Source organism: Zingiber officinale, chromosome 11B (assembly GCF_018446385.1).
Source record: "Zingiber officinale cultivar Zhangliang chromosome 11B, Zo_v1.1, whole genome shotgun sequence".
NCBI lineage: Eukaryota > Viridiplantae > Streptophyta > Magnoliopsida > Zingiberales > Zingiberaceae > Zingiber > Zingiber officinale.
In genome coordinates, this window is record NC_056007.1 from 82072011 (window position 1) to 82216189 (window position 144179).

At 41.2% G+C, this 144179-nt stretch overlaps 4 protein-coding genes across 6 annotated transcripts; 2 read left to right on the top strand and 2 right to left on the bottom strand.

Annotated features, from left to right (window-relative positions):
• Nucleotides 1–32044: 32044 nt before the first annotated feature.
• On the bottom strand, nt 32045–33862 carry LOC122034506 (homeobox-leucine zipper protein HOX15-like). The gene is made up of 3 exons (XM_042593789.1): nt 32990–33862; nt 32832–32911; nt 32045–32748 (listed from the first exon to the last, which is right to left on the bottom strand). The coding sequence occupies exons 1-3, from the start codon at nt 33593–33595 to the stop codon at nt 32532–32534; spliced, it is 903 nt and encodes a 300-aa protein (XP_042449723.1). The 5' UTR covers nt 33596–33862; the 3' UTR covers nt 32045–32531.
• A 32286-nt stretch (nt 33863–66148) lies between these two features.
• On the top strand, nt 66149–79947 carry LOC122034219. The gene is made up of 7 exons (XM_042593367.1): nt 66149–66450; nt 66597–66638; nt 67099–67233; nt 69137–69366; nt 77815–77851; nt 79462–79519; nt 79620–79947. Exons 1-7 carry the CDS (start codon nt 66325–66327, stop codon nt 79688–79690), a joined length of 699 nt encoding a protein of 232 aa, XP_042449301.1. The 5' UTR covers nt 66149–66324; the 3' UTR covers nt 79691–79947.
• A 745-nt stretch (nt 79948–80692) lies between these two features.
• LOC122034995 (amino acid transporter AVT6B-like) lies at nt 80693–82541 on the top strand. Its single transcript, XM_042594356.1, has 5 exons — nt 80693–81122; nt 81205–81360; nt 81449–81652; nt 81747–82209; nt 82308–82541. The coding sequence occupies exons 1-5, from the start codon at nt 80693–80695 to the stop codon at nt 82441–82443; spliced, it is 1389 nt and encodes a 462-aa protein (XP_042450290.1). The 3' UTR covers nt 82444–82541.
• A 57603-nt stretch (nt 82542–140144) lies between these two features.
• Nucleotides 140145–143866, bottom strand: LOC122035363 (AP2-like ethylene-responsive transcription factor CRL5). Of its 3 annotated transcripts, none has more exons than XM_042594766.1 (9): nt 143434–143866; nt 143033–143364; nt 142313–142919; nt 142139–142221; nt 142023–142031; nt 141853–141941; nt 141366–141559; nt 141214–141290; nt 140145–141038 (listed from the first exon to the last, which is right to left on the bottom strand). In XM_042594766.1, exons 2-9 carry the CDS (start codon nt 143337–143339, stop codon nt 140410–140412), a joined length of 1995 nt encoding a protein of 664 aa, XP_042450700.1. In that variant the 5' UTR covers nt 143340–143364; nt 143434–143866; the 3' UTR covers nt 140145–140409. The 3 variants fall into 3 exon arrangements, with proteins under 3 accessions (XP_042450700.1, XP_042450701.1, XP_042450699.1); XM_042594767.1 differs by having other exon boundaries at nt 141366–141416; nt 141486–141559; nt 143033–143819; XM_042594765.1 differs by having other exon boundaries at nt 143033–143821.
• Between the last annotated feature and the right edge of the window lie 313 nt (nt 143867–144179).

The following is a 144179-nucleotide window of genomic DNA, read 5'->3' on the forward strand; positions in this document are numbered from 1 at the left end:
GGCGATCGATTGAACATGCTCCAATCGATCAGCCGATCGATTGGAGTGTGTTGCGAAGGAAGGAGTGGCCCAATCGATTGGTCAATCCATTAGGACCACATCTCGTGAGCATAGAGCCCTTCCCAATCGATCGGGCGATCAATTGGGAGCTGCCAATCGATCGGTCGATCGATTGGGCAGGAGTGTTCTCGCGTGATCGCGAGAAACACAGAATGCTTCTGAATCGATCCATCGATCTATCCAGATGTTCCCAATCGATCGACCGATCGATTGGGAAGTGACCGTTGCACAGGTTGCAGGCGATGGGCGGCTGGGATTGTCCAGATGTGATGTGGTGATCAATTGGGGATAAATTCAATCGATTGGAGCTACTATATAAAGCCCAGGCGGAGCTTTTTTCTCAGCAGATCTCTTGTGATCTTTTGCGACGTTCTTCAGCGATTCACAACAAGCTTCTCCTATCTACTCATGCCAGTTCTTGAAGGCACTTGGGGAGCTTCTCCTGTTGGGACCGAAATGTAGCTAGAGGGGGGGTGAATAGCTCTTCGCGCTCGTCGTGCTCTTCGTTGCTTGTTTCTTCAAAGATATGTAGCGAAAATACAAGAAACAATACATACAACGCTAACACATAGATTTACTTGGTATCCACCTCAAGAAGAGGTGACTAATCTAAGGATCCACACACTCATGTACCCTCCACTATGAAAACGCTCCTTTTCGGTAACTACCGAAGGCGGAGAAGCCCTGCAAGCTCACAGTACAAGAAGAAAGGGAAGGAAAACACAATACAAGCAAAAGCTTACAAGATATGCATAAGAAACCCTAACCCTAGCTTCTTCCTCGCCTCTTGACTTGGACGTGCACCAGCACAAGCCTCCAAGAACCTTCAAGATCTGGCGTGAGAGCTTTGTGGAGTCATTGTGAAGATCGCTAAAGAGAAGGATCGAAACCGTGGAAGTTCTACCGAAGACGAACGCACGCCAACAGCTATATCCTGCGCCAACAGTCGGATCCCAATCGATTGGGGAGGCTTTGGATCGATCGACCAATCGATCCAGAGCGCCTCTGTGCTCTTGGAAATTGCCTGGATCGATCGACTGATCGATCCAGGGCTTATCGTGCGAAATCACACCTCCCAATCGATCGCCCGATCGATTGGAGGCTCCCAATCGATCGGCTGATCGATTGGGAGGCTTTCTGTTCACGCGACACTTCTCCCCAATCGATCCACTGATCGATTTGGAGAAGGCTTGTCACGGGAACTCACCTAATCGATCAACCGATTGATTGGGCATGAGCCAATCGATCGGCTGATCGATTCAGCTCCTGTTTTTGCCCAAAAACAAGTCCAAAGTCTCCTAGACCAACATCCAGTCAACCATGACCTGTTGGTATATCATGCCTAGCATCTGGTCACCCTTGACATGCTAGAACTCCCTCACCAAGTGTCCGGTCAATCCCTTTGACCCACTTGGACTTTTCTCCTCGTGCCAAGTGTCTGGTCATCCTTGACCCACTTGGACTTATCTCCACCAGGTGTCTGATCAACCTTGATCCACCTGGATTTCCCGTGCCAAGTATCCGGTCAATCCCTTTGACTTACTTGAGATTCCCAACACCAGATGTCTGATCAAACTTGATCCATCTGGATTTCCTGTGCCTGGCTTCACGCACCCGGACTTTCACCTAGCTTCACTCACTAGGATTTTCCTTCTACCTAGCTTCACTCACTAGGTCTTCTCATTTCACTGGCTTCACTCACCAGGACTTCTCATACTGCCTAGCTTTACTCACTAGGTCTTTCACCTGGCTTCACTCATCAGGATTTCCCAGCTGCCCAGCTTCACTCACTGGGACTTTCCTTACTGCCTAGCTTCACTCACTAGGTCTTTCACTTGGCTTTATTCACCAGGATTTTCCTTCTGCCTAGCTTCACTCACTAGGACTTTCCACAACTGTCTGGCTTCACTCACCAGGACTTTCTAGTCTGCCTAACCTCCTAGTTAGGATTTTCACCTGGCTTCACTCACCAGGATTTTCCAGTCAAGTATCCAGTTAACCTTGACATACTTGACTCTTCTTCACAATCTATCCACATAAACAATCGCACCTGCAATCTCCATGTGTTATCTACATGTATTGTCAAACATCGAACCCCAAACATTAAGACTCGAGCTTGAACCAATTCAAGCTCAGTCAACCAGGTCAACCTTGACCTAGGAAATATTGCACCAACATCTCCAAGGTTCAAGAGGCGACGACAAGCACAAGTAAGCAAGAAGAGGAGTGTGTTGCGTTGTATTTTTGTTTCCTCTTGTTATATTTGTGTTGTGTTGTGTGTGAGTGTTGTACGAGGCTTCTCCGCCTCCGGCTGCGACCGAGAAGGAGGTTTTCATAGTGGAGTGAGCGTGTCGTGTGGATCCTTGGATTAGTCACATCATATTGAGGTGGATACCAAGCAAACCCTAGGTGTTAGCATTGGTTGGTTTTGTCTTTGTATTCCGCTGCACATCATCAAGACGCAACCGACGAACACGCGACGAGACGCTATTCACCCCCCTCTAGCGGACATCAAGGTCCCAACAATTGGTATCAGAGCGAGGTCGCTCTTCTACGGACTAACCGCTAAGAGAGCAAGAAGCTAGAGGAAGAAGATGGACTTGGGAGGTCCACTTGGATGGGATATCCGGATTCCACCTCCGTACAACAAAGAAGAATTTAGTTTTTGGAGGAATCGGTTGGAGACTTGGTTCCAAATGGATTGGAACCAATGGGTGATCTTGGAAGACCCATTTGAAGCTCCAAAGGACAAGAAGGGTAAATGCCTCCGACCTCGACATTGGACCGAGGAACAAAAGGAGCTAATGGAGGCGGACAAGGAGGTAACGAAAATATTGCTTAATTTATTACCTTCTAATATAATTTTGAGTGTAGGTGAATGCACGAGTGCAAATGATCTTTGGAAAAAGATCATTGCCTATCATGAGAACCCCACTCAATTTCAAGGAGTGGAGGAGCCCAAGGAGAAGGGCTCATTGGTCCAAGAAGAAAAGGGCCAATCCGATGTTGACATGAGGACAGCATCCGAAGAAGAGAAGGAAGAGGTGGAAGAGGAGAGATCTTCTACATCCTCAAGAGAGGAAGATATGGAAGCATCCATATCCTCGAGGGAAGAAGAAGAAGATGATGATGCAACCTTCGCAATTCAAGTTACATCAAATGGAGAATCAAGCATCATCCCTACAAGCAAAGGTGTAGAAAATTCAATTAATAATAAAAATTATATCATTTGCTTTGAGTGTAGGGGACATGGACACTATAAGAGCAAGTGTCTAAAATTGGCCAAGAAGAAGGGCCAAATAGTACCTAAGGGCAAGGAGAAGCCCAAGGAGATTGGTCCCACAGAACGCAAGAGCAAGGAGCACATTGTGTGCTTCTCATGCAATCAAAATGGGCATTACCGGAGTCAATGCCCTAAAGGGAAGAAGTCAATCAAAGTCAGAGGAGGAAGCACAAATCTAGGGGGAGCTTGTAAGAGCAAACCCAAAGTAAATTTTATTAATGCAAATTCTCTTAGAAATAATAAAAAGCATGCTAGTTCAAATATAAATAATTATAATGCTATTTATCATGAAAATAGAATGCATGATAAACCTAAGGACAAATATATACCTCCTCATGCTAGATCTACCATACCTAAGACTAGGAAGGTAGATGACTACTTAGACAATAATTCTAAGGACTTTAGATATAAGCCTAAGGCTAGCAATGCTCATAGGCATCAACAAAAATCCAAATATATGGATTTAGTAAGTGAAAACCAAGTCTTGAAGTCAAGACTTGATAACTTAGAAATAACCCTAGCAAGAATGGAAAATCTTCTTAAGGGTCAAAATGAGCAAACTCTAGGGAGAACTAGACAAGAGTCATCCAATGGCTATAGTGGTTTGGGATACAAACCTAAAGCCAAGAAGGATCTGACTTCCTTTCATAGAGTTCCATATAGCTATGGGACCAACACTAGGTTTAGAGGTCAAGTCAAAGATACTAGGGAAGGAATCCCTAAAGGTTCTTTTGGCAAGACCAATGTGACTAAGACTTCTAAGAAGTCTAACAAAGTCACAAAGAAGGTCACAAGGGAGGTCATCCCTAAAGTTGATCTAGTAAAGGTGACTAAGGCTCCAAAAAGGCCAAATAAAGTCACAAAGAAGGTTACAAGGGAAGTTATCCCTAGGAGTTACCTAGTAGAAGTGACCAAGGCTTCTAAGAAGCTTAGAAAGGTCCTTAGGAAGGTGACTAGGGAAGTTATCCCTAGTGAGTACCTAGAGCATCCAAGGAGCACCAATAGCTTTTGGGTTCCTAGAAGCATATTCTCTACACCCTAGATGGGTTTAGAGAGTGTCAACTCTAATTGGAAGGGTGGTTAACCCAACCTTGATAAAAGTTGACACTTGAGAGCATTTTCAAGGTTATTATTAACCTTTGAAAATGAAAAGGATTATGTTGTTACTCTTTGAAAGAGTAACATGTGTCAAATCTTAAGAAATTATGTTTGAATTAAATTGGCACAATTTGGAGAAACATAAGAAACACCAAATTGAGATTTTGGTATTTTCTTAGGGCAATTAAAGGAAAATCTAGGTCCTAATGTAAGATAATTACTCCTTGGAAGAGTAAGTTGTGCCAAACTTTGAGGAATCACGCTTAATGTAAGTTGGTACACTTGGAAAAAGGATACGAAATGGCTAGTTGAGATCTTAGTATGTTCTTAAAGAACTAAGAGCAAATCTAAATCTTAAGTCTCAACGGTTAATCCTTAAGAGGAGTAATTTGTGTCAAATTTTGAGGATTTGAACTTGATTTAAATTGACACATTTAGGAAAGGATAAGAAATGTCAAGTTGGGGGTTTTGACATTTTCTTAGAAGGTTAAAGGCGAATCTAAGTCTTAATTTGATTTCATTTACTCTTTAAAAGAGTTAAATGTGTCATACCTTGAGGAATTTGTTTAATTTAAAATGACACAAATTAGAAAGGGAAAAAGAAATGTCAAAATTGGGGTTGACACCTTCTTGATGAAATTGGGCAATCTAGGATTTAATTTTAAGGTTTAGCTAAGAATTAAAGATACTTAGATGGATTATCTAGGTATATTTTGTTTATTCTAAAATGTCATGATTGTTTGCCCATCATATGTCATGACATCATATTTATTTTTGCATTCATGATTATTATGAAAAATACCAAAAATATTATGTCATGTCATACATACATCATGTAGCTATAGGAAATTTTCTTTTGAAAATTCTTTCTTTTTGATGTATGTCATAACATATTATGCATTATGGTAATTTCCTTGTAATTAAGGACAAATGTCAACAATTGTAGGCTTATGCCAAGTGACATCCTTGGTGGATGATCATGGTTCTCACAATGCCTAGATAGATATGCATGATCCCTTAGATTAGGGCAAAACCAAATGTACATCTCACAAAGAATCATAAGGTGACTTGTATGTGTTTTAATACACATTAGATACAAGTGAGATGTTAGGATGGTGAACAAAAATCAAGATGTTGATTTAGTGCATCTTGTTGAGTTTTAGGTTCATCAAAACACATAGTTATGTATCTTCCAATCATTGGGAGAGCTAATGTATAAGTCATGTGCATTGAGCCCAAAGAACATGGTTGGATATTGGTTTTGAAAATCATTTTAAAATACTGAGCGAGTAGAGTTCCAGGGCAGGGGCATTAGTCAAAACGTCATCGAAACCAAAACAGATCCCAGGTCGGGGAAACAAATAGATCGCAGGCTGGGGAAGCGAATAGATCCCCGGTCGGGGTCGGGGAAGCAAATATATCCCAGGCCGGGGGAATAAATAGATAGCGTGTCAGGGGAGCGAATAGGTCCCAGGTAGGGAAGTAAGCATGTCCGCGGTCAGGAAATAGGAAACAATTTTCAAGAAAAAGATAAGGGCCGAGGGATTTCTTAAAACTTAAGTAACTACGGATAACGACAGACCAGGAGATTTCCTAAAAGGAAAATGACTTTAAATAAAAGCAAATTCCAAATATCATACATTAAAGATTTCATGTCATGATCAGGGATTCGTGGGAGGAGGTACATCACTCAGGAAAGGAGTCGGAAGAGCCAGAAAGTCGTCGTCTGCGATGAAGGACGGGAAGGCTTCATCGGGAACTTCTTGCAACAGGCGCTCCCTGTCCAGGAAGTCAGCTGGGGGGGGGGGGGGGGGGGCAAAGCGAAGAAGTCCTTGCTCAAATAGCTGGCGCACTGCACCCACACCCCCGTAGCAGAGCATCCGGTCGGCGAAATCCCCTATCTTCTTCTGGAACAAGGGAGACTTAATGTAGGAGATCCTGTAAGCTTTGAGACGCTCGCCTTCGCCTGATCAGTACTCCACCAGTTCCACCTTCACTTTCTCTGTAGATGCCAGAGCTAGGGCATTTTCTTGCTTTAGGGTGGAAGCCTCCGCCTGTGCTTTAAGAAGATTTGCCTGGAGAGATTTGATGGTGACCTAATCCCTATCCTGCTGAGCCTTAAAAGTCTTCTCCCGGTCAGCACTGGCGACCAGGTCCGCTCGAGCAATCTCCAAGTCTTTCTGTATAACCTTGTTGGATTCCTGGAGTGCTTGCAAATCTGCAGAAAGAGCGGCCAGCTTTGATTTCTTCTCCTCCAGCTCAGTTGCCAACTGGCGACGACGCTGCCCTTTTGAGTTTAGCTTGGAGTCACTGGTCTTCAGGGCCGCTTGTAGTTCTTATATCTTCTCAGACGACTCCTGAGCCAAATCCCGGGCAGACTGAGCAGACTCCCCGGCCGCGTGTAGATAATAATCAAGAGGGTCAAACGAGTCGCAGGGAGTCAATGGAAACTCCAGATCTTGCAGACGAGCCTTCAGTGACTAGTTTTCTTGCAACAAGTCAGCGACGAACTGTGCCAAGGTCAGGCTACTGGAGCAAGCCTGCCCAGTAGAAAGAAGAGGATCAGAAGAAATGGCAGAGTCAAAGCAAGAAAAGGAAAATTCACCGATATAATATGTTTGGAAGCCAGGTCCAGGCTTTCCCATTGAGAACTTCCCCAGAACTGCTCGTTGGCCGATCGCCAAAGGGTGGCTAGGTCACCTTACAGTTGAATTTTGCTGCGGACAGGAATGGCACCTGCCTCTGCTGAAGTCCCCGCTAGGTCAGATTCTGTTTCAACTACAAAAGGCAAGCGCCAGAAAGCTGTGAAATCCTGTTCGTTCCTTTGGGGCCGGGCCCTGGTGCGAGCAGATGATGATGAGGGGGCAGCAGGAAGAGCAGCAGGGGTCGCAGAGCTCCCGGGTTGGTGTCCAGTAGAATGACCAGTATGCTCAAGAGCCAAAACCCGGACAGGAGTAGGGGCTGGGACTTCTGCAACCCGAGGAGACTCCTGAGCAGGAACTCTGGCTGTTTGCGTTTGGACTTTGGGAACCTTGGAAGAAGTCTTTCCAAGGGGAAGAGACGAGGGAGAAGACTGGGCTGAAGGAGCGACTCTCTTACGTTTGCGTTGGAATCGCAGGCGTTTGTCTGGTGGAGGAGAGGGAGCCCGCTCTTCCTCAATAGGCTCCAGAGCTGTAGGGCCAGACGTAGAAGGGTCCACAACCAGAAGAAGGGGAGCAAAGGATGCTGAGGGCTCCTCCACGGATTTGTGTGAGGAGGTGGTTGAAGGAGCAGCCAGGCCCTTCGCAACCTTATCACCCACAGCCTTCAGAAGGTGACTGGGCATTTGGGATGATCCCTTTGAGTAGGCCCGGAACATAGCAGCCTCTGCAAAGCAAGAAGGAAATACCTCAGTTAGTGAAGACTAGCGGAATGAAGAGCAACATCTTACCAAAAGGAGCTCCTATATCTGCAGGGACCGGGCTGAGTCCGAAAAAGTGCAAAAAACCTTCTCGCAGTATTATAGAAAGGAGAAGTTGGACTCCCTATATTTTCTCTGAGGTGGAATGACAGATAGGCTGATGTGTATGTTCGTACAACTCGAAGGGGGAGAGAAGGCTGGAACGCCAGTTGGTCGGCCAGGATACCGACTCAGGCAGCCTGACAAAGAAGAAGCTAGACTTCCAACCCTTATTGGAGGAGGGCAAATCAGAGAAGAATTTACACTCAACTCGGGATTGCACCATGAATACACCGGGCTCAGAGCGTTTAATAGAATTAAAATGATGGAAGAGTCGAGCGGTCAGGGAGATTTGGTATACCCGGCAGAGAATAATCATGCCACAAATAGCACGAATAGCATTGGATGCAAACTGTGAAAGGGGAATACCAAAATATTGACTCAGGGAAGAGAAAAGAGGATGAAGAGGAAAGAGGAGGCCTCCCAAGAGCTGGTCCTTAAAGAAAGTTACAAAACCTTGGGGAGGGGAAGAAGGGTGCTCATTCGGTCGGGGAGCACGCAATTGGTAATCATCAGTAAGGTGCAGGCTTTCCCGAATCTGAGCCAGGTCGCTATCATCTAAGTCAAAAATGTAATACGAATACCATGGTGCCACATTACCTTCAGCCATGAGAGAATAGGGGGACGAAGACGAAGAGAAGAAGCACTTGCAAGTGACAATCAGAGAAGAACTTAAGAGACAGAGCAAGAGGAAGCGACAGAGTCGAAAGCAGATAACAAGGTAAGAAGGTGACGGCGGACAACCTTTAGGGTTTATAAATCCAAAACCCTAGGAAGTCTCGAAAAAGAGGAGAGAAGGAATGATAGATATTGTGAGGCGTCGAATCTAGGGTCGCGTACTAAAAGGCGCTGATAAGCTACAGTGGCGGTAAGGGTTTGTGGGACACGTGTAGCTTCCCTAGGAAAGACATTAAAAAGATCTTAATGATGGATGTGATAAGGAAATCATGAAGAAGGATTTTTGTACGGCTACATTCCGGCGCGGGAAGACTATACGTCAGAAGGAGAGACAGCCATGCGGTTACCTCGGGAAAAGAAAGGGCATACGTCATGATTACGAAGTCACCTCGAGAAAGAGGAGGGAAAACGAAGAGACACAAGAATTTGAATTTGACGCTCCTTAAGACTGAAAATAAACAAATAGTGCGCAGCTGGCCAGACATCTACAGTATAACACCCGGGCGGGAATATCAGGAACAATCTCCAGGCCATTCTGGAACTATTAATCCGATTCCTGAGCTAACCCCTAAGAAGTTTCTTAACGGCTACCAGGTCGGTGTCCTAGACTTTCGCCCCAGTGCGAGTTATAAGTGAGCATGCTCTCACACCCAACGATCGTCCAGGTCGGTATCCCAGACTCTCGTCTCAGTGCGAGTTATAAGTGAGCATGCTCTCACGCCCAACGACCTTTCCAGTTTGGTGTCCCAGACTCTCGCCCCAGTGCGAGTTATGAGTGAGCATGCTCTCACGCCCAACCATCGTTCAAGTCGGTGTTCCAGACTCTCGCCTCAATGCGAGTTATAAGTGAGCATGCTCTCACGCCCAACGACTTTTCAAGGTCGGTGTCCCAGACTCTCACCCCAATGTGAGTTATAAGCGAGCATGCTCTCATGTCCAACGACCTTCCATGTCGGTGTCCCAGACTCTCGCCCCAGTGCGAGTTATAAGTGAGCATGCTCTCACACCCAACGACCGTTCAGGTCGGTGTCCCAGACTCTCGCCTCAGTGCGAGTTATAAGTGAGCATGCTCTCATGCCCAACGACCTTTCCAGGTCGATATCCCAGACTCTCGCCCCAGTGCGAGTTATAAGTGAGCATGCTCTCACGCCCAACGACCGTTCAGGTCGGTGTCCCAGACTCTCGTCTCAGTGCGAGTTATAAGTGAGCATTCTCTCACGCCCAACGACCGTTCAGGTCGGTGTCCCAGACTCTCGCCCCAGTGCGAGTTATAAGTGAGCATTCTCTCACGCCCAATGACCTTTCCAGGTTGGTGTCCCAGACTCTCACCCCAGTGCGAGTTATAAGTAAGCATGCTCTCACGCCCAACGACCGTACAGGTCAGTGTCCCAGACTCTCACCCCAGTGCGAGTTATAAGTGATCATGCTCTCACGCCCAACGACCGTCCAGGTTAATGTCCCAGACTCTCACCCCAGTGCAAGTTATAAGTAAGCATGCTCTCACGCCCAACGCCCGTTCAGGTCGGTGTCCCAGACTCTCGTCCCAGTGCGAGTTATAAGTGAGCATGCTCTCACGCCCAACGACCCTTCCAGGTCGGTGTCCCAGACTCTCGTCCCAGTGCGAGTTATAAGTGAGCATGCTCTCACGCCCAACGACCCTTCCAGGTCGGTGTCCCAGACTCTCGTCCCAGTGCGAGTTATAAGTGAGCATGCTCTCACGCCCAACGACCCTTCCAGGTCGGTGTCCCAGACTCTTGCCCCAGTGCGAGTTATAAGTGAGCATGCTCTCACGCCCAATGACCGTCCAGGTCGGTGTCCTAGACTCTCGCCCCAGAGCGAGTTATAAGTGAGTCTGCCCTCACGACTAACGACTTGCTTGGTTAGTATCTCTTAGTCTCGCCCTAATGTGAATCCGCAAGTATACTCTAGTGCTCAACAGATCTGCAGCCTTACTTCTATTGTCAATACGAAATACAAACAGACAGGTCTATACAAACCACGACTTTCCAGCCCTTTTTGGTAAGAAAAAGGTATGGTAATTAAATTATTCTTTCTAAGTTATCTTTTCTAGCTAATTTTCTTGGGAACATGCGTCTATGGAACATGATACTATGAGATACAAAGAAATACATACCCACAACCTTGGAGACAGATAATGCAAGGGATATTATTTAATAAAAGTTAAAGTACAGACCCATCACTTTAGAGACAGATAATATAAGGAATATTATGTAATAAAAGTTGAAGAACATTTTTCAGTTCACATTATCATTAAAAGATCCAGATCCAGAGGTCTGATCCCTCCTGGCCAGATGAACCTGAGCTTGAGCTAGATCTTCCTTGATAAGTTCGAGGGTGCGTTTCAGTTGACCAATAGTTTCATCCTTTATCCAACCTTCCTCTTTCAGGAAGGTCATCTCGTCCTCGTGTCTCAGCTTCAGATAAACAATATAATGGACCTAGCTCTGGAAGTCCGACTGAGCCTTAAGCTTGAGGGCTATCTCAGCCCAAGTTCTGGATTTGGCCGCCAGCCAGAGTTCTTCCGTTTCTCGACGAAGAGAGGATTGCAGGTCTCTACTTTGAGTCATTTCGAGCAGGGCCTCATCTTTATGGGCTAACAGCTAGGTCAAATGAGGGACCTGGTGGCGCAAAGCAACCATCTCATCTGAGTCCATGGGTAGGAAGGTAAGTTGAAAGAAACAGGAAGGTAGCAATATGCATGCCCCTTTTATAAGGGAGGAGAAGGTGAAGGGATTACCTCAGAACATGAGACGACGCTTGGGAAACCGTATGACATTTATGAGGAAGTGGTATGATTAGAAATCGAAGAATCAACACGCGCGCAATAAAATCCCGCTTATCTTTTCTGGAAGGTGATAAATTCTAAGTGGGATAAGGGAAAGAGGAGATCAGGAAATAATAACACACGTCAGGACAGGTAAGAACGAGGCTGGGGTTTAGTTAGTCGGACAAGAGCCTCTTTCGACTAGACTTGAGGGGGATGCTTGTGATACGGTGAATGATAGTGTGGTCGGATAACGGACGTGGTCGGGGGTCAAACCCATTGGGTGGTCAGAAGTCAAGCTCGCGTGGAGGTCAAAAGTCAAGCCCTCGTGGTGGTCAGAAGTCAAGCATACATAAGGGTCAAAGGTCTAGCCTATGTGGTGGTCAAAAGTCTGGCTTATGTGGTAGTCAAAGATCCGAAGGGTGAGAGGGTCCCAGTTGGGCCTAAGCGATACTCTAGGGTTAGACCCACGAGTTAAGCAAGGATACATGTCAGTACTTATGGACTGGCAGAGCAGGATAGCCAGACCAAAGCGTACAGGTCGTGATGTGCAAACCAAGGATACAGGTCAGGACTTATAGCCTTGCAGCACAAGACACCTGGACCGAAGCGTACAGGTCGGGATGTGCAAACCAAGGATACAGGTCAGGACTTATGGACTAGCAGAGTAGGATAGCTGGACCAAAGCATACAGGTCGTGATGTGCAAACTAAGGATACAGGTCAGGACTTATAGCCTTGCAACACATGACACCTGGGCCGAAGCGTACAGGTCGGGATGTGTAAACCAAGGATACAGGTTAGGACTTATAGCCTTACAACACAAGACACCTAGACCGAAATGTATAGGTCGGGAGGTGCAAAGCAAGGATACAGGTCAGGACTTATAGCCTTACGGCTCAGGACACATGGATCGACGCGTACAGGTCGGAATATACGAGCTAAGGATACAGGTCAGTACTTATGGACTGGCATAGCAGGATAGCCGGACTGAAGCGTACAGGTCAGAATATACGAGCTAAGGATACAAGTCAGTACTTATGGGCTGACAGAGCAGGATAGCCAGACTAAAGCATACAGGTCGGGATGTGCCAACCAAGGATACAGGTCAGGATTTACAACCTTGCGGCATAGAGCACATGGATCAAAGTGCACAGGTCGGGATATGCAAACCAAGGATACAGGTCAGCACTGACAGGTCGGGATATACGAATCAGGACGTACAGGTCGGGAAACACAGACTAAGGCGTACAACGCGAGACAGACGGAATCAGACTGAGGCGTACAGGTCGGGACTCAGGATAAGCGCAAGTAGACTGAGGCATATAGGTCAGGATGCAGGATAAGCGGAACCAGACTAAGGCTTATAGGTCACGACTTACAAGGTAAGGCAGGTCGAGATAGAACAAGACACGCAGGACAGGGATGGCCACACAGGTTTGGAGTTATGAAGCAGCAAACGCATGTCAGGAAAGGTAGGTCTACACTCATAGGTCGAGGCCGGCAGATACAGGGTCCCAGTCCAGGGTTAACAGATCGGGATAGGCATACACTACATGACAAACAAGCCAGGGAATTGTAATAACATGTCAGGGAATAATCACTGTCTGTCAGAGAATATGCTAACGGTCTGGTGCTCACTACCCGCTGATTCCTTCTTAGACTTATAGGAGGACGCCACATGTCATTCACTGCCAGACAAAGCCTGTCACCCGACATTCCCTGACACCCGTCAGACTCCAGAAGCACCCATTACAGTATAAAAAGGGAAGCTTTGTCCCTTACGCAGGTACGCTCACTCGTCATTTCATTCTCATCTCTTACTTTTCGTCCTTTCTCTGTGCTTTTGGGGAAAAAAATACCTGACTTGAGCGTCTGAGAGCCTGACCCGGGGACTTTTACCCTGGTTCTTGGTCTCTAACGCAGAGGCAGCTTGTCTAAGTGTGCGCAGGGTCCTTACTTCATCATCTTCGTCGTCACCCCCTGCTATCCGCTCGTGTAAGCTCTTTTGATGGGTGCCAGATCGACCAGGTTTCGCAACGATTTTCCGTCAACCTCGAGGACAGCGCGACCCACCTTCATCTGACTCAGCTTCCGGACGGAATCAACAACCATGAGTGAGGCCGACCAACCTTAAGGGCCGACCGGAACAATTGACTCATTCCACAACAAACCAACTACTGGCGGACAGAAGGCAAGTAAACTCGTCCGGTAATAAAGTTAGACAGACTTATATATCCCGACTGTAAAAAAACTAGGACAGGGCAAATATAGCTTAGTCTGGTATGTTGACTAAGATTCTCAAAGTGAAGCGGACCTTCTCTATGTAACTTATCAGGTAAAGGGACTACCGGACATACAACACTTATACTTGTATTATTATTACCTGAATGGAATTCTAGCACAACATATATTGTTATTATTATTAAAGGGATTTCCCGGAAGCATGATACACTATACCATTCTCCAACGAGTATCTTAATGCTACGAGAACGTTGTTGAGTGACTTAATATAATACATAGCAGTGGAATATACAAAATGCAGTTGAATAGCTCAATAAAAGTGATTGGCTTAAGGACCGATCAGATTATATTCAGCCAATAGCATCATCCTAACAGGGCGGCCAGCTTAGGGATCAGCCATATTATATTCAGTTGACAATATCATCTCAACAAGATGACCGACTTAAGGACCGACTGAATCATGTTCAACAGACAATATCTTGACAACCTGTCACAATAATAACTTTGTGAGAATATTTTTCTGAAAACTTCTTTAGGGATCATCATGTCTCCCATCAGTAGACCAATAATAATAATATATCCCTCCAACAACCTCAGTAATAATAGAAGCTATAAACGATATAGGGATATACATGTGGGTACAACAAAGATTCCTCGGACGATTATGGTGAACTGTTTAACAAAATTCTGACATATTTTGTCACCTCATGATTGCGGAGGTTATGAGAGGTAGTATACAAAAGGAGAGTCCTCTTTGCAATGAAGGTACACTCACTGACATCTGTAACTCCACTCTCGCACATATGTTCTTAATATTCTTCCATTCGTTCGGATCAGAACTGACTTAAGCGCTGGAGAGCCTTCGTCAGGGACTCTCTCCTGGTTTCTAGGCACTAACGTTTTGTTGGATCTTTGGCTTGTGCGTAGGTTCAAAGGAGAAATTTTTTTTTGGAGAGAAATGTCTTCTAACGATCAAGCACTCATCCATCGTGCCCAGCGCATCATCTCTGTAAGTATTAGACTATTAGTTAGAGCCCTAGAGCCAATCATTTGATGATTGCATTATGGACTTGTTGTATCATATTCTTATATAAATAAAGGAATTTGTTTTTGATTATTATACTTACTTGTATTGGTGTCAAATAAACTAAGTATAATAGCGTCCTTGAGTAGAAGGTTCTCACCTATATCAATCGGTTAGTTGAACCGATAGTGAGATGATATAGGGAACATTACTCTTAATCATTTCTAGTCGAGTATTAACATTCAGGGACAATGTTAATGCAATAAGACTAGCATGTAGGTAAACTCGATGACTTGATCTCACAAATCATGGATATAAAGATATCAAGTTGACACATGAGTATGCATTGGAGAATGTATACTGAATGACCCGCCATGAGAAAGTATCATGGATCATTATATAAGTGTCATATACTTTCTCATGTGACTATTAGTATGACTACTAGTCCTTGGACCTAAAGTCACCATGAATCCCTACATAAGGAGTTATGCACTTTGGTTTCGTCAAACGTCACCCGTAATTGGGTGGACTATAAAGGCGATTACTGGGTATGTAACGAATTATGCAGAGGGATGTGAGTGATGTAGATGGGATCTATCCTTCCTATATGATGGGAGCGACATCGATATTCTTGATAGAGTGAGACCACGAAGTGCATGGCCATGCCCAAATGAGTCAATATGAGATATTGAGCTCATTTGATTTAGTGAGTCTACTTGGAGATCAAGATTTAGGTTGGTCAGAGGATGACACGGTCTATGCCGCACATTGATCAATCTAAATGTCTAGGATAGAAGGACACTTGTCATATATTGTGAGGAGTCATAATTAGTAGTCACAAGGTGATGTTGGATCTCAACATTCTTGTAACTTGGGTAGTAATGATGTGTTGCTAGATACCGCTCATTACTTATGCTCCTAAATGGGTTTAGGGGCATTGCCAACATTATAAAAACCTATAGGGTCACACACTAAGGACAAGTAGATGGAGATTAGGTTCATATGATGAACCAAGAGGATTAGATTCATGTGATGAATCAAATTGGATTAAGAGTAATCCTAATTGGGCTAATTGAGTTGGACTCAAGTTGATTCATGTGTTCAATGAGTCTAATTTAGATTATGACTCATTGAATCAATTTAATTAAATGAATTAGATTCATTATATTAAATTGGCTTGAATTAAATGGTTGGATTAGATCAACCATGAGAGAGATTAAGTCAAGTTTGACTTGACTTTATGCCACCTCATTGGTGAGTTGGCATTGAGTGGGCCAATGATGATGCTCCACATCATCATGGTTGCTTAAGTGGGATGCCACCTCATGGGAGTTACCAAAAGTTGTGACTCTTGGCATTCCATGGAGGTTACAACTCCTCTTAATGTGGCCGGCCATATCAATTGCATGGTGAGTTTTCATTTGTGAACTAACTCTCATCTTCTTCCTTGCTCCTCTTCTTGCTCTCCCTCTCCTCATCTTGCCTAGACCTTCTTGGAGTGCTAGCACACTCTAAGGCTCTCTCTCCATCAAGTTATTCATGTGTATACACATAGAGAGTTGTCTACCTTGACAACTTGAGATCCGGCACCTTGGACGAGCGAGATTCGCGAAAGGCACGCATCAAGGGTAAAACTCGTACTCTAATGTAGATCTAGAGTTTGTAAACTCGTACTCGTAGTTTTTCGAAATTTTATTCTTCGCAAGGATCCGGTGGCGGGGGTTTCGGGGTTTCCGCGATGCAAAAAAGCAGTTTTCGCGGCCCGAAGAACCCAACAGTGATATCAGAGCCACGTGCGAAGACTTGTACGAGTTTAATTTGTTTTTTTATGAAAAATATAGCTTCTGTGATTTTCTGTAAATTTAACTTTTTATGGTTTTTATGAGTAATTTTCTCGTAGAAGCGAAGCACAAGTGTTTATAGACTTGTAGGCTTCGACTACCGAGAAGATTTTTCCGAAATGGCAAGGTTTCGCCCCAAAACTTTTTGGGACAGCGGGCTAAGGCGCTGTAGGATCACTTAGGGACACTCGTGATGGTTAGATCGCGGGTAGGGGCGCTGCCCCTAGCCCCGCAAGGGCATTCGTTCCGCGATTGCGTCCGAAAACCGCTAAACGGGACCGCCGGAAAATTTTACTCGTAAAAATTGTAAAAATTAGTATTAAATTACAGAAAATTATGGAAATTACATAATTTAGAATTATGTATAATTTGTGATAGTCATGGCCCAAAAAGACCCAATCTGATTGGATTTGTGTTGTAATTCATATTACGGCCTGCGCGTCATCATTTGTGTTGTGCGTGTTGTACATTTGATTTGCGACCTGCGCGTATTGCCTTTCTCTATTTTGTATTCTTATTGTAAATTAGTTTAGACTCGAATGTAACTCGAGTTTCAAAATTGTAATGAACAAAATTGGAGCCGTGGAAGGTCCACTCGAGACGGAGTTACGAGGAGGGCGCGAGCAACACAAGGTGGTCAAAGGGAGGAGCTTGAGAAGCTGTTGACCCTAGGTTGACCATCCGATCTTCTCATTGGCTTGAGAAGATCGTAGTAGGGCCATGACTAATCACAAATAAATTTAATTAATTGCTTGTGTGTATGTGATGCATGATTAGTAATTAATTAGTGCCTAACTATTAGATTAGATCTAAATCGTGTACAAGATGCACCCTTTCGATTAGATTAGATCTATCGCGTATTTGATACACATCGACGATTAGATTATATCTAAATCGCATCAACTCTAATGTCTACCGTGCCGTGATACCTATCACTACCTCGATCACATGTGTTGTTGAATCTGCCAAAGCAGAGCAACACATATTATCTTGGTAGGGTACGGAGGGACAATCTTGGTCCCGCTTATCAATGCATGGGCAAATACAAACTCAATTAGATTGAGTATTCCTAGTTAACTCGGTTGGATCGAGTACAACTATAGGCATTCTTCTAATGGTTGAAAAGATAGGACATAAATCACATTTATATTAATTCTTGGGCGTATTAGCCAAAGCTAACTCAAGTTTTAATATAACTACGGATAATGATCCTATAAACAAGAGTAGCATAGAGATGTAATTGGTAAATCGTTACCTACCGATCATACTAAATCTTGGGCGTATTAGCCAAAGCTAACTCAAGGGTTAGTATGATGTGGATCTTGTCCCACATGAATTATAGAATTCAGTGGGAGCATCATTTAGTTAAAGGTCTAATTAAATAATATAAAAGAATATGATATTTATTTTCTGTATTTTTCTATTGTAGATAACCATGACGTCGAATACGAACACTTTCTCCCCGCGTTCTGTCCTTGAGAAGGACAAGCTCAACGGAGCAAATTTCCTGGACTGGTACAGGAACTTGAGAATAGTTCTCACCCAGGAACGTAAACTGTATATTCTGGAGCAGCCCATTCTGGAGGCTCCTCCTGCCAATGCCACGCGAGCAGACAAAGATGCTTGCAAGAAGCATCAAGATGACGCATTAGATGTGTCCTGTCTAATGCTCGCAACCATGAACTCTGAGCTTCAGAAGCAACACGAGTTGATGGGCGCTTACGATATGGTTGAACATCTTCGTCAACTGTATCAAGGACAAGCGCGGCATGAGAGATTTGAGATCTCAAGGGCACTATTTCAGTGCAAGATGTCAGATGGGGCTCCCGTAGGTCCATATGTACTCAAAATGATTTGGTACATAGAAAACCTACAGAGGTTGGGATTCCCGCTTGACCAAGAGCTAGCCACTGACCTGATCTTGCAATCCTTGCCGGATAGCTATAGTCAATTCGTTCTAAACTACAATATGAACGAAATTGACAAGCCACTGCCCGAGCTGCTTAGCATGTTGAGAACTGCTGAGCTGAACCTTAAGAAGGCAAAGCCCCACTCTGTTCTGATGGCTCAGAAACACAAGGGTAAGGGCAAGCCCAAAGGAAAAGGAAAGTCCCAAGCCAAGGGCAAAGGCAAGGCACTGAAGCCTAAAGGAGGGGTCACCAAGGATGCTACCTGCTTTCACTGCGGTCAAACCGGGCACCGGAAGAGGAACTACAAGGTGTACCTGGAAGATCTTAAGAAGAAGTGAAGTGAGATTTCCACTTCAGGTATATATGTTATAGAAGTCAACCTATCTATTTCTTCATCATGGGTATTAGATACCGGATGTGCTTCTCACATTTGTACTAATGTGCAGGCGGTGAGAAATAGCATGGCATTGGCGAAGGGCGAGGTGGACCTACGCGTAGGCAATGGAGCACGGGTTGCTGCTGTTGCTGTAGGGACTTATTTTCTATCTCTGCCGTCTGGGCTTGTATTAGAGTTGGATGATTGTTGTTATGTGCCTGCATTAACTAAGAACATAATTTCAGTTTCTTGTTTGGACAAGAAAGATTTCTCTTTTATAATAAAGGACAAATGTTGTTCAGTTTATTTAAAAGATATGTTCTATTGTAGTGCACCTCTGATGAACAGACTCTATATTCTAGACCTTGAAAGCCCTATCTATAACATTAATACCAAGAGGTTCAAGTCAAATGATGTGAACCAAACCTATCTCTGGCACTGTCGCTTAGGTCATATAAATGACAAGCGCTTATCCCAGCTCCATAAGGATGGTTTGCCGGACTCATTTGATTTTGAATCTTATGAGACGTGCGAGTCATGCCTACTAGGCAAGATGACCAAGACTCCCTTTATTGGACACAGCGAAAGAGCGACTGATTTGTTAGGACTCATACATAGTGATGTATGTGGCCCTTTCAATGTCGCTGCTAGAGGTGGTTATAGGTATTTCATCACATTTACTGATGACTTCAGTAGATATAGTTATGTGTACTTGATGATACATAAGTCAGAATCCTTTGAAAAGTTCAAAGAATTCAAGAATGAAGTACAGAACCAGCTTGACAAGAGTATTAAGATACTTCGATCAGATCGAGGTGGAGAATACCTTAGCCATGAGTTTTGTGACTATCTAGCTGAGTGTGAGATTCTATCCCAACTCACTCCTCCTGGAACACTACAGTGGAATGGTGTATCCGAAAGGAGAAATCGTACCCTATTAGATATGGTACAATCTATGATGAGTCACACAGATCTTCCGACATTCCTTTGGGGCTATGCTCTAGATACGGTAGCTTTTATACTCAACCGAGTTCCATCCAAGGCCATGATAAAGACACCATATAGGATATGGATTGGGAGAGATGCCCAGGTGTCTTTTATAAGGATTTGGGGTTGTGAGGCTTACGTTAGACGTCAAGTCTCAGATAAATTAGGACCCAAATCCGACAAGTGCTACTTTATTGGATATCCCAAGGAGACTAAGGGATATTACTTTTACATTCCCAGTCAGCACAAGGTAGTTGTGGCAAAGACTGGGGTCTTTCTAGAAAGAGACTTTGTTTCTAGAAAGACTAGTGGGAGTACGTTCGATCTTGAATAAGTTCAAGATGCGGACCATAGCACTGAAGCCTCGATGGAAATTGAACTGGAACCACAAAGTGTTGTGGATGATGTTGTTCCACAAGGAGTTGAGGGACAACAACCAGTTCAAGTAGACATACCTCTTCGCAGGTCTGATAGGGTACGTCGTCAGCCTGAGAGATACTCATTTCTCTTGTCTGACCATGATGACATTGTGTTCATAGAGGATGAGCCTACCACCTATCAGGACCAGATTTCGAGAAATGGCTAGAGGCCATGAGATCCGAGATGGAATCCATGTACACCAACCAAGTATGGACTTTGGTTGATCCACCTGAAGGGGTAAAACCCATTGGGTGTAAGTGGGTCTTTAAGAGAAAGACTGACATGGATGAACTTATCTATAAGGGTCGCTTGGTAGCTAAAGGTTTCAAGCAGATTCATGGTATTGACTATGATGAAACCTTTTCTCCAGTAGCGATGTTTAAGTCCATTCGGATCATGTTTGCTATTGCAGCATACCATGACTATGAGATATGGCAGATGGATGTCAAAACCGCGTTTCTGAATGGAAACCTACTCGAGGATGTGTACATGACACAACCTGAGAGTTTTGTAGATCCACAGCATACTAGCAGAGTATGCAAGCTGCATAGGTCCATTTATGGACTAAAGCAAGCTTCTCGGAGCTAGAATCTTCGATTCGATGATGCAATCAAACAGTTTGGTTTCATCAAGAACGAAGATGAGCCTTGTGTCTATAAGAAGGTTGTAGGGGACATAGTTGTCTTCGTCATATTGTATGTGGATGACATACTACTCATTGGGAAGGACATCCCTTTGCTTCAGTCTGTCAAGACCTGGCTAGGGAGTTGCTTCTCAATGAAGGACTTAGGTGAGGCATCCCGCATTCTAGGGATACAGATCTATAGAGATAGATCTAAGAGATTGCTTGGCCTAAGTCAGAGTGCATATATTGACAAGGTACTCCTACGGTTTGCCATGCAGAACTCCAAGAAGGAATTTCTGCCGATGTCACATGGCGTGAGTCTTTCGAAGACTCAAGGTCCCTCTTCTAGAGAGGAGAGAGACCGCATGGATCAGATCTCTTATGCCTCAGCCATAGGATCTATCATGTACGCCATGCTATGTACTCGACCTGATGTCTCGTATGCTTTGAGCATGACGAGCAGATACCAGTCAGATCCAGCTGAAAGTCACTGGATAGCGGTCAAGAATATTCTTAAGTACTTGAGAAGGACTAAAGAATATTTCTTGATATATAGAGGCGATGACGAGCTAGCTGTAAAGGGTTACAGTGATGCCAGCTTCCAGACTGATCAGGATGATTATCGATCGCAGTCAGGGTTCATGTTTTGCATTAATGGTGGTACTATGAACTGGAAGAGTTCGAAGTAGGACACAGTCACTGATTCTATGACAGAGGCCGAGTACATTGCTGCATCAGAGGCAGCAAAGGAGGCAGTTTGGATCCCAAGTTCATCACTGAACTTGGGGTGGTTCCTAGTATCGCTGACCCTATTGAGCTCTATTGTGACAACAATGGAGCTATAGCACAGGCTAAGGAACCTCGCTCACACTAGCGGACCAAACACATACTACGGCGCTTCCATCTCATTCGAGAGATTATCAAGAGAGGAGATGTGAAGATTTGCAGAGTACCTACAGAGGCTAACATCGCAGATCCCTTGACCAAGGCTTTGGCACAGAGGAAGCATGATGATCACACTAGGTTATTGGGGCTTAGAGCCTACACTGATTGGCACTAGTGCTAGTGGGAGATTGTTAGTTAGAGCCCTAGAGCCAATCATTTCATGATTGTATTATGGACTTGTTGTATCATATTCTTATATAAATAAAGGAATTTGTTTTTGGTTATTATACTTACTTGTATTGGTGCCAAATAAACTAAGTATAATAGCGTCCTTGAGTAGAAGGTTTTCACCTATATCAATCGGTTAGTTGAACCGATAGTGAGATGATATAGGGAACGCTACTCTTAATCATTTCTAGTCAAGTATTAACATTCAGGGACAATGTTAATGCAATAAGACTAGCATGTAGGTCAACTCGATGACTTGATCTCACAAGTCATGGATATAGAGATATCAAGTTGACACATGGGTATGCATTGGAGAATGTATACTGAATGACCCGCCATAAGAAAGTATCATGGATCGTTATATGAGTGTCATATACTTTCTCATGTGACTATTAGTATGACTACTAGTCCTTGGACCTGAAGTCACCATGGATCCCTATATAAGGAGTTATGTACTTTGGTTTCGTCAAACGTCACCCGTAACTGGGTGGACTATAAAGACGAAAAATGATTTTAAGTATTACGCTGTAATATGTGATGTAGAGGATCTATCTCCTTCCATTAGGGTTAGCAGCGAGAGAGGGCGTGACACGAAGTGCATGGCCATGCCCAAATGAGTCAATATGAGATATTGAGCTCATTTGATTTAGTGAGTCTACTTGGAGATCAAGATTTAGGTTGGTCAGAGGATGACACGGTCTATGCCGCACATTGATCAATCTAAATGTCTAGGATAGAAGGACACTTGTCATATATTGTGAGGAGTCATAATTAGTAGTCACAAGGTGATGTTGGATCTCAACATTCTTGTAACTTGGGTAGTAATGATGTGTTGCTAGATACCGCTCATTACTTATGCTCCTAAATGGGTTTAGGGGCATTGCCAACGTTACAAGAACCTATAGGGTCACACACTAAGGATAATTAGATGGATATTAGGTTCATATGATGAACCAAGAGGATTAGATTCATGTGATGAATCAAATTGGATTAAGAGTAATCCTAATTGGGCTAATTGAGTTGGACTCAAGTTGATTCATGTGTTCAATGAGTCTAATTTAGATTATGACTCATTGAATCAATTTAATTAAATAAATTAGATTTATTATATTAAATTGGCTTGAATTAAATGGTTGGATTATATCAACTATGAGAGAGATTAAGTCAAGTTTGACTTGACTTGAGAGGAAGATGAAGAGTCAAGTTTGACTTGACTTTATGCCACCTCATTGGTGAGTTGACATTGAGTGGGCCAATGATGATGCTCCACATCATCATGGTTGCTTAAGTGGGATGCCACCTCATGGGAGTTACCAAGAGTTGTAACTCTTGGCATTCCATGGAGGTTACAACTCCTCTTAATGTGGCCGGCCACATCAATTGCATGGTGAGTTTTCATTTGTGAACTAACTCTCATCTTCTTCCTTGCTCCTCTTCTTACTCTCCCTCTCCTCATCTTGCCTAGACCTTCTTGGAGTGATAGCACACTCTAAGGCTCTCTCTCCATCGAGTTGTTCGTGTGGATACGCATAGAGAGTTGTCTACCTTGACAACTTGAGATCCGGCACCTTGGACGAGCTGGATTCGCGAAAGGCACGCATCAAGGGTAAAACTCGTACTCTATGTTGGGACCAAATATGGAGCTAGAGGGGGGCTGAATAGCTCCGCGCGATCTCGTGCTCGTCGTTGCTTGCCTCTTGCGATGATGTGCAGCGGTAATACAAGAAAACAAACACACAACGCTAACTCTAGGGATTTTACTTGGTATCCACCTCACAAGAGGTGACTAATCCAAGGATCCACACACTCACGCATCCTCCACTATGAAACACACTCCTCTACAGTAACTACCGAAGGCGGAGAAGCTCTTACAAACTCTCAATACAAGAAGAAAGGAAAGGATATGAAATACAAGCAAAAGCTTACAATAAACCCTAACCCTAACTTCTCTTCTTGCTTTTGATCCGCCTCTTGACTTGGAAGAACCTCCCAGAATCTTCAAGAACTGGCGATCTGAACTTGAGAGAGAGCTGTGGAGTCGCTGGTGAAGATCGGAGATGAATCGTGTAAGCACTTCTGAAGGAAACGCTCGCCTGCAGCTAAATACGACGCCAACGGTCGGATCCCGATCGATTGGATTGCTCCCAATCGATCGGGGAGGCTTTGGATCGATCAACCGATCGATCCAGAGTGCCTCTGTGCTCTCTGGAATAGCCTGGATCGATTGGCTGATCGATCCAGGGGTTATCGCGCACAAACATCAGCTCCCAATCGATCCACTGATCGATTGGGACCTCTGGATCGATCCACGGATCGATCCAAAGGGGTTCTGTTCGTGGGGACTCACCCGATCGATCAGCTGATCGATTGGGCATGATCCAATCGATCGACTGATCGATCCAGATCTGCTGAATCAATCGACTGATCGATCCAGATCTGCTGGATCAATCGACTGATCAATCCAGATCTTGGTTTTTGCCCAAAATCAAGTCCAAAGCCCCCTAAATCAACATCTAGTCAACCATGATTTGTTGGTATATAAAACCTAGCATCCGGCCACCCTTGACCAGCTAGGACTCTCTCACCAAGTGTCTGGTCAATCCCTTTGACCTACTTGGACTTTTCTCCTCTTGCTAAGTATCCGGTCAATCCCTTTGACCTTCTTGGACTTTCACTAGACGTCTAGTCAACCTTCACCCATCTGGATTTCCTCGTGCCTAGCTTCACTCACCAGGACTTCCACCTGGCTTCACTCACCAGGATTTTCCTTCTGCCTAACTTCACTCACTAGGTCTTCTCATCTGCCTGGCTTCACTCACCAGGACTTTCACCTAGCTTCACTCACTAGGGTTTCCTTCTACCTAGCTTCACTCACTAGGGTTTCCTTCTGCCTGGCTTCACTCACCAGGACTTTCACCTAGCTTCACTCACTAGGGTTTCCTTCTGCCTGGCTTCACTCACCAGGACATTCACCTAGCTTCACTCACTAAGATTTTCAGTCAAGTATCCAGTCAACCTTGACCTACTTGACTCTTCTTCACAATCTCCCCACATGAACAATTACACCTGCAATGTTCATGTGTTGTCTACAAGTATTGTCAAACATCGAAACCAAATCATCAAGACTCGAGCTTAACTCACTTCAAGCCCAGTCAAACAGGTCAACCTTGACCTAGGGAATATTGCACCAACAATCTCCCCCTTTTTGATGTTTGACAATACCACATGTTAAGTTAGGAAATTAAGCTAATCCCATAGCCTCAACTCCCTTCATGCCAATATCTGAATGATGGTTCCCTCCATTCTTCTCCTTTTCTAGAGAGCAAACTCCCCCTTTAGGTACTGAAGGCCTAACTTAACCATGCATTCTCCCCCTATTGGCACACATCATAAACATGCCCCCCATCTTTGGGCACACATCAACCACAACCTCTTCCCCTGAAGAGTTGCTTATCGTTGTTCACAACTTCACTCGTTGTGATCAACATGATAATAAAGATCTTATACCCTTCATTATCATCAATGCTCACTCTTGAGCATTAACCACTTGAATAACCCAAATGAAGGTCACATACCCTTCATTTTTTTTAATCAAATGCTCATCCATGAGCAAACTCCACTTAAACAATGAGGATATCCACTCCCCATTAATTTCAATGCCCAACCTTGAGCATTTTTTCTAAAAGAATGTTAACCACCTCCCAAGGTGTATGAAAAATAATTTTATGTCCTTAAAAAGTACCTCCCCCTAAAGACATGGTCGTACCTTCTGTCATTGCACCAACAATGACTTGGAATTCCTAAACCTTTAGGAAACCCAAATTTAGAAGTTTAGAGGGTCAAATGTTCAAAATTTGAAGCAACCCTCGACCTAAACTTTAATTTAGTCTTTCTTAACCAATCCATCCTTGTTTTCAACATGAAAACACCCTTTTTATGTATACAAATGTATTTTGATGGGTTTGGAATGGTTACCTAGACTAAACTTGGTTTGGAATGCTGAAATCAGGCTTTCCCAGCGAAAATCAGCTTCCTCAATCGATTGGAGTTGGGTCCCAATCGATTGAACTGCCTTGAATCGATCCACTGATCGATTCAGCCAGTCTGGATCAATCGACTGATCGATTCAGCGAGCTTTTGCTCATGAGAATGGCCTTCTCAATCGATTGGCTGATCGATTGAGGCACTCCAATCGATCGGGTGATCGATTGGAGTTCTGATAGTTGTTGAAATTCTATTTCAGTCAACTTCAGAAACCCCTAGAAAATTCTACAAAAATCCAAAAATCATGAAAATTTGTGTAAACATTATTTAGAACATATATTATTATGAAAAAAATAATTTTATAAGAAAATACTTCATATTTTCCAAGATTGACACAAACTAGAGAACTTGCAAAAATTTTAGTGTTTTCTTCTAGTTTGTGTCTAACTATTCAATGGTGATTACTATCAAAAGATAGCCTTCACCAATGTTTTCCAAAATATATTCAAAAACATTTTCAAAATCAATATCCCACCATGTTCCTTGAGCATAATGCACATGACTTGTACATTAGCTTTCCCAATGATGGGAAAACACATACCTATGTGTTTTGATGAACTTAGAACTCAAAAGAATGCACTAAATCAACATCTTGAGTTTTGTTCATCATCCTAACATCTCACTTGTATCTAATGTGCACTAAACCACATACAAGTCACCTTATAAGTGTTTGTGAGATGTAAAGTTTGGTTTTGTCCTAATATAGGGATCATGCATATCTATCTAGGCATTTTTGAATTATAGACATCCACCAAGGATGTTACTTGTTAATTAATGCCATTAGTCCTTAATAAACAAGGAATTAAAATGATGCATGATGACGTTATGGCATACATCAAAAATAAATAATTTTCAAAAGAAAATTTCTTATAACTATATGATGTATGGATGACATGACATGATATTTTTGTGTTTTTCATAATAGGGCACGAGTGCAAACACAAATAAATAAATATGATGTCATGGCATTTGATGGGCAAGCAAAGCATGGTAAGTTAGCATAGATAAAATACCTAGATTACCTACCTAAGTATTCTTAACCCTTAGCTAACTTAAAAATTTAAACCCTAGATTGCCCACTATTTCCCAAGAAAATGTCAAAAACCAAATTGGACATTTCTTTTGCTTTTCCTAATTTGTGCCAATTTAAATTAAGTATATTCATCAAATTTTGACACAATTTACTCTTTTTAAAGAGTGATCAATTGAGTTAAGGCTTAAATTTACCTTTAACTTCCTAGGAACATACCAAAATCCCAACTGGGTAGTTCTTATGATTTTCTCAAATTGTGTCATTTAAAATTTCATCTAATTTCTCAAAATATGACATATTTTACTCTTTCCAAGAGTAAACCCCTTTATCCTTTTCATTTTCAAAGGTTAATAATAACCTTGAAAATGCTCCTTGAGTGTCAACTTCATCATGATTGGGTTGACTACCCTTTCACTTAGAGTTGACACTCTCTAACCCATCTATGGGGTAGAGAAGATGCTCCTAGGAACCCAAAACCTATTGATGCTCCTTAGATGCTCTAGGTACTCACTAGGGATAACTTCCCTAGTTACCTTCCTAGTGACCTTGTTTGGCTTCTTAGAAGCCTTGGTCACATTTTCTAGGTCAACCCTAGGGATTGCTTCCCTTGTGACCTTCTTTGTGACTTTCTTGGACTTCTTAGAAGTCTTAGTCACATTTGTTGCAAAAATACTCTTATGAATAACCTCCCTAGTATTCTTGACTTGACCACTAGACCTAGGGTTTGTTCCATAACTATATGGAACTCTATGGTAAGTAGGTACATCCTTTTTGGTTTTAGGTTTGTATCCCAAACCTCTATGACCCTTGGATGACCCTTATTGTTCTAAACCTAGATTTTGCTCATTTTGCCCTTTAAGGAGATTTTCCATCCTTTTTAGGGTCTTTTCTAGTTTGTCAAGTCTTGATCTCAAGACTTGATTTTCCATCACCAAGTCCTTAGTTTTTGGTTTTCCATTAAGTCCATGAGCATTTTTGTTTCTAGGCTTGTAGCTAAAATCCTTAGAGTTCTTGTCTAAAATTTCATCTACCTTCCTAACCCTAGGTGTAGTAGTTTTAGCATGGAGAGCCATGTGTGTTTCCTTAATGCTGTCATGCTCTCTATTTTTATGGTAAATAGCATTAAAATGATAAAGACTTGACTTAGCATGCTTTTTACCATTGTTCAAGGGAGTAGGCTTAATAAATGATACCTTTCTTTTTACCTTGGAGACTCCCCCTTGAGGTGTTCTTCCTCCTTGAGCCTTGACCGCCTTCTTCCCCTTGGGACATTGACTCCGGTAATGCCCCTTTTGATTGCACAAAAAGCACACAATGTACTCCTTGCTCTTCTTTATTCTGGGAGTGGTCTCCTTAGGCTTCTCCTTGCCCTTTTGTGCCACTTGGCCCTTCTTCTTGGCCAATTTAGGGCATTTACTCTTGTAATGCCCATGTTCCCTACATTCAAAGCATATGATATGATTTTTATTATTAAATGAACTATTTATACCTTCTTGTGTAGGGGTGGCTTCTTCTCCTTTGGATCCGGATGCGGAGGCTTCCTCTTGATCCGATGATGATTCTCCTCCAATAGATATATATGTCTTGATTTGTGGAGGTGGAAGCTTCTTCATCCTCTTCTCTTCTTGACCCGGATGTGGAGACTTCTCCTTCTACTTGATCCGGTGTCACCAAAAGTTGCTCCCCCTCAATCCTAGAGGTGGAGATTTCTTCATCTTCATCTTGTACATGGAACAAGGAGTATGCTCCCTCCTTGCCCTCTTCATTGCATCCCTTTGAAGATGAAGCTTCTTCTTTGACTTCTTCTTCGGAAGTTGAGCATCTCTCAACTTCGGAGTCCTCCTCTTGGTCTTGATCCAATGAGTCGCCCTCTTTGGATTCCTCTTGATTCGGTACAGTGGAGGGGATCTCATGGATTGATGCCAATTTGCTCCAAACCTCCTTGGCATCCTTGAACTCTCCAATTTTTCCAAGAATGTGGCTAGGCAATAGATTGACCAAAAGCTTAGTCACTTTATCATTGACCTCACATCTTTGGATTTGCTCTTGGCTCCATTTGCTTTTCTTGAGGACTTTGCCCTTTGAATTTCTTGGAGCCTCGAAGCCTTCCATTAGAGCAAACCATTGCTCTATCTTCACCATTAAGAAGTTTTCGATCCTTGATTTCCAAAGATCGAAGCTAGTAGATGTGTACGGTGGAGCCACCCTTGTGTCAAATCCAAGTCCATCTTGGAATTGCATCTTGAAGTTGAGATTCTTGAATTCTTTGACTTTGATGAATTTGCTCCAACTTCTTCACCCTCTAGCTTTGCTTGTTTTGTTTGCCCCTTCCGGCGATAATTCCGGTGAAGAGCAACCTGGCTCTGATACCACTTGTTGGGACCAAATATGGAGCTAGAGGGGGGGTGAATAGCTCCGCGCGATCTCGTGCTCGTCGTTGCTTGCCTCTTGCGATGATGTGCAGCGGAAATACAAGAAAACAAACACACAACGCTAACTCTAGGGATTTTACTTAGTATCCACCTCACAAGAGGTGACTAATCCAAGGATCCACACACTCACGCACCCTCCACTATGAAACGCACTCCTCTACGGTAACTACCGAAGGCGGAGAAGCCCTTACAAACTCTCAATACAAGAAGAAAGGAAAGGATATGAAATACAAGCAAAAGCTTACAATAAACCCTAACCCTAACTTCTCTTCTTACTTTTGATCCGCCTCTTGACTTGGAAGAACCTCCAAGAATCTTCAAGAACTGGCGATCTGAACTTGAGAGAGAGCTGTGGAGTCGCTGGCGAAGATCGGAGATGAATCGTGTAAGCACTGCTGAAGGAAACGCTCGCCTGCAGCTAAATACGACGCCAACGGTCGGATCTCGATCGATTGGATTGCTCCCAATCGATCGGGAAGGCTTTGGATCGATCAACCGATCGATCCAGAGTGCCTCTGTGCTCTCTGGAATAGCCTGGATCGATCGGTTGATCGATCCAGGGCTTATCGCGCACAAACATCAGCTCCCAATCAATCCACTGATCGATTGGGACCTTTGGATCGATCCACGGATCGATCCAAAGGGGTTCTATTCGTGGGGACTCACCCGATCGATCAGCTCATCGATTGGGCATGATCCAATCGATCGACTGATCGATCCAGATCTGCTGAATTGATCGACTGATCGATCCAGATCTGTTGGATCGATCAGCTGATCGATCCAGATTTGCTGAATCGATCGGCTGATCGATCCAGATCTGCTGGATCAATCGGCTGATCGATCCAGATCTTGGTTTTTGCCCAAAATCAAGTCCAAAGCCTCCTAAATCAACATCCAGTCAACCATGACTTGTTGGTACATAAAACCTAGCATCCGACCACCCTTGACCAGCTAGGACTCTCTCACCAAGTGTCTAGTCAATCCCTTTGACCTACTTGGACTTTTCTCCTCTTGCCAAGTATACGGTCAATTTCTTTGATCTACTTGGACTTTCACCAGACGTCTGGTCAACCTTGACCCATCTGGATTTCCCCGTGCCTGACTTCACTCACTAGGACTTCCACCTGGCTTCACTCACCAGGATTTCCCTTCTGCCTAGCTTCACTCACTAGGTCTTCTCATCTGCCTGGCTTCACTAACCAGGACTTTCACCTAGTTTTACTCACTAGGGTTTCCTTCTGCCTGGCTTCACTCACCAGAACTTTCACCTAGCTTCACTCACTAGGGTTTCCTTCTGCCTGGCTTCACTCACCAGGACTTTCACCTAGCTAGCTTCACTCACTAGGATTTTCAGTCAAGTATCCAGTCAACCTTGACCTACTTGACTCTCCTTCACAATCTCCCCACATGAACAATTGCACCTGCAATGTTCATGTGTTATCTACAAGTATTGTCAAACATCGAAACCAAATCATCAAGACTCGAGCTTGACTCATTTTGTGGGTTTTTGAGTTAAAGCAAATTTTATTTTAAAAATTTAGATGTTTTTATGTATATTAATATCATGTTTGTATGATAATGATGGAATATTGAGATAAAAGTGAAGAATTATAGGGAAAATAGCCCAAAAAAGTCGTTTTGAATCGGATTTTCGGGTTATATGGGTCGGGTTCGGGTTCGGCCCTAACCTTGACCTAGGGAATATTGCACCAACACTCTAATGTAGATCTAGAGTTTGTAAACTCGTACTCGTAGTTTTTCGAAATTTTATTTTTCGCACGGATCCGGTGGCGGAGGTTTCGGGATTTCCGCGACGCGAAAAAGCGGGTTTCGTGACCCGAAGAACCCAACATAGACAAAATCAACATATATAGTTTAGGTATATAAAACTTGTCAAGGTATTATATATACTAGCTAGTATTGTGTTTCCATAGACAGAATAAAATTAATTCTATTAATTGATTGATGCGGTTCCTGGGCATAATCTACAATCAATCTTCTGAATTAGCACGATTATACAGCACAGTATTTTCCTTCACTTGTTTGCCTTGGATATAATGTGAGCTTATCAGCAAAAAACTGGAAACTATGGATTCCTTTCCGGTGCAAATTCATTAAGTTTTTTGTTAGTTATTCAATTTATGCTAACTAATTATAGGGTGGCCGGCCAACCCCATGGAACAAACTACTTAAGTTGATGGTCCCCAAAGTTGGACGATTTCATTTTTTTTTTAACGATATGCAATTGCATCTTCTTAATAGCCTTGTGGCGTACATTTGGCAATGGGCGCTTGTTAAACTCGCATTACTAAAGAAAGATATCTGTGCTTTAACTTTTTTGCTAGCTTGTATGTTTGCACTCCTTTTCCTAAGCAAAGATAGAAAGATTGAAAATGATTCGTTGCTGGACACTGCACTTGTACCTGTATACCTTTAGCGGTGCCTCTCAATGGTGCCTTTTTCCCAATTCATTTTCGTTGCTGGACACTGCACTTGTACCTGTATACCTTTAGCGGTGCCTCTCAATGGTGCCTTTTTCCCAATTTGTGGGAATTTTTCTTAGTACCTCACGTTAGTCACCCACTTCAGATAATTACAAACTGCAATGGCGTCCACATTGAAAGTGGCAGACAGCATATGTTCTCGCTGAAGTCTCCCATAATATTCCCTGCACTGAACCAATTCGGTTATAGCTTATCACGTAGCGAGGGGAGTGCTCGTGCTGAATCGAACTGTGTCAGCTTCACGTGCCCTTAATTCCTTCTTATCCGCAGACGGCCATTAATATCCATGGCTGCCTGTCCCAATCAGCTTGCAACTCAAATTATCAAACGTGTTCTTGCTAGCAAAGTAATGGCACACTACAGACTACAGTCATGCATGATTGGCGACTGAGCCGCCGCACTCATGCGAACCATTGCACTACGGGTTACATTTCACATATTGGCCGACCATTAATGGCGAGAAATTAAAGTCAAAATATTCACTTTGATGATGCTTCGCTTCACTGCAATGTTTGCGTTCCAAGCAAAAAAACGAGGAACTTGGGCTGCTGTGGCTTCAAAGTTGTCCTAAATGACTTAGTCTTGGTCATTGCCAGCACTGTGACCTCTGCTCTCACAGGAAGGGCAGACGGTGAGGTTGACTGCAGCAGGGAAGCTCATGTGAGATGGTGTAGCTTTGATCAGAGTCTTTATCTGTTGTAGCTCTTTGTGCAGCCTCCGGTTCTCGTCGCTCAACTTCTGGCAGCGTTTCTTTAGGAACTCGCAGTCCACTTCCATCTGCTTCAGCTTAGTCCTGACATGTTCCACAACAGAGCTAATTCCCTCGCGCTTCTTTTCTTTTTATCACATTAAAATTGCATGGATTTAGAGACGAACCTTGCCCGTCTATTCTGAAACCATACTTCGATCTGCCGTGGCCGGAGACTGAGTTGCTCAGCCAGGGCATGCTTTTGCCTCTGAGCACGCACACCAGAGTAAACAATAAATCAAACTAGTGAGCGGCATGCAAATTGACCTGGAGTTTTATTAGTTACCGTATTTATGGTGCTGTGCTCCTTGAATCTGTTCTCTAACAGAGCAGACTGCTCCTTTGTGAGCCTAAGCTTCTTCCTCGCGCCAACGTCGTCGTCCTCGTCGCTTCCACCGCTGCGGAACGACGACAGCCTCTCCGCTTCCACCTCCTCGCATGCTATATCACGACTAACAGTTTCTTTCTTAACAGAGAAACCAACATCACTAGCTCCGAAGCTGTCGCTGAGGCTAAATGTGAAACAGGGCTCGGAGCACTCCTTGGCGCTCCTCCAGCTCCCGCCAATGCTCAGCTCGAGGGAAAGGCTGATGTCGCAGGCGCCCTCCTGGCTCATGGCCATGTTTAATTGCACGCTTCGCTGTCTCTCTGGTTTTCTATTTATATAGAGGGGTGAAGAAAACATGATGAAGTGGGGAAGACGATTTTTCCTGCAGAAAGAAAGGATTTTGCATCTGTTTTTGGACGTCGGCAAACTAGAGTACGACGGGGAAAAGATTCCATAGAGGACCGGCCACTCTTCGCATAAAGATGGCGTAAGAGGGTAAACCAAGACTTCGCAACACATCAAATTGAGCGTGTCATCATCGTTGCCCCCTCTTGCACAATACATACACAACCTTTGGTCGCACCTACCGTTCTCGCGGTGGCTGGCTGCTCATGATTTTATTTTTTTCTCAGCCTGCCCTTTTTCTAGTCAGCCTTCTACCGCTTTACACGTAAGCTCCAAACAGGAAGCTGATCAGTTCCTGGCGTTCGTCATCCTATCTTTCAATTTTTCTACCGCACTGTGCAAATGTGCAACATTGGGACCGAGAGACGGTGCGATTGCACACAAGGTCCGAGAGGGCAATGTGCTTGGTCTGTAAAGAAGAATAACTCGTGTTGACTGGCTCAATGTTATTCCTTTGAACTCTTGATGAAATTCCTAGGGCGCAGCGCAGTTGATACTCGAGATAGTTGGTTAATTTGGAACCCGTGGTGAACGCCAAATTCTCAAATCTGCTGAAATTTTTGGATGTCTCTATCAGAATAACATTTTTCTGCTTGGCAAGTAGTACATGGGGGAACTCTTTTTACATGTAGGCCTTGGCATCCCCTTTCTCCGTGTAGGCCTTGGCATCCCCTTTATCCGTGTTATTCCATATAATATTTAAAAGTGATTAAAAGTTTAGTATTGACTTAGACCTCTATAAAATTTAAGTACTACGCAAAAACGACATTCGCTTTGCTTATTCTAAGTTAATGAGTCGTATGTGAAACAAAGTCTGTAATTGAACAGGGGAGGTGATGAGAAAAACAAAAAGCAAATGAAAATGGAGCGGGGGGCGGTGGCGATAAGATGTTGATGCATGCGACTCATCATGCAACCAAAGAAGGAAAAAGTAGTAGGAATTAGGATTACAATTTTTCAGTGCAAAATTTCACCAAATATTCGAGAATAAATTCTCATGATGAGAATTTAAATACTTTTCTGACCTTGACGGTAGAGCGAGTCTTCCAGAAACTATCCAAGATTCTCTTGGGAAAAAAAAACTCCATGATCCTATGTAATATCCTTGGTGAGAAGGTTAATAATTCCGTTGAGGTGATGATTAAAATCAACAGGAAGTCGATTCTCGATTTTGTATCCTCCAGTTATTTTTATCAGCCTAGTACTGCATCGCTCCTGGATCAAAGTCATCCCCGGATCTAGGCAGCCCCGACTCCAAACAACTCGACTCCAAGCGACCCAACTCCATGTAGTCCCGACTCTAAGCAACCCCGTCTCCACGATGATCTCAATTCTGAATCACTCCAACTAATTGGAGTAGTACACTCGACTACTGGCAATGACAATTAAGGTGATAAGTTATTGTTTGTTGAAGATACGGACAACATAGTGTTGCTCCTCAAAGAACATGGTAATGCTAACCATTTAATCCGAGAATGGTGGGTAACATGACCATTTATTTCAAGGAACATGAGTAATGCTATCAGGGATGTCAAGACATGTAGAGTATAGTCGCAACTCTATAAAAGGTAGCTCGATCCTATGGGCATAGGTATGTGCACACACACATCCACAAATCCTAGACTATTATTCATCTTCCCCTTCTTTCTTCTTCCTCCACGTAAGACTTGTTTGAGCATCGAAGTGATTGTGCTGGGGAATCCCAAATCGTCATTCTATCCCTCTCTTTCAGTGCTCTCTCTCCAGGCTCCGACGGTGAACCCTACAAGCCCACGTTGCACCAAGGTAAATGATGATAACATCGATGCCAACTTATCAGTGGTTCATTCATAAGTGATCTCAGGCAGAGACAAATTGACATAATTTATGGGAACACTGAGTTAAGACATGAAGTGAGACGTTAGGATGGATGACACCGGAAGACCCAACGTCATCACTATGACAAAGGAAGATTTCGACAAATTGGTAGCTGTGATGGTGCAGGCAGTATTTGTTGGGAATATGCCCGTAAAACAGATATTTATTATTAATTGCTGAATTAAATAAAAGAAGTATTTATTTTATTGTTTGATTGTTTTATGCTTATTTGTATAAAAATGAATATCTGTATAAAATCCATAATATATTGATGTAACTATGATTTTAGTATATAAGATTGTTATATACAAGAGGATTAAAATCATAGATAATATATTTAAAATGTCCATGATTGATTAAAGTATGGATCTTTAATTGGAAATCATGAATGCAGTTTGCTGACATTATGAATATGATAGTCTTATCCGGACAATCAGTGTAATGACACTAAGCAGAGGCATTTTATATAATATGATTATATAGGACAAGGACCAGATGTGATTTAAGTGTCTATGTTTAAGTACCGTTACAAAGACTCGAATCAACATCGCTAAGATGATCATATGTAGATCAATCTAAATCCTGAGTTGTCATAGACTCCTTGTTTGTATTAACAAGTCTCTTGATTTGTTTGTTAAAACCTATTTTAAATAATAGGTGTAACACTTACATTTTGGAGACTCAGTTATACATTCAGCTGGGAATATGATTTATAGATACGGAATCCGTAACTTCCGAAAGGATGCTAAAATGGTTCTCTTGAGTGTTGATTCTAGCACTGAATAGTTTGAGCGCTCTAATTCATAATTAGATTATGAATTAACTATTCACTAGTGAATCAATGGTACTTAAGGTTTTAGATACAAATAGAGAGGTAAAACGGTAATTTCGCCTAGCTCTATTTGTGAACCATGAACGGAGGGTTGATCGACATGTAATGATTATATCAATGGACTGTTCAAATCTTTTGAGTAAATATGTTCCATAATTCTCAAGAGTTCAATTCCGGATTTTAGTGGAATAATCTCGGAATTAATAAATTAGATAATTAGTTAAAGAGCTTTAATTAATTGTATCTAAATTTATTGGAGCTTGAAATTATGGGTCCATGGTCCCCAAACCATCTTCGTATAATCATGATGGATACTCTTAAATAATTAATTTGATTAATTATTTATTCTCACAAAATTTATTAACTAATAAATTGTTTATTATTTTTACTAAAAGGAGATATTCTATTTGTAATTTGATTACGAATAAAATATAAAAGAGAGAGAAATCAAATATTCAGATATTCTATTTGTAATTTGATTACGAATAAAATATAAAAGAGAGAGAAATCAAATATACAGATATTCTATTTGTAATTTGATTATGAATAAAATATAAAAAAGAGAGAAATCAAATATTCAGATATTCTATTTGTAATTTGATTACAAATAAAATATAAAAGAGAGAGAAATCAAATATACAAATATTCTATTTGTGATTTGATTACGAATAAAATATAAAAGAGTGAAATCAAATATTTGGATATTCTATTTGTAATTTGATTACAAATAAAATATATATAAGAGAAAAATCAAGTATTTAGATATTCTATTTGTAATTTAATTACGAATAAAATATAAAAGAGAGAAATCAATATTTGTGAATATTATAAATTTTCTCTCACTTTATAATACACGTTCCCATTTTTTCTCTTCCACTTTTGTATACATGTTCCCCTCTTTTCTCTCCCACTCGATAATACATGTTTCCCTCTTTTTCTCCCATGTTCATAATACACACGTTCCCCTCTCTCCTTACTATAATATACATCTCTCTTTCTCTCTCGAACAAAAAAAAAGAAAGAATGAAAAAAGAGAATTTTTGGTGAAAAATTCTACAGTTCATTTTGTGAGAAAAGTTAAAAGAGTTAGCCCACACTTTTGTCCATCCGTTGATTCGAAGAATTGGAGAGGAAGATCGTGGCATTGGAAGAACTCCGGCAACCTGTGAAGAACTCTGGCGACCTGCAAATCTTAGGTGCGAACTCAAGGTAAAGATTCTATTTTGTAGAATTATAAAGAAAATATTATAATGTTTGCATGTTGAATTATAAGAGATTTTATAATTAAACAAGATCTTTTGTTCGATCTAAACAAAATTGTTTTGTTGTGAAAAATTTTAAAAGGCGTTTAATCTATTTTTCACACCTTCCGTTGCGCATCGAACAGTTAAATACCTACATATGGTATCAGAGCCAGGTTATTGAAAAACATTATGATATTTTATTTATATGAATGATCACATGATTTGTTCGATATTTGATTGAATGCCATGTATTATATATTTTTTAATGCATGATAGTGATTGGCTAATTTTATGACTCCGTTTGTTTCTGATTTTATTATTAAGATCAGGCTAAAATTATTTTCTTTAATTACCAAAGAGTTTGGATTTTATGGATGGATAATTTTCTAATTCCACCTTACACTTATTAGCCTAAAAGATCCACTGTTCTAGTATAAAATTGTTTTATTTAAACTAGTTGATATATTTAATAGTTTTGATAATTAATGCAATTATCAAAAGTTAAATATTTCGATTACTTCAGTGGACAAAATTGAATTATCCATTTTTAAATATTTAATAGTTTTGATAATTAATATAACTATCAAAAGTGAGATATAGTTTTGATAATTAATATAATCATAGGAATATAATTATTTTATTCGAAATAATTAATTTATTTAATAGTTTTGATAATTAATGTAATTATCGAAAGTTAAATAATTGGATTCAAAAGTTGATAAAATTAATTCAATTAGTTAATTTTATAATTTTGACAAAATAGTTCAAGGTCATGAACTATTAATTAGAGGTAATTAAAGATTACAATTTTAACTCAATTCCATATATTATTCAATGATGTTTTATGTTTATAATAGCAATATGTCATTTAGAATTAGATGGGTCTATTCTGTGCATTATAGCATACCGCATGTTGCATGTTGCAAACATCATGTATAATTGTAATTCATAAATTGTTTATGTTACAATTAATTAGAATTATTGAGAATTCTATAGACCTAGGTAATTATGACATAAGATGTCTAATTAATAATATGATTATTAAAATCTAGGATTAGTGGATAATTAGTTATCTAAGAAATTAAATAATGAGTAATTATTGGTCTCCTTCGTTGGTCTAGCACCGTGAGAGTTAGAATGGCGCCTCTTAACGCTTTGATTTCGTTACCCTACGGGTGGTGTCCGTTTTGATTTAATATCAAGGCTAGATCTCTGATGATAGAATTTTTAATGTATTTTAAGTTTGACCCACCCTTACGGCGGCACTCTTGAGTTAAGTCTAAAATTTGAAACGAAGGTTTTTACTCATAAAGATATGAGATCAAAATTGTTGATTATATCTTTGACCAAAATTTTTTTTTCCGGTAGTTAATATGTGTATGAATAAAAGTTATTTTGGTACACATATGTTAATCAAGAAGAGTCTTGGTTTGACTAAACAAGCAATGTGACCTTCCAAACGATGGCATCATTCTTCGTGGATAGTTGAATTATCGAAGGAATAGTATATGGGATTTTTGATTTTATCCTTGCATTCTTACATCATGTTTACTATTCCTAAATATATACATATGGATATTTTTTTTCAAACAATTTAATCATGCTATTTATTTGAATTCAGCAATAATGTCAATGGGAAATCCAATTATGTCTTTACTCGCAAACAATACTTTGACTGGGGAAAACTTTCCTAAGTGGAAAAGCAATATTAATATCGTGTTGGTTAGTGAGAACAATAGGTTTGTTCTTACAGAGGAATGCCCACCGGTACCACCTGCAAATGTCACTCGTGCTGTTAGAGAACTGTATGATCGTTGGATTGCGTCCAACAATAAGGCTAAGGCATATATGCTTGCGAGCATGTCTGATGCACTAAGAAGCAAGATGGAGCCCAAAGAGTGTGCTTTTGAGATCATGGAATCTCTGCAAGAAATGTTTGGGCAACAATCTGAGCAAGCTCGTCATGAGGCCACAAGAAAGTACACAAATGCTAGAATGATTCTTGGCACTCATGTTCGTGATCATGTCATGCAGATGACAAATTATTTTTCTGAGGCTGAGATGCATGGGGCTGTAATTGATGAGGGTACACAAGTGAGCATAATTTTGAATTCGCTCTCTAGTGACTTCATCCCGTTCACCAGCAACTATATTATGAATAAGCTGAATTATGGGATGACTCAGCTGCTGAATGAACTACAAACCTTTGAAGCTATCTTAGGGCTTGTGAAGAACAAGGCTGAAGCAAATATTGTTAATAAACCCAATTCTTCAAAAGGTTTGAAGAGAAAAATGGCTAAAGGTGGTAAATCTGGTGGTAAATTCAAAAAGACAAAGGATGGGTCTAAGAACAACAAAACCAGATGCAAGAAGGCCGAGAAGAAACCTAAAGGAAAATGTTTCCACTGCGGTGTAGATGAACACTGGAAAAGGAACTGTCCAAAATACCTCGCAGAGTTGAAGGAGAAGAAGAAAGGTAAATTTGATTTACTTGTCTTAGAAGCTTGTTTAGTAGAGGATGACTCCTCCTTCTGGATAGTTGATTCAGGAGCCACTAATCATGTTTGTTCTTCTATACAGCTACTTAGTTCTTTAAAGGAGCTTGCAGATGGGGAGTTGACACTTAGAGTTGGCAATGAGGCATTAGTTTCAGTCAAGGCAGTGGGAGTCACCCGCTTAAATTTTAAAAATAAATATTTAGTGTTGAACGATGTTTATTTTATTCCTGGATTTTGTAGGAATTTGATTTCTATTTCAAAATTGCATGAACAATTATTTGGTATTTCCTTTTATGAAAATGGAATTTCTATTTCAAGAAATGGTCTTGAAATTTGTCATGCAGGTATGAAAAATGGGTTATATGTCCTTAAGCCTTGTGAAAATTTATCATTAAATACTGAACTATTCAAAGTAGCTTATCCAAAATCTAACAAAAGGCAAAAGCTTGCAAATAGTGATGAAACATATCTATGGCACCTTAGGTTAGGTCATATCAATTTAGATAAGCTAAATAGACTAACAAAGGATGGTCCTTTGAGAGAGTTAATTGTTAACACTCTACCAGTTTGTGAATCTTGTCTAGAAGGGAAAATGACTAAAAGATCTTTCTTTTCGAAGGGCGAAAGGGCCAAAGAACCACTTGAGTTAGTGCATACTGATGTGTGTGGACCATTGAATGTCCACGCACGAGGAGGTTATGAATATTTCGTCACATTTATAGATGATTATTCGAGATATGGATATGTTTACCTAATGCAAAGGAAATCAGAAACTTTTGGAAAGTTTAAGGAGTTTCTAGCTGAAGCTGAAAAGCAATTAGGTAAATCACTAAAAATACTTCGATCAGATCGAGGAGGTGAGTACCTTGATACCGAGTTCAAGAATCACCTAATTGAGAAAGGGATTATATCCCATCTCTCGGCTCCTAGAACTCCGCAACAAAATGGTGTTGCCGAAAGAAGGAATCGAACTTTGTTAGATATGGTTAGATCCATGATGAGTTATGCCTCGCTACCTACATCTTTTTGGGGATACGCTTTACAAACAGCGATCTATATTTTGAATGTGGTAACATCAAAATCAGTCCCTAAGACCCCAATAGAAATGTGGAATGAGCGTAAACCTAGTTTCCGCCATTTTAGAATTTGGGGATGTCCAGCACATGTACTAAAAGGGAAATCTGAGAAATTGGAACCACGAACAGAAGTGTGTTTGTTTGTTGGCTACCCAAAAGGCACGAGAGGAGGTTTGTTTTTTAGCCCACAAGAAAAGAAAGTATTTGTATCAACACATGCTACTTTCCTTGAGAATGACTATATGACAAACTTCAAACCTCGAAGTAAAGTTGTACTCGAGGAATTGCTAAATGATCAGATCATTTCACAACCGATGATTGTTGAAGATAATAGGAAAGAAAAAGAAACCACTATTCCTAATCAGGAAAGTTTGGTACCTAGACGAAGTGGGAGAGTTGTTAGAACTCCTGCCCGCTACAGACAGGACGGTGAAACAAATATTGTTGTAGCCGATACCAATGATGATGATCCATCATCATATCAACATGCAATGAATGATCTTGATAAGGAAAAATGGCAAGAAGCCATGAACCAAGAAATAGAGTCAATGTACTCTAATTCGGTCTGGGAACTTGTAGATCCACCTGAAGATGTCAGGCCCATAGGATGTAAATGGATCTTCAAGAAAAAGAGAGGTGTGAATGGAGAAGTAGAGACTTTTAAAGCTAGACTAGTGGCAAAGGGTTATACCCAAAAGGAAGGAGTTGATTATGAAGAAACTTTCTCTCCGGTTGCCATGATAAAGTCTATCCGCATTCTCTTGTCCATTGCCACTTGTCTTGACTATGAGATTTGGCAAATGGATGTCAAGACAGCCTTTTTGAATGGTCTTCTTGAAGAAAGCATCTATATGGTGCAACCAGAAGGGTTCGTAGTTAAAGATCATGAGCAAAAAGTTTGCAAGCTACAAAGGTCCATTTACGGACTTAAGCAAGCATCTAGATCATGGAATCTTAGGTTTGATGAGATTATTAAGACCTATGGATTCCAACAAAATATTGATGAACCTTGTGTTTACAAGCTCATCAATGCTAAAAGTGTGGTTTTCTTAGCCCTTTACGTAGATGACATTTTACTCATTGGGAATGATATAAAAGTGTTATCTCATGTAAAGACTTGGTTGACTGAGCAATTCCAAATGAAAGATTTGGGAGAAGCAAGTTATGTTCTTGGGATCCAGATTATTCGGGATAGGAAGAATAAACTCCTAGCATTATCTCAAGCAACTTATATTGATAAGGTGCTCACACGTTTTTCGATGCAAAATTCCAAGAAAGGTCTCTTACCAACCCGACATGGAATTACTCTTTCGAAGGCACAATGTCCCAAAACATTGCAAGAGGAAGAGCATATGAGACGTATCCCATATGCATCAGCAGTGGGGAGCTTTATGTATGCTATGTTGTGCACTAGGCCTGATATTTGCTATGCAGTGGGAATGGTTAGTCGGTACCAGTCAAACCCAGGATTAGATCATTGGGTTGCAGTAAAACATATTCTCAAGTACCTACGAAGAACAAGAAACTATATGCTTGTCTATTCAGGAGGAGTCCTGAACCCCTTGGGATATACTGATTCTGATTTCCAGTCAGATAAGGACTCTCGAAAGTCGACGTCTGGATCAATATTTATTCTTGGTGGAGGAGCAGTTGTTTGGAGAAGCATTAAACAATCCAGCATAGCAGATTCTACCATGGAAGCAGAATATATAGCAGCTTGTGAAGCCGCTAAGGAATCGGTTTGGCTGAAAAAGTTCTACTCTGATATGGAAATAGTTCCAGATATGGATAAACCATTAACCCTGTATTGTGACAACAGTGGGGCTGTGGCAAATTCAAAAGAACCACGGAGTCATAAAAGAAGCAAGCACATAGAAAGAAAGTATCATCTCCTTAGGGAGATTGTACGTCGAGGAGATGTCGACGTTATGAAGATAGCGTCGAAAGAGAACCTTGCAGATCCGTTCACCAAGACATTACCTGAAAAAATGTTCATAGGTCACTTAGAGGGAATGGGTCTTAGAGATATGTCTCATTTGTTTTAGGTCAAGTGGGAGTTTGTTGGGAATATGCCCGTAAAACAGATATTTATTATTAATTGCTGAATTAAATAAAAGAAGTATTTATTTTATTGTTTGATTGTTTTATGCTTATTTGTATAAAAATGAATATCTGTATAAAATCCATAATATATTGATGTAACTATGATTTTAGTATATAAGATTGTTATATACAAGAGGATTAAAATCATAGATAATATATTTAAAATGTCCATGATTGATTAAAGTATGGATCTTTAATTGGAAATCATGAATGCAGTTTGCTGACATTATGAATATGATAGTCTTATCCGGACAATCAGTGTAATGACACTAAGCAGAGGCATTTTATATAATATGATTATATAGGACAAGGACCAGATGTGATTTAAGTGTCTATGTTTAAGTACCGTTACAAAGACTCGAATCAACATCGCTAAGATGATCATATGTAGATCAATCTAAATCCTGAGTTGTCATAGACTCCTTGTTTGTATTAACAAGTCTCTTGATTTGTTTGTTAAAACCTATTTTAAATAATAGGTGTAACACTTACATTTTGGAGACTCAGTTATACATTCAGCTGGGAATATGATTTATAGATACGGAATCCGTAACTTCCGAAAGGATGCTAAAATGGTTCTCTTGAGTGTTGATTCTAGCACTGAATAGTTTGAGCGCTCTAATTCATAATTAGATTATGAATTAACTATTCACTAGTGAATCAATGGTACTTAAGGTTTTAGATACAAATAGAGAGGTAAAACGGTAATTTCGCCTAGCTCTATTTGTGAACCATGAACGGAGGGTTGATCGACATGTAATGATTATATCAATGGACTGTTCAAATCTTTTGAGTAAATATGTTCCATAATTTTCAAGAGTTCAATTCCGGATTTTAGTGGAATAATCTCGGAATTAATAAATTAGATAATTAGTTAAAGAGCTTTAATTAATTGTATCTAAATTTATTGGAGCTTGAAATTATGGGTCCATGGTCCCCAAACCATCTTCGTATAATCATGATGGATACTCTTAAATAATTAATTTGATTAATTATTTATTCTCACAAAATTTATTAACTAATAAATTGTTTATTATTTTTACTAAAAGAAGATATTCTATTTGTAATTTGATTACGAATAAAATATAAAAGAGAGAGAAATCAAATATTCAGATATTCTATTTGTAATTTGATTACGAATAAAATATAAAAGAGAGAGAAATCAAATATACAGATATTCTATTTGTAATTTGATTATGAATAAAATATAAAAAAGAGAGAAATCAAATATTCCGATATTCTATTTGTAATTTGATTACAAATAAAATATAAAAGAGAGAGAAATCAAATATACAAATATTCTATTTGTGATTTGATTACGAATAAAATATAAAAGAGTGAAATCAAATATTTGGATATTCTATTTGTAATTTGATTACAAATAAAATATATATAAGAGAAAAATCAAGTATTTAGATATTCTATTTGTAATTTAATTACGAATAAAATATAAAAGAGAGAAATCAATATTTGTGAATATTATAAATTTTCTCTCTCACTTTATAATACACGTTCCCATTTTTTCTCTTCCACTTTTGTATACATGTTCCCCTCTTTTTTCTCCCACTCGATAATACATGTTTCCCTCTTTTTCTCCCATGTTCATAATACACACGTTCCCCTCTCTCCTTACTATAATATACATCTCTCTTTCTCTCTCGAACAAAAAAAAAGAAAGAATGAAAAAAGAGAATTTTTGGTGAAAAATTCTACAGTTCATTTTGTGAGAAAAGTTAAAAGAGTTAGCCCACACTTTTGTCCATCCGTTGATTCGAAGAATTGGAGAGGAAGATCGTGGCATTGGAAGAACTCCGGCAACCTGTGAAGAACTCTGGCGACCTGCAAATCTTAGGTGCGAACTCAAGGTAAAGATTCTATTTTGTAGAATTATAAAGAAAATATTATAATGTTTGCATGTTGAATTATAAGAGATTTTATAATTAAACAAGATCTTTTGTTCGATCTAAACAAAATTGTTTTGTTGTGAAAAATTTTAAAAGGTGTTTAATCTATTTTTCACACCTTCCGTTGCGCATCGAACAGTTAAATACCAACAGTATTGTCACACCCCGAGAGTATAATTGCCCACCAAATCGGGCAGTATCTCTAGTGACAATGTGAGAAATAGTTGTTACCAAACCAATTAAAGCCAACACAAACACCAATGCGATATAAAAATCACCAAGTTTTAAAAATGTTAATCATGTATATATGCATAAACATGTGAACATACTAACTAAATAAGCTACACTCAAACATTCGATATAGAAAGAAAACTGTAAATATAAGCAACGAAAAATAACCCAAACAACTCAAAAAGAAATCCAAACTCGAGTGGGATGAACAGCTATGACCTCTGAGTGACATGACACATCCTCTATTTGTTAACCTGAAAGTTAAAGGAAAAGCAAAGGATAGTGAGTACAACGACTCAGTTGGTATAAGAAAGATAGTTCATGAACTACATAGCGTAAGGAGATCAAAGAAAGCAATCTTAGTAATATTACTTACTAACCAAAGTAAGTCCACCAATATAATCATCTACTAATAAAAGTATAAACAACTACATAACCCTCCACTAACATGTTCAACCAGGTATAACCAGTAAATCAGAAGTACATACAGTATATCCAAAACCTGCATGAACAAATATATAATTAGCATATAGTAATTAAGCATATAACAAGCATTGATTGTCTAGTCCTATAAGCAGCCATAGTATATAAATAGTCCTTGTCCGCGGGAGAAATGTTCTACCACATATAGTTCGGTGGGGGGACAGGATAAGGTAGCTACTCAACTATTGATTGCGGGAGAAATATTTTACTATGGATGGTTCTGTGGGTAGACAGGATACATCCATAGATATCTAGCTACGGACTAGGGAGAAACACTCTACCATGGATGATCCAGTGAGGAGTCCAAATATATAAGTGGTCACTATCTGCGGAAGAAACATTCTACTACAAATAGTCGCGTGAACAGATAGGCTATATACATAGTTATCTAGTTATAGATTGTGAGTGAAACATGTTACCACGGATGGTCCTGTGGGCAATCAAGACATACAAATATACAAACCAATATTGACAAGTAAGCAGTATAATCATGTCCAAGAGTAAACTCTACTAATTACACTATGGTTTCATGATATCGTATGCATATAAACAAATCAAGCATGAAGAACAATGAGACTACATGAATATCAGATATACTAAAAATAAGGATAAGTAATAAAATATCAAACTAATGAACCAATATAGAGTAGAGTCAAGTTAAGCGAATACATACTGCCAAATCAATAAAATAAATCATGCACTAAGGACAAAAGTTTAAAAGAGTCAAAGAGAGAACTATCCACCTCAACTATAGAATATGCTGATAGTTTTCTAGTCAAAGGGTCTATCTCAAACCTGTATCTACAAATAAAGAATACAAAGAACTTAAAATTTTATTAATCAATAATCTGTTAGGGTCAATTTGTAGTTAGACAGGAGGGGGGGGGGGGGGGGGGAATAGCTCATAGTGTGTCGTTTGCTTGCTTCGTGATGATGATGTGCAGCGGAATACTCTCTAAACAAACTTACAATGCTAACACAAAGGATTTACTTAGTATCTAACTCAAGATGAGGTGACTAATCCAAGGATCTACACACACGACGCTCTCCACTAAGAAAAATATTCTTTCTCGGTAAGTACCGGAGGTGAAGAAACCTCATACAAGACTCTCACAACATACAACACAACGCAAGAAGAAAAATACAAGTACACGAAGGAAAAACCTCTTCTTGCTTGACCTAGTTGTAGCTGATTTACCTCTTGAACCTTGGAAGTGCAGCAACACTTGTCCCCAAGAGCTTCCAAGAACTGGCGGTGAGTGTCCGAGAAAATCGCGTGAGCTGGAGAAGAAGAGTTACGAAGATGAACGCTCACCACAGTTTTATACCTTGCGCTTCTAGGGCTCTCAATCGATTAGACTTACTCCCAATTGATTGTCACGTCAGATCAGCACGATCCCAGTCGTCCAAAACCTGCATCCTGCGCAACGGTCATATACCAATCAATCGATTGGGAAGGCTGAATTGATCGGTTGATCGATTCAACCTTCTTCTGTGCTCTCACGTCTGCAAGAGAAAACTTGCCCCAATCGATTGACCAATCGATTGGAGAGCATTCTGTGCTCATGATTTCACTTCCCAATCGATCGGTCGATTGATTGGGCTAGCCTTCTTCGCAGCACACTGATATCGCTGTGAAAACGATATCAAAATAATTTTAAATTTTGAACCGCCTCTAACTACACTAATGCAGTATAGAAATGACTCAGGTCGTCTCCCAATGAAAGCAACGATAGGATGGTAATCTAGGATTATATGTTATTTCTACTTTTTAGATTTTTAGTATAGAAATGGGGGTTTTAGATTTTAACTCTAAACCTAACAAATGAAAAGCAAAGTAAGTACGAAACTAATCTAATGCTGGAATAAAATCTAACTAAGTGCCGACAATTAATCCACAACGCATTGTCTCTCTACGCTATGGACTAACCATCAACACAATTAAACTAAGTAAGGAAATAGCATAGCATTAAATGAAACCTAATCTAATAAATGAAAGACAATGCAAGTAATACAGCTAAACCTAACCTAACTACAATGGCAGAAATTAAGAGGGCAACATGAAGTAAAGCATAACAAAACTAGCATGTAACAAAACCTAAAGCATGAAACAAAACCTAAGCTAACCTATCCTAATTGCATTCAATCAAAACTAGAACTTAATGAAATTGAACGAACAAGACAAAGCAAGAATTAACCAAACTAAAATGTATCAAAATAAACCTAACTATTGGTTGAAGCAATTCATCGAACACGTTGTATGCATGAAACTACTTAAACATAGTACGTGAAATTTAAATATGGAAAATCAAATTAATACAAGCATTCAACCACAAAACATCAACACAAGTAAACATAAGCAATGAACATGAAATAAACTAAGAATTCCAACCACAATCCACACTACTTCTTAAAATACCAACGACTACCCTCGTCGTAACACGAAGTCCCGACAATCGAACCCCGAACTCCGGTGAGCAGTAGCTCACTGTCGGATTGCTGCACACTTCGACAACAATGAGGATGATACGAATCCTCTAACGAAGAACCCCTCCGCTAGAAGTTGACTGGAGATGATATTGCACTGTGAAATGGGATGAACCGCCGCAGCTGCCTCCTTGCCCTGCCGCCTGAACCCCAAACGGAAGAGCTTTTAGAAGGTAACCTGAAGGTGGAGATCACACCGGAGAACCCCTTCGATGATGTGAAGTAGGTCAGAGCTCACTGCCACCACTGAACCTTGAAGACCTAGCTTTTGCAACCCATTGTGGTCGACCTCTAGGGTTCGAGGGAAGAAGGTAAACACTGGAGAACCCCTCTCCGATAAGCTAAGCTTGACCGGAATCACTGCCGAAGCTTGCTGCCTCCGTCGAGTGTTGCTTGTTGTCGCTCGCCACTTGGAATCGAGAAGAATAGTGTAGAAAGGGCTGGCCGACCGGAGGAGGAGAAGGGGAGAAGCTGCCGACCGGAGATGAGGAAGAAGAAAGGAGAGGTAGGGAAGTGGGTGTCGCGAGCCCTAGCCGACGCGAGGAGAAAAACTCGAAGAGAAGAGCTTCCACTATTCGTCCACGTGAAGCTAAAGGAATGGATTCTTAATGGGTTTCGGGTTTGGGTTAAGGAAAGGGTCTGAATCCAATAAGACTTCAATTGTTTTGAAATTAAGTTTGAAATTGGGTTAATGAATTGGGCCTCTAAGATTGGGCTTTTGGATCAAATTGGGCTTTAAGAGTGGATTGTTGGCTCAAATTGGAGATGAATTAGACCTATATCAATGAGTGAGATCTTCTTTTGCTTGGATGAGGATGATCTTTATGTACAGTCCAGATCTTCCAGATTGCTTCCCTACAAATAAGATGCACATTTTTAGATAAAATGCTAGAAAATATAGGAAAAATTATATCAACGCTCCAAATAAATCTCAACTCGTAAAACATGATATAAATACAAAATTAAGCATACGAGAAGGTAAAAATGTTAAGTCTAAGAGCCAAAATAATAGATAAAAACGCTAGTTATCAACTCCCCCACACTTATTCTTGCTCGTTTCGAGCAAATCAACAAAAGAAGAAAACAACTAAAATGCATTCTCCTAGCAATTCTCAATCATGCTTTAGAGCATAGTGAAAAGAAAGTTAACTAGGATTGTCAAATTCAAATGACCAAAGCATTCATGAATTCAATTCATACACTAATTAACAAATATGATAACTTCAATTCATAATAAATAAACTGAAAATGATAATGAAATAACCTCACAAGGTAAGTAATGGTGACTCTCCTCTAATATAAATGCAATAGTGGAGTTCACTCAAGCTACTCATAAATTCATGCATTACTATATGCTTGCTTTACTTCTAATCTCCACCACTATATACATAAGAGTGCACAATAAAATAATGAAGGCATTATTTGAAATGTAAGGGAAACATGAATCAAAGCAAATGATAGTGTAAGAAAAACAATAAGAAAGATTAAGCAAGGTTAATGGTGGAAGACATGGATATATTGGAATGTTACATAGATGAGTACAAGTAAACTATGCCCAAAAATAGTTCTCATCCAAACTTCCAAGCTAGCTCTAAAAACTCAATAAAATGTGAACAATCTCTACTATAGCTTTTACAATAAAAATCGACTCATGATATACAATAAAACCTAAATATTGCTATAATAAAGATTGTCACTCACAAAAAATTCTACCATCTTTCACCAATCTAATAGAAATGTAAACAACTCCTACTTTAGCATTTCACACTAAAAATCTACACATGATATATAATAATACCTTAATATCGCTAAAGTAAAAATTGTTAATCAGAAAAATTCTATCACAAATGCATAAAAAATAGCACATGTCAAAGTACTTTCCTTTTTTTTTGTTTATGGTTTTTTTTCCTCTGTTTTTTTCTTTACGTTGTTGTTCTCTTGTTTTTTCATTTGCCTTTTTTTTTTTCTTTCTTTGTTTTTCATTTGTTGATTTTTTTTTCATTTTTTTTTAACATGTGCATCACTATACAACATCATCAATAGCTCAAATAAAATGGTGAATAGCATGGTTTACCTATGGTGATCAGGCATGGTTCACCTATGCCTTTCCTAAATTCTTCTAAGCTATTTCTCTCCTCCACACTTAAAATTTTGACCGTCTCGGGCAAAACACTCATCATGCAATATTCCAATTATCCACATTCGAAAGAAGAATATAGGGAAATAAATGGAAGAGAGAAAAGAATGAAATGCCTAAAGATAAGGGAATTATTCAAACAACATGTGATAACAAAAGGAATGGATAAAAGTAAATGAGATAGCCTTCATAAAAATCATGCAAACCTATGATAATGTGGTCTTGAAAGAATTAAGCAAGTTCTAGAGTAACATTAACCACAAGTGCAACACACATCGATAGGAATAATAGGCTTAAAAAATCCTCACTAGGTATATAAAAAATTATCATTTCAATCTATCAACATAGAATCCATTACCAAGTTGTAACCACATGTAATCTAAGAATCCAATCATAACAATAAATCATCAAACTTAACAATCAAATTTAACTAACTTTCATAATTTCTAAGATGATAAAAAGAACACATAGGGAATTTATTACGAAAACTGACAAGACAAACTAAAAATGAACAACCAAGCAAAAGCAAATAATGCAAACAAAGCAAAGAAAGTAAAGACATATATACAAGTAGAAAGAAAAAAGAAAAAGTAAGATGGAACAGACTCCCCTAAAATTCTGATGGTCGGAGTCTATTTAGTTCCAGAAGCCAATCTGCAAGTGAAATGAATGTAGGTGAAGTGAAGACCGCTCCCTCCACCATCGTCTCCTCAAAAATTTTGAAATTAATTATGCTTTTATAAATAAATATGATTTTATAAATAATTATGATTTTAAAATTAATTATGATTTTATAAATAATTATGATTTTAAAAATAATTATGATATTAAGTAAGATTTTGAAATTAATTAAGTTAACTTAATTGAATTAATTTTAACTATTTTAAACCTAGGTCCATCTCACCCTTTTTTAGATTTTCAATCAGGGAACCTTAATAGTTTTGTGAGATGGTTAATTTAATCTTCAATTTAAATTATAATCTAAGGATTGATTTACAATTGAGTTAGACTAAGGTTTTATAGTTAGTCAATTAAATATTTATTTCATTGATTGACTTCCAGGATATGGCGAGACACTAGGCCTTTTTGGGTATGGGATCATCCACCACTTCTAGACAAAATCTTTCAAAGAAATTGAATATTTAATTTCTTTTCTAAAACTCCTAGGTCTAACAAGTCAAGTGTGAATCAAGCCTAAGTCCTTATCTAGCCTAGTCTAAGCATGTATAATAAAGGCTGTAAAGCAAGCATCAAACAAATTTATTTAATGATAAAAATAGTTTTTCTATTGGCTCTCCCTGGATCATAACCTGGATAGGGTCTATCAAGGTAGTGGATTTGATCCTTGGGAATCCAATATTGACCAAGTCTAATTTGATTAATTAAGTTTGACTTGGGGACCCATGTTTGAACTAATTTTCTATTTGATCGATTTACTAATGATAAGTAGGATCTAAACCTTTGTTTGACCTTGTATCCAAGCCCAGTTCGATTGTATACGGCCCTTTGTTTTCCAAAAATCGATCAAGATTCTTGGAATCCAAAGTGAACTGTTCCAATGAGTCATTGAGTTCTTTGACTTGAGTTTTCAAATTGGAATTTTCTTCCTGAACTTGCTTAGTCAAAGAACTTAGGTTAGTCTCCTTCTTAAGGATTGTTACCTCCTTTTGGAGTAATTTGACCCAAACGTTGAATTTGACCAATTTCTTTAATAAATATGAAATTAAATTTTGTAAATCATTTACATTAGTACCAGAAATTAGAGAGCTTACAATGTGATTAGGCCCTTCGGAAACGGATATGGATATGTGGCTTCTCTCGGACTTGGTTTTTGATTTGCTCTCGATATCAAACTCGGACTCGGTTTTAGTAACGTACGCTTGTACCGGTAGAGCAAGGTAGCTTGCTTGCTTGTGTTCTTCTTTATTGGAATCATCAGAGGACTTGGACCACGTTACTTTCAAGGACTTCCTTTTTCGTTGCTTCTGGTTCGGATCAGACAGTCCAGCTTGTAGTGCCCCTTCTAGTTACAGTCGTAGCATGTAACTCCAGACTTGACCTTCGTATTCGATTGAGTCACCTTCTTCTTTTTGCACATTTTCGTACCAATTTTTCAAGTTCGGCGATAATCTCGTCGTCCTCTGAGTATGACTCATCTTCTGAGTATGACCCATCTTCGGTCTCAGGTTCAGTTCTGTGCTTTGCTTTTGATTCTCGTATTCTTCTTGTTCATGCAGTCAAAGCAATACCTCTCTCGGCCGAGCATGATTAATCTGTTCATGCAATTCAAATTCTGGAAATAGCTCGTCTAGTATAATTAAAGAAAGATCCTTGGATACTTTGTAAGCATCTACCATGGATGCCCACAAAGTGTTCCTTGGAAACGCGTTTAGTGCATACCTGATGATGTCACGATTTTCAACCTTCTGTCCGATCGCATGGAGTCCGTTTAGTGGATCTTGTATGCGAGCATGAAGTTGGTTCACTGACTCTCCTTCCTGCATTTTTATGTTATACAATTTATTTAAAATCAAATCACGTTTGCTTACCTTCGTGTCGAAAGTTCCCTCGTGTAGCTCGATCAACTTTTCCCATAACTCTTTCGCGCTTGAGAATGAGCATACTCGGTTCAGCTCTTCTTTTGTCAGGCCGCATTGTAGAGTGCAGGTTGCTTTTGCATTGGCTTCAATCTTCTTGCGGGTTCGTGTGTCCCATTTGTCGCAGGGGATGAGGACTCCATCTTCGGTGGGAAATGTGAATCTAGTCTGGATTAGTATCCACATTTCCACCTGAGTTTCAGATAGTACTTCATTCGACCCTTCCAGTAGCCGAAGTCTTCGCCGGAGAAGAGAGGCGGACAAGCTGTGCTATAGCCTTCTTGATGAGCCATTGAAATAGAATCTCGCAAACAAGAGAAAATTACGAATGTTCCAAGACTTGGTCTTGGATTAGTAGTGCAGGAGAAAATAAAATGCTAATTTCGTGAAAAGAAAAATAATAAAAATAAAAATAATAAAAATAAAATATTTTAAAAAAATATTATTTCAAATTTTGGCAAATGCGATATTTCGCTAGTACTGACCAATGATAAAAAGATAAAAATAACTTTTTTAAAAATAATTTTGGAGGGAAAAAACGAAAGGCATAAGAATCTAATTTTTGAAAAAACAGACGAAAAAGTAAAACTTGCTCAAACGGTAGTTGTACCGATTCAGAGCGGCCCCGCTCTGATACCAATTGTAGGATTGAAAAGCTCTAAAGGGGGTGAATACTGCTCGTGGCTAATTCGCTCGTTTCGAGTAAACTCAAAGTAAATACGTAGCGGAAATAAGAGAGACAAACAAAATACAAACACTAAGGATTTACTTGGTTCGGAGTCTGTGGCGACTCCTACTTCAAGGCCCACACGTAAGAGTGCTTTCGATGGACAATCACTATAGCTTCAGAAATATTACAAAAAGAGTACAACAATTAAAGTGCTACCAAATATTATACCGACAGTAAAGAAATCTGAAATTGAGAACTTCTGGTCGTCAGAGTAGTGTTAGGACTTCGCTGAATCGATTTGTTAGCAGCACACAGAAGAAGTATTGCGAGTATTGATTATTCTTTGGCATATGCTCGGACCAGCCTTATATAGGTTGTTGAAGATGCCTTCCAACTCCATGGAAGGCGCCTCCAACTTGGATCATATCCCTTCCGCGTCGGAGACGATAGCTTCTGCGGTCTACGCTGCTTATCCACCCAAAGACGCCTTCAAGCTCCATGGAAGGTGCCTTCCATTAGCTATCCAAGGCGCCTTTAGCACACTTGGAAGGCACCTTCTGCCCTGCTTCCTGCGCAGCTGCAGCTAAGACGCCTCACGCTGCAGCTAAGGTGCCTCCAACAATCCGGAGGCACCTCGGACACTGTTTATCCTAGAATTCTCTTGTGTAACTTTATTCTTGCAAGGCATATTAGTCCACAAACAAAGTATACCCTGCAAAACCAAGTTAGCACAATAATATAAGATAAATATTAATACTTGATAGTAATCGGACTGTCCGGTTCTGACTTCAGATTTCCTTCGAAATCCCTAGGTCGAACCGACGCCTACTATTTCCTCGCCGAGGAACGCGTCCTCACTTAATCCTCTCAGGAGAGTTTACCTGTTGTCAGACTGATCCTCTAGACTGACTGGACTTTTGCTTAGCGTCTGAAGCTTCCGATCTTCATGCTGGACGTCCGCTCCACGACCTGTCCAGACTTTCACCCGGTTTGCGACACCAGGATTTCAACCTAGAGTCCCCGACTCTAGGATTTTTGCCCGAAGCCTTCGACCAGCCAAGGCTTTCCGCCTTAGGTTACCACCCCCTAGAGTTTTCCATTTGCCTAACCGCAGCTAAGACTTTTCCTCACATAGGGTTACCACCCCTGGGACCTAGGGTTACCACCCCCTAGGGTTTTCCACTTGCCTAACTATAGCTAGAACTTTTTGCCTAAGAACACTTAGGACTTTCTTGCAAGCTCATTTAAACTTGTTAGATCACAAGACAACTTAACTTTGGACCCTTTGACATAATCAAAACTCAGGTTCGATCGTCGGATGCTTCTCGCATCAACAAAAGCCTTAAAATTTCACTCTAGTTATATTTACATCTCATTGATTCTTTTTTATTATGCGGCATTACGTTCTTGAAGATATGGGTGTTACTTATTCCACAAAATTTCTATAAAACATATCAGGCTAGTCATATTCATTTTGGATTTATAAAAGCATAACTCTGTTGATATTTATGGCTCAATTAGACAGTACAAGAATCTCCCAGATTATGAAAAGACTTTGATTATTATTGTAAGCAAAGACATCTTCTAAAAAACATCTTTCGAGCAGTGAATATGAATGAGTGCCAAGAGTGGTATAACAATAACAATGGTTAATCAAGGAGATAATATACTTTTTACATTTAATCAAACTTCATTCGACTTTACTCTTCGGTCTGGCTTGAAGGAGGGGCATCTGATGGTAGCCAAGTTTTGTCCTCGAAGAATATTATCTTTGAACATACACTTAATTAAACTTCATTTGACTTTACTCTTCAATGTAATGTGAAGGAAGGACATTTGATGGTAGTCGAGTTTACCTGAGGGATATAGTAGGTTTTCCCAAACAATATAGCTGAGTTCCTCCTCGAGTGTTGAATAAATATTGCAGAGCAATAATGTCAAGATTTAACATAGCAATCTCACGAAGGTTTGTTGAGCAATAATGTTAAGATTCAGCAGGGTAATCTAATGAAGGTTCACTAAGCAATAGTGCCAAGATTCAACAGAGCAATCTCATGAAGGTTCACTGAGCAATAATGTTAAGATTCAGCAAGACAATCTCATGAAGGTTCACTAAGCAATAATGTCAAGATTCAGCAGAGCAACTGCATGGAGGTTCATAGAGCAATATCACTAAAGTCTAGCAGAATAATGTTATAGAGGCCCTCCGAGCAATAATGCTTAGTTCCACAGAGTAACTGCATGGAGGTTCGTAGAGAAATATCACCAAAGTCCCGCAGAACAATGTTATTGAGGCCTACTAATGCTTAATTCCATATAGCGACATCATTAAGTTCCGCAAGGCAATAACATTAGGGGCTGCAAAACAATATTATTAAACGAATCTTTTGTTGTGAAACTTTTGGTTAGCAACACGTGGTGATGGTTGAATGGATAAGTGTCAGAGGTAGTTCCTTTGATCCCTTCCCTATCTTACACGGGGATTGATGATTAGAAAGATAAGTAATGGATGTTCGATGCAATTTTCTTGATTCCTTCCTTAAAATACGTGGCAATCAGTGAATAGGGGATGAGTAATGGGTGTCAAAAGTAGTTCCTCGAAAGCCTTCTTCACTTTACACAGTAGTCAAGGATTGGATACACAATAATAGATCATCCGAAATTGTGTCTTCACCGACTCAGCGGGAAGAAGTAAAAAAGCGCGAAGGCAGGTGATGTGGAGATTCTCTTCTAACAACTATATAAGCACCCCGGATGGTATCTTCTAGGTACGATGGTCTTCTATTTTTGACTAGCGAAGGAAACTCTTTTTTCTTTAAGTTCTTCTTCTCCCTTTACTTGCTCTTAGTCTCCATCGATTACTAACTTGAGCATTGGAGGGGTTGCGCTAAAGGATCCAATCCAACTCTAATCAGTGTTACTTTCTTAGATCCGCTATACGAGAGAAGAGGACCTGCTGAAAGGGAGGAGCTCGAGCAAATAGAAAAAGGAGCTATCAATTACAATTTGGATGACACCTCACTTTCTCTACAGATAGTCACATTACCTTTGATCCGGTGATAAGGCTGGGGAGTCCTCATGGGCAAAGGGTCAACGACACGTAGGGGTCAGGAGTCAAGGGGGGTCAACGTCGTGGGCTCACCGAGCAGGCACCCTATGTCGATCGCCCGGCCATGCCCTCCAGCCGAAGGAATTGTAACCCGACCACGAGCTCGAGTTTCAAACGCCAAGGTAAAAAGGCTATATGGCTGAGTGGGTGGTCCGCTCGGCTGTGGCCCAAGGCAAGAGTATAAGGTCGATCGGTCTGTCCGCTCGGCCAAGACGTCAGGCAACAAGACAAGAGTGTTCGTCCGAGCAGGAGACCATGAATCTCCCCCGGACGGACCAACATCTACGACGGGTCGAAGGTAAGGAGCCGCCGAGCAGCTGGACGCTTGGCTCGAAAGGATGAAACCAAAAAGCCCCGGGACAGTAGAGACGTCATCCTAGTAAACTTTGTCGCTGACAATAGGCATGTTCGATGACCAGGCCATACGCAGAATCGTACGATGGAAGGTTCTTCTGTCCTATCAAGGAGGTGCTCGGACTGTAGCAGTATGGCGTCAGGCATGCTCTTCTGACAAGCACATACTAAAGTATGGTGCAGGACACGTGTACGCCTCAATGTGTGTGCGCCAAGCTCACCATAGCTCTATATAAGAGCCCTCAGACTTCGCCGGAGGTATGCAATCTTAGATCTTCGGAGCCACCTCCTTGTTTCCCCTTTGCCTGACTTGATCATCGGAGGGTCGTCGTCGGAAAACTCCACCCGGCTCGGTTTTGTTGCAAGATCATCGGAGCATACGAGGAGCTAGCAGGGAGCGCCACGTCCCCAGCGTCCGTTGATTCAGCGTTCGGACAGGATCAACCTTAATAAGACATAACATTGGAGAAATAATGGCATCCTCAGGCCTGATGATTGAGGTAGATGGTGCATGGTGTGCATTTATTAAGCATGGCAGTATTTAATGCAAAATATCATTTGGAACACGCCTGGGATTTGCCATGTGGCTGTTATAGTCGGGTGAGAGGTAGCTGATATACTCGACTACACAACAGTTCAGTCAGTCAGACTCTCATCTCCTTCGACTAGATTTGAAGGGGAGATTGGTGATATAGGAGATATCAGAGGGTGGCACATGATAAGGAGGTCAATAGTCATGCTAAGATAATAGTCAAAGTCAATAGAGACTCGATCCTCAATTCTACATCCTCCAATGAATTCTCATTGTCTTGACTCTGTATCGCTCTCGTATCAGAGTCATCTCCAAATCCAGACAGCTTTAACTCCAAGCAACTAGACTCCTTGTAGTCTTGACTCCAAGCAATCCTAGCTCTACAATGATCTTGATTCTGAATCACCCCAACTAACCGTAGCAATACACCCAATTACTGACAATTAAGGTGATAAGTTGTTGCTTGCTGAAGATATAGACAATGTAGTCGTTCCTCCCCAAAGAACGTGGACAACACCGACCATTTAATCCTAGAAAGGTGGGCAATGCGTCCATTTATTTCAGGGAACATAGGTAATGCCAACAGGGATCTCAAGACATGTGGAGCATAACTACAACTCTATAAAAGGTAGCCCGATTCTATAGGCACAGGTATGCATACACACGTATTCATAAACTCTAGACTACTATGCATCTTCCCCTTCTTTCTTCCTCCTCCATTGAAGACTTACTTGAGCGTTAGAGTGACTGCGTTGGAGAACCCCCTTACTATCATTCTAACCTTCTCTTTCTAGTCCTCTCTCCCTAGGCTTCGACTGAGAACTCTACCAGTTCTCACTGTGCCAAGGTGAACGACGACAAAGTCAACATCGACACCAACTTATCGGTGGTTCATTCGCCGACGATCTCAGGCATTTATATATGATATTTATGGTATTTTTGTTATGTTAAGTATTTATGGATTATGATTTATTTATATAAGTGTCATGTTTTGATAATTTTATTCTGTTATAAATTTTTTTTTGATAGTAAGATTTCTTTCCATTTTTACAAGATAAAAATTGAGGTATATATAAGGATTTCTTTCCTTTTTTAAATATTAGAATTTAAATTTTATATAAATACATATTAATTGTTTAAAGAATTATTCTCTATTGATAATAAATTTTTTTGTTTTAGCCAAAATATAGAAAATGACAAATTTCTCTTCCTATCTTCTTTTGCATTTCCACTTTCTCATCAACTCATATAATAATTATTATCATGGATATGTTCATGAGGCCCAAAGGTAATAAGGGAGAAGATGGAAGGCATTTTGGTCTTTACACTTTAGGGGTTATAAGGGAGGCACTGTTCATCTCGTTAAGGGGGACTTCGTGCTTTGTTTTTTCCGTCGCCACCGAGCAGAGAGACGAGGAGTCGTTTCCTCTGCTTAGTTCGCCACCGACCCCGCTCACGACATTGCTCCTCCTCCTCTTCTCCGGCGTCGGCCACCCTTGGCCAGCGAGATTGCCTCCTCTCTTCTCTCCCTCTCCTCTCACCTGCAGACACGACCGTGGAGGGCAGCGATGCACCCCGCTCCTCCCCGACAGGTTCGTCTTCTCTCTACTGCAGGGCATGCCGACGGGGCGGGGGAGGGTGCCGCCGCCACTCATCGAGTCGATGCCGCCAGGGTCGTCCACACTGCCGTGTTGCCTCCCACCATCGACGCCGCCACTGCCTCTCTCCTTCACGCGCCTCACCGGTGACGCCAGCGACCGCCGCCTCCTCTCTCTCACTCACGTAGACGGACAGCGAGGCGAGCAACAACCATCTCCCTCTCCATGCGACCGCTGCCGCCGCCACCATGGACCGAAGAAAAGGCTTCTTCTTGGTCCCTCGCCGCAGCTGCCGGAGAGATTTGCCGGCGACGACCATCTCTGGGCCCTCTCCTCCTTTCTGCACGCCGACGGCACTACTCCATCTTCCTTGTCGCCTCTCTCCCTCACGCGTGCCGCTGCCCTCGCGTTGCCCTCCTCGCGCGCACCACTATGCCGTCTCCCTTGACTGGCTCTCCTGCATCTAGCGGCCCCCGTTGAATCCAGTGGCCACTGCCGCTCTCCAATGCCACCTACAGCGACAGTCATCAGCTGATCCAAGACCACCACTGATCTCATAACTATTGTCATCCTCCGATCCATGCCGAAGGGTGCTTTTGGTACTATGCTAGCCTACGAGCCACCGTTGTATTTCGGCCTACGCGCCGCTGTGGTGTGTTCGACCTACGTGCCGATATTATATCCCGGCTTGTGTGTCGGCATCATCTCTCGGTCGACGTGCCGCTATTGTCTCTCGGTCGGCCTGTTGTTTGTCGGATCCAAGTCACGCTCGGCTCTCGGCAGTCAGATCCGGCTCCTCAGCCGACACATTCATTTGTCTTTCAGGGTCGCGACGACTCGAGCAGCAGCGCGACCAGCTCACCGATCCATCCGAGGGCATCCCCGTGGCCAGAGTACGTCACCGTACTCATCTTGTATTTATTTTATTGTTCTGTTGTCTTTCGGCTACTTATATATTCACGGGACCCGCCTCGAGCATCGGGTACCAGAGACCGGGGCAACCCGGTCGCTAGCTGCAGGTAGCGTTGACCGGAGGTCTTCCGATGACTTGGTCAACACAAAAGACAGCTCATCATCCGGGTCATGGAGATGCGGTCAACATTCCAGACGCGTCATTCCGACAGATCCGTCTTCTCAGATTCTCGACAGGAACATATTTGACGTCATCTGTGGGAAACGTACCTGATCTAGAACGTGAAGATGGACGACGTCGAAAAATTCGGCCATACTCATGACCTTGATGGGTTTCGACAAGTATATCATATTCTCCTCACTCCACGGGTATTCGGGGGTCGAGAAATTAAGTCAGATCCTTTGCTGCTCGACAGGTCGGTTTTTCCTATTGTATTCTCTTTCGATCATAATATCTGCCATAGTTCTCCGGTTGAACACTCCCGTGTCGGTCGGCCGTGCTTGTCTTATATTAGGGCCACAGGCTCGATGTCGAAGACTCCCACACCGATCGACCGGGATTATATTTGCGAAGACTCCCGTGCCGATCGGCCGGGATTATATTTGCGAAGACTCCCGCGTAGATCGGTCGGGTTTGAGTCATATTAGAGCCACAGGCTCACAGTCGAATACTCCCGTGTCGATCAGTCGAGTTTATATCCTATTAGAGCTACAGGCTCATTGTCGAAGACTCCCGTACCGATCGGTCCGGTTTGAGTTATATTAGAGCCACATGCTCTAAAAGTCGAGCGGCGACTATAAACCCCAGAGTCGAGCGGCGGCTATAAACCCCAGAGTCGAGCTGCGACTATAAACCCCAGAGTCGAGTGGCGACTATAAACCCCTGTGAAGACTATCGAACGGCGACGTTAAACCCAGGTCTCCACCGGCGGTCGAGCGACGACCTTAACCCAGTGTCTTCACCAAACCGTCGAGCGACGACTTTAAACCTAGGTCTCCACCGGCGGTCAAGTGGTGACCTTAAACCCGTGTCTTCACCAAATTGTCGAGCAGCGATGTTAAACCTAGGTCTCCACCGGCGGTCGAGCGGCGACCTTAAACCCGTGTCTTCACCGACCAACTTATCAGAGCATTTATCTCCCAGTTCGGGGTCGAGCAGTCTTTACTGGTCACAGACCAATCTTATCGGATCTCATATCTCCCCCGTTCGGGGTCAAACGATCGTTACATATCGGATCTCCTATCTCCCTCGTTCGGGGTCGAGCGATCGTTACATATCGGATCTCCTATCTCCCTCGTTCGGGGTCGAGCGGTCTTCATTGGTCAAGGACCAGCATATCAGATATTCCATCTCTCCCATTCGGGATCGAGTGGTCTTCACTGGTCTCGGACCAGCATATCATATTTCCTTATCTCCCCCGTTTAGGGTCGAGTAGTCTTCACCTTCACCGGTCACGAACCAGCTCATCGGATCTCATATCTCCCCCGTTCGGGGTCGAGAGGTCTTCATTGGTCACGGAGCCTCAGAGCAGCTTATCTCCCCTATTCGGGGTCGAGCTATCTCCAATGGTCGCGAACAAGAGTATCTCCACTAGTTTCGGACCAGAATATCTCATAGGCTCTACGCTTGCTCAGCTCACGACTTTTGCTTCCGGGCATCTTTGATTCCTGGGTAACGCCTCCGTTCAGCTCGCGGGTGATGCGGCTAACGACTTTTGCTTGCGTGTGCTATTGATTCATGGGCTATGATCCAGTTCAGTTCACAGGCGATGCGCCCGCTCGACTCACGTCTTCCATTTCCGTATGCATGTGATTTTGCGGGTTATTCTTCCGCTCCGTTCCCGAGCTCCACTTCCGTCCGACATTGGCTCATTGCTCGTTTGATATTCGCCCGGGCGCTCACTTGGCGTTCACCCGATAGCTTGCGTGGCATCCGCTCGGTCCTATTTTTCGCCACTCGGTCAACAAATTTTTCTCGCCACTCTGCCAAGCGCACGTCATTCAGTCAGCATGTGCGAAGTCGTCCGACCAGTATCGCTCAACCGTCCATTCGACCACACACTTAAACTACTTGGTCGAACACTCGACATTCTCTCGATGGTCTGGTCAGCATCTTACGGTCGACTGGCCAATACTTTCTCGGTCACCCGCTCGGCATCACCCGCTCATTCGCTCGGTCTGCTCGGCGTCCCGCGTGCCTCTCGGTCAATTATCATTTTACTCGTCATTCGCTCGGCATTGGTCCGGTTATCGACTTGGTCCGATCAGCACTGTTACCATCTCATGCGACATCATTACTATAGTGATCGCTCATGTAGCATTATACGATGGGTTTAGCAATTTAACCCTGATATCGAGAGTGATTCAGCTTTCGCGACAGACTATCTAGTCAGTTGGACTTGCGCCTCCTTCGACTAGACTTGAAGGGGAGGCTTATGATGCGGATATGTTCATGAGGCCCAAAGGTAATGAGGGAGCAGATGGAGGGCATTTTGGTTTTTACACTTGTTAAGGGTTTGGGGGTTATAAGGGAGGCACTATTCATCTCGTTAAGGGGGACTTTGTGCTTTGTTTTTTCCGCCGCCACCGAGCAGAGAGACAAGGAGTCGCTGCCTCCGCCTAGTTCGCCACCGACCCCGCTCATGACACTGCTCCCCTCCTCTTCTCCGGCGCCGGCCACCCTTGGCTGACGAGATTGCCTCCTCTCTTCTCTCCCTCTCCTCTCACCGGCAGACGCGACCGTGGAGGGTCGCGATGCACCCCGCTCCTCTCCGACAGGTTCGTCTTCTCTCTACTGCGGGGCATGCCGACGGGGTCAGGGAGGGTGCCGCCGCCACTCATCGAGTCGACACCCCCAAGGTCGTCCACGCTGCCGTGTTGCCTCCCACCTCCGACACCGCCACTGCTTCTCTCCTTCACGCGCCTCGCCGGTGACACCAGCAACCGCCGCCTCCTCTCTCTCACTCACGTAGACGGACAATGAGGCGAGCAACAGCCATCTCCCTCTCCACGCGACCGTCGCCGCCGCCACCATGGAACGAAGAAAAGGCTTCTTCTTGGTCCCTCGCCGCAACTGCCGGAGAGATCTGTCGGCGCCGACCATCTCCGGGCCCTCTCCTCCTTTCTGCGCGCCAACGGCACTACGCCATCTTCCTTGTCGCCTCTCTCCCTCGCGCGCGCCGCTGCCCTCCTTGCGCGGACCACTATGCCGTCTCCCTCGACTGGCTCTGCCGCATCTAGCGGCCGCCGTCGAGTCAAGTGGCCACTGCCGACACTTCTATTGGCCACTGCCGCTCTCCGATGTCACCTACAGCGACAGTCGTCTGTCGATCCAGGACCACCACTGATCTCACAACTGTTGTCATCTTCCGATCCACGCCGACGGGCGCTTTTGGTACTGTGCTGGCCTGCGAGCCACTGTTGTATTTCGGTCTGCGCGCCACTATGGTGTGTTCGGCCTGCGTGTCGGCGTCATCTCTCGGTCGACGTGTCGTTATTGTCTCTCGGCTGGCCTGTTGTTTGTTGAATCCAAGTGACGCTCGACTCCCGACAGTCAAATCCGGCTCCTCAGCCGACACATTCATCTGTCTTTCAGGGTCGCGACGACTCGAGCAGCAGCGCGACCAACTCACCAATCCATCTGAGGGCGCCCCCCGAGATCAGGGTACGTCATCGTACTCATCTTGTATTTATTTTATTGTTTTGTTGTCATTCGGCTATTTATATATTCACGGAACCTGCCTCGAGCATCGGGTACCAGAGACCGGGGCAACCCGGTCGCTGGCTGCAGGTAGCGTTGATCGGAGGTCTTCCGATGACTTGATCAACACAGAAGATAGCTCATCATCCGTATCATGGAGATGTGATCAATATTCCAGATATGTCATTCCGACATATTCATCTTCTCAAATTCCCGACAGAAACATATCTTATCTAGCAACAACCTCTCACTTCTCTTCTTGTTGTTATGCTTTTACAACGTACAATGGAGAGCTTGAGCCGACACGGAATCTACTTGCCAATCTTGCCAACCGAATCCTTTCAAAGAATACAGTTCTTGATCTAGTTTCCTCCCACCACATTTCAAGAATAGTTTAAAATTAATTTGTGTTTAATTGTATGAGTGGAAGGACTACTAATTGCTCTGACTGATGATTTTAATGGATCGGATTTTTTTAATCGCTCAATGAAAAATCGAACGGAGGAAATTACATGTTCAGATTAGTGATAGAAATCTCGTAATTTAAGTTTGTATCAAGATACAAAATATATATTGGATTTAATATATCTTTTCTTTGTCTAACAACTCTTTATCATATAGCCTTATTTTTTTATATTTCTTTTAACAAATCATTTAACGTAAACCTTTACACAGTGAACTTAACACGTATAATCAAGACTATCTAACATAAAATACATATTTTGCTTTATGTTTATAATATGGTCTAAAATTCAATCATATTAAACTAATTAGTCACTATACATTAAAACCCTTCTTCTCAAGTGTATGAACATAAAACTATTGCCTTGGGCATGATCCGGTGGGTTTAAATTGAAGGTTTTCGAACCTCCATGGAATTTGAACTACTAATTATACTGAGATGTTATGTTAGGATTCATTTCTATTTCTTGGATTTATTTGAGTTGATAGCCGATCTATTTACTTTCAAGATTAATTGGACTGAAGGTAGGGGTATAGCTAAGTGAGGACGAGAGGGTGCGATCGTCCCTGAGATTTTGTTTTAAATAATATTATATCTTATTGCCACTTTGACCTAGTGTCACCGTTCATCTCCAGAAAATTTAAATTAATCATATATTTAGAAAATCCTAAACCTAAACTATTCATTGTTACCACTTTTATGAGTAAATATCACGACTTAAAATATTAAATATTAAATTTTAAAAATAAAATATATAATAATTAATGGATCAATTAAATCATAGAATATAAAATTAGGATGCTAAATTAAAATTAGATTAGATTTAAATTAAATCTAATAGATGAGTATAGTGATAAAAATTATGTCGATTTAAATCAAGATTGATTTAATGAAGTCATGAGTAAATTAAATTTAAAGTTTAAAATAAATTAGAATAGTTTTTTAAAAAATTCTTTTTTTACCTTTGTCTTTTCCTCCCTATGCATGTTGTAACTGCCACATTTAGTCTTCACTAATCAATCTCTTTTAATTTTTCCTTTTTCTTTCACCGTTTTTGTCTTCTCATTCTCTTCTCTAATGATAATAAATCTTTAATTTTTTTCCTCTCCTTTTCTAAACAGAAAAGCTCTCTTTTCTTTTTATTCTTCTTCTTCTTTCTTTTCTCTAGCAAACAAAATATATAGTATTAATGGTTACCCTCTCCAGCAACAAGAGCAACTTCGGCCTTCACATTTTCCTCTTTTCATATTTTCTAAGATTTTATTGACATTATAAAAATAACCATATTTTGCTTGCCTTATTCTTTTTTATCGTTACTAAGTCCATCAAAATTAGTCGAAATTATTAACAAAGAAGGTAAAACTCTCTAATCTTCCTCCTTAATTTTTTCTTCTCTATTTTTGATTTTTCCAAAAGCAACGATTTTTTAAATTTTTTCAAGGAACGTCTTTTATAAGCATCAAAGTATAAGCATTTTTTTTCTCAGTTGTCCAAACACAGTAATAATAAGAAGAATTAGTTGTTACGTTTTTCTTTTATGTTTCATTATCTTTTATGAATGGAAATAAAAACAAATCTTCAAATACATTTTTAATTTTTAATCATTGATAACTATGGCTAATCATAGTCATACATAAGTTGTATGAATTGACGGATCAAAAACCAAGACTAAATATTTTATATTATATTAATTTTTTAAATGTATTGAATTCGCCCCGACAAAGTCACTATTTGAGAACCCAGATACCCAAATATCTACATTTAAAAAATATATAAATAAAAGGCTATTATACTTATTTATGTAGAATTAATAAGCGTCAGATATTCATGTCAATCGATAGAGTTCTCGGATCCTATGCTGATTGACGCCCGGATCCGAACCATCCTCTTATTTATCGTCTAACCAAGAAGGGCCATTTCTTTGAGTCGAGGGGGCTAGCTCGCGAACGGAGCGATCTGCTGGCCGCTCTTTCTCCTTTGTCGGTCATCCCTCCGCGTCCATCTCTGATTTTGAGATTGATTCGCGGTTTTTCTCTTTCTTCGATCGATCGAAGCTTGCCCTTGAATTAGATCCCTCGGGTTCGGTCTTGTGTCTACTTTCATGGTGGCGATGAACCCTGGCAATAAGGAGGGCGAGCCAAAACCTTGGGAGGATCGAGAGCACATTTACAGGGCATGGGGACTTCTTCTCTTCGGTGTTATTGGTGCCACCGCCACCACCGTCGCGGTAATCATCTCGCGCTCTTAGTTTTTTTTAATAATTGTTTCTCTGAGTGCTTCAGAGTTCTGCACCCATCCAACGCTTCGAATGATCCGCCTTTGGAAAATTGTTCTGACGCGGTTTGCATCGCTTCCTTGGCTTGGCTTTTGCAGGTTAGTCAGTTGCGCAGGACTGGCGATTGGTTCTACTCTCAGGTAAACCTAGTTCTTGGGTTTGTCCCATCGTTGTTGGCCGTCAATTTAAATTTATCAACTTTCCTCCTTTTGACCACCCGTTCGTGATGCCTTCTTCGACCAATTCAATTTTCACACGCTACGTTTCACGTTCATATTGGAATTCTCTTGTATGACTTTCGGAATATTTTCGTACTTTAGGAAGAATGTTAGAAAAAATTTTGAGAACCAGCTACCAACAACTTATTAAGCTTTAGTTTTACTAGTTTTCCGCTATAAGCTCTGAAATATTCAAATTTCTTTGACACACTTTATCATGGACATGACTTCTAGTATGTAAATTTTTTGACACTATGATGATGAGGTTTCGAATAAATACCTGTAATCATGCACATATTAGTTCAATGCTTCAATAGATAGCATAGATATTTCCGTTCTTTCGTGTCCTCAAAGAATTATTGTGGTTTTTTCCTTGTACCAGTTAAAAAAATCAGAGTCAAGTACTTCATGGAGGAATACAGCTAATAGTTCAAACCGTGGAGGTTATAGTGATGAATCTCGGAAAAGGTATAACCAGAGAATGCATGAGGAATCCGAGGAGGAACGTGCAAGAGTGGCAAGTTCATAATTTCATGCATTATCCAGTTTTAGGATCCAGTTCATTTCTTTTCATTCTTGAGGAATAATATCTAAGTACGTGATGTTAATACCTCTCGTTTCCAATAGGAATTTAACCTAATGATGTTTTTTTTTTGCCGTTACTAATTTCAATATAAGAAGGGGAGCTTTGGCGCAACGGTAAAGTTGTTGCTTTGTGACCTAAAGGTCACGGGTTTGAATCCTAGAAACAACCTCATCCTGGAAACAACCTCTTGCAAAAAACAAGGTAAGACTGCGTACAATAGATCCTTCTCTAGGACCCCGCATGGCTGGAGTTTCATGCAATTAGCAATTTATTGTGGGCCCTTACAACATACCTTAATTATGATTAATCTTCCCATGGAACATCATTTGTTTAATCCTACTGTATTGTTTAATTAATTGCAAGATTGTTTAAGTAATTAGTTCTTCGATCACAAGATTGGCACAACTAGAATCCATACGTGGGAATCAAACATATGTTGTCTCTACATCTATGGCCCAAAGTACAAGAGAAAATAGATAGAAACTATCATCTAGACATAGTTTATGATTATAGCAAGATGGTATTTACCTTCTAATAGTTGGAATTCTTTAGTTATATGTGCAACTAACTACTTTGTAGTTTTTCTATTTTAGAAAAAAAATGCTTGTTCGCATAATTTGATTTGTGATTGTACCTAAACATCAACTCTCTATTCTCCATCAAGCATTTCTTTCAGTTTTACAATTTTATCTTTGTTGATACTCTATTCTATCGATAAGATGCTGAGTTGACAACATTAAAGAGAAAACACTTTTAGCTTGGGACCTTTCTTCATAGCTCAAGCTTTTGGAATAAGTGCCATCAAATCAAACTCTGGTATCAATTGAGGTGGACTTGGTCCAAGTTGTTCCAACATCAATAGGTAAAAAAATAAAAGAAAAAAATTGAATTAGGTCAGTTCACGTGTTGGGCTTAACCGCTTCAGTTAGGCTAAGTCCAATCTGCCTGCTGGCGAAATGGAATGCTACTTAAAACGACAGTATAACATTGAACCTTTCTCTAGTGATTTGGAATTGTTGTGATAAGCAAATATCTTATTAAGATAAGAATTTCTCAAGGCTAAAGCTTGCACTTTTATTGTCATAATGTTGTTGGGCATGGACAAAATCCAAGGAAGTAGACTTCTGCCTAACTTATTTAGCAGAAAATTAGATGTTTTATTGGAGCAGGTAACGAGAAAAATTGTTAAACTATGAGGGAGGGATTGTAATTAGAATATTGTTTTTTCACAATGACAAGGTGATAACATGAGGTTAAAATTTCGTGGTTTTTGTTATTGGGTTTTATTTGCAACAACCTTTTGATAATATAATTATTCACTGATGATTGCATATTGTCGAATTAAGATAGGATGAACTTTCCCAACCACTGTGTCATTTGGTCTTTAGCATGGCTTTGTATATTTGCAAAATGATCATTATTTCTAGATTACCCACTATCTGTAATGTCTATGTCCTGCCATCAATGTCCCCGGGGCTATAGTACCACGGTAGAAGATTCAGGTTATCGCCCAAGCACCCGCAGTTCGATCCCCAGCTATGACATATTTGTAGGAATTTTTCCTCCAAATGGGATGCGCAGCCAAAGTATGTTGGGTTGCCCGCCGCGCGCGCTTCTCAATTTATCCTGGTGACCGGTGGGAAAATTCTGTGGGACTGGACCGATTACCCTAATATTAGTCAATGAGGTCAATTGGACTTGTCATTATGCCTTGCCATCAATACCGTGTGGGTGACAGATTCCACCTTTGCTACCTCCTGCCATCAATGATCTTGGTTGGTGGTGCATGAATGATTGTGCAACTTGTGACTCCAGTATTTTGTAATCTGTGCAGGAGCGAATCAGGCGCATGCAAAGAATATTTAATAGAGAGAGATATAAATATAAGAAGAGCTATGAGCGTTGGAGGGACAATGACCACGGTGCTTATCATAGTCCACAAGATGATTGGTATTACAGGACAAATACATATTACCAAGAACGAAGAACCAATTACGACTTCAGCCCAAGGCATGGTGGAAATTATTCAATGTCTCACCATTACAAAGTCTTAGGTCTTGACTGGTACTTTTGTTTTCTCTTTTCTTTTTGCCACTCATCAATGTGCAGATTTATCCTTGTGGTGTTTATTAGTTTTTGCTACATTGTTTATGCTAGTAAATTTTTAGACAACCAGGGCATTCTGCATCCGTTGGGAATCAACCCTAGGCCTATTGACAGCAACACCCTTGCATGAGCCAACTGTGCCAACCCTTTCATTATAGAGTATTGAGATGATTGGAAATTGCTATCTAATGGACATTGAAGAACAAAAATTTCCCCGTCACAAAATTTGACACAAATTAATGGGAAGACTAAATACCTTTGGTTGAAAAGTGAAAAACTAATGTTGTCATTTAACCTACTAAATATTTGAGTTAATATTTGTTACTTAAATCTATGTTTCTGGAGTCTAGTATTAATTCCTGACATGAGAATGAATATGGATGTCAGATTATTTTTCTTCAACTTTTTACAATTAAAAGATTGAGGTGTTATGTCAGAGTGTCAGGTCTCCAATGTGGGTAGATGAGGGCAAATAAGGAGTCCAGTAACATAGTTTCTGGTGTGCAAGCAGGAACAGTGTCAAAAATTGCATAGTTCTATTTGACCATTGTAGTTTTGGCACATTTGCTAGTGCGCACTGCAAACAGAAATTATAGCTTTTTGATCATGTCACTTTGTTTTTAATATTATGTGAAAGTCATTTGTGGATATATATATACACCCACCAAGATATCTTGAACCTGAAGGTGCTCCCTTGAGGTATTTCCAACTATTGACTTCAACACGGTCTAATCCTGCTGCATATTTTGGTTTGCATGAAAGAAAAGATTTTTCCATAATACCTATTTTCAGAATGGAGAAGCCAGGATAGCGATTATCTTGTAGGCCAGAGGGTTGAGGAGAAGGCCAGAAAAAATAACACGATTCTCTAGTTTTTTGAAAAAAGGAAATATTATTTAATAACTGAGAATTAATTCCCCAAACAGCTAAACACATGCTTATATAGACTCCAATCCTAAGACTAAAGAAAGGAAATAAATCCCAACTTATAGATCCCAATTACTAACTTGTAAAGGAAAGGAGTCCTAATCAAAAGGAAAAAGACCCACAATCCTAAAATCCTTAAATGGACTCAAAATACAAAAAATATAAAATATAGAAATTACCAAAAATACCAAAAAACATGAAATTACCAAAAAAAAAAATACTAAAAATCTTCGGATCCTCCTATATCAGTCACCCCCGGTTGAAAGAACTCGTCCTCAAGTTTAGAGTAGTTTCAGGTGGTAGCCCAAGAGGAAGATCATCTGATACTAAATCGGTAAAATCCACTAGTAGCTGTTGGACTTTGAGAATTCTCGTTGATTTGTCTGCGAGCACGACAATGTAGATGCTACTCTTGTCCTCGAATTTATCTGCATTAAGTACTTCATAATGGCATTGATTGAGCATAGCATACTGTTTATCCAGACAATCAAGAAAATGACCAAGTGTTGCAATCACCACTTCATTTTTGAACTCATGATGCCTTGTGTGGATGTATTGGATAATCTTTTTTCAGCTACCTCTTGTCCATCAACCAACTTCCCCTTGTACACTGGACCAAATCCACCTTGACCTAGCTTGTTCTCTGCAAAATTGTTTGTTGCAAAACTATGTCCAACTCAAATAAAGTAAGTCCAAATCCTTCTCTTCTATTTCTTCAACAACGACGCAATTGTTTCTCTCTATGCGTCTGCAAACACAACATATAATGCAAACTAGGAGAAAAATGGCCAGAGCAGAGACTACAATCATCACAACTAAATAACTCCGTCCATATGATTGATTTGATGTCCCATCTTGATCAGAATTGGAAAAGTTAAAAGCCCTCATCTGAATATACTATCTCTTGTCCTCGTCCAATATCGTTGTACAATATGAGATCAATAATATTTGTCGGTGCAGTTTGCACTAACGATCTAATTCAGGTTTTGATGAATGACAAGTGAGTTAAGTTAGGTGTGTTTGTGATTTGATTACTTTACCAAGTGTGCAGGAATGGATGGTCTAAAGGACCTGATACCAGGCAGAAATCCAGCTAGGTCCGTGGAATCGAATAGTTGGTGTGAAGACCAGATAGGTCAATGGACCGACTTGAGATGTGGCAGAAAGTCCGGTTGAGTCCGCGGGACCTAACAGTCAGCAGAAGTCTAGTTGGGTCTGCGGATCGGATAGTTGGCATGAAGACCTGGTGGGCCAAGAGACTAGTCAACCGACTGCAAGTTGGTATGTAAAAGGTAAGTCACTGGAGGAGAATGACTCGAGGACGTGTCCCAGTTGAGGGACAGTAGGCATTGGTCTAATTTAGGTCCATTTCGGATCCCTAAACCGAGACCTCGACTAGATCCTGGTCTCAAGGGAGATAGAGTCTAATTACTAATATTATTGTGCTAATACTTATCTTGCAGATTATTATTTGGTTTATTAGACTAACACGCTTTGTAGGGCAAGAAGAGCACAAAAAGCCTCGGGTGAACAGTATCTGAGGCGCATTCCAAGGGATGGAAGACTCCTTCATGGAAGGCGCCTTCAAGCACTGAAGGCGTCTTCAAGCACTGAAGGTGCCTTGACACTATTCAGAGAAGGCGCTTTCAGTGGATGGAAGGCGTCTTCAGCAGGGTAAAAGTTGACCTCTTCGGCGATAAGCACCAACAATTCTCAGGATCAAATTTTACACGGAGGCGCCTTCAGCCCTATGGAAGGCGCCTTCCACAGCTTATAAAAGAAATACTCGCCCAAAGCTTTCAACAGAACTGATATATGAGCTTCCATGCGATCCTTTGGGCTTTCGAGTGCTGCTTCTACGTCCTCCTGTTGTGTTACGAAGCTGCTGTGCTCGACAACCATTCCGAGGACTTCCGATCGAGGACGATAGACCGACATCGACAAACAAGCGTTCAAACTTCAATTCTTACTTGTCGGTAACAAAGCTATTTTATTATATTTATTCTGCATAAAGGAAAGTGTAGCTTGTTACATTTGTCTATTTCTTCTCTTTGTACTTGATTCCCTCTTCCGGAGGTACTAGAAGAGGTATTTTAGTGGATTACCCATCAATAGGTCCGCGGAACCTAGGTCTTGGAGTAGGAGTCGTCGAAAGTTCCGAACCAGGTAAAATCGAACGCGTACTTTCTTGCCTACTTTTCTACTTCGCTTTCTAAATTCTTTTTCCGTTGCATACTTCACCTTCAGTTTTAAAAAGTAAAAATAAGTTTTCAAAAATCACGTGATTCATCCCCCTTCTCATGTACGTCTCGATTCAACAATATCAACCATCCACATTATGCATCCGTTCTCACTTTCACTGATGTCAGAGCTTGCATAGGCTTTACAAGAGCCTTTCTTCATGCATGATTCCCTGCATTGGACTAGGCTCATCGATCTTATGTTTACCACAGATACTGATGTGTCTGGTAGCTTCCACCCAGAGAATAGAAGGAACTGTAGGATCGAAAAGAATTTAGATATCTCCAGAATGACATGATATTGTCCACTTTGGGTCTGAGCCCTCATGGTTTTGCTCTTGGGCTCTACCCAAAAGGCCTCATGCCAATGGAGATATCTTTTTCTTATAAACCCATTATCTTTTCCATGTGTTTTCAATATGGGACTATGTTTGCAATCTTGAAACCCCAACAATCCCCCCCTCAAACAAAGGACCATGGGCTTCCCACGTCCGATCCTCGACCCACCAGGTCTTCCTGCCCCTCGGTCTACCCGACCTACTTGGACTTCCTGCCCCTCGGTCTACCCGACCTACTAGGACTTCCTTGCCTAGCCGCAACTAGGACTTCCTGCCCCTCGGTCCACCCGACCTACTAGGACTTCCTTGCCTAGCCGCAACTAGGACTTCCTGGTCAACGGTTAAACCTTCTGGCAGTCCGGGCTCTGATACCAATTGTAGGATCGAAAAGAATTTAGATATCTCCAGAATGACATAATATTGTCCACTTTGGGCCTGAGCCCTCATGGTTTTGCTCTTGGGCTCTACCCAAAAGGCCTCATGCCAATGGAGATATCTTTTTCTTATAAACCCATGATCTTTTCCATGTGTTTTCAATATGGGACTATGTTTGCAACCTTGCAACCCCAACAGGAACGCATATGTCCCATTCCCACAATTCAATGGAGACATTCTCGAACAACCATTCGGATTCGAAGGATCGCAAGTCGATGTGTTATTTACAAGAAAGACGGCTAGACATCTACACATCTGTTGAGCATTGGGATCGCGGATGGCATTGGCACTGCAAACATCGTGTCGCACGAATTCTTTAGCGCGTACCAAGCAACATCCCACGGATGGTGTATCCATTGCGTTGGTAGCTTGGCGTGCTTGGGAAGCCAACAACTTACATATTCTCCATTTGGATCACATCTGTAGCCGTCAAACTGAGGATTATTGATTCTGTCCAACTCGCAACCATTGGGAAGAATCTAGGAGATGTACTACCAACCTAGAGCATCACTTTCAAGATCAATACCTAAGAGGGTGTCCCAAAAGTAATTCATGCCCCATCTCTAAAGGAGATGCAAAACTTTCACGAAGAAGATTGCTACCACCACACGAATCCAATCGTGTAACCATCCAGTGGCCCATAGCTCCCTCATTCTGGCGTCTACAATAGGATAGCTAGTTGCCTTGCCTCCACACTTTGAAATAACCTTCGTTGATCATTGCGTTCCTGAAAACAGAGTTCCTTTGGGTATTTTGTCGAACATCTCTCGTGCATCGTCCACCATGTCTAGCTTTGACGGCCCACTGATCATGGTGGCCCCACAAGACCACATCTGGTTGATCCATTCTGTCGAACACGCTGCGCAATGACCGGAGGCCGGAGGGAAAATCACGGGTGGCAGAGATGGAAGACAGCGACGAACTCTAGTGAGTCTATGGGGAAGAAAACAACGGCGTTAGTGCAAAGTAGGAGATCCCAGAGGAACTCCATCGTCAAATACGGGCGGTTGGATTCTATGCGGTCCAACTTAACTTGCACGGTCTCTAGGTCCATGGGTTGATGAACCAAGTCTCGATAGATTGCACTTTCTTGGCTCTCAACCAACAGTTGGAGATTGAACCATATTTGCCCGAACGAATGATCTCGAGGACCGCAAGCAACGGCTGTGATTCCGTGACCACATGCTTGCTCATGATCGACACTTCCTCGGCCTACATCTCCTCCACCCCGTTGTGGGAGACCGCCTTCCTCATCTTCCTCTGCTTCTCCATCTCCGGATCCTGTTCTTCCTTGCTTGACAACTCGAGCTCATCCTTTTTTGATGAGTTGGGTTTCTTTCCATAGCCATTGCGAAGCATGGACTCATCAAAATCAAACTCCGACTCTACATGGGCATTGAAGACAGACTCATCCGTCTTAGCGCGAAGAAGACAACTCTCGACTGAGTCACCACGTCCGGGCATACTATGAGAAATTCCGTGACCCGCAAGATCAATTCCAGCATCGTCTATGTTTGCGTTGTTATCTTCACGGGTAGCGGAGGTGGAGGGCTTGTGGCTAAGAGACCTCTAGGGTTCTTTATACGAAGCGGGCAAAAGGTTAAAGTTTGAGGAGGTCATAATTTGGATACGCAAAGCGTAGATTAACGATGAGAGAAGCAACATCTACATCTTCTTCGGAGTTGATGCTGGAAGAAACAATGCAGTCATGGAGGACCCCAGTAGCAAAGCGGTCGAAATCTCACCTTCCTTGCTTTCCCATTATGAAGGGGAATGTGTTTCGGTTCCTTGGCGCGGAGGAAGTAGGGTTTTTAATACCAAAGCTTAAGGATTTGGAAGGGAGAGGTTTCTTCATTGATGCCTAGTTACCTACCTCGTCAACCTTCGATGAACTTCCATAGCCAAAACCATATGTAGCTCGGTGATCATCATCACTTCGCAAAGGATCAAACACCTTCTTTCTAGCTCCCCAACTATCCACCTCGTCAGCTCTCGATTGCATGTCCAAATCTTTATCCCTATAAGGCGGACCCCTCCGTCCCTCATCAAAATCATTGTAACCGAAAGGAAGAAAGTGATTCTTCATCTTCTTTTTCATCTTCTCCCAATCTTTGATCTTGGTCTTACCCTGTCGGTCTCATGAGCGTCGCAAGTGCTCCCACTATACCGATGCTAGACCTCTGAGTTTGAAGACAACTAGCTTGACTTTCATTCGACCTGGAACTTGCATATAGTTGAAGATCCATTCCACTTTGTAAATCCAATCAACAAAATTCGTTGTTTGTGATGTACCCAAAAATTTGGATATATCAACTCAAAATTCGTGGTCTCCATGTCGATCCTCTCAACCAGGTACCTTACGATCTTCAAGATCTTGCGTCACCAGAGGTTAAATCTGCAACTTGCCTCTGTAAATCCTCAATTGTGAACTCAAGAATGCTACGATCACGATGTTCGGCTTCCTCCATCCGAACAGTGTTTGTCTTCCTTCATCGGAACCTGCCTGTTGTTGCGACTGCGACCTCGACCATGACGACCTTGTAGGATCGATGCACGCTAGAAAGGAGGGGGGAGGGGTGAATAACGCTCGTGACTTTCACGTTCGTTTTAAAATAATCAAGAGATAGACAACGGAATAAATGAGAAGACAAACACTTCGCAAACATACCAAGATTTACTTGTTCGGAGTCTGTGGCGACTCCTACTCCAAGACATGCACGTGAGAGTGCTTTCGATGGGCAATCACTAATCAATCGCAAAGTTTACAAATACAATCAGATTTAAGTACATGCAATTTGAAACGTAAATAATGCCCCTACTCCAAGGCATGCACATGAGAGTGCTTTCGATGGGCAAGCACTAATCAATCGCAAAGTTTACAAATACAATAAGATTTAAGTACATGCAATTTGAAACGTAAATAATACCAACGACTTGAAGAGACCAATCTTTAGTGCAGTTGTCGTCAGAGCAGCTTTCGGGTGTCGAGGAGACGTTTTCTGAGCAGTACAAAAAAACAAAAGCTATTTGGAAAGTTGTTCTGAAGTCATTGGTCGAAGGCTGCATTTATAGCCTGTTTCGGGCGCCTAGATCCCCTCTCGGGTGCCTGGAACGTGTTGACGTGGCATGCTCTCGTCAAAAGTCGATCGGTAAAATTATTCGCTTCCGGGCACCCAGATTGTGATGTAGGTCTGTCCAATTCTCGCGCTCCAGTTCAGCGAAGAGATGGATTTTGTGGTCTGAGCGCTTGGATCAGTTCCGGGCGCTGAACTCCAAGCGCTCGGACTTCCTCCTGGCACTCAGACCACCATGTTTTGCCAACTTCAATTTCCTACAAAAACAAGGTTAGTCCAAGCAAATAATATGCAAAGAACGACAAGATTTGACAGCCTTAGGATTGTCCGGTCCTGACTTTAAGTTTCGTTAAAACTCTAGGTTAGACCGACGCCTACTGTTCCCTCTTCGGGGAACGTGTCCTCACCTACTCTAAGAAGAAATTACCTTTTGTCAGGTCGGTCTTCTAGACCGTCTGAACTTCTGCTTAGCATCCGAGGCTTCAAGACTTCTCCGCTGGACGTCCGATACCAGACCCGTCTAGTCTTTCCCTTGGTGTCGTGACCCCAAGACTTTCATCTAGAATCCGTGATCCTAGGATTTCGCCTGACATCCTCGACCTACTAAGACTTCGCCTAGTCCTCCGGACTAGGACTTCGTTACCTAACCGCAGCTAGGACTTTCCACCTGCCTAATCGCAGTTAGGACTTTTTTTAGCTTAAGATCACTTAGGACTTTCCTACACATTTAGTTCAACTTGTTAGATCATAATACAGCTTAACTTTGAACCCCTTTGCCATTATCAAAAGGTCTATTGTCTGGTGCTGCTTGCACCAACAGACCTTCCATTGGACCTGATGGGCTCTGATACCAACTGACGTTGGGGAATAAAGCAAAGAATAATCAAAGTAATGTGGATACAAATGATCTATGTCTATAAGATGCATCTGACCCTCGGGGAATGGTGTCGCAGTAGGGTGCCTTTTCAGTTTCCATGCATCTAAGGATTAAGTTCTAGCTTTGGCGAATTAATCGATGGATTTTTCTTAATAGGCGGTCGACCTAAGAATGCTGGGCTAATGGGCCGTCCATTGCAAGCATTTCCGATTTATCCTAGTAACCGGTGGGAGATTTTCGTGGGGTCGGTCACTCTCATTATTAGTTGGCGTAAGCTGGATAGCTAGTGCCAATTAAAAAAAATTGATGCATATGGAATTCACTATAATTGAATGATTTTGTAATTTGTCAAGTCTGTCTATTTGTTGAGAGTTTCTTACCACTTTTCCTAAGTTTGTCTACTACTTGTTTCACAAATTTGACTCTGAAAACTAATCCTGTATTTGTTAGTTCTTGCTATAAATTTAACAATTTGTTCATACAAATGATTCAATGTGTCATGTTTCTTTTTATAGGTCGAGGCCAGCGCCTTTTTCTGACGCTGAGATAAAGGTACATTATAATCTCGTATTTGTAAGGTGTTTCTCCTACTTTCATCTATCTATATGCTTGAATTAAGTTATGTTCGAGAACTGGGAAAGAAGCACTGGACCTTTTGAGTTAGGAAATGTATTTTTTTCAGCATTCATATAGATACCATCGTGAATATCTCTCTGCAATTGATTTCTAAACAATTGATCATGAATTCATGACTCCTCGAAGTGTCTTATGTAGGCAAATATATGGATTTCATGCTTGATGGAGAGATGTATCATTACTGACAAATAATTGTTTATCTTTATGGTGTCATTACTGGAATAAGTATTTCTGTATTTGATTATAAAAATAAACTTGAAATATCAATTTCCATGGAATTGTGGTTTCCTGTTCATCCTTCTTTGATATTTCTAGCATAATTATTCCCTCTATTTCATTTTCCAAAAAGTACATAATATTCATTTAATTTTCCAAAGAATATTTATTATGAACAAGCAAATTAGGCAAGGGGAACCAGGCTAGAGGGGTGAGTTGAATAAGCCGGTTGGGAGTAGGGCTGTAAACAAGCCGAGCCGAGCCGAGCTTTGGGGTGTTCAAGCTTGTTTGATAAGATAACCGAGCCGAGCCGAGCTTAAAATGAACCAAGCTTTTGAAATGAGTGTTCAAGCTTGGCTTGGTTTATTTTTTATGAGCTTGAGCTTGTTTGAAGCTTGGCTTGAGCTTGGTTCGTTTATATGTTATCAAGCTCTCAATTCAAGCTTGGCTTGAGCTTGGTTCGAGCTTGGCTTGAGCTTGGTTTGAGCTTGGTTCGTTTAGATGTTATCAAGCTCTCAATTCAAGCTTGGCTTGAACTTGGTTCGAGCTTGGCTTGAGCTTGGTTTGAGCTTGGTTCGTTTAGATGTTATCAAGCTCTCAATTCAAGCTTGCTTGATTGTTTGAAACTTTTAATTGTTTGATTGGTTATTAAGATTGATAATTTAAATTTATTTATTTTATTTTATTATTTATTTATCATATTGAAAAGAATTTTATTAATAAATATTATTCGTGAACATTGTTCACGAACGTTGTTCACGAACATTGTTCACGAACGTTGTTCACGAACGTTAACGAGCTGAACACATATGTGTTCAAGCTTGTTTGTTTAGCTTAACGAGTTGTTCAAGCTTGTTTGTTTAATTAATCTAATGTATATTGAATGAACATAAACAAGCTCTTACCAAGCCGAACACCAAGCTTGTTCACGAACGCTTGGTTCATTTACAGCCCTAGTTGGGAGGGTTGGGTTGCACATGTCAGGCGAGGATCTGGGTTGGCTAAAGGATCACGTTAGCCAAGCAGAACGAACAGTTGTATATTGTTAAAGCTGGGGTCCGACCTCTCCTCCTTTGAGCAACTAACCTATTCTATGACTATTGAGCACTTTACTAATTACCATGGAATGTATATATAATTCTTTTTTTTTTTTTTTTATGGAGAAAAATCTTTTGTTTAGTGCAGTGTTGTTTGTGTCAATTTAACTGAAGCTGCTCCAGTATATCCCTGTGGGTTTCTTTCAAAAATTAATATGATTTGATTTAAACTATTTTATTCAAGTATTTTTATATTTTCTGTATTTATTGCAGTCGGCTTTCAGAGCTAAAGCTTTGGAGTACCATCCTGATCAAAATCAAGATAATAAAGGTAAATTTTTGTTTGTGCTCGTTAGTGTTCGTCATCATTCTCATGTCTCATGTTTGAAAAAATTAATGGATAAATCCTTTCCATCTAATGTTGAGTGCAGAAACTGCAGAGGCAAAGTTCAAAGAAATAATGGCATCCTATGAAGCAATAAAGGAGGAGAGGAAAAATTGAAATACGTGTCAATGCCAACCATTGTTGTAAAATCCGGAGAATTGTTAGGAGAACATTATTTTTTTTTTAAAAAAAAAGTCTATATAAGAAATAATGTTTATGGATTTTAAAAGCAACGGTCAGGTCCTATCATCTCTTGTTGCATTGGGACAATCCAACCATTTTTTTTTATTTTTTGTGAGAAGTGTGTTAAACTTAAGGAACGCTTTAACAAAAGTATAACTTACATGGATGATTCCTGTTATTTCTGTGGGAAATGTTATGATAATGTCATTATAGTGTTAAGCTTGAATTTGCTCTAAGATGGAGCTAAGTATCTAGTGATCTCATCTGAATCCATTCCAGTTTGTGAATACCCGGCATCGGTTTAACCTTTATTAATCGAAGTCTTTGGGTCAAAGTCAGTATGTTACGGACAAGATTGGACAGTGATTAATCGGTAAACACAGGCTCGAGCAAACGTCTTAGTTGAGTTGAGGCCAATATATGTGAGGTAGAACATGAAGAAAATGAGAAAGCTACTTACCGTTACTACCGGGGCAGCATCGACTCTTTGAAACTAATTCAGATCCTCTATCTCCATTTCTTTCTGTCCTCGTGTCACATTGTCGATCGGACAGATCAGATTAAATCTCAAGACATCATGACATCTTTAAAATATGTGTAGTATCCTCGTGATGTGTAAAACATTCTTGAGATTTAATCTGATCCGTCCGATCGACAATGAAACACGGAGACAAAGAAAAATAGAGACAGAAAATCTGAACTACTTTGAAATCATACCCGTTTGCAATTACACATAATAGCATCATCAAAGGCTAATTGTGCGGTTGAACCTAGACTTGGTCAACGAGAAGAATATGTCTTTTCCGTCGCCAAAGTTCCTACGGTCAACCTAACCAAAAAAGGAAAATCCCCACGTTCAACGTTTCATCGCCAATAACATAGAGTGGCCCCCTCCCCACCATTCTCCTTCGCTTAGCGGTCCGCCTCCCTCGCCCAATGACGTTCCTACCGGTCTCCGGCAGGGACGGCCGCAAGCTCCGTCGCTCCTACCGCTCTCCGCTACTCTGCAAGCACAGCAACGACGGGGATAGAGATGGCGGCGCCTCATTCCCCGGCGCCGTCTTCAACCTTTCCACCACCATCGTGGGGGCAGGCATCATGGCCATCCCTGTCGCCGTCAAGGTCCTGGGCCTGCTCCCGGGCCTCGCCATCATCCCTCTCGCTGCTTTTATCACCCACGCCTCCATCGACATGATCCTCCGCGCCGGTCGCCCACCTGCCACTTTCGACAAGCCCGCAAACACCGTGCCCCCTTCCTATGCCGCTATTGTCAGCGACGCTCTCGGCGCTCCCGGCGGCACCCTCCTCCAGTCCTGCATCATCCTCAACAACCTCGGCATGCTCGTCGTCTACATGATCATCATTGGCAAATACCCCATCTCTCAGATCATCTAATCATATTTAGAAAGTCTTCGAATTTATAATTCGTCGGTTGATATGCTGAGCAGGGGACGTGCTCTCCGGCACGTCGGTCCGCGGATCGGACCATCACACAGGCGTCCTCGAGAGATGGTTCGGTCAGCAATGGTGGACGGAACGCGCCTTCCTCCTCCTCACCACCACCATCTTCGTCTTTGCCCCCTTAATCTCCCTAAAGCGCGTCGGTGAGGGCATCAATCAATCACTGTGCACGCCGCCTCCTCTCTGTTTCAATCTGTTTCTAATATAAAGATTCCTCCCACGCGCGTGTAGATTCGCTACGGTACACGTCGGCTCTCTCGGTGGCTTTGGCGGTGGTATTCGTGGTAGTCATGGCCGGAATCGCCATTGCAAAGATGGCGAAGGGCAGTATTGGGATGCCGCGCCTCCTCCCACAAGTATCCGACCTCGCCAGCTTCTGGAAGCTCTTCACCACCGTCCCTATTCTCGTCACAGCCTACATTTGCCACTTCAACGGTAAGGCGCTTTATATCGCATATTTAATTATTTATCAATCAAAATAAGACCTTTGGTGTGCAAGTGGCCCAATATATTGATCGACTACTCGCAGTGCATCCCATCGAGAACGAGCTCAAGGAGCCTGGTCAGATGAGGAGCATCGTGCAGGTCTCCCTGGTGCTCTGCTCGATCGTGTACGTGGCAACCGGCCTCTTCGGGTTCCTCCTTTTCGGGGAGGCGACGATGGACGACGTGCTGGCAAATTTCGACGCCGACCTGGGATTCGGCACCGCCATCAATGATGTGGTGAGGCTCAGCTACGCCTCCCACCTGATGCTGGTGTTCCCCATCGTGTTCTACTCCCTCCGGCTCAACCTGGATGGCCTCCTCTTCCCACGGGCGGCCGTGCCCATCGCCTACGACGACGGCAGGTTCGCCTTCATCACGTACGGATTCATGCTGTTGGTATTCATGGGCGCTAATTTGGTGCCCAGCATCTGGGTCGCGTTCCAGTTCACGGGCGCCACCGCCTCGGTCGCCGTCGGGTTCGTCTTCCCGGCGTTGATCGCGCTGAGGTACATAACAAATTATAGATCTGAAACTTTGCATTGCGCAGCGATAGGAGTACTGATCTCGTGGATTGATTGATGGCTTTAATTTCGACCGGTGGCAGGGACGTGCATGGTGTGGCGACGAGGAAGGACCGAGCGCTGGCTTGGGCGATGATTCTGTTGGCGATGTTCTCTAGCAGTGCGGCCATCTACAGCAACATCTGCGACATGTTCATCGACAGCAGCTCCACACGATGATAATGAAAAAGAATAATATTTTGTTTTTAGAGTGACCGTCGTGTATGAGTGGGGTGCTAACACCTTGTAGAAGTAAATTTGTTTGCAAAAATTGCCAAACAGCAAGATAGAAGAAAAAGGAAATATATGTGTGCTAAAACAGAGAGCAATCAAGGAAACTGCAGGTAAGGGCCTATATATTATACTAGAGAGATTGACAGAGCAGAATAATGATTCGTAAGTAAATTGAAGTAATGTATTGCTCAGCCTTCTAATACTACTTTGACGTCACCAAGTATCTGAAATTGAGTAAATAAATATATAATGAAATTAATTGTAGCGCACGCATCAGATGAGAGCGAATTAATAGTCCATCTATTGCAAAGAATAATATACAAAATTTTTACTCCGTATATTAACACTGTAGATATCGTAAATTAGAAGAGGGGAAGCCATTGCAGGGGGCGGATGTCGTACGTCCAGTTGCGTAGGCAGCCGGAAGGGTCGTCAGCGACCTGCCGAGGTTGGATTGGCAGGCCTCGTCGTCGGGATCGGAGAGCACCGAAGGAGAGATGAGCAGGAGTGGGAAAAGAAGCAGCGACAAGATTGAACTCATCACATACGGAATGAGCTATTAAATATTGAAATTAGATTAACGAAAAACTAATTGTGTTTGAATTACTGAAATAATATACTGATAATTAATTAGTGAACCGCGTGTCTCCATCCGTTTTAAGCAACACTTTGATACAATATGAATTCTATATTTAAGAATCACGCATAAATTATTGGTTATAATTGTCTTTTATCATTGCTATTTAATAGGTCAATGTAAAATTAAATTACGAAAAATATTTATGGTGTACAATTATAAAAAAAACACTCATATATATGTTGACAAAAATTACACGTAAGAAATAAAACAAGGAGGAAAGTGTAGCCATGTAGATATTTATTATCTTATTATATTTTTAACTTGCCATTATTTCGTATGACTAGTTTGAAGGGGTTTTGATTTTGATTTTTTTTATTTTTTGAGTTTTTGAAGTTTTTTTTCTCTCAATAATAATAATAATAATAATAATAATAATAATAATAATTTAAAGAAATTTGGATTAGTATATGATCCTATCTGAGTGTGAGTAGACGGACGTTGGGAAGATGACGCTTATGTTGACTGGATGTCGACTGAAGGTGATGCGGACCTCGAACGAGCTAAGCCTGCAACCATAGAGTCGTTAGTGCCGAACCGAAGAGGAGTTCTCCGGCGATGGCCCTCCGACGCTCAAGTCAGCTACCGGTGGCAAGCAAATGAAGTAGAGAAGAAAGGAGCAACAGCAAGACTGTAGCTACAATGATGAAAATCATATCTCTGATGAAGCTTTGGGGCTTCTTATATAGAGCCCCTAATAGACGCGTGCACGCTTCCCGAAGCATGCACACTTCCTAAAGCATACCTGGAAAGGTCATGTCAGAAAAGCGTGTCTAACGCCATACCTTAATAGCCCGAACATATCCCTGACGTGACAGTGGAAGCTTCCACCGTACGATCATCTGTCTAACCACGTCGTCGACCATGTCGCCTATCGATAACACTAATCCCTATGAAGATATTGCCAACTGCTCCTTTGTCTGATATTGGGCCGAGCGGGAGAACCGCTCGGCCAGTCTGTCGTCCGGGTGATGCAACAGCCGGGCCGAGGCTCCCGAACGGGAGAGCCGTTCGGCCAGTCTGTCGTTCGAGTGATGCAACAGCCGGGCCATGCGTCCGCTCGGCCAATGCTCTGTTGGTTGGCTCCCCCCATCGGGCGAGGGAACCCTGTCTACTAGGTCGAGGCTGCATCCACTGTTTACCCGAGCGAGGTGGCCACTCGGCCTTCGTGCCTCCCTGGTTGAGCTTCATGAGCGTCGGAAGCTCGGTGTCTGACCGAGCTGTCGAAGTGTCAGACCGTCTACTCTTTCTACTGACCACGGAGGTAATTCGCCTGATCGGGGCACCCGCCTAATGTTGACCACTTTGACCTCCTACCGGTCGGGCCCTACCTTACCACCGGATCAATATATATATTTAACTCGAGATTAGGCTTATTAATGATTTGGTCTCCACGTAGGACGAGCACGTACAAATAGATTTGACCACGGTTCGGAGTTGACGATTCGATAGTTTAAAATCATCAATTCGACGGTTTCTAATAAGTCGACCCTTAACCTTAATCGCCCAAGATGATTATGATTCACGGTTCGGAACCGTCGGTTCATGATTTTGCTCACGATTCAAGATTATTATATTTAAAAAAATTAAATTTAAAATTTATTAATAAAAAAAGTTTACATTTATTTAATTGCTTGTATATCCCTTTAGGGTAAAGGGAATCAAAGTCCACGTAGTTATTTTACATTTTTATTCTTTTACATTAGAATGTGGCATGTTATTCACTTCCATTTCTCGTTCCCCCTTGTATTCGTTCATTCGGTATCAAAATCTTCGACTTTGTCATCTAAAGCTATATTCTCCTTGGATTCTTTTCTTGGCTCTAGTCCAGTGGCGAATCAAGATAAAAAAGGAAGAGGGTGCTCCAAGAAGAGAGCTGGAGCTTGTCTTCCTTCTCGTTGTCCCTCGGACTGCAGCATACTGGTGGAATTTTCCGAGAGCAAGGGGGTGCTCAAGCACACTCCCGCTCCCCCCTAGATCCGTCACTGCTCTAGTCCAATAGTTGAGTAATACTTGAGCTCTCAATGAGTCAGGAGACAAAGTTGGACATCGTTCATCCAATATGTTGTCGTCGGTACTGAACGTCTACTCCACAGCAACAATTGACACTTGACGACTAAAATTTTTTTGGCAATCACAGAGAGAACGGAAAAGCTTTAGCCTTCTATAATCACCACTTTAGGATATTAAAATTTTTACTATTTGCTTCACTAAAATAAAAAAAAAAATCATAAAATAATTCTCAAGTTTTGGTGTGACACTTGAGGATTTTCATGGATGTTTCGTCTGTTCTTTTAATAAAAATTATGCTTTTGTAAGTTTTAAATTATTACTAGTAGTTTGTTGTATTATAGAAATATTAGGTTGTATTCTATATTTTATATAATATTGATTTTAAATATCATATAAATAAATTTTAATATTATATATATTATTAATTGGATTAGAAGAAAATATTTAATTATAATTAACATATCATAATATAAATTAACATTTCTTATAAAACTTCTAATTTAAATCTAGGATCTAAATCAAGTACAATCAAATAAATTTCAAGAATAACATAAAAATATTTTTCTTATTTAGTTGTCATAGCTAATATGCAAGAATATAAAAATTTATTATTAATATATTCATTTAAAACTAATACTATATCGAAAATTTTTCTAAAATTAAATGAGCAGTGAGATAATAAATTGGAAAGTTGTTCGATTACATAGTATTTGTTTTGTAATCCGATTAGAAAACTTCACTACCTTTTGTAATCCAGATTACATTATATTACAAGTTTAAAATTAAACCAAACAAAATAATCAACCTTGTAATATAATCCTGATTACATTACAAGGCAGATTACATCCTACCAAACGTAGCCTAGAAGTAATTGCATCGGTACTTCATTGTGTTTCAGGTGTCAGAATTAGAAGGTGCTTTTATCATCGATGGATTGAATGTTGGAGTCTTCGTGCGGATTCACTATTTCCTTTCCCCTCTGAGATCAAGATGATGAACCGCCACCATCTCCTTCCATTGTAGTTAAAAATTGGAAACGAAAATGCATATAAATACAGATTTGGAGTTGAAAACGTGCAGAGAATGCGAAATTGAAAATAAGAGTAGAGAATATGTGTGTGAAAATGATGAAATAAACTCTTTATTTTTAGAGTTTGGATAGTAACGAATACTAAATCATAGTTATTGATTAAAAAAAATGATCAAACGATCTTAACCGATCAAAATAATACCCCCAAAAAATCCCCCTAATGGCTAGGTCGGTGGTTCCAACGGTTAGGAATCACCAATAGGGAAAAAAAAAAATCGGTTGGCCAACCCGGTGATTAACCAATAGTCTATCAATTTTGGGGGTTTGGAATTGGATGCCGACCTAGCGGGCAGATTCTTGTTCAGCCTGACAACCCGTGTCAACAGGCAACCGATACGTTGACTGAGTTACGTTTGGGCTGAACTCGGCTTGGGATTAGGTCTACGGACAAACAATTTTTGACTGCCAACATATTAAGGGGTATTTAGGGGTGAGCAAAATTAAACTGAATTAATCCATGAAATTTTAAAGTTTGGTTACTTTGTAAATTTAATTTTTTTTAAAAAAATATATAGGTCATTTTGATTAATTCTTAATTTTAAATCCTGATGCAGCTAAATGAATAGACAGATTTATTTCATTTTTCTTTTATAATTATCATAATGGTTAGAGATTCAGACTAATGATAGTATATAATTTATGATTTTACATAATTGTTAGAGATTTAGAGAAGAATAGTATCTAATTTATGATTTTGCATGGTCTCCCACGTTCCGATTGATCCCATTAATTGATTGCTTAGCCCTATTCTAGAGTTTACTAGATTTAATTACAAGCTGCCGTTCAATTAAAATGTGAAACATCTGGATGAAACGACTAGTGGCGTGCGCATCAATCGAAAACAGGGTTCAGAAATAAAACAAAGACATACAGTTTCATCGACCATGAAATTTAAGAATATGGAAGTACCTGTAAAGTTATCGATAGATATATTAGTCTAAGCACTACCTATAGTTGTCTGTTCTTTTCGCTAATACTCAAGGAATTAGTTTTTTTAGTTGACATCAGTTATTTATCTTTTCAAACTTATTAATTCCCGTTAACCAGCTCATTCCACGAAAAGTTTACATCAGCCATAAAAAAAAAACGGGGAAGTGGAGACCCATGAAAATAATTAGTTGGGTTAGATTCATGGTTCTATTGCTGACCCTTTTTGGATTAGGCATCCTTGTGGTCCTGTTAATTTTGAAACTTGAGACAGTGCTTTCATGCCTTCAAAAACTCCGTCTACTGCTTTATAGCAGGCTGCAAATTCCAAGTGCGGCTCCCGTCTCAACTCCATGGTTCTTGAACGATTGACCATACCTATATAACGCTGGTAGCCTGATAACTAAGCGGGAAGAGGCTTCAAATATCTCCTAGTTAAAGCCAATTGATTGCTCTTGGGCTTATATAAGTTACTCACAGTAGGGTGTGAAGGACCATTCACTTGCTCATTTGGTCCGCATAAATCCCCATTCTTGTCCGGGAGCGAAATAAGCAATCACTCACAACTAATATTTCAATTTATTGTTTATTGTAGTTAGGCTGAGACTAGTTGGAAAATCAGTTAGGCTAGATAGATTAGTAATCAATGGGACTATATGAACTGGATGATTGGACAAACTGATCAATGAATTAAAGAAGACATTGATCGTTGGATATGGTGAATCAAACAACCAAAAGATGGATTGATATAGGCCGAGCAGATTAGTTAGAATGAGAAAGTCAAATTGGTCGATTGAGTCTAGCAAGTCATGCAAGTTAGTGGAGTTCATAGTGTTGCGTAAAGAGGAAGGCAACACCTCTCAACCTTTAAAGCGGAAGAAGAGGAAGTGAAAAAGAGATCGCACGGAACAACAAGACAAAGACGCACAAAAGGAGAGCAAACACGAGAAATGAGAAGAAGAAAAGTTACTGTGGTTCAGCGACGTGTCTACTCTACAAAACGGCCAAAGCTTTATTAAAATTCTCTCTACACAAGAAAATCATATTGATTCTTGTGATTGTTGTTATACAATAAGTTTATAATGATCCCTATAAATAATGCATAAACCTCATATCCAGAAAAATCATAACAGAAATTTATTATGAAAAATCGCAACAGAATTCTGTTATGAAAAATCGTAACAGAATTCTGTTATATAAAATCGTAACAGAATTTTATTACGAAAAATCTTAACAGATTTTTCTTAAATAGCATCCATCACATTGACTTTCATCCAAATATGAGTCACTCGTCAATAATATCTACCTTGGCGAATATTCACCCCTTCGAAGAGCACGAGTAGCTGAATAAAGCTCCATTTGGATATCTGGATCTAGGCTTCCTTCCTCTAACATATAGAGATATGGATTAAGTCAAACAATGCTTGAACTTCTCTGTGGTCACTGACTTTGCAGCATGTCTGCAGCATTGTCTGCAGTGTGATCCTTCTTAAGTTGAATTTCCCCAAAAACAATCAATTCTCTGATCTTGTGAAATCTCACATCGATGTGCTTGGTTCTCGCATGATATACCTTATTCTTTGCCAAATAGATAGCACTCTGACTATCACATAATAACTTGACTCCATTTTGTTGAACACTCAGTTCTCTGACCAACCCTGTAAGCCATAAAGCTTTCTTCGCTACTTCAGTTGCTGCCATGTACTTCGACTCCGTAGTAAACAATGCAACAATAGATTGTATCATAGATTTCTAACAAATAGGTTCTCTTACCATAGTGAACATATATCTTGTAGTAGACATCCTGTTATCTAAATCTCCTGTATAGTCCGCATCTACGTACCCAGCAACTGAAGGATCTTCCGGTTGTCATACTAACTGCTTGCGCCAAATCTGGTCTCGTGCAAACCATCCAATACATCAGACAACCAACTGCACTGGTATAAGGAACTTTTGACATCTCTTGGATCTCGTCATCCATCTTTGGGCACTGTGTACTGCAAAACTTAAAGTGATGCGCCCGGGGTGTGCTCGCCGACTTTACATTCTTCATGTTGGGCATATCTAGCACCTTCTCCACATAGCTACGTTGAGATAGCCATAATCTCCCTACAGCTCTATCCCTGTGAATCTCCATCCCAAGAATCTTCTTGGTCTCTCTCAAATCTTTCATGTCAAATTTCTTGCTCAGTAGCCTCTTCAATTTGTTAACCTCTTTTATCTTCTTCACAACAATGAGCATGTCATCTACATATAGTAGTAAGAAAATCAGTGATTTATCTTCAAGGCTCTTCACATATATGCAACAGTCATATTCACATCTCCTATATTCATTTTGAATCATGTATGAATCAAAACGTTTGTATCATTGCCTAGGAGATTGTTTCAATCCATAGAGCGATCTTCAACTTACAAACCAACCGTTCTTGTCCGAGCTGACTAAATCCCTCAGGTTGTGACATAAAAATTTGCTCCTCCAAATTTCTATGAAGAAATGTCATCTTTACATCCATTTGCTCCAGTTGTAAATCGTGATGTGCCACTAAAGATAACACCGCTCTAATTGACGTATGTCTTACCATTGGAGAGAAAATTTCTTCGTAGTCAATTCCTTTTCTCTGTGAATATCCCTTTAGTACCAATCAAGCCTTGAACTTCACTTTTTCTCCCTCTGACATTGCTTCTTTCTTCTTGAATATCCACTTGCACCCTATAACTTTCTCTCCTTTAGGAAGTTCCACTAGATCTCACGTTTGGTTCTTATGCAACGACTACATCTCCTCTGTCATAGCACTCGTCCACCTGTTCTTCTCAGAGCTTTGTATCGCCTCCTGAAAAAATGTAGAGTCTCCGCTACTAGTGATAAGAGAATAAGACACCAAGTCTTCGAATCCATATCTGGTGGGTGGTTTTACGACTCATCTCGTTCTACCACCACCTATAGTGCGATGCTTCATGTGCTCTGAGCTAGAATCATCATAGTCATAAGTCTCTAGCTCCACCTGCATAACATCTTTCTCTATGTTGCTCTGTGGTGTTTCCTTTCCTTCTTCCTGAGTACGCTGCAGCATAGTTTTCTCGTCAAACACCACATCTCTGCTGATCACCACCTTGTTTGCCTTAGGATCCCAAAGCTTGAAGTATTTAACTCCTTTCTGATACCCCAGAAAAATGCACTGCTTTAACTTCGCATCGAGCTTTGATCTTTCTTCACTAGATATGTGCATATAGGTTGGACATCTAAAAACTCGAAGATAAGAGTAATCTACTTGATTTCCTGTGCATACTTCTTCTGATACTTTGCCTTCTAATGTTGCCTTTGGTGATCTAGAGATAACATGCTATGTTAACTGCTTCCGCCCAGAAATTCTTTGCAAGCCTTGCATTCAGTTTGAGATATCTTACCTTCTTAATGATTGTCCTGTTCAACCTTGTTGGAAATGGGTATAATGATTGATATCCTTTTATTCTATATTTTTGCAAAATAATAGCAATACTACTATGCATATTCGAGCGAATATTAAAAGATGTATTATAAATAAAGATTCCTCTACTTTGTGACACTAGAGATTAGGACATATCTCTCTAGAGAGGATAAAAAGATTAGTAAATGATGGAATACTTACTGCTTTAGATTTTGCTAATTTTGAGACTTGTGTGAATTGCATTAAGGGAATGCAGACTAATAAATCTAAAAAAGGTGCAAAAAAGAGTACTAAAATATTGAAGACCATACATTCAAATAAATGTTGTCCAAACATGGATATGCATAATCCAAAATATTTCATCTATCACGACTCGAAGACATCATCCCTATAGGAGAGGTAGTCTCGCTGCTAGGACAATATTCATCCCTGCATCAAATTCATAAATAATATCGGAGAAAGGTACACTAGGTTGTACAAAAACGAGCATGAAACACTTTATTAAATCAAGAAATACAAACACAGGACTCGACTATGCTCATGACTCGATCGAAAAATTGACCACATGCAAATAATGAAATGGAAAATACTAACATAACCAAATGCATAAACAACCCAAACTATGCAGTACAAAAATGAACTAGACGGGCTTTATAGAAACCATCTCCATAACTATTGTTGAGCATCTCAAGATAACTGATCCTGTCCGAGCGCTGAATCGACGGACGCTGGGGACGTGGCACGCTCCGCTGTCTCCGACTGGCGGTGTAGATCTCTGGCGAACCTGCAAAGAAGCCGAGCCGGGAGGGGTTTCCCGACGACGACCCTCCGACGCTCAAGTCAGGCAACGAGAGGAGCAGCGTAATGTGGCTACAGTAAAGATTTGTGCATACCTTCGTCGACGTCTGGGGGTCCTTATATAGGACCCCGGGGAGGCGCGGGCACACTTCTCTATGCGTCCACGCTTCCCCAAACATACCTTAACAAGCCTCTGTCAGAAAAGTACTTCTGGCGTCATTCCGCAATCGTCCGAGCATATCCCGGATGTGACGGTGGAAGCTTCCGCCGTATGATCCTGTGTACGGCTCGGCCGCCAACTCTGCTGCTTGTCGTCGGCAGGTGTCTCAAGGATGATGTTATCCCCTGTCTCCTTTGTCCTCTTGCGTTCCCTGTCTGTTCCAGGGCCGAGCGGGTCGGTCGCTCGGCAGGCGTATCACTTCTGTCACCGGTTGTAGGTATTTTCCCGACCGAGAGGACTCCCGGCCATATGCTTGGATGAGACTGCTCCCGCCTGTGTTGCCTTGTGCACCGGCTGAACGGATAGCCCGCTCGGCCTTTGAAACCTTTTTACCTTGAGCATCGGAAACCCGACCCCTAGTCAGGTTGTCTTTCATTCGGTTTGGGGGATTCACGGTCGGTCGGCCCGCTTCGTTCGGTCGGTCGGCCTGCTTCGCCAGGTCGGTCGAGACTCAGGGTTGAATCTTTCGACCTTTGACCTCCACGTGTCGTTGACCTTCCGCCCACGAGGGTCCCCCGTCCTTATCATCGGATCACATGTCTCCCCTTCAAGTCTAGTCGAAGGAGGCACTAAGTCCGACTGACTAGACTGCCGGTCGACCTGAATGACATCGCCCTGCCACTCTGGAATGTTCCTTCTCCCGATCGCTTGGCTCCTTCCGAGCGCTGGGTTTACTTCCGCGTTGACGGTCCACAATGACGCCCTTCGGATCTCCTCGGGATTTGTGCAAATCCTCTCCATTAAGACCGAGTACGCGCGCTGCGTGCCGTAATGACGCTCATTAAATGCGCCCCTATAGCATGGTGCCACGTGACGCCTTCGCTGGCGACATCGTACGGCTCGGCGATGTGTCCGATGGGACATCGACGATTTGAAATGAACGGCCAGATGTGAGCCTCAGTTCCTGTGACCTGCATCAGACGGTCGATGCCAATCGGGCTCGACCTTATAAAGCCTTCACCTCCTTCCTCCACCGCACCCTTGCCTTCGCGTGTCCCGTATCCCTCCTCGGTGCTTCAGTGTTCCGGCGACTCCAATTTTCCCTTCTCCGCCGATTCTCCGTCGTCTTCCTTCGATCCTCAACTTCTTTGTAAGGTTCTTCCTCCTTTCTTCCTTTCATCCTTGTGTTTTCTCCGCGTTCTCGACCGTGTTTCGTCCTTTGGTTTCTATTTTGCTCCTCTCTTCGCTTGCGCATTTGCTTTCCCTTTCGATTTCTGCTTCCTCCATTGCTCTGGCGATGGCAAGCTCCTCTCAGCTTGCGGACCCGGCTCTTGGCCCATGGTATACCACCATGGAGTCGCGGTTCGATCGGCGCGATGCCGAGAGCCTGTTCAATGCTTTAGATATCCCTTCCGACTTTGAGCTAATTTTACCTTCACCTTCCGCTCGGTCGCACAGACCGCCGAGGGGCGCCTTTTGTCTTTTCCGCGATCAATTCGTAGCCGGTTTGCGGTTTCCCCTTCACCCCTTCATTGTTAAAGTTTGTAACTTTTTTGGCATTCCGCTCGCCCAACTGGTTCCCAACACCTTTCGCCTCTTGTGTGGGGTTGTGGTCTTATTTAAGATACACAACATTCCCCTCCGCCCGGAGATCTTCTATTATTTTTATTACCCCAAACAGTCCAAACTGGGCACTTATCTGTTTCAAGCTCGGCCTGGCTTAGTCTTTTTTGATAAGTTGCATTCTTCCAACAAACACTGGAAGGAGAATTTTTTTCTACCTTCGTGTTCCCGGGCGGCTCCCCTTCCATATGAAATGGCAGGTCGGACCGCCCATCTCTCCCGAGCTGAAGAAATATAAGACCCGACCGGACTATCTTCAAGCAGCGAATCTGCTAGCCGGTCTGAAGCTCGACATCAACAAGCTCCTACCTGAAGGAGTGATGTACATATTTGGTTTGAGTCCGAGCCGGACCCCTCTCCCGAGCAGCTTCCGTAAGAACTTCACTTGTACATTTGCCTTGAGTTCTAACTGATTTCCTTCTCTTTTCTTTGCAGCGAATATCGTAATGGAGTCGGTGCTGTTCGGGATTTTGAAGAAGAAAGCGACCGCGCTCGAAGCGGCAGCGGCCAAGGAAATGGAGCAACTGGGCATTGCTCCGGTCGGCTCTCATGAAGACGAGAGTGAGGAGCAGGCAGGCGAGTCGGCCGCTCAGGCTTCGCCTATGGATGCTGCTGGCGGTGCAACTTTTGGCAAAGAACCGGCCGTTCGGGAGGAAAGCTCCGATCCGGAGGACAAACTCCCGCTCAACAGGAAAAGACGGAGAGTTGAGAAGCCCCTCCGTTCGACAACCTCCGCAGTGCAAGCGCCCGAGCGGACGGGCACCGCTTCTCCACACGGCCAAGCACCATCGGTCGAGGCGCTATCCTCCGACCGAACTCCTTATCAACTGGAGGCGCCTGCGGCTCCCATCGAAGCGGTTCCAGTTGCCTCCCTTCCTCCTGCACCACGCCGAGTCATCCACTCGGGCATTCTGTCCACCTTGTCCAGCCCAGCCTCTGACCCTTTGGCGTCCGCTCAAACGACTTCAGGCCGACGCCGCACTGTTATGGCCACTTTGCACCTCCCAACCGAAGTGTTCATGGCCGAGTCTGATTGGTCGACGACCCCCGAGCATATGATCACCATGAAGGGGCCCCTCGCAAGGATGTGGGCGGACGCTCGGGCCTGTGTGACCATGATACCGCTCGACAAGCTGGCTGATAGCCACATGCAGCAATCCACCGGGGTAAGGTTATACTTCTTTATGTAGTTTTCCCGATCGACCCATTTAACCTTTCTTTGTACATCAGCGATGGGTGGAAGAGATAGTTGTCTCCAACCGCTTGGCGATGGTAGAGGGCGAGCTGAAGAGGTTAAAGAGTCAGGGCGGCCCATCATCTTCTCGAGGCCCTTCTTACGCCGAGCTACAGAAGGAGCTCGACAAAACCAAGGATCTGTTAGAGGTCGAGAGAAAGAAGACGGCCGACCAGACGTACATGCTGGAGCAGCTTAATAAGCAGGTCAAAAGTTATGACCACAAAATTGAGCTCGCCACCACTCGAAAGAACACCGCCATCGCCGATCTGGAAAAGAAGAACGTGGAAGCCCGGGCTTTCCAGTAGCGTGTGAATGAGCTGGCCGAGCTGTTGGAAGGCGAGCAGAAAGGCCGCTCGGAGGAGGTGACCAAGCTCAAGGATGATTTGAAAGACTTGCAGGGGGCTCTTGATGCTTCCCGTGCTGCCTTCAAAGATTACCAAGAGGCGGAACCGGGCCGCGTCGCTGCCTTGAGGCAAAACTACATCCGCTCGGCGGAGTTTGTAGAGAAGGTGTGCGACTGGCTAGTTATCGCCTTTGAGTTGGCCATCACAGCCACGGCGGATTATCTGAAGACCAAGGGTCAGCTCCCCGATCCGTGGTCATCCCCGCGACGGAGCACGCGACGCTTCTTACTACCATCCCAAAGCATATCTTTGACTTTCTTGAGTGAAGTATTTTCAGGAATGCTTCCGATCGGTGAGTCTTTTATTTTCATGGGGCATCTGTAACTTTCAAATGCTATCTTTAAATGAATGTTCGTTCTTGCTGTGTTAATCTTCCATTTCGAGTGTTCCTTTTAGCTTTACCGACCGGTCGCTCGACCCATTTCCCGCAGGGAATTTCTTAATTTCGCAGATCGATTAAACGACCTCCTATGCCTAGGACTTCTATAAGTTTGTCTTCTAGGTTGTTTGTATATACTGCGCCGATCGGTCAGACGACTTTCCGCTAAGGATTTTCATGAGCTTTTCGCTTAGTGTTTCTCTTTACTGCACCGATCGGTCAAGCGGAAAACCGTTTCCGTTTTTCATGGACTTTCCGTTACTGTATCGTTGAAGTGCCTCAACGCGACGCTGCCTCATCTGGGGGGTTTATAGTCGCCAGTCCGACTCTAGAGTTTAACGTCGCCGCTCGACGGTCTTCAAGCTGGGGGGTTTATAGTCGCCGGTCCGACTCTAGAGTAGAGCCGTCAATTTGGGTTGGGCCCGTCGGGTTGGCCCGTCCCGCCAAACTAACTAAGCAGGTTGGGTTGGAATTTTATTAACCCAAACTCGCCGTGGGCCGACCCATCTAGGCCCGCGACCCGCATGGGTCAACCCGTGACGGGCTTGGGTTGACCCGCGGGTTGAGAAACATGTTCAAAAATCAATTGATTGTATTTTTTATAAGTGACGAAATATTGAGTTGAGAAAGGGATAAGGGGCTTTACAGTTTTCAAACACAAATTAAAGAAACTTGAAGGACAGCCTCTTTTAACAACTAGCAGGTTTCACAACTGTTCCCTTTACTAACAATACAGATGATTTTTTTTTTTTTTTTTTTTTTTTTTGCTTCTATTGGGGATTAACATCCAGGTGAGATTAATGGCATAGTTTGACTTCTTATGACACTTTTAAGTTTGGTAAATTTCTTTGGTAACTTGTTGCATGTATATATCTTAATTGCAACCTTTTCTAGCTTTTCTCTAGAATATCTTTCAAACAATCAAAACAATTATATTAACTTTCCTTGATGATATAATTCTAGGAGTGGAGTAGATTATCATGATATTAAGTTATTATATATGCTACTTCCACCAATTAATATACCCAAGGTTTAAAATATTATTTAATGACGCAGTTTCAAACCATCGCTTGAATGCATGCTTTCTACTAGGCTGTATCATGCCCGAATCATCCTTTTGTGCTTCTTTTTCTTTCCTTTTCTTATTTACTCATGTTGGTAGATGCAATTTAAAGATGATACATGGAAAGGAAATCTTCCTATTCGAGGAAATTAGAGAAGTTGAATTTTTTTAAAAAAATTTATGGGCCTGCGGGTTGGCCCGCCAAACCCGCGACCCGCTTTCAATTGGGTTGGGTTGGAGATTTTTCAACCCATCAAGTTGACGGGTTGGCTCGCCTCGTCCCGCCAAATGGTTGGCCCGCCACGGGCCGACCCGCCTCGCCACGGGTTGGCCCGTTTGACAGCTCTACTCTAGAGTTTAACGTCGCCGCTCGATGGTCTTCAAGTCGGGGGGTTTATAGTCGCCGGTCCGACTCTAGAGTTTAACGTCGCCGCTCGACGGTCTTCCGGCCGGAGAGTTTATAGTTGCCGGTTCGACTCTAAGATTTAACGTCGCTGCTCGACGGTCTTCAGGCCGGAGGGTTTATAGTCGCCGGTTCGACTCTAAGATTTAACGTCGCTGATCGACGGTCTTCAGGCCGGAGGGTTTATAGTCGCCGGTCCGACTCTAAGATTTAACGTCGCTGCTCGACGGTTTTCAAGCCGGGGGTTTATAGTCGCTGGTCCGACTCTAAAATTTAACGTCGCTGCTCGACGGTCTTCAAGCCTCGGTTCGACTTTGAGATTTAACGTCGCAGCTCGACGGTCTTCAGGCCGGAGAGTTTATAGTCGCCGGTCCGACTCTAAGATTTAACGTCTCTACTCGACGGTCTTCTGGCCGGAGGGTTTATAGTCGCCGGTCCGACTCTAAAATTTAACGTCGCTGCTCGACGATCTTCAGGCCGGAGGGTTTATAGTCGCCAGTTCGACTCTAGGGTTTAACGTCGGAGCTCGACTGTCTTCAGGCAGGGGGCTTATAGTCGCCGGTCCGACTCTAAGATTTAACGACGCTGCTTGACGGTCTTCAGGCCGAGGGGGGGGTTATAGTCACCGGTCCAACTCTAAAATTTAACGTCGCTGCTCGACGATCTTCAAGCCGGGAGGTTTATAGTCGCCGGTCCGACTTTAGAGTTTAACGTCGCCGCTCGACGGTCATCAAGCCGGGGGGTTTATAGTCACCGGTCTAACTCTAGAGTTTAACGTCGCCGCTCGACGGTTTTCCGACCGGAGGGTTTATAGTCGCCGGTTCGACTCTAAGATTTAACGTCGCTGCTCGACGGTCTTCAGGCCGGAGGGTTTATAGTCGCCGGTCCGACATTAAGATTTAACGTTGCTGCTCGACGGTTTTCAAGCCGAGGGTTTTATAGTCGTCGGTCCGACTCTAAGATTTAATCTCGCTGCTCAACGGTCTTCTGGTCGGAGGGTTTATAGTCGCCGGTCCGACTCTAAGATTTAACGTCGCTGCTCGACGGTCTTCAAGCCGGGGGGTTTATAGTCGCCGGTCCGACTTTAAGATTTAACGTCGCTGCTCGACGGTCTTCAGGCCGGGGGGTTTATAGTCGTCGGTCTGACTCTAAGATTTAACGTCGTTGCTCGACGGTCTTCAAGCCGGGGGGTTTATATTCATTGGTCCGACTCTAAGATTTAACGTCGCTGCTCGACGGTCTTCTGGCCGGAGGGTTTATAGTCGTCGGTCCGACTCTAAGATTTAACGTCGCTGCTCGACGGTGTTCAAGCCGGGGGGTTTATAGTCGCCCGTCCGACTCTAAGATTTAACGTCGCTGCTCGACGGTCTTCAGGCCGGGGGGTTTATAGTCGTCGGTCCGACTCTAAGATTTAACATCGCTGCTCGACGGTCTTCAAGCCGGGGGGTTTATAGTCATTGGTCCGACTCTAAGATTTAACGTCGCTGCTCGACGGTCTTCAAGCCGGGGGGGGGGGGGGGGTTACAGTCGCCGGTCCGACTCTAGAGTTTAACGTCGCCGCTCGACGGTCTTCAAGCCGGGGGGTTTATAGTCGCCGGTCCGACTCTAAGATTTAACGTCGCTGCTCGACGGTCTTCAGGCCGGGGGGTTTATAGTCGTCGGTTCGACTCTAAAATTTAACGTCGTTGCTCGATGGCTTCAAGCCGGGGGGTTTATAGTCGCCGATCCGACTCTAGAGTTTAACATCGTCGCTCGACGGTCTTCAAGCCGGGGGGTTTATAGTCGCCGGTCTGACTCTAGAGTTTAACGTTACCGTTCGACGGTCTTCAAGCCGGGGAGTTTATAGTCGCCGGTCCGACTCTAAGATTTAACGTCGTTGCTCGACGGTTTTTAGGCCGGGGGGTTTATAGTCGCCGGTCCGACTCTAACATTTAACGTCGCTGCTCGACGGTCTTCAAGCCGGGGGGTTTATAATCGCCGGTTCAACTCTAAGATTTAACGTTGCTGCTCGACGGTCTTCAAGCTGGGGGGTTTATAGTCGCCGGTCCGACTCTAGAGTTTAACGTCGCCGCTCGACGGTCTTCAATAATGAGCCTATGGCTCGAATAATATACGTCCGGCCGAACGACACGGGGTCTTCACCATCGAGCATATGACTCGAATAAGTGACGCATGGCTGAACGGCACGGGGTCTCCGCCATCGAGCATATGACTCGGATAATATACGCCCAGCCGAACGACACGGGATCTTCGCCATCGAGCCTATTGCTCGGATAATATACACCCGGCCGAACGAAACGGGGTCTTCACCATCGAGCATATGTCTCGGATAATATACGCCCGGCCGAACGACATGGGGTCTTCGCCATCGAGCATATGGCTCGGATAATATACGCCCGACCGAACGACACGGGCTCTTCGTCATCGAGCCTATGGCTCGGATAATATACACCCGGCCGAACGGAACGGGGTCTTCACCATCGAGCATATGGCTCGGATAATATACAACCGGCCGAACGGCACGGGGTTTTGGCTACGCCATCTTGCAGCTACTCGCTTGGTGCCCAATGCTCATGCCTTTGCTTTGTTCTTATAGCTTTCATTCCTGCAACCAAATGATACATTCCAACGGAATATTCATGAAATACATTACATCGGCGCACCTTTCATCCGGCCCGATAGGCCTGGAGGTGGTTTGCGCTCCATGGTCTCTTTAGCCGTCGTTCATCCTCATCCTCCAAGTAGTAGACTCCCGATCGGAGCTTCTCGACGACTTTGAATGGTCCTACCCAAGGCGCCTCCAGCTTGCCTACGTCCCCTATCGGATGATTATATTCTGCTCCGCGCTGAAGTCCCTCTTCCTTTGCTTCACCGGCCGAGCGTTTGGCCGTACGTGAAGTTCATGCTGCGCTACGCTTGGCGAGACCCCTGGCAGCTCATGGGTCGACCAATCGAAGATGTCGCAATTTTGCCGTAGGCATTTGATCAACTTCTCCTTCTGCTTCTCCTCCAGATCGGATGCTATGAAGGTGGTGGCCTCCGGTCGGAAAGAGTCAATCTGCACATCCTCTTTTTCTTCATAAACCAAATAAGGTGATTTCTCGGTTATAGCATTTACCTCGACTCGCGGCACTTTCCGAGCGGACTTGGATTCGGCTCGGACCATCTCCACATAGCATCTTCGAGCCGCCAGTTGGTCTCCCCGCACCTCCCCTACTTGATCTTCCACCGGGAACTTGATCTTCTGGCAGAAGGTAGAGACGACCGTTCGGAACTCGTTGAGCTCCAGTCGTCCCAAGATAACGTTGTATGCAGAAGGAGCATCAACCACGATGAAGGTAGTGGTTCTTGTCCTTCTGAGCGGCTCCTCGCCCAACGAGATAGCTAACCGGACTTGGCCGACCGGAAAGACTTTATTCCCAGTGAACCCGTAGAGGGGGGGTCGTCATTGGCAGTAGTTCAACTCAGTCTATTTGCAGTTGATCGAAGGCCTTCTTGAATATTATATTGACCGAGCTGCCTGTGTCAATGAAAATGCGGTGAATAGCATAGTTGGCTATTACCGCTCAAATGATCAGGGCGTCATCGTGTGGGACTTCAACTCCTTCGAGGTCCCTAGGCCCGATGCTGATCTCGGGTCCGCTCGCCCTTTCCTAGTTGCAGCCGACCGCGTGGATCCTCTGCTGCCTTGCGTACGCCTTTCTGGCTCTGTTGGAATCTCCGCCGGTCGGGCGGCGATGATGTTGATCTCGCCCCGAGATACGTTGCCCCTATTTTCCTCCTCCCGAGCGGAAGGTCTTGGTCGCTCATGCGACGCCCGATGGTGGACTCCGGGCTGCTGACGGTGCTGCCGCTCGGGGGATCTCCTTTCTATCCTTTGAACGGGGCTCCGTTGTCGATGTTGCCGGTCTGGTGAAGGCGATCGGCGACGGTAGCTCCTTTGCGCAAGATGAGCGATGGGGGGGAGGCTCCGACAGTCGCGGGTGTTGTGAGTAGCCGACTGATGGAGTGAACAAAACATCGGGGTCCATACCTTCCCCCTGGGCTTGGGCCGATCAGCCGCGACTTGCTGGACGGCGTGCGACTGAGTGTGCTGATGAGGATGGGCGGCTTCGGCTCTTGGTCCTCTGGGTGGCTGGTGACTGATGGGCTGCTTCCGTTCGACGGAAGCTGGTTGGTCACTCAGGGCTTCTTTTCTTTTTGCCGTCTGGACTTCCTCCACATTGATGTATTCGTTGGCTTTATGCAGCATGTGGTCATAGTCCCGGGGAGGCTTCCGGATGAGCGAGCGGAAGAAGTCACCATCCAATAGCCCTTGCGTGAACGTGTTCATCATTGTTTCCGAGGTGACTGTTGGAATGTCCATGGCCACCTGGTTGAAGCGCTGGATGTACGCTTGGAGCGGCTCCCTCGTGCCTTGCTTGATGACAAACAGATTGACGCTTGTCTTCTGCTGGCGCCTGCTGCGTTGCCCGCTCGGCCTGAGCTTTTTGCTGCTGCTCCACGATATTTGTTGCTCTCGTTTGAATGAATGCTTCGAGCTCCTCGGGAGAGAGCGTTACCAGAAGTTAACGTCCAGCTTCTTCCATCTTCTTGGCTCGGATTCAAGTGCGTTCCTACAGACGGCGCCAATTTGATCCTGTCCGAGCGCTTAGTCGACGGACGCTGGGGACGTGACACACTCCTCTATCTTCGACTAGCGGCGTAGATCTCCGGCGAACCTGCAAAAAAGCCGAGCCGGGAGGGGTTTCCCGGCGACGACCCTCCGACGCTCAAGTCAGGCAATGAGAGGAGCAGCGTAATGTGGCTACAGTAAAGATTTGCGCATACCTTCGTCGACGTCTGGGGGTCCTTATATAGGACCCCGGGGAGGCGCAAGCACGCTTCTCTATGCATGCACGCTACCCCAAACATACCTTAACAAGTCTCTGTCAGAAAAGTACCTCTGGCGCCATTCCACAATCGTCCGACCATATCCCGGATGTGATGGTGGAAGCTTCCGCCGTATGATCCTGTGTATGGCTCGGCCGCCAACTCTGCTGCTTGTCGGAGGCAGGTGTCTCGAGGATGATGTTATCCCCTGTCTCCTTTGTCCTCTTGCGTTCCCTATCTATTCCAGGACCTTTGACCTTCACGTGTCATTGACCTTCCACCCATAAGGGTCCCCGTCCTTATCACCGGATTAATAACCATTCAACTTTATTGACCAAACCTCAAAATCGCCTCAAATATGTGAATATAGAGATCAAAAGAATAGGAAAGTAAGCACAAAGCATAAAGTGCAGAAACAAAAGACGTGTATGAAAAATGTAATCAAAATGTCAACAACATAAGAGATAATTTATATCTATATATTTAGAGCCATTCAATATACCTATTTCTTGTCATTTATCTTTTCTTAAGTATTTTCACATTCAACATTTTTACATATTATATTATTCTCTTTATCCAATACTCAACAACATTTATTAAGAAGGTGAGCAATAAGTAATACACCCATCTAATACAAACACATCAAATATAAATATACAGGTGAGTGATCCGCAATCCACCTGAGAAGAATGTATCGTATATGAGAGTGAACGACCCACAATCCACTCGTAATGAAATGTATCTTATGTATGCACCTATACATATATAGATCGAGTGAATGACCTACAATTCACCTTAAGAGAAGTATTGTATATACATGAGATGAATGACCTGTAATCCAGTCAATACAAAACTACATCCTATGTATACACATATACAAACACATATATAGGGTGAACGACCCATAATCTACTCGATCGTAAAGTCGCTAGGGAGGGGGGGGGGGGTGAATAACATTCGTCGAAAATTGTGAGTTAAAACGGGCTACATAGAGGAAAAGGGGAACAAACAACACAACGCTAATAATACCAAGTTTTACTTGGTTGTGAGCCTGTGACGACTCTTACTCCCAAGCTCGCGATCGTCAATCACTTTCATTGGGCAATCACTATCAGTTCGTAAATGGATTACAAAGATTGAGTATAAGAATTGAAAATAAAACTGTTACCGACAAATAGAAAGGAAATTAAAGAAGTTTTTGTTCTTCGAACTTCAGAACAGCCTTTGGCTATTGTCAGAGTCTTTTTGGAGCAACACTTAAATATAAAAGTTGTAGTAGATGATATTCTGAAGTTGTTGGTCAAAAGAGCTTATATAGGCTCATTCCAGGCGCTTGGAATCCATTTGGGTGCTTGGAGCATGCTGACATGATAACCTCTCATCGAAACTTCATCCGCGAAGTTTTATCCAACTCCAAGCGCCCGGACCTCCTCCAGGCACCTGGACCATTGACGTGGGCTCGGCCAGTCGATGTACTCCAACTCAGTTCCTGGATAACTTTTCTGTTCTGTTCCAGATGCTGATAAGTTAGAATCTCGTACAAAAGTTCGCGTGTTTGTAGGATATCCCAAAGGAACGAAAGGAGGTTTATTTTATAGTCCTAAAGACCAGAAGGTCATTGTTAGCACCAATGCCCAGTTTTTAGAAGAAGACTATATAATGGATCACAAGCCCAGTAGTAAAGTTGTTTTAAAAGAACTTAGAGATGACATGTCTACTTCAGTACCAACAGTACAAGATAAAGTACCACAAGAGACTGCAACACGTGTCACACATGATACACAAACACAGACAGTGCCTCGTCGTAGTGGGAGGGTTGTAAGGCAGCCTGAAAGATTCATGTTTTTGGGAGAGTCTTCGGACTTGATCCCGGGTAAACATGAACCTGATCCACGAACATATGACGAAGCACTCCAAGATATAGATGCAGCATCTTGGCAAAAGGCAATGAATTCTGAAATAGAGTCTATGTACTCTAATAAGGTCTGGGAGCTTGTAGAACCACCTGATGGTATAAAAGCCGTTGGATGCAAGTGGATCTACAAAAGGAAAAGAGGGACAGACGGGAAGGTAGAAACCTTCAAAGCTAGGCTTGTTGCGAAAGGGTACACTCAGAAAGAGGGAATCGATTATGAGGAAACCTTTTCACCGGTAGTCATGCTTAAGTCTATCCGGATACTCTTATCCATTGCTGCTCATATGGATTATGAGATTTGGCAAATGGATGTCAAGACAGCTTTCCTTAATGGAATTCTTGAAGAGAACATCCATATGAAGCAACCAGAAGGGTTCATTGAAAAAGGCAAAGAGCATCTAGTGTGCAAGCTCAATTGGTCCATTTATGGACTAAAGCAAGCTTCAAGATCTTGGAACATCCGGTTTAATGAAGTAATCCAGTCATATGGATTTATTCAAAGTCCGGATGAATCTTGTGTATATAAGAAGTGTAACGGAAACGTGGTGGTATTTCTTGTACTATACGTAGATGATATTTTGTTTATTGGCAACAATGTCAAGGTATTATCAAGCGTAAGAGTATGGTTGTCCAAACAATTTGATATGAAGGACTTAGGAGATTGTGCACACATTATTGGGATCAAAGTTATAAGGGATCGTAAGAAAAGAATGTTGTGTCTGTCCCAAGCTTCATATATAGATACAATCCTTGCTCGTTTTAGCATGCAGGATTCCAAGAAAGGTTTCTTACCTTTTAGACATGGAGTAGCTCTATCTAAAGAGATGTCTCCAAAGACATCGAAGAGATAGAGGACATGAAAGCAGTTCCTTATGCTTGGCTGTAGGAAGTCTAATGTATGCAATGCTATGTACGAGACACGATATCTATTTTGCCGTGGGCATGGTCAGTAGATATCGAGTAACCTGGACAAGGACATTGGATGCGGTAAAGCATATATTAAAGTACACGAGAAGGACTAGAGATTATATGTTAGTTTACCAAGACGATCGCTCCATGGGTTACGGTTGATTTTCAATCGATAGGGATAACGATGAAGTCTACATCGGGCTATGTGATTACTTTAGGAGGTGGAGCCATTTCATGGAGGAGTGTTACGCAGCGTTTCGGACTCAACCATGGAAGCTGAGTATGTAGCAGCCTCTGAGGCAGCTAAAGAAGCAGTATGGCTCAGGAACTTTCTAATGGACTTAGATGTGATTCTTGGTTTGCCCAAAATCATCACAATTTATTGTGATAATAGTGGTGCAGTTGCAAACTCGAAGGAACCACGAGCCCATAAGGCAAGTAAACATATAGAGCGCAAGTACCACCTGATACGAGATATCGTGAAGCGAGGAGAAGTTGTCATCGCCAAGATTGCATCAGCGGATAACCTGGCAGATCCTTTCACTAAGGCCCTTCCGGCGAAAGCTTTCGATCGGCATGTGGAGGGAATGAGAATCAGATGTATGGTAGAAGATATGGCAGCTTAGTCATTAGTATAAGTGGGAGATTGTTGGAGTGTATACTGAAAGTCTAAGCTTTGTAAACATTCATTATGAATAAAGAATCACATTTGGTCAAATTGTCTACATTTGTTTGTAGTTGTTCATATAATTTATATTGTAGATAACATAGTATGTGGTGTCACATGCAGAAGATGATGTTATCAGTACCTTATAAATTATAAACAGTAGCTCACGACTAAAATGGAAAGGAACAAACCATTAGAAGGTCGTAGTGTAATTAGGTATTAGTTTATCTTGACTATATAATTACACTAGTACACTCAGAGTGTATTGAGTAGGACCATTAGAGGTCGTTTCTTTTATACTGACTTTATAAAGGAACAAAGACCTCAGTTATTATGGAAGTGTGTGCTCTTAATCCTAATATAATAACAAGCACATATATTTGATATTTATTTCTTTAATTTATCAATGGGTGAGATTTAGTTCGATGAATCAATAAACCCGATAAGTTGGGAAATGGTATCACTTATAGTGTGTGTTGTTGATTATAGAAGGAAACTGTGTCCTAGAGATACTAGGTTGATAATGTCCTCAAGAGGAGCTCATAAAGATTGTCATGTTAAACCCTGCAGGTGGACTTAGTCCGACATGATAATAAGGTTGAGTGGTACTACTCTTGGACTTAGATATTAATTAAATGAGTTGTCAGTAACTCACTTAATTAGTGGACATTCGATATCTTAAACACAGGGAGACTAACACACTCATAATAAGAAGGAGCCCAAAAATGTAATTTGGGATTGGTGCGGTAGTTCAATGATAGTTCTCTAGTGGAATGAATTATCATTGATAAAATTAAGTTGTGTGTTCGGGGCGAACACGGGATGCTTAATTTTATCGGGAGATCAAAACCAATTCCTCCTCTCGGTCCCTATCGTAGCCTCTTATTTGTAGAGTTCTATACCCACCTATACCCACCTTCTACACCCACCCAATAGGGGCCGGCCAAGCTAGCTTGGGAACAAGCTAGGGCCGGCCATTGGGTGGCCGGCCCTAGCTTGAACCCAAGCTAGTGGGGCCGGCCAAATTAAATTAAAAGGAATTTTAATTTTAATTTTTATTATGTGGAAGAAATAATTTATTAAAGAGAATTTAAATTAAAATATCTCTCTTATAAAAGATCTACAAAAGATTAAAGAAAGAGATTAGATCTCTTTCCTTATTTGTAGATTGGTGAGATATTTTATTTTCTCTTTAAAATTATTCACATGTTGATAAAATTAAAATTATAGAAATTTCCTTTTATCAACCATGAAGAGATTTTTAAAGAGAAATTTTATTTTTTAAAATTTCCGGAAACAAATTAGGAAGTTTTAATTGTTGATTGAAACTTGTCCAATTTGTTCTCCAATGATGTGGCCGGCCAATGTAGATTTAATTGGGAAATTTTATTTTATTTTTCTCAATTAAATCATGTCAAGGAAATTGAGGAAATTTTATTGTAATTAAATTTCCTAATTTGCCTAGGCCAAGGAATATAAAAGAAGGGGTGAGGGTGCCTTCATGAGACACAACATATATTATTTCTCTCCCTCTTTTGTTCCTTGGTGTGGCCGGCCATCCTCTCCCTCTCTTCCTCTTGTGGTGGCCGAACCCTTCTCATCCATTGGAGCTCTTGTGGTGGCCGGATACTACTCGGAGAAGAAGGAGAGAAAGCTAGCATCTCTTGAAGCTTGGTTAGTGTTTTAATTTTCTTCCTTGGTGAAGCTTCCTCTTTGTTGGCCGAACCTAGCTAGGAGGAGAAGAAGGTGATTGGTGGTTTCTCGTCTCGGAAGATCGTTACCCACACAACGTCCGAGGTTAGAAGAGGAATACGGTAGAAGATTAAGAGGTTTTTCTACAAGGTATAACTAGTACTTTTTCTTTCCGCATCATGCTAGTTATTTATGGAAATAATACCAAATACAAGAGGCTTACGTTCTAGAATTTCGAATATGTTTTTCGATGTTGTGTTCTTTTGTTTTTTCTTTTCCTTGTGATTTGATTGTTCTCTTTGGTTAACCTAAAGTTATTTTAGGAAATTAAATATTATCTTTCTATAAAAGGTTTTGTCTAGTCGGTGGTGGTTGCTCCCATATCCAAGAAGGTCATGTGCCTCGCCACGTCAGTACTGAGAACAAATTATGGAAATTAATATTTAATGGAATTAATAACTTAAGGAGACTTGGGTCGAACGTGTTAAGTTCAGCAGGAGATCCAAGTCAAAACCTAAAAGAACAAATAGATTAAGTTTTGGATCAAACGTGTTAAGTTCCGCAGGCGATCCAAAATTTAATTTAAAAGAACACATGGTAGCTAGGAAAAGGTTCAGACCTTTGTACAAAATTTTTGTACAGTGGAACCTATAGGTTTTCCGAGTAGCAACCAACAATTGGTATCAGAGCCAGGTTTTTGCCTCTATGTATTTGGTATTTAGTTTAATTATGCACATGTCATACATAATTTAGGCAGGTTAATAGTAGGATGTGCTAACTTTGTGGATGCAGGATCCAACTATTATGGCTTTTAGTTATTATGTGTGTGATTGGACCCTTGGACATGTCAAGGGCATTTATATGTGTGTGCATGATTGTATTAAAATACAGCAGGAGTTGTATTTAGTTTTATTAGGATTTTATTTTTGATCTAGAAACATGTACATTCCTTTTATGGAATATAGGATCAAAAATGTAAAATTCTATTTATGTCGCGGATCGAATCTTGCAAAGCGTGGAAACTTCTAAGGGCCAGAGGCGCAGCGGAACTAGGAGCAAGATGGATGCGACAGCTAGACCCAGTGGCGGTGGCCAAATATGGCAGCAGCTTGGGATGACAACACACGGAGGACAACTAGAGATAAAAGTCATAATAGTTGAAAATTAGTTTCTCTATTTATTGCTTTTATATTGTGCTGTGTGTGCATGTTAGTTTACAAGTAAAGTAGGCTAGCATAGTTTAAATTCCTCATTTATAAATAACTAAGTGGGAGAGGGATTTTTAAATAAATCTCATGGTCTCCATTACTGGTTTGTAAGTGATGCAAACAAGCTTGCGCGTTGGCTCTGAGTGCCTTCCTCCATAACGGATGAGCTTGTTTGCGGATCACTAGAACAGACTTCCATTTTTGGATGACTATAGGAAGTTAATTAAGAGCGTGTGATCTTCCCCAACAGAAGGGGTATAATCTTATTAATGGACTTAGTGTCAAGTAATGGTATACACTTAGACACATCTAATAGTATCCTCCCCAACGGAGTCACTGCTATTATTTGTGTGACCAAATAATACCAACTATTAATTTTATTTGTCAAAAGTTAGGTTGACAAGATAATAAAATTAATGGGTTAAAACCCTCCTTTTACAAATGTTGAATTTGTATACGTCCACACTAACGTGGCATATAAAATTCACGGTGTTATGAGGTGTTGGTTAATTTAAAATAGTATTGTTTGAGGAATCAATATTATTCTAAATTTAGAGTTCTGACCAAAAGTTATTTGTGATTCTTAGGATGACTTTCAACCCACTGTCCATCATACTTCAACAGAATAGACTTACTGGACCTAATTACATAGATTGGAAAAGAAACGACATTGTTCTTACTGCTGAAAGCTATAAATTTGTCTGACCGAGCAGTGCCCTGAAGCACCTATTGGTGAATCTACCCAAGAGGAGATTGAATTTCATAGGAAATGGGTAAAAGCGGATGAGATGGCGTGGTGTTACATTTTGGCTTCAATGTCAAATGTATTGCAACATCAAGATCAAGATTTACCAACGACTATGATATTATGAACAATCTCAAGGAACTCTTTGGTCATCGGGATAGGGCTTCTGGGCAAGAAGCCATGAGAAAGATAATGGCGCCACCATGCAAGAGGGTACTCTGTAAGGGATCATATCCTAAAATGATGGCTTATCCGAACAGATACTGATCCTTGGAGGAGAAATTGATGGGAAACCCGGATCGATATGATCCTCCAAACGCTACCTAGAAGTTTTGAGCGGTCGACTGAACTATAATATGAATAAAAGGATTTATTCATTAGGGGAACTACTGACAGCAAGCAGCAGAAGGATTATTCGTCACAATTCTCAAATTCACTATGTTGAAAATGATTCTACTTCTAAACCGAGAGGAAAGAAGAAGAAGAAACAATCTCAAGAAAGAAAGTGAATAAATCTCAGGGAATAAAAAGTGAAGAAGAAGAAGGGCAAGTGCTTCATCCGCAAGCAGGGAAGGCAGGCTGTCCTCGTAGGAACCAAAACAAAGGTATATCTCATGCTCTAGTTGTTGAAACATGTTTAGCGGTGTTATCTACCAACACCTGGTGTGTAGATACGGAGCCATTGATCATGTCTGCAATTCCTTGCAGGGGTTCCAGGAAACACGACTATTTGAAAGGGAGATTACCGTCTACATGGGCAATGCTACTAAGGTGGCAGCTGTTGCAGTGGGAGACGTCTACTTATCTTTTAGTAGAAATAGAAATTTGGTTTTAAGAAATTGTCTTTATGTACCCGGTTTTAGAAAGAATTTAATTTCAGTTTCTAAACTGTTTTTAGATGGATATTCAGTTTCTTTCAGTAACGATGTAGTTATTAAAAGAAATAAAGTGATTATCTGTTCTGGTGCATTAGTTGACAATTTGTATATTTTAAATCCAATTTCTTCCACAAAGCAATACATGGAAATTTATAACTCATCTTCTAATTCTAATATGAGAAAAGAACCTTCGGAAATGAACCAAGCATATCTTTGGCATCTAAGGCTTGGTCATATTAACTTAAGTAGGATTCAGAGGCTTATAGCCGATGGACTTTTGAGTTCATTAGAGTTGGAAAATTTTCCAACTTGTGAATCCTGCTTAGAAGGTAAAATGACCAAAAGGCCGTTCAAGGCCAAGGGGTATAGAGCCAATGAAGTGTTAGAATTGGTTCACTCTGATTTGTGTGGTCCTATGTCTGTCCAAGCAAGAGGAGGCTTTGAATATTTTGTCTCTTTCATAGACGATTATTCAAGATACGGATATATTTACCTAATGCGCCGCAAGTCCGAGTGCTTTGATAAGTTCAAAGAATACAAGGCTGATGTGGAGAAACGATTAGGTAAAGGTATCAAGACACTACGATCTGATCGTGGTGGCGAATACCTCTTAGGAGAGTTTGGGAATTACTTAACAGAGGCTGGGATTCAATCTCAATTGTCTGCACCCGGAACACCCCAACAGAATGGTGTAGCAGAACGAAGGAATAGGACTCTTATAGAGATGGTTAGATCGATGATGAGTTATTCAGAATTACCAAATTCATTTTGGGGATATGCTCTGGAAAGAGTAGTATACGTTCTGAACTTAGTACCTTCTAAATCAGTTTCTTCTACTCCCATAGAATTGTGGAATGGGCGAAAACCCAGTCTAAGACATATTCGGATTTGGGGTAGTCCAGCACATGTGCTAAAACCAGATGCTGATAAGTTAGAATCTCGTACAGAAGTTCGCGTGTTTGTAGGATATCCCAAAGGAACGAAAGGAGGTTTATTTTATAGTCCTAAAGACCAGAAGGTCATTGTTAGCACCAATGCCCAGTTTTTAGAAGAAGACTATATAATGGATCACAAGCCCAGTAGTAAAGTTGTTTTAAAAGAACTTAGAGATGACATGTCTACTTCAGTACCAACAGTACAAGATGAAGTACCACAAGAGACTGCAACACGTGTCACACATGATACACAAACACAGACAGTGCCTCGTCGTAGTGGGAGGGTTGTAAGGCAGCCTGAAAGATTCATGTTTTTGGAAGAGTCTTCGGACTTGATCTCGGGTAAACATGAACCTGATCCCCGAACATATGATGAAGCACTCCAAGATATAGATGCAGTATCTTGGCAAAAGGCAATGAATTCTGAAATAGAGTCTATGTACTCTAATAAGGTCTGGGAGCTTGTAGAACCACCTGATGGTATAAAAGCCGTTGGATGCAAGTGGATCTACAAAAGGAAAAGAGGGACAGACGGGAAGGTAGAAACCTTCAAAGCTAGGCTTGTTGCGAAAGGGTACACTCAGAAAGAGGGAATCGATTATGAGGAAACCTTTTCACCGGTAGCCATGCTTAAGTCTATCCGGATACTCTTATCCATTGCTGCTCATATGGATTATGAGATTTGGCAAATGGATGTCAAGACAACTTTCCTTAATGGAAGTCTTGAAGAAAACATCCATATGAAGCAACCAGAAGGGTTCATTGAAAAAGGCAAAGAGCATCTAGTGTGTAAGCTCAATCGGTCCATTTATGGACTGAAGCAAGCTTCAAGATCTTGGAACATCCGGTTTAATGAAGTAATCCAGTCATATGGATTTATTCAAAGTCCGGATGAGTCTTGTGTATATAAGAAGTGTAACGGAAACGTGGTGGTATTTCTTGTACTATACGTAGATGATATTTTGTTAATTGGCAACAATGTCAAGGTATTATCAGACGTAAGAGTATGGTTGTCCAAACAATTTGATATGAAGGACTTAGGAGATTGTGCACATATTCTTGGGATCAAAGTTATAAGGGATCGTAAGAAAAGAATGTTGTGTCTGTCCCAAGCTTCATATATAGATACAATCCTTGCTCGTTTTAGCATGCAGGATTCCAAGAAAGGTTTCTTACCTTTTCGACATAGAGTAGCTCTATCTAAAGAGATGTCTCCAAAGACATCGAAAGAGATAGAGGACATGAAAGCAGTTCCTTATGCTTCAGCTGTAGGAAGTCTAATGTATGCAATGCTATGTACGAGACCTGATATCTATTTTGCCGTGGGCATGGTCAGCAGATATCAGAGTAACCCTGGACAAGGACATTGGACTGCGGTAAAGCATATATTAAAGTACCTGAGAAGGACTAGAGATTATATGTTAGTTTACCAAGCAGACGATCTGCTCCCTGTGGGTTACACGGATTCAGATTTTCAATCAGATAGGGATAACAGTAAGTCTACATCAGGCTATGTGTTTACTTTAGGAGGTGGAGCCATTTCATGGAGGAGTGTTAAGCAGAAATGCGTTTCGGACTCAACCATGGAAGCTGAGTATGTAGCAGCCTCTGAGGCAGCTAAAGAAGCAGTATGGCTCAGGAACTTTCTAATGGACTTAGATGTGATTCTTGGTTTGCCCAAAATCATCACAATTTATTGTGATAATAGTGGTGCAGTTGCAAACTCGAAGGAACCACGAGCCCATAAGGCAAGTAAACATATAGAGCGCAAGTACCACCTGATACGAGATATCGTGAAGCGAGGAGAAGTTGTCATCAGCGGATAACCAGGCAGATCCTTTCACTAAGGCCCTTCCGGCGAAAGCTTTCGATCGGCATGTGGAGGGAATGAGAATCAGATGTATGGTAGAAGATATGGCAACTTAGTCATTAGTATAAGTGGGAGATTGTTGGAGTGTATACTGAAAGTCTAAGCTTTGTAAACATTCATTATGAATAAAGAATCACATTTGGTCAAATTGTCTACATTTGTTTGTAGTTGTTCATATAATTTATATTGTAGATAACATAGTATGTGGTGTCACATGCAGAAGATGATGTTATCAATACCTTATAAATTATAAACAGTAGCTCACGACTAAAATGGAAAGGAACAAACCATTAGAAGGTCGTAGTGTAATTAGGTATTAGTTTATCTTGACTATATAATTACACTAGTACACTCAGAGTGTATTGAGTAGGACCATTAGAGGTCGTTTCTTTTATACTGACTTTATAAAGGAACAAAGACCTCAGTTATTATGGAAGTGTGTGCTCTTAATCCTAATATAATAACAAGCACATATGTTTGATATTTATTTCTTTAATTTATCAATGGGTGAGATTTAGTTCGATGAATCAATAAACCCGATAAGTTGGGAAATGGTATCACTCATAGTGTGTGTTGTTGATTATAGAAGGAAACTGTGTCCTAGAGATACTAGGTTGATAATGTCCTCAAGAGGAGCTCATAAAGATTGTCATGTTAAACCCTGCAGGTGGACTTAGTCCGACATGATAATAAGGTTGAGTGGTACTACTCTTGGACTTAGATATTAATTAAATGAGTTGTCAGTAACTCACTTAATTAGTGGACATTCGATATCTTAAACACAGGGAGACTAACACACTCATAATAAGAAGGAGCCCAAAAATGTAATTTGGGATTGGTGCGGTAGTTCAATGATAGTTCTCTAGTGGAATGAATTATCATTGATAAAATTAAGTTGTGTGTTCGAACACGGATGCTTAATTTTATCGGGAGATCAAAACCAATTCCTCCTCTCGGTCCCTATCGTAGCCTCTTATTTGTAGAGTTCTATACCCACCTATACCCACCTTCTACACCCACCCAATAGGGGCCGGCCAAGCTAGCTTGGGAACAAGCTAGGGCCGGCCTAGGTATGAATTTGGGTGGCCGGCCCTAGCTTGAACCCAAGCTAGTGGGGGCCGGCCAAATTAAATTAAAAAGGAATTTTAATTTTAATTTTTATTATGTGGAAGAAATAATTTATTAAAGAGAATTTAAATTAAAATATCTCTCTTATAAAAGATCTACAAAAGATTAAAGAAAGAGATTAGATCTCTTTCCTTATTTGTAGATTGGTGAGATATTTTATTTTTTCTTTAAAATTATTCACATGTTGATAAAATTAAAATTATAGAAATTTCCTTTTATCAACCATGAAGAGATTTTTAAAGAGAAATTTTATTTTTTAAAATTTCCGGAAACAAATTAGGAAGTTTTAATTGTTGATTGAAACTTGTCCAATTTGTTCTCCAATGATGTGGCCGGCCAATGTAGATTTAATTGGGAAATTTTATTTTATTTTTCTCAATTAAATCATGTCAAGGAAATTGAGGAAATTTTATTGTAATTAAATTTCCTAATTTGCCTAGGCCAAGGAATATAAAAGAAGGGGTGAGGGTGCCTTCATGAGACACAACATATATTATTTCTCTCCCTCTTTTGTTCCTTGGTGTGGCCGGCCATCCTCTCCCTCTCTTCCTCTTGTGGTGGCCGAACCCTTCTCATCCATTGGAGCTCTTGTGGTGGCCGGATACTACTCGGAGAAGAAGGAGAGAAAGCTAGCATCTCTTGAAGCTTGGTTAGTGTTTTAATTTTCTTCCTTGGTGAAGCTTCCTCTTTGTTGGCCGAACATAGCTAGGAGGAGAAGAAGGTGATTGGTGGTTTCTCGTCTCGGAAGATCGTTGCCCACACAACGTCCGAGGTTAGAAGAGGAATACGGTAGAAGATTAAGAGGTTTTTCTACAAGGTATAACTAGTACTTTTTCTTTCCGCATCATGCTAGTTATTTATGGAAATAATACCAAATACAAGAGGCTTACGTTCTAGAATTTCGAATATGTTTTTCGATGTTGTGTTCTTTTGTTTTTTCTTTTCCTTGTGATTTGATTGTTCTCTTTGGTTAACCTAAAGTTATTTTAGGAAATTAAATATTATCTTTCTATAAAAGGTTTTGTCTAGTCGGTGGTGGTTGCTCCCATATCCAAGAAGGTCATGTGCCTCGCCACGTCAGTACTGAGAACAAATTATGGAAATTAATATTTAATGGAATTAATAACTTAAGGAGACTTGGGTCGAACGTGTTAAGTTCAGCAGGAGATCCAAGTCAAAACCTAAAAGAACAAATAGATTAAGTTTTGGATCAAACGTGTTAAGTTCAGCGATCTAAAATTTAATTTAAAAGAACACATGGTAGCTAGGAAAAGGTTCAGACCTTTGTACAAAATTTTTGTACAGTGGAACCTATAGGTTTTCCGAGTAGCAACCAACAATTGGTATCAGAGCCAGGTTTTTGCCTCTATGTATTTGGTATTTAGTTTAATTATGCACATGTCATACATAATTTAGGCAGGTTAATAGTAGGATGTGCTAACTTTGTGGATGCAGGATCCAACTATTATGGCTTTTAGTTATTATGTGTGTGATTGGACCCTTGGACATGTCAAGGGCATTTATATGTGTGTGCATAATTGTATTAAAATACAGCAGGAGTTGTATTTAGTTTTATTAGGATTTTATTTTTGATCTAGAAACATGTACATTCCTTTTATGGAATATAGGATCAAAAATGTAAAATTCTATTTATGTCGCGGATCAAATCTTGCAAAGCGTGGAAACTTCTAAGGGCCAGAGGCGCAGCAGAACTAGGAGCAAGATGGATGCGACAGCTAGACCCAGTGGCGGTGGCCAAATATGGCAGCAGCTTGGGATGACAACACACGGAGGACAACTAGAGATAAAAGTCATAATAGTTGAAAATTAGTTTCTCTATTTATTGCTTTTATATTGTGCTGTGTGTGCATGTTAGTTTACAAGTAAAGTAGGCTAGCATAGTTTAAATTCCTCATTTATAAATAACTAAGTGGGAGAGGGATTTTTAAATAAATCCCATGGTCTCCATTACTGGTTTGTAAGTGATGCAAACAAGCTTGCGCGTTGGCTCTGAGTGCCTTCCTCCATAACGGATGAGCTTGTTTGCGGATCACTAGAACAGACTTCCATTTTTGGATGACTATAGGAAGTTAATTAAGAGCGTGTGATCTTCCCCAACAGAAGGGGTATAATCTTATTAATGGACTTAGTGTCAAGTAATGGTATACACTTAGACACATCTAATAGTATCCTCCCCAACGGAATCACTGCTATTATTTGTGTGACCAAATAATACCAACTATTAATTTTATTTGTCAAAAGTTAGGTTGACAAGATAATAAAATTAATGGGTTAAAACCCTCCTTTACAAATGTTGAATTTGTATACGTCCACACTAACGTGGCATATAAAATTCACGGTGTTATGAGGTGTTGGTTAATTTAAAATAGTATTGTTTGAGGAATCAATATTATTCTAAATTTAGAGTTCTGACCAAAAGTTATTTGTGATTCTTAGGATGACTTTCAACCCACTGTCCATCATACTTCAACAGAATAGACTTACTGGACCTAATTACATAGATTGGAAAAGAAACCTGGACATTGTTCTTACTGCTGAAAGCTATAAATTTGTACTGACTGAGCAGTGCCCTGAAGCACCTACTGGTGAATCTACCCAAGAGGAGATTGAATTTCATAGGAAATGGGTAAGCGGATGAGATGGCGTGGTGTTACATTTTGGCTTCAATGTCAAATGTATTGCAACATCAAGATCAAGATTTACCAACCTATGATATTATGAACAATCTCAAGGAACTCTTTGGTCATCGGATAGGTCTTCTAGGCAAGAAGCCATGAGAAAGATAATGTCGCCACCATGCAAGAGGGTACTCTGTAAGGATCATATCCTAAAATGATGGCTTATCCGAACGAGATACTGGATCCTTGGAGGAGAAATTGATGGGAAACCCGGATCGATATGATCCTCCAACGCTACCTAGAAGTTTTGAGGATTGCTTGAACTATAATATGAATAAAAGGATTTATTCATTAGGGGAACTACTAACTTCAAGAAGCAGAAGGATTATTTCGTCACAATTCTCAAATTCACTATCTTGAAAATGATTCTACTTCTAAACCGAGAGGAAAGAAGAAGAAGAAACAAGTCGGCTCAGAAAGTGAATAAATCTCGAGTACGGGATTTAAAGTTGGAGTGAAGAAGCCAAGGGCAAGTGCTTCATCTGTAGCTGGACATTCGAAGGCGGACTGTCCTCGTAGGAACCAAAACAAAGGTATATCTCATGCTCTAGTTGTTGAAACATGTTTAGCGGTGTTATCTACCAGCACCTGGTGTGTAGATACGGGAGCCACTGATCATGTCTGCAATTCCTTGCAGGGGTTCCAGGAAACCCGACGACTATTTGAAGGGGAGATTACCGTCTACATGGGCAATGCTACTAAGGTGGCAGCTGTTGCAGTGGGAGACGTCTACTTATCTTTTAGTAGAAATAGAAATTTGGTTTTAAGAAATTGTCTTTATGTACCCGGTTTTAGAAAGAATTTAATTTCAGTTTCTAAACTGTTTTTAGATGGATATTCAGTTTCTTTCAGTAACGATGTAGTTATTAAAAGAAATAAAGTGATTATCTGTTCTGGTGCATTAGTTGACAATTTGTATATTTTAAATCCAATTTCTTCCACAAAGCAATACATGGAAATTTATAACTCATCTTCTAATTCTAATATGAGAAAAGAACCTTCGGAAATGAACCAAGCATATCTTTGGCATCTAAGGCTTGGTCATATTAACTTAAGTAGGATTCAGAGGCTTATAGCCGATGGACTTTTGAGTTCATTAGAGTTGGAAAATTTTCCAACTTGTGAATCCTGCTTAGAAGGTAAAATGACCAAAAGGCCGTTCAAGGCCAAGGGGTATAGAGCCAATGAAGTGTTAGAATTGGTTCACTCTGATTTGTGTGGTCCTATGTCTGTCCAAGCAAGAGGAGGCTTTGAATATTTTGTCTCTTTCATAGACGATTATTCAAGATACGGATATATTTACCTAATGCGCCGCAAGTCCGAGTGCTTTGATAAGTTCAAAGAATACAAGGCTGATGTGGAGAAACGATTAGGTAAAGGTATCAAGACACTACGATCTGATCGTGGTGGCGAATACCTCTTAGGAGAGTTTAGGAATTACTTATCGGGTCGGGATTCAATCTCAATTGTCTGCACCCGGAACACCCGAATGGTGTAGCAGAACGAAGGAATAGGACTCTTATAGAGATGGTTAGATCGATGATGAGTTATTCAGAATTACCAAATTCGTTTTGGGGATATGCTCTGGAAACAGTAGTATACGTTCTGAACTTAGTACCTTCTAAATCAGTTTCTTCTACTCCCATAGAATTGTGGAATGGGCGAAAACCAGTCTAAGACATATTCGGATTTGGGGTAGTCCAGACATGTGCTAAAACCAGATGTTGATAAGTTAGAATCTCGTACTGAAGTTCGCGTGTTTGTAGGATATCCCAAAGGAACGAAGGAGGTTTATTTTATAGTCCTAAAGACCGGAAGGTCATTGTTAGCACCAATGCCCGATTTTAGAAGAAGACTATATAATGGATCACAAGCCCAGAGTAAAGTTGTTTTAAAAGAACTTAGAGATGACATGTCTACTTCAGTAAGACAAGATGAAGTACCACAAGAGCGCAACACGTGTCACACATGATACACAAACACGGTGCCTCGTCGTAGTGGGAGGTTGTAAGGCGACTGAAAGATTCATGTTTTTGGGAGAGTCTTGGACTTGATCCGGGTAAACATGAACCTGATCCTGAATATATGAAGCACTCCAAGATATAGATCAACATCTTGGCAAAAGGCAATGAATTCTGAAATAGAGTCTATGTACTCTAATAAGGTCTAGGAGCTTGTAGAACCACCTGATGGTATAAAAGCCGTTGGATGCAAGTGGATCTACAAAAGGAAAAGAGGGACAGACGGGAAGGTAGAAACCTTCAAAGCTAGGCTTGTTGCGAAAGGGTACACTCAGAAAGAGGGAATCGATTATGAGGAAACATTTTCACCGGTAGCCATGCTTAAGTCTATCCGGATACTCTTATCCATTGCTGCTCATATGGATTATGAGATTTGGCAAATGGATGTCAAGACAGCTTTCCTTAATGGAAGTCTTGAAGAGAACATCCATATGAAGCAACCAGAAGGGTTCATTGAAAAAGGCAAAGAGCATCTAGTGTGCAAGCTCAATCGGTCCATTTATGGACTAAAGCAAGTTTCAAGATCTAGGAACATCCGGTTTAATGAAGTAATCCAGTCATATGGATTTATTCAAAGTCCGGATGAGTCTTGTGTATATAAGAAGTGTAACGGAAACGTGGTGGTATTTCTTGTACTATACGTAGATGATATTTTGTTAATTGACAACAATGTCAAGGTATTATCAGACGTAAGAGTATGGTTGTCCAAACAATTTGATATGAAGGACTTAGGAGATTGTGCACACATTCTTGGGATCAAAGTTATAAGGGATCGCAAGAAAAGAATGTTGTGTCTGTCCCAAGCTTCATATATAGATACAATCCTTGCTCGTTTTAGCATGCAGGATTCCAAGAAAGGTTTCTTACCTTTTCGACATAGAGTAGCTCTATCTAAAGAGATGTCTCCAAAGACATCGAAAGAGATAGAGGACATGAAAGCAGTTCCTTATGCTTCAGCTGTAGGAAGTCTAATGTATGCAATGCTATGTACGAGACCTGATATCTATTTTGCCGTGGGCATGGTCAGCAGATATCAGAGTAACCCTGGACAAGGACATTGGACTGCGGTAAAGCATATATTAAAGTACCTGAGAAGGACTAGAGATTATATGTTAGTTTACCAAGCGGACGATCGCTCCACGTGGGTTACAGTTGATTTTCAATCGAGATAGGGATAAGAAGTCTACATCGGGCTATGTGTTTACTTTAGGAGGTGGAGCTATTTCATGGAGGAGTGTTAAGCGAATGCGTTTTGGACTCAACCATGGAAGTCGAGTATGTAGCAGCCTCGAGGCGACTAAAGAAGCAGTATGGCTCGAGAACTTTCTAATGGACTTAGATGTGATTCTTGGTTTGCCCAAAATCATCACAATTTATTGTGATAATAGTGGTGCGATTGCAAACTCGAAGGAACCACGAGCCCATAAGGCAAGTAAACATAAAGAGCGCAAGTACCCGATACGAGATATCGTGAGCGAGGAGAAGTTGTCATCGTCAAGATTGCATCAGCGGAACCAGCTGATCCTTTCACTAAGGCCCTTCAGCTTTCGATCGGCATGTGGAGGAATGGGAATCGGATGTATGGTAGAAGATATGGCGACTTAGTCATTAGTATAAGTGGGAGATTGTTGGAGTGTATACTGAAAGCCTAAGCTTTGTAAACATTCATTATGAATAAAGAATCACATTTGGTCAAATTGTCTACATTTGTTTGTAGTTGTTCATATAATTTATATTGTAGATAACATAGTATGTGGTGTCACATGCAGAAGATGATGTTATCAGTACCTTATAAATTATAAACAGTAGCTCACGACTAAAATGGAAAGGAACAAACCATTAGAAGGTCGTAGTGTAATTAGGTATTAGTTTATCTTGACTATATAATTACACTAGTACACTCAGAGTGTATTGAGTAGGACCATTAGAGGTCGTTTCTTTTATACTGACTTTATAAAGGAACAAAGACCTCAGTTATTATGGAAGTGTGTGCTCTTAATCCTAATATAATAACAAGCACATATGTTTGATATTTATTTCTTTAATTTATCAATGGGTGAGATTTAGTTCGATGAATCAATAAACCTGATAAGTTGGGAAATGGTATCACTTATAGTGTGTGTTGTTGATTATAGAAGGAAACTGTGTCCTAGAGATACTAGGTTGATAATGTCCTCAAGAGGAGCTCATAAAGATTGTCATGTTAAACCCTGCAGGTGGACTTAGTCCGACATGATAATAAGGTTGAGTGGTACTACTCTTGGACTTAGATATTAATTAAATGAGTTGTCAGTAACTCACTTAATTAGTGGACATTCTGTTGGTACAATCATGCCCTGAAAGTTTCAATGTGTTGACAATTATTTAAGTTTAGGTTAATACGGTGGAACTAACATGCATTGTGAGTTTGCAGGAGGAGTTTCTTGCTGGTCAGAAGACCAGATGCAAGAGAAGACCAAGAAGGTCGAGGACTGGATTCTTGGCAAAAAGAGTTCTTGCAGATTAGAAGACCAGATGCAAGGCAAGAGAAGTCCAAGAAGGTCGGAGACCGGATTCTTGGCAAGAGAAGCTCCTGCAAGTCACAAGATTATGTGTGTGATAGGCTCACTGTCAGAGAACGACTGGAAAATCGATTCAGACATGGCTGTGCGGCAAATTGCCTCTGAATCGATCAGCCGATCGATTGAAGGTAAGGCAATCGATTGGCTGATCGATTGGTAAAGTTCTGCGCAGCACAGAATGCGTCTGGATCGATCAGCCGATCGATTCAAGGTACTGAATCGATCGGCCGATCGATCCGTGAACATTCTGTGCGAAGCACAGAATCACTCTGAATCGATCAGCCGATCGATTCAAGGGATTGAATCGATCGGCCGATCGATCCGTGAACATTCTGTGCGAAGCACAGAATCACTCTGAATCGATCAGCCGATCGATTCAATGTATTGAATCGATCGGCCGATCGATTCAAGAAGCTGCGATTTCATGAGCAAGCAGCTGAATCGATTCAAACGCTGCCTCCAATCGATCCAAGTCAAATAAAAGAATCTGCACCGTTGATCTTGACGCGATGGCTTCCAACGGATAGTTGTGAATCGATTGGAATATGACTTCAATCGATCCACGGCGACGACGGCGTGAGAAACGGCTAGTTTTCTCAACGTATAAAGCACGGAAAGAAACGGGAAAACAGATACAACGAAAAACCTACTGTTTCATTGCTCTCCAAGCCTTTTGAAAGCTCTCAAGTGATCAAGATTCAAAGCAAAGGGTTCAAGCTCCTCTCCTCAACGTGCTGAAATCTCACCTGCAAAGAAGAAGCTGATTAAAGCTTGTAATCCTTCTCTACTTCTTCTTTGTAGCGTTTGTGATATTTATTTTGAAGAAAAGGGAGAGGTGTATTTCTGTTAAGGTTTCTCCACCTTCGGTGTGATTCCGAGAAGGAGGGTTTTCGATAGTGAAAGAGTGTGAGTGGTGTGGATCCTTGGATTAGTCACCTCCTTGAGGAGGTGGATACCAAGTAAATACCGGTGTTAGCATTGCCTTCAGATTTCCGCTGTGCAAAACAAAGTTGGTAAACAAAAGATGTGAGCCATTCACCCCCCCCCTCTAGCTCAACCGATCCTAACAAGTGGTATCAGAGCGTTGGTTTGCTTTTGAGGATTCATCGTCAAGAAAGCACAAGTTAAAGAGCTACAAGATGTCAATGAAGGAGGGACATAGTACTTCACGACCACCATTCTATGAAGGCAGCAATTTTGCTTATTGGAAGAGCCGCATGGAACACTATCTCATGACCGAAATTGATATGTGGTTCTCAATCACGGAGGGATTCATGGCGCCAACTGAAAATGGAAAAATGCTTGAGTCATCCAAGTGGACTGTTGAACAAAAAATGAAGGCTCAAGCAAATGCAAAGGCGATTGTGACTCTTCAATGTGGATTAAGCTCGGAACAACTCAACAAAGTTGGACCCTTTAAGAGTGCCAAGGATTTGTGGGATAAGCTTATTGAACTAAATGAAGGCACCAAGGATTCAAGAATTGCAAAGAGGGATTTGTTGATAAATCAACTTCAAAACTTCACCATGAAGGATGGAGAAACGGTAAGCTCACTACATGGGAGATTCAAGGAACTCCTAAATGGTCTTCATTCAGTTGGAGAGAGTGTGGAGAACCGAGATCTCATAAGGTATGCTTTAAAATCTTTCCCAAGAAACTCTTTATGGTCATCCATGGTGGATACTTATAAGGTTTCAAGGGATTTGTCAATAGTGAAATTGGATGAATTATTTTGTGAACTTGAATTACATGAGCAAGCTAACACAAGCCATAAGGAGAAAGGTATAGCATTGGTTGCAGGTGAAAAGAGCAAAAAGAAGCACAAGGAAAAGAAAAGGAGAAGAAGGAGTCATCTTCAGAATCCGAACAAGATAGTGATAGTGATAGTGATGAAGAGTTATCATCAAGTGAAATGGCAAACTTCGTTCGAAGAATGATGAGACATTCAAGGAAGTTTGACAAAAAGGATGTTAAGAAAATCTTCAATGATGAGAAAAGAAAAGGTAAATCTCTTGTGGATTCTAAGAATAAAACTGATGTAATTTGCTATGAATGTAAGAAAAAGGGGCACTATAAAACGGAGTGTCCAAAGTTGAAGAAGCAAGAGGAAAAGATCAAGAAAAAGAAGAAGGCGTTGAAAGCCACATGGGATGACTCATCATCAAGCTCATCGGAAGAAGATGAAAGGAAGAGCTCAAAGCACATGGCTCTCATGGCCTTAAGCCATGTAGAAGATAGTGAAGATGAAGATAGTCATGAAGAAGATGTGGAGTCTTCAAGTGAGTCATCTTCTAGTGATGATGAGGTAATTTCTCCCAAGCTTGATAAGATGTATGCCACCATTGCATGCTTAACCAATGCACTAGCTAAATCAAAAGGGAAGGTCAAAAGATTGCAAAATGAATTGAAATCACTCAAAAATGAAATTGTGCCATGTGAAAGTTGCATGCTTCATGAAAATGACAAAAATGATGGTGATGATCTTGAAAAAGAAAATGTATCATTGAAATCACAAGTTGATGATCTTAGATGTGCTCTAGTAAAATTTACTTCAAGCTCAAAATACTTAGACATGATTCTAGGAGCTCAAAGAGGCGTGTACAATAAAGCGGGCCTAGGTTTCAAATCTCAAGATAAGGAAGTTAAATTCATGTCCCTAATTAGTAGAAACCATGCTTCAAGGGTTAAGGTTGTTCAAGCTTGGGTACCCAAGCAATTTGTTATTGATGCTATCGGACCCAAAGTGTGGGTACCAAAACATTTGGTTCATCGTGTTTAAACAGGCATGCGAAAAGGGGGAGCATCCAACAACATGGTTCGTAGATAGTGGATGCTCTAAGCATATGACGGGAGACTCATCAAAATTTTCATCATTTAGACACAAAAGTAAAGGTACCGTTTCTTTTGGTAATAGTGGTGAGCTAAAAGTTATAGGAATTGGAGATATTAGAATTTCCGAGAAATTTGTAATAAAAAATGTGTTACTAGTAAAAGGCATGGCTTTTAATCTCTTGAGTGTTAGCCAACTATGTGACTCGGGGTATAGAGTTGAGTTCAACTCATCTCAATGCCTAGTCAAACATAGTGAACTAAATACCAATGTTCTCATAGGCCATAGAAAAGAAAATATTTATCAAGTTGAACTATTTGGTGCTACTAATGTGTTTGCTAAGTGTCTCATGTCCAAAGAAGAGGAGACGTGGCTTTGGCACCGGAGACTCGCTCACACCAACATGAAGAATATCAAAAATCTCTCAAGGAAGGAGTTGGTGCACGGATTGCCAAAGTTGAAGTTTCAAAAGGACAAAATATGTGATGCATGTCAAATGGGTAAGCAAACCAAAGCTACTCATAAAGGTAAAAATGTTGTAAGTACTTCAAATGCTTTAGAGCTCATTCACATGGATTTATTTGATAGTAGCAAATATAGTTCTTTAAATGGTAGTAGATATTGCTTTGTAATTGTGGATGATTACACTAGATATACATGGGTGTTTTTCTTGAAACATAAGGACCAAACTCTAGATACCTTGATTGCTTTTTGTAATAGAGTAGAAAATGAAAAGGCTCATAAGATAAACAAAATAAGAAGTGATAATGAAGGTGAGTTTGAAAATGATAGATTCACAAGTTTTTGTATGGAAAAAGGCTACAAACATGAGTTTTCAACCCCTAGAACACCTCAACAAAATGGAGTTGTTGAGAGGAAAAATAGGGTGTTACAAGAGGCCACTAGGAGCATGTTAAATGAATATTCACTACATAGTTTCCTATGGGCCGAAGCAATCAATACGGCTTGTTATGTCCAAAATCGAACTTTAATACATAGGTTTCTAGGAAAAACACCTCATGAATTGTGGTTTGGTAAACAACCTACAATTAAGCATCTTAGAGTATTTGGGTGTAAGGTCTATATTCTAAACACCAAGGATCACTTGGGAAAGTTTTCCGCTAAGGCGGATGAGGGGATTCTTGTAGGATACTCAAGTCATAGCAAGGCATACCGAATTTACAACAAAAGATCAAAACTAGTTGAAGAATCACTAAATGTTGTATTTGAAGAAAATCCCTCTTTAAACGCTATAAGAACAAACAATGAAGAATTACAATTTGAGTTAGAGAAACTAACACTAAATGAGGTAAATCATCAAGGAGAAGAAAATCAAGAAAGTGATGGTGAGAAAAATGAACCTTTGCCACTTGAACCCGAAATTATAACAAATCAAGACTCAAGACCTATTAGGACTCATGTAAATCATCCCTTAGATCAAGTAGTAGGAGACATTACTCAAGGAGTGAGAACTCGATCTTACTTTAGAAATGAAGGAAGTCAAGTTGCCCTAATATCTCAAATAGAACCAAAAACCATTGATGATGCCTTGTTTGATCCAGATTGGATTTTAGCAATGCAAGATGAATTATCTCAATTTGAGAGAAGTCAAGTTTGGGATTTAGTTCCTAGGCCTAACAACAAATCAATTATTGATACAAAATGGGTTTTTAGGAACAAACTTGATGATAAAGGGATAGTGGTGAGAAACAAAGCTAGATTGGTCGCTAGGGGTTTCAATCAAGTAGAAGGGTTGGACTATGATGAAACTTATGCACCCGTAGCAAGATTGGAGTCAATTAGAATGATGTTGGCCTTTGCCGCCCACAAGGGCTTCAAATTGTACCAAATTGATTTAAAATCAGCAGTTTTAAATGGTGTAATAAAAGGAAGAAGTATATGTTGAGCAACCACCGGGATTTGAAAATTTGGAGTGTCCAACCCATGTATATAAACTTAAAAAGGCCTTATATGGACTAAAACAAGCTCCTCGGGCTTGGTATGAACGATTGTCAACATTTCTAGTATCAAAAGGGTTTCATAGAGGAAAAATTTATCCTACTTTATTCTTGAAAAATAATGGTAATGATTTGTTTGTGGCCCAAGTATATGTAGATGACATTATTTGTGGTTCCACAAATAAAGATTTTTTAAATGAATTCATTAATCACATGGAGAGTGAATTCGAAATGAGTTTGGTTGGTGAGTTGACATTTTTCCTAGGATTACAAATTAAGCAAACAAAAGAGGGCATTTACATTCATCAATCCAAATATGTCAAAGAGCTATTTAAGAAATTTGGAATGGAAAATGCAAAGGAAATATCTACCCCCATGGCCACAAATACTAAGTTGGATAAAGACATTGAGGGGAAAGAAGTTGACTCCAAAGTGTATCGTAGTGCTATAGGAAGTCTTCTCTATCTCACGGCTAGTAGACCGGATATACTTTTCGCCATAGGTATGTGTGCTAGGTATCAATCTTGTGCCAAGGAGTCACATTTGAGTGCCGTTAAGCGAATTCTTCGTTATCTCAAGGGGACTCAAAATGTTGGTCTTTGGTATCCTAGAACCGAAACTTTTGACCTAGTGGGCTATACCGATTCCGATTATGCCGGATGCAAGTTGGATCGCAAAAGCACTAGTGGTAGTTGTCAATTTCTAGGGTCCTCTTTAGTAAGTTGGTCAAGTAGAAAACAACATTGTGTAGCTCTCTCTACAACCGAAGCGGAATATATTGCCATGGGAGAGTGTGTATCGCAATTATTGTGGATGACTCATACTCTAGAAGACTATAAACTTACCTATAACAATGTTCAAGTACTTTGTGATAATGTGAGCACAATCAACTTAACAAAAAATCCCGTTCATCATTCAAGAACGAAACACATAGAGGTTAAACATCATTTTATCCGTGATCATGTAACTCGAGGTGATATCATTTTAAATTATGTTGGATCAAAATCTAACTTAGCCGATATCTTCACCAAACCTCTTCCCGAAGTTGAATTTAGCTTTCTTAGAAGAGAATTGGGAATGTGTTGTATTGATTAAATCAAATCCTCCATGGTCACTTTATAGGTAGAGCCTTTGGGTTCTTCACCTTAATTTTTGCCTCTCACAAACACATAGGGTTATCTTCTTTGTGTGATTTAGATGGGGGTGAGAGGTTAGGAACATTTATTTTGGTCATAATGCTTGTTATGATGCATTAAGTTGGCCAAGAAAAATGATTTTCACATGAAACATTCATTTGTCCAATCATAGGGAAAGCAAGTGTACAACTCATGTGCCCGTTGCCCTACGATTATGATTGGAAATTTCCAATTGATCATGTCACAACTCACTTCTGAAACATTGGTTGAAGTGTGTTATTGGATGGGGGTTATTATGAAAAAGATAGATACAAACTTCCTCATATATTTGAAGTTTTCAATAATTTGTGGTTTTGTGTAAGTTTTCACTAAGACGAGTTTATTTTTATTAAACTTTATTTTTCCTTGATAATATGGGACATATATAGTGTCTATGCAAAATTTCATGATTTTTGGAGTAGTGTACAATTAGTTGTGCTTTTCCAAATCTTGGTTCTGAAAGTTTTTCAGACATGCAGAACTATCAGGCTTCCCAATCGATTGGTCAATCGATTGGGAGGCTCGCACTTGGCCACAGAAGGCACCTGAATCGATCAATGGATCGATTCAGAGAACCTCAATCGATCAATGGATCGATTGAGACGCCTTTTCGGTTTTCCACAGAAGGCGTCTGAATCGATCTGTGGATCGGTTCAGACGTTCGTTCGATTTTCACAGAAGCATTGTGAATCGATCGACCGATCGATTCAATTACTTTCAATCGATCGGTCGATCGATCGAAGCCCTAAAACCCGTCTTAAACCCGTGGATCCGAATCGATCCCTTACTTTTTCCTTTTCTCTTTCTCTCTCTCGACGCGGTTTTTGCCCTAGGCGATTTCTCAGGCGACGGTTCTGCCTGTCTCGATCGTCACTCCGGCGTGCTTCTCCGGCGAAGAGGAGCTCTCCCACTTCTCTTCCAGTTCTCTCTCGACACACTGGACAGCTCCTTTCCTCTTCTCCGCGTCCTCACACAGAATGCGGACTCAAAACCCTAACCCTAGGTAAAACTCGTTGCTCTACTCCTTGTTGTTCCTTTTTGCTCCTATTCTTGACCTAATCTGTATTTTTGTGTGTCTTTGTGCATTATCCCTCATGCATTGCACTTATTGCATTACCCTTGAATCTTTGCATTACCATTCACTGTTCTTTTCTCACGCACTTTGTATTCCTTCCCGTTCACTGTCAACCCTGGGCATCTCGTGCATTTGTTTTCTATCCCACAGAAAGAAACAAAAGGTCCATGAATCGGGCGAAGGGTCGTCTGTCCCTTCCTCACGTCCTCAACCTCCCACTGACCCTAGGTTTCCAAATGCTGCAATGCAACAAGCTTTCACCAAAAATGCTTTCAAACTTATATCCCCTAGATCAGTGAATTTGCAATATTATAGATCATCTTGCTTTGATACCTATAATAGGTTCAAACATTATAAACTTGACTCCTTGTTGACTTGTGAGAGGGATATCAATATAGGTCTAGTCTCCGAATTTTATAATAATTTACACACTACAGATGGTGTACATTATCGTACTCGTGTAGCAAAACGGAGCCTAGACTTCTCCTATGAGATTCTTCAATCTTATCTTAAATGTCTACCTTCAGAAAATGATTTTGTCTTTTATCCCACTCTTCCCGATGAGCTCCCTCCACCTTTTGAGCGTATTAGCATCGCATCCATGCATCAATTTCTCTTTGGTCGTCCGCGTCCGGATGGGCCAGATGCTCATGTCACCAAATTCTCTTCTCTTGAGTTATCGGCTGAAAATGCCGCTTTGTTTAAAGTGATCATCAACTGTCTCTTCCCCATTGCCTCTCGCGCCCTAGCCACTCTACGACCGCCTCATATGTTTGCTCTCTACGCCATTCGTCATTCCCTTGACATCAACATCACTCTGAATATCTTTCATTGCATCATCCATTTCACCCAGCCCGTGCAGCAGACGATACATATGCCTTTCGGGCATCTTATCACAGATTGGCTGGCGTCCCAGAAGGTTGATGTCTCCAGGGGACGTTTGGAGCACATGACCGTGGCTTATTCTCGGATTTCTTCACGCTCTTTCAAGAAGTCGGGTCTGATTGGTGGTCCAGCTGGAGTTAGATGGATCGATGGCCGTGCTTTTGGGGAGGGACCCCGAGCTCGCCACAGGGGGGATGCACAGGCCTTGGCTCCTGCGGAGGATGAGGCTGAGGAGGAGTTCCACGGGCCAGCTTCTCCGACTCTTGAGGAGACGGTTTCCACTCGCCTTGAGGAGCTGACCCTGGAGGTAGCCAGCCTGCGTACCACTTTGGATACCGTGGTCCAGCAGCAGACTTCGATGCAGGCGACTATGACTTTGATACAGCGGACTCTGGATACACTGGTGGACTTAGTGGGCTCGTGGGTGACGGTTCACCCGTCTCAGTCTGGTCCATCCCCCGCCCCTGTTCCTCCTGCTGAGGATGCCCCTGATCCTGACTCTGCGGCGGTTCCTGCTCCGGCTACTACGTCTGCTCCAGCTGCTGATCCTGATCCCCCTCCTCCTGGCGACGAGCTTATCGAGTTTTATGTTCCTATATGATGTATTTTTATCTTGTTGTATGGATGGTTGTTCTGGGGTCCTTTTTGTGAACTCTCTTTTATTTTGAATGTATGATATACTTTTATGCTACCCTCTCCTTTTGATTCTACATTTCAGTGTTGTTCTGTTCTGTTGATATATGTGTGTTTTAGGGGGAGCATTCCTTGGATTTATCGTATTTGCTTTGTGCACTTATTGAGGGGGAGTTATTTGCTTTTGATTTTTGACAAAGGGGGAGATCTATGTTGAAGTTTATGCTTATTGCTTATGACTATCTTAGTAAATTAAAATCAAGCTTACTGCAATTATGAAATTATTATTTCAGCAAGCAACAATCATATTTATCATTGTATTAGAAATTAGCCTAAACTTAAATAGATTGTCAAACATCAAAAAGGGGGAGATTGTTGGTACAATCATGCCCTGAAAGTTTCAATGTGTTGACAATTATTTAAGTTTAGGTTAATACGGTGGAACTAACATGCATTGTGAGTTTGCAGGAGGAGTTTCTTGCAGGTTAGAAGACCAGATGCAAGAGAAGACCAAGAAGGTCGAGGACTGGATTCTTGGCAAAAAGAGTTCTTGCAGATCAGAAGACCAGATGCAAGGCAAGAGAAGTCCAAGAAGGTCGGAGACCGGATTCTTGGCAAGAGAAGCTCCTGCAAGTCACAAGATTATGTGTGTGATAGGCTCACTGTCAGAGAACGACTGGAAAATCGATTCAGACATGGCTGTGCGGCAAATTGCCTCTGAATCGATCAGCCGATAGATTGAAGGTAAGGCAATCGATTGGCTGATCGATTGGTAAAGTTCTGCGCAGCACAGAATGCGTCTGGATCGATCAGCCGATCGATTCAAGGTACTGAATCGATCGGCCGATCGATCCGTGAACATTCTGTGCGAATCACAGAATCGTTCTGAATCGATCAGCCGATCGATTCAAGGGATTGAATCGATCGGCCGATCGATCCGTGAACATTCTGTGCGAAGCACAGAATCACTCCGAATCGATCAGCCGATCGATTCAATGTATTGAATCGATCGGCCGATCGATTCAAGAAGCTGCGATTTCATGAGCAAGCGGCTGAATCGATTCAAACGCTGCCTCCAATCGATCCAAGTCAAATGGAAGAATCTGCACCGTCGATCTTGACGCGATGGCTTCCAACGGATAGTTGTGAATCGATTGGAATATGACCTCAATCGATCCACGGCGACGGCGGCGTGAGAAACGGCTAGTTTTCTCAACGTATAAAGCACGGAAAGAAACGGGAAAACAGATACAACGAAAAACCTACTGTTTCATTGCTCTCCAAGCCTTTTGAAAGCTCTCAAGTGATCAAGATTCAAAGCAAAGGGTTCAAGCTCCTCTCCTCAACGTGCTGAAATCTCACCTGCAAAGAAGAAGCTGATTAAAGCTTGTAATCCTTCTCTACTTCTTCTTTGTAGCGTTTGTGATATTTATTTTGAAGAAAAGGGAGAGGTGTATTTCTGTTAAGGTTTCTCCACCTTCGGTGTGATTCCGAGAAGGAGGGTTTTCGATAGTGAAAGAGTGTGAGTGGTGTGGATCCTTGGATTAGTCACCTCCTTGAGGAGGTGGATACCAAGTAAATACCGGTGTTAGCATTGCCTTCAGATTTCCGCTGTGCAAAACAAAGTTGGTAAACAAAAGAAGTGAGCCATTCACCCCCCCTCTAGCTCAACCGATCCTAACACATTCGATATCTTAAACACAGGGAGACTAACACACTCATAATAAGAAGGAGCCCAAAAATGTAATTTGGGATTGGTGCGGTAGTTCAATGATAGTTCTCTAGTGGAATGAATTATCATTGATAAAATTAAGTTGTGTGTTCGGGGCGAACACGGGATGCTTAATTTTATCGGGAGACCAAAACCAATTCCTCCTCTCGGTCCCTATCGTAGCCTCTTATTTGTAGAGTTCTATACCCACCTATACCCACCTTCTACACCCACCCAATAGGGGCCGGCCAAGCTAGCTTGGGAACAAGCTAGGGCCGGCCTAGGTATGAATTTGGGTGGCCGGCCCTAGCTTGAACCCAAGCTAGTGGGGGCCGGCCAAATTAAATTAAAAAGGAATTTTAATTTTAATTTTTATTATGTGGAAGAAATAATTTATTAAAGAGAATTTAAATTAAAATATCTCTCTTATAAAAGATCTACAAAAGATTAAAAAAAGAGATTAGATCTCTTTCCTTATTTGTAGATTGGTGAGATATTTTATTTTCTCTTTAAAATTATTCACATGTTGATAAAATTAAAATTATAGAAATTTCCTTTTATCAACCATGAAGAGATTTTTAAAGAGAAATTTTATTTTTTAAAATTTTCGGAAACAAATTAGGAAGTTTTAATTGTTGATTGAAACTTGTCCAATTTGTTCTCCAATGATGTGGCCGACCAATGTAGATTTAATTGGGAAATTTTATTTTATTTTTCTCAATTAAATCATGTCAAGGAAATTGAGGAAATTTTATTGTAATTAAATTTCCTAATTTGCCTAGGCCAAGGAATATAAAAGAAGGGGTGAAGGTGCCTTCATGAGACACAACATCTATTATTTCTCTCCCTCTTTTGTTCCTTGGTGTGGCCGGCCATCCTCTCTCTCTCTTCCTCTTGTGGTGGCCGAACCCTTCTCATCCATTGGAGCTCTTGTGGTGGTCGGATACTACTCGGAGAAGAAGGAGAGAAAGCTAGCATCTCTTGGAGCTTGGTTAGTGTTTTAATTTTCTTCCTTGGTGAAGCTTCCTCTTTGTTGGCCGAACCTAGCTAGGAGGAGAAGAAGGTGATTGGTGGTTTCTCGTCTCGGAAGATCGTTGCCCACACAACGTCCGAGGTTAGAAGAAGAATACGGTAGAAGATTAAGAGGTTTTTCTACAAGGTATAACTAGTAATTTTTCTTTCCGCATCATGCTAGTTATTTATGGAAATAATACCAAATACAAGAGGCTTACGTTCTAGAATTTCGAATATGTTTTTCGATGTTGTGTTCTTTTGTTTTTTCTTTTCCTTGTGATTTGATTGTTCTCTTTGGTTAACCTAAAGTTATTTTAGGAAATTAAATATTATCTTTCTATAAAAGGTTTTGTCTAGTAGGTGGTGGTTGCTCCCATATCCAAGAAGGTCATGTGCCTCGCCACGTCAGTACTGGGAACCAATTATGGAAATTAATATTTAATGAAATTAATAACTTAAGGAGACTTGGGTCGAACGTGTTAAGTTCCGCAGGAGATCCAAGTTCAAACCTAAAAGAACAAATAGATTAAGTTTTGGATCAAACGTGTTAAGTTCCGCAGGCGATTCAAAATTTAATTTAAAAGAACACATGGTAGCTAGGAAAAGGTTCAGACCTTTGTACAAAATTTTTGTACAGTGGAACCTATAGGTTTTCCGAGTAGCAACCAACAAAAACTTCATCTCAACTTGATGGATCTGTGGAGCACCAATAGTGACACTTGCTCCCCACAACATGTGACAGCGGAGCAAATGGCATCGACGAGCAACGACAAAGACTTAGTTCACTGGACCAAAATGATGTGGTTGAGAGACGAAACCTAACTTTGATGAACATGAATAGGAGTATGAACATGATTAGTTCTTTGTGGACTGAAACTCTTAAAACGACAATGTATATATTAAACCAAGTTCCAATCAAGGTTGTTTTAAAGACACCATTTGAGTAGTGGGAAGGTTGGAAATTGAGTTTGCTACATATACGCATTTGGAGATGTCCGTCTGAAGTAAGAGTTTATAACCCATAAAAAAAATAAACTTGACCCGAGGATTATAAGTGGGTATTTCATTGGATATACTGAAAAGTACAAAGGATATAGATTTTACTATCCATCTCATAGCACTATAATTGTGGCATAAAAAATGTAAAATATCTTGAGAATGACTTGACTAGTGGGAGTGATCATTCTCAAGACATAATTTCTCAGAAAGATTATATTAATGATCAGCCACCTTATTCAAGTTATAGATAGGCTGTCATTCACACCCCTCAAGTACAAATATGTTAGACAACTAATTGAGGAAATTTGATAAAATATTGATGAAAATCTAGTTAATCAAATTGTTAATGAGGAATAACAAGAAATTGTTCAACCAATTGAACAACAAGTTCCTCAAGAGGATAACTTAAGAAGATCTAATATGGAAATCAGCAATACCTAATGAGTATGTTGTGTATCTACAAGAATTTGATTTTTTATGTTGGAGATGAAAATGATCCTGAAACATTTTCACAAGTCATAAGTTGTAGTAAATTAAAATTTTGATATAATGCTCACTACAACAAATATGATTTCCGTAGTGCATCATCTATGGCGTGCAGTTAAAGTGCACTGTTAATAATAATTTTTACGGTACATCCAATTATGTGAGCTACGAATAGTATAATATTTATACAAATGACAACGTGCAGAATGCGCTATTAAAATTTAATATTAATGACATATAAAATATGCTTTTAATACTTATTATAAGTATATAAATGATGCCGTGCAAAAGATGTACATTGCCAATAAATATTATAAAATATTAATAGCATACTTTATGCGTTGTTAATAACTTTTAAAAATTTAAGAATTTTTAAATACCTTAACCCGCCATGTCTAATTATTTCCGCCAAAACATCTTCTTGTCAAAACCCTTCGTCAAATTCATTTCGCCGAACCAAAAATCCCTTGGCAAAGTTAAACTCCATCCAGCAAAATCTATCTACTGCCGAACCAAAACCCTCTGCGATCCCTAAACTCCCTCCACCAAAATCTTTCTGCCACCGAACCAAAACCTTTGATCGTCAAGTGGCAGATCCCAACGCTGAGGTGATCGACCAATCTCTTCACCTCCTTCACCCCTAGCGCTAAGGAGACCCCTCGCACTGGCACGACTGCCTCCCGTATGCTATTGCGACTGCCACTCGTGCCGTCTAGTATGCTGCTGCATCTTCTTCTAGTTTGATTTTGTTGCGCGTCGCTGTCGTTGCCTCGCCTGGAAGAATCTCGAATCTCGCTCGTCACTCCTAGGGTTTTTGATCTCACTCTCCGAGAAGTCGCCAAGGAACCTGAGCGTGTCTAATCGCCAGTCCATTTTTTTTTTTCATTTTGACCATCTTGGTGCTTTTTTTCCTCCATATTTATAGGTTGACTGGATTTCTCGGATTCATTGGTCTAGCATAATGGTGGTACATTGAGTTTTTGTTTTTTATTCTTTGCAATAATATTTGCGGTTGTTGATGATAAGATTTCCCTCTGTTTTTTTTTAAACTTATCCTCCGGTGATTATTGTGATGTTCAGAATACAAGATTGCTTGAAGATGAAGCTACCAAGCAGAAAGGAGATCATGCGAGAATGGTATATATTGGGTTGAATCAAAATTTTACATTGAAAAAAATTAATAAATATCGTAGGGTTAAAATGATATATGATATCTTCATTGGTATGAGGACTTTTGGAGAGAGCCCAAAAGTAAAGTCATAAGGGCCTAGGTCCAAAGTGGACAATATCATGTCATTGTAGAGATATGCGGACATCCTTTAGGCATAACAAATGAAATCAAAGCCATGGTCTAAACTAGATGTAATGTGGGGTGACCTTGAACGAAGTTGAGGGTGGGCCCGGAGTAGGACAGGGTGATCGGATACTTGCGAGGATGCCCGGAGTAAGTCAGGATGACTGAATGCTTGCAGGGAAGTTCGAATTAGGTCAGGGTGACCAGATGCTCGCAGGGAGGCCCAAAGCAGGTCAGGGTGACCGGATGCTCGCAGATAGGCCCGAAGCAGATCAAGATTGATTGGATCCAGCTACTTATAGGGAGGCCTGGAACAGGTCAGGATGACCGGATACTCGCGGGGAGGCTTGGAGCAGGTAGGGTGACCAGATGCTCGTGGGGAGGTGAGTAGGTCAGAGTAACCGGATGCTCGCAGGGAGGCCCGAAGTAGGTCAAGGTGACCGAATGCTCGTGGGGAGGTCCGGAGTAGGTTAAGATGATCGAATGCTTGCGGGGAGACCCAGAGCAAGTCAAGGTGACCAAATGTTCGTGGGGAGGTTCGGACCATAAGAGTAATTGTGGTCCTTCGTTTGAGGAGAAGATTGTTAGAGTTCAACCAAAGTCCCATATTGAAAAGATTAGGTAAAGATCATGGGGTTAAAAGGATGTATGATATCTCCATTGGTATGAGGTCTTTTGGGGAGAGCCCAAAAGCAAAACTATGAGGGCCGAGGTCCAAAGTGGACAATATCATGTCATTGTAAAGATATCCATATATCTTTTGGGCACAACAGTATGATTTGATTTAATCATTAGTAAAAAATTAGTTAGACTAACATTAGTCTCAATTTGTGTAATCGAGCTTGCTCTAGAGTTCTGATATGTTTTTTCTTTTATGTTTTCCTATATGCTTATGAATCTCAGATTGAGTTTGATTATAGGTTCTACGAACTTTTAGATTTCTTTTTTGCATTTTAAATTTAGTATAATTAGCATCTTATATCTTGTTTCCTCAGTCTGTAATTATTACATGGTTTATTGTTGTTGTAGTAATAACTCTTAGCACATTTTAGTGGAACTATGTTGATGAGGATGGAAACCTTTTTCCAAATAGCTCCTGCAATCGAGCGTGTGATGTTAAGTTTTTTGGCATTATCATGGCTAGATGAGCATATTAAACCACAGGACAATGCCAATCTATTTACTTTTTACTAATTAATTGATAGATGTTGGAAGCACGATTACTTGTTTGAGACTAGAGAAGATCAATTCTCTGTATGTGCAAACTCATATAATCTTTTTAACAAAACTATTTGTTTGTTGATGGCTTAACTTTTGATGTTATGCAGGAATCATTTGTTGGTGCTATGGCAGTTGTGAATCTGGTCAAGACAACTTTTAAATTTGAAGATGTCGTATTGTAGGATATCATAGATTAAACTATTGTTTGTTGGGTTGGTCAAAAATTTATAAAACAGCATTTTTTATTATTTTTGTTATTATGTTCTTATTTACATTGTCAGGTTATAGAACAATTACTGATGGGATCTCTAGTTCACTTGTTATTTTTGAATACAAATTAATTAATTGAACGATAGGTTTTTAGTTGTACTATCTATATAATGCCCTTGTGATTTTGTAGGATACAAAATGGCTACTAAGTGTGCACAAAGTGCATTGCTGCAAAAGGCAAAGGATAACAAACAAAATCCAAGTATGGGATATTTTTAATACTTGAGTCATGAATATGCAACTTCAAAAAAATATGTTTATATTTATTTCTGTGCTTCTTTTGATGTGGGCAGTGCAAGTTTTGATATGGGACATATGTATTGGTTGAGGATCTCCCATTAGCTTATTCGAACCATTGGTTAAATCAAAATACAACTATTATGTTGAGTGATGAATTTGTTTCCAATCTATATAATCATTTTTCATATACGATGCAAATAGATTAAAGTCAGATTTGATGAAAATTGCTATGACAACCTCGAGCTCAAAAATTCTCTCCAATCATAGAACAATTTGCTAAACTAGCAATACTAGATGTTGTGCTAAGGTAGAAGGTAATTAATATACTTTTCTTTTACACTAATCAAGTAAACAGTTGAACTATTTCTTTGAGACAATTTCATTGTGTTAGAACATTGATTGAATCAATTTGGCTCTTTTTTATATTATAGATATTTTTTAATTCGACGAAAATAGTTAAAATTTTCTTCTTTATTTAATATTTTTCATTGTCTAGTATGTGCTTATGGGTGTGGAATAGAAGAATGATGAAAATTTGATTTCTTATTCATTAAATTATCAAATTGGTATTTATCCGACACTTGCATTTAAATTTGATGTGTTCTTACGATATTTACCATGCAGTAAAAAATGTCTTAAAACAACTTTATATTGTTTTGCCGTCAAAATTGAAGAATGTGAGTCATGGAAATATCGGTGATAATTCTAAATGTAAGATGTGTGTGTCAATGGAGTTACTACAAAAGGTTGAATTACATCTACAAATCCAAAACTAAAAGTGTATCATATTCTTCTTGGTGGATCTTGTTGGAAACTTTGGAATGATAGAGTTTTTGTGGAGAAGATGAATCTAATTTGATCAAATGAAGAAATATTTTTTTATCGAGGATGCAATAGGAAGCACATTCGCTTGGTTATTTAAGTTTATAGTTTCGTATGAGTTATATAGATTTTATTTATTTTAAAGTCAAATACACTTTTGTAGGAAATAAATTATGTTACTAAGTGAATTTTTTATTACTAGTTTGGATTGTTTTACTAGTGTGTTGTTTATGGTTGTATGTGGTATTATAATTGTTAGTTCTAATTTTATAATTGTGTATGTAGTATTATAACGATATGTGGTATTATAATTTGTGTGTGGTATTTGAATGATTATAATCGTAGCGAACACCGCGTGCTACAAATGCGCTTAATTGCAGCTTGCAGTGCGCGTTGCGAATATTGTCAATTGCTCTTAACTACAATGCGTAATGCGTGCTGTTGATTGCTCTTAACTGCAATGTGCATCGCGCGCTGCGAATACTCTTAATCGCGGCGTGTGGCGTGTGTTACGATTCCTTTTAACCGTAGTGTGCGATGCACGTTGTTGACGTCTTATGACTTTCAACAACTTGTAGTTGTGCAGCGTGCGATACGCGTTGCGGAAAGTCATTTTTATTGTAATGGCTATGAAAGAAGAATTGAATTATATGACATCGAATGGAGTCTGGATCTTATTAAGTTGTTCGATGGTTCAAAAATCATAGTATGTAAATGGGTCTTCAAAACAAAGAGGGACTCGTTGGGCAACATTGAGAAATATAAAACAAGACTCATGGCTAATGAATTTACTCAAAGGGAAGAAATCAATTACAAAGAGACATTTTCTCCTATCTCCGAGAAAGATTCCTTTTGCATTATTATAGCATTGGTTGCACATTTTGACTTAGAATTGCACCAAATGGATATGAAAACTATGTTTCTTAATGGAGATATAGAGGAAGAGGTATATAAAACAACCAGAAGATTTTTTTTTTCTAGTAATGATGAGCACTTAGTATGCAACTTCAAGAAATCCATATATGGATTGAAACAAGTTTTCTATCAATGGTATTTGAAATTTCATGATGTCATCTCTTCATTTGGTTTCTTGGAGAATGTCATTGATCAATGTACATACCAATATATCACTAATGACCTATAGCCATGATTCATATATCCTATACACTCATTGAGTGAATGATGAGAAATATATGTGCTAAGTGGGAGAATGTTGAAAATATTTTATCTTGATTATAAATTTTTACTTATTAAGTGACACATATTTGTTAAGATTTTATTTATGCACAATCTTTTGACTTAATTAAGAGGTAATATATTATAAGATTTAAATGTGCATATTTAATTAAAATCTTACATTATATCCTTTTATTTTGTATCATATCTTTTTATATGGTATAATTATCTATTTGCCACAATATTAAGAATTGACTTCTAAACAATTAAGCAACAAAATTAGTATTCAAAGCGTTTTTTAAATATCAATAGTAGGAAGTAACACTCAATTTATTTTTTTCGGTTATCATATTATTTAGTACAAAACATGATTTAAATTTATAACATAAACATGAGCTAGCAAACCATTTTTCGAATCTAAGTTTGCTTTTTCAATCGGCAATGATAAGCTGGTATCGAAATCTGTATGTTCTAAATGACTGTCCATTGCTATCCCTGTGCAAATATCCAGTGTCCACAATTATTGCGGGCATGATAGGATCTGAGAAATGTGTGTTCCCATTGTCCCAATATAAAGGAAATTAATAAGAAAACTCTACAGTCGCTACTAGCAGACAAGTACAAGCAGAAAAGAGTCCATTACAAGTTGCCAAAACCTGCGCGGAAACCAAAATATGATATGAAACATATTATTGCTCTGCTTCCTCGCTTGGAACAAGATCCAATTGTCTTAGATTTGGTTCATGCATATTTTATTTCCTGCTTTCCTTCAAAAAACTGATCATTTCCTGATAACACTAACTTCCATCTGAAATTAATTTCTCAGGCTACTGTCCCACTGCTCCAAAAAAAAAAAAAAAATCTGATGTCAATAATTATGTTTTCTTGTTTGTAGGCGGAGCACAAATCCAGCTTGAGACTCATCCATTATTCAAGCGAAGGTTGCATTGTACAATGGCAATGCTAGGTTTCTGCTAACTTTTACAGCAATGAGCTGGAGCTGCTGCTCTTTGTCAATCTGATATATGGAGCAATGAACTATTCTGTCTCTTCATGTGAAGTTGCATTAGGCAAAGGAATAGATTCCAGCAGCAACTTCTGTGCAAACTCAGGTACTCATGAGTTTCAATGCTCACTTTTAAGATCACACAGCATAATTGACTCGACTTCTTTTTCTTTGCAAAACTCGAAAATACAAAAGCCATTTGCTTCATCCTTCATGGATATTACCATGCTTGCGTTTCAATAATATGCATGGCAATTTAATCCTATACGTAGTCTATGCTTTTAGACTGATTACTACTAGAAAAGACCAAGTCATTTCTTTTACAATCGAACCCTAATACCTAGTTATGCCCTACTTCTACAACATAAGAATCTACAACCTTTTTGGAGAAAAAGAAGAATGTTGGATGAGCAAAGCCCAGGGGAAAGGAGAACGTTTTTGTGATCGCAATCCATAGGTTTTGGCAGACCATAACACAATGTGATGGTCAAAAGTCTTATAATTCTATTCGAGTCATGGAATTGCTTTTCATAATGTACTTGGCAGAGACCAAATGTAGAGAAACAAACCACCAAAGAACACTATGATATGTTTGTTCTTGAAGAATTAACCCTGTTTTATGCAAAATTCTCCATAAAAATGTCCCCTCAAGCGAAATTGAAAAAGAAACCACTGATATGTGAGGCAAGATTAATCCCGCATTGATCATGAATCACAAATCTTGCTCAAGGAAAACTGAAATAAATAAACAAACAAACAAAAGCACCCTCTCACCTCACTTTAGCCATCAGACTTTGCTTTCTTTTCTTGGCTGTTGCTCCACGGACCCTACATGCAGGCTTTGTCATCATGACCAGCTTAAACATCATTCCACGCAGCAAAAACAGGCATTTGAGTAATGGAAATAGTCGGCCTTAATTGCATTGCAGGAATTGATGAAGCAACTGGAGTGGGACTCAACTTGGGTGTGCCACTGGAAAACAAGATGGAGAGACCAATCCGATCAGGACTCCCTTCTCTGGAACTGGCCAAGCTTGTCACTAAGGACGATTGGTTTGACAAATGGGCATTGCCCATCTTCTCAGAATCACCTATTCCTTGCACAGAACTCCCTGTTTCTAGATCTATAAGGCCATTAATTGCCGGTGACACCATTGGGCTCCTATAGTCACCACTTATCATCAAGGGTTCATGATCACAAGACTCAGTAGATAGACGTGCCTCAGTGGATTGACAGAGAGCCTTACATTCAGAACCTGAAATATTGTTTCCTTCAGCTGGTTCTCTGCAAATATTTTTCTCCCAAGGAACACTTTTTCCTGCTTCAGTTGCCTTGGTTTTCCTAGCAAGCTCTGCTGGAAGTAATGTATTGCTTGCTATGATCTTCTCTACATCATACGTCGTAATGTCAAAGTTAGTAACAGCATTCACTCCGCGAAATTTTATTGCAGCAATATCATATGCTTCTGCTGCTTCCTCCTGAGTATCTGTAAGTTCATAGATTCGGTGAGAATGATGACTAACTTAAGAGTAATTGCATCTGGCAATGCCATGCTTGAGTAGTTCAACACTCAGAACTTGGAACAATCAAGTTTCTTAATACTCTACGAAAAAGGCTCATCAAGGTAGGACCATATGCATCAAATTATTTGGGAAGCTTACTGAAGGTTCCTAGATAAAGATCCTTGTTTCCGACAACTCTACCAATTCGAGCTTGCCATCTTCCATGTTGGTGATGCCTATAGAAAAATCCAAAATATAATTAAAAGATTCTAGAACCAATTCAAGAAAAATGGTTTCTTATGAAAGATTACCGTGTTACTCCTCGGTAAATCGAAGCCCCACGTGAGAAACCACTGCTTTTTCTGAAACCATTCATCGGCCCCCAAAATATTATGAATACAATAAATTGGAAACAATCTAAGTGGATATACCTTCTCAAGTGGGCAACATACTCCTGCCTGCTCATGTTCTTCATTTCATGCAGCTCTTCCTTATAACTTTCCAACTGCACATCAAACCCACCAAGTATATGTAACACTATTAGCAATCCATCTATATATGCAAAATGGTAGCAAAAGGTGGAATCAGCCACCCAATGCTCCGCACGGTTGACCCCACGATCATCTGTGAGGAGATAAATTGGAAAATTATAGTTGACCAATGAGAAGAGCTTTTTTCTTGATTTTACTAAGATTCGAATCCTTATCCTATATAACATCTATGTCTCGCACTAACTAACTCAACCCTTTCCCGAGGCCATGTATATATACAAAAGAACTGTAAGTTGATGGATCATACAGGGAAGTTAATATGTGTTGATGGTCCCCAGTACTTCAATGCGGTCAAATCATAAGCTCTTGCAGCTTTCTCCTCAGTGTCATACCCTCCTGAAGGAAGCCAAACGGATGCTTACTGATAATATTATGGAGAAAACAACCGGAGCAAAAGGTTGAGTCCAGGAGATCTACCAAGATACACTGTATGAGGGCATAATCGTGGCATCCCCATGCATAACAATATCACATACCAAGTTAGTGAAGGTTTCATTTATAATGTAGAGATTGGATTTTCTTGTTCTGCTAACCTTGTCTTCCCTTTCTTGTTTGACCTTCTCTCTTGCAGCTATTGTCCCAAAGATGTGCTTCGTATCTCCCAGTCCATCTATGCCTGATGCATGGAGAGTCACATAAACCTAACATTTATATCATACAAGATTTCCAACATAACAATAACAACATACGCACCAACGAGTACTGACCTTGTAACACCTCTATACTGAGAGGTTCTCTGCCCAAATGTATCAATCGACTTCCTATGGATTGTCTGCTTTAAGCATCTTTTCCCAGGCCTTAACTTCTTATTCGTGTCAGGAAAAATACGGTCAGTTGCAGAAGAAATCGGTAGTGCAGCCGTGATGCAACTTGACTGAGATACAGGGCTCACGGACAAGCTCAAGGATTGCAACTCCCCGAATCCAACCGCATCGATAGAACTAGAGCCAATTCTTCCTTCCTCATCCAGCTGATTGCTGCAAGCGCTATAGCTTCTGGCCACCCAACTTTTGAGACTCGGAAGGCCATCTTCTTCCACCATGGCTCCCACCTCCAGCGGTCCCTGATACAGCTCATGCTCTGGTAGCCCGCCACACATCCCTTCAGGTTGCAAGAACAATTGATGGTGTTGCGCTACTGGAATCTGGTGGTCATGGAGAGCACTCTCAGCGTGTAAATTTTGGTAGTAGAAGAGGCTGTCCAAGCTCAAAGCGATTGCTTCCCTTTCAAAGTTGCCGTAGTGATGATGGGCCCCCGTGGTGGGTCCGCCTCCCAAGAAGTCTTCAAGTTTCCGCTGCACAGGCAGCAGGATTCCTTCAACAAATAGAAGGAAATGGAAAAAAGATCAATGTCAAGTATTTTTAGCAACGATATTGTGTTTGTGTTTAGCAGAGCCAACAAATGAAATAGAAAGTCGAAAAAGTTACCTGAGTGTTGTGATCCGGTGATAGCTTCCATGATGCCAAGAGAGCCATCAGATTTCAGTGGCATGGCAGGCAACGGAGAGTAGAGCCCTGCGGTCTCTTCTTCCCCTCCATAACAGAGTCCAGCGGTGGAAGAATGAAAGAAGACTGCAGAAGAAGCAGAGACACAAGCTGTGGCGGTAAGTTGAGATTGACAGTGACGATGGCTTTCATGATTCTGATTATGATGTGGCGACTCCGAAGCAACCTCCGTGTTCATATGAGAAGAGAGAGAGAAGCCAAGCCAGTCGCTATTGCTCATGGATTTCATTTATCGACTAACTCTACCGACCACTCTATGACAATGAGGAGGGGGTTATTTATCATTCATCACATACATCACCAAGAAATACAAAGCTTCTCACCAATGACACAAACAGCCCAGCTATCATCTTCCACAAGGTGTGTGTTGTTGCAGAAGAAACATAGGCAATGAAGGAGAAGACTACATCGACCACAAGGCCCTTTAATCTAAAAGGAACTCCACTAGGCCAAAAATCTGGATCAATACAAGACCTTGCAGCACTCCATAGGGATCTGTGTTACCATGCTTGTAGCTTTTCTTCCCCACCTCGCCGCTTTTCTTAAGATCCTTAAACCTTGCTAAAATCCATCGTTAAGAAAGACGAGGAGAGTGCTCTTAATTAGCATTACGCCAACAACCATTAAGAAGGATAGCCAAATGCGTGTTAGATATGAATGAGGGGAGGAGGTCGCTAGGGTAGCTAAAACAAGGTCACATCTTACTTACACAGTATGGTGATATGAGAAGGATTGACAGGGGAGATTGGACAACTGCCAACCAGGCACTTTAAACGAGATTGACAGGGGAGATTTATCTAGGGATCCTCATAAATAAATTAAATATACGGTTATGCTGCTGATCATATTTAATTATTTATATATATCTATCTGAAATAAATAGAGCATTAAGTAGATCGTATTTTTACATGTCAAACAATACATTATACATGTTTGACATGTACTAGAGATGAAAGAGCTCCTAATTGATACGTATTTTTAAGTGTTACTGTAGTCAACATCTGGTCCCAGACAAAGTGGGATATGTGGAAGTTGATAACAAGCTTGATATATTCCAGGAATGATGAGA

Bases quoted from the DNA above. Each gene is read 5' to 3' on its own strand.
- LOC122034506 (XM_042593789.1), bottom strand. From the start codon at position 33,595: ATGTATTGTGCAAGAGGGGGCAACGATGATGACACGCTCAATTTGATG. The intron at 32,912-32,989 runs GTAACTAATAAA...GTGCGTGCTCAG, and splicing joins AGCACAGCACCATAAATACG to AGGCAAAAGCATGCCCTGGC. The intron at 32,749-32,831 runs GTTCGTCTCTAA...GGAACATGTCAG, and splicing joins TTTCAGAATAGACGGGCAAG to GACTAAGCTGAAGCAGATGG.
- LOC122034219 (XM_042593367.1), top strand. From the start codon at position 66,325: ATGGTGGCGATGAACCCTGGCAATAAGGAGGGCGAGCCAAAACCTTGG. The intron at 66,451-66,596 runs GTAATCATCTCG...TGGCTTTTGCAG, and splicing joins CCACCGCCACCACCGTCGCG to GTTAGTCAGTTGCGCAGGAC. The intron at 77,852-79,461 runs GTACATTATAAT...TATTTATTGCAG, and splicing joins TTTCTGACGCTGAGATAAAG to TCGGCTTTCAGAGCTAAAGC.
- LOC122034995 (XM_042594356.1), top strand. From the start codon at position 80,693: ATGACGTTCCTACCGGTCTCCGGCAGGGACGGCCGCAAGCTCCGTCGC. The intron at 81,653-81,746 runs GTAAGGCGCTTT...GACTACTCGCAG, and splicing joins CTACATTTGCCACTTCAACG to TGCATCCCATCGAGAACGAG. The intron at 82,210-82,307 runs GTACATAACAAA...GACCGGTGGCAG, and splicing joins CCGGCGTTGATCGCGCTGAG to GGACGTGCATGGTGTGGCGA.
- LOC122035363 (XM_042594766.1), bottom strand. From the start codon at position 143,339: ATGAAATCCATGAGCAATAGCGACTGGCTTGGCTTCTCTCTCTCTTCT. The intron at 142,222-142,312 runs GTCAGTACTCGT...TCCATGCATCAG, and splicing joins CAGTATAGAGGTGTTACAAG to GCATAGATGGACTGGGAGAT. The intron at 141,039-141,213 runs GTAAGCTTCCCA...ATGAACTTACAG, and splicing joins TCTTTATCTAGGAACCTTCA to ATACTCAGGAGGAAGCAGCA.